Here is a 141127-nt window from a genome sequence, read left to right as displayed (position 1 = left end):
GCATTAAATAAATCTTTAAAACAAACAAACAAAATAACAAAACAAAAATCAACACACCACCATTTGCAGAGCACAGGGAGCTTGGCCTCGTGGGCACAGTGACTTTCGTTGTATGAGTCCCATTTTTCAGATGAGAAAGCTGGAGCTCGTACAGGGGAGAGTGAAGAGGCCACGGGAGAATTCCTACCCAGGATCCATCCTCCTCTTCCTGTCTTCCTCTTCTCCTTTCCTTTCTGCTTATTCTTCTCTCACTTTCTCCTCCCTTTTCCCCTTCCCTCTCTCCCTCCTGACTTTCCCCCTTCCTCATTTCTTCCTTCTCTCCCCCTCCTCCTCTGTCTCTCTTCAAACACATTTTTCCCCCAGATGATGTTTGAAAAGTCATGAAGATGGAAACCGAGAGAGACTTCCAGGTCCTCAGCTAACTATCCTTTCTTGAGAGCATCATCATTTCGGCCTATTTATTAAGCACCTGGATCCACAAAGAGAAACCTGCCCAGACACTCTGACCCTCATGCCAAGCATGGCAAGTTTGGGAGAGTTGGTGTCTAGTGGGAGGGATGGGGCCAGGGGGAGAACCCAGATCGAAGGTTCCTGTGGGTTTCTAAGCTCAGCTCTGCTGACCTTGTGACCTGCCTAAATATTATTTTCTTTGTGGTAGAAACTGGCCTGTGTGTGACAGGAAGTTCGACAGTGTTCCGAGGCCTTTAGTCACTGTATGGCAGTACCAACCCCCCAACACGCACCATGATAAACAAAATGTCTCTCAGATTGTCAAATGTTTTCTGGAAGGGAGAGCCTCCCCAGGTGAGAACACCTGTTGGAAGAGCCAAACAGGAAGGGCATAAGGACAGGTCACAAGGGCTCAGACCCTCGCCAGATGCCTGAGGACCTGTCCTTAGGATGCTGCCCATGTGACATCAGCACACAGAAGGCAAGAGGAGGCATGGACAGCACATGCAAAGGCCCTGTGGCAGGATCCAATGGACAACCGAGGCCAGAGAATGGGCTCAGTCACCCAGGAAATGGAGTCTGGCTTGAAGATTTTAAATTCACCTGTGGTCACTTTTACTTGGTAGGTTATTTTCTGGATGGTTGAAATGAGACTCTAAACTCGGGCGACATCAACAGTGACAAAGACGAGAAGCCATGTGGACTCCAGTGTTGCAGGAACGGGCAAAGTCACTGGGGGCGGCTGGTGATGACTGCCAGCCATCAGAATCACGCTCAAACAGAGACCACCGGCTTCTCCAGAAGACTCCAGGGCAGACTGCTGTCGATGCTAATGTTTTGAGACAGACTCTTGCTGTGTAGCCCGGGCCAGCCTCATACTCATCCTCCTGCCTTTGGCTCCTGAGTGCTAGGCTTATACACGGGCACTGCCACACCCTACTCCTTTTTTCTTTTTAAGTGAAGTAAAAACATACAAACCATGTGCCATGCCCCCAACATACAAGTAATTTTTTTTAAAGTGGCCAGGCATGATAGCACCCACCTTCAATCCTAGCACTTGATGTAGAGGCAGGCAGGCAGACTCTGTGAGTCGAGGCCAGGCTGGTCTACACAGTGAGTTCCATGCCAGCCACAGCCAGTGAGACCCTGCCTGAAAAAAAAAAAAAAAAAAGAAGAGCAAGATCAATAGACGAAGACATCCTACATTGACTTACACATGGAGAAAGTCAAGAAATTATTTCAGAGTAAAAGTCTACAGTAAAGAGCCAGGCCTAGTGGTGCATGCCTAGAAAGCCAGCACTTGGGAGACTGAGGCAGGATAATCAAAAGTTCAAGACCAGCCTTGACTACATAGGCAGATCCTTATCTCAAAAATAATAAATAAATAAATAGGAAGCTCTTCATCAGTTGCACACTGGAGGAAAGAGCATTGGGGGAGAACTGTGGAGCAGATGTCAATCCCAGAGTCTTTGGGGGCCCCACACCCACCAGGGAGCTGCTGAGGGGAATGCAAGTTCAAGATGCATAAATTTTGCCAAACAGGTCAAGGCCAAAGCCCTCCAGGACGCACTGGGCCTCAGAGATCTTTTTTGTTTGTTTGCTTTGGGTTTTTTGTTTGTTTGTTTGTTTTGTTTTTTGAGACAGGGTTTCTCTGTGTAGATTTGACTGTCCTGGGCTCACTTTCTAGACCAAGCTGGTCTCGAACTCACAGACATCCACCTGCCTCAGCCTCCCGAGTGCTGGGATTAAAGGCATGTGCCACCACCTCCCGACTCTCAGAGGCCTTTCTAAGCTCAGATGATGGAGTCTAGTTGAGGGGAAGGATTCTGCTTGCTCCTGCTCTTGGTCCCCTCTCAGAATCCTGACTGTCTTCATACCTTCAGAGATTGTCTGAGGCAGGAGCTAATGTTCAGGCAGATTGTCACAGGCCCTGAGGTCCGTGCAGACCCTGGAGCAGGCTGGATAACATGGCTGCGGAGGGAACTCTTCGGCGGCACTAACAGCAGAGACTGTCCGAGGAGCCGGTGCCCCTGTGATTTCGACACTGTGGTTTTCTTCTTACAACCGTGGGGACTTCCATAGAAGTTCCAGTGTTACTACCAAGAAACACAATGAAAGAAACCGAGCCAAGACAACAGGCAGAAACCAGCGTCGGCTTGTTTCCAGGAGCCCCCGTGCTGTTTCTCAGTAAAGCTGAGAGTGGAGGGCCTCAGCCCTTAGCTGCTGTGTGGCCCGAGAAGACCCCGTGTGCCTCTGAGCCCCAGCGTGCCGTTTCCTCACCTCTACCGTAGCAGGGACTCCCTGCCCGCCAGAGGGCAACAGAGGCTGATGCTCTCAGACACACTGGTTAAAGCCCCCTCACATGATGGTACAATCTTGGAGGCTGCCAGCCAGCTGGACAGAGCTGTGCCCAGGACCACTCTCATCTTCAAATCCAAGTCCAGTGTCCTCCAGTCTCTAACCCCGCTTCCTTCCTCAGATAGCCTCCTCTGACCTTGACCCCTATGCCGGATGCTTAAAAGGCCCCGCACCCCCCTGTGATCGCACTGTGTGGATATGCTGGGCTGCTCTCTCAGCTGAAACCCCTTAAAAGTGTCACATGCATGGAGTCCCTTCAGTCATGCACCAGAGTCACAAAGCCCAGCCTGGACAATATCCAGATTGAAACCAGAGAGTAGGGGAGAGAAATCAGCATTTGAATGAACAAGGGTAAGGTGTACACATTTCAAAAGAACATTATACCAACAGAGAATTAAGACTTAGAAGTCAAGGAGGGAAAAGTGCTTACCCTGCAAGCAGGAGAACCTGAGTTTGAATCCTCAGCCTCGTTAGTGCATGACTGTGACCCCACCCCGCCAAAGGTGAGATAGAAGGCAGAGGCAGGAGACTGCTCAGAAGCTCTTAAGACCCTGTCTTAAATGAGGCGGAAAGCAAGGACGGACACCAGGGCTATCCTATGAACCTCCACCTCCACGCTATGGTATCCTCATACCTACAATCACACACGTGAACACACATGCACACACAGAGGCACAAACAGAAAGAAAGAAAAAAGAAATCAAAGTTATATGACCATGGAAATGTTTTATTGGGTTTGTTTGTTTGTTTGTTTTCTGAGACAGGGCTTTTCTGTGTAGCCCTAGCTGTCCTGGACTTGTTTTATAGACCAGGCTGGCCTTGAATTCACAGAGATCTGCCTGCCTCCACTTCCCTGAGTGCTGGGATCACAGGCATGTGTGCCACCTCGACTGGCACATGTAAATTTTTTGTCCCCCCTTGACTCCTAAGTCTCTATGATACGAATGTGTTGTTCTGTCTGGGTTGCTGCATGGCAAACAGAATCTAAACTTAGAAGCTGCCCTGGTTAGTTTAAAAACTAAGAAAAAAACCCGAACAATTGTCAACTTGACATAACCAGGAGTCACGTGGGAAGAGAGAACCTCAAACTGAAAAGCTGCCTCCATCACACTGGTCTCTGGCTTGTCTGGGAAAGATTGTCTTGATTGATGGATGATTAATGTGGGCAGCCCCAGCCTCCTGTGGGCAGCACAATTCCTGGGCGGGAAGATTTGGGCTGTATGAGAAGAGTTAGCTGTGGGGCTGGAGAGCCGGCCCAGCTCTTAAGGGCACTTGCTGCCCTCGCAGAGGACACAGGTTTGGCTCCCAGAACTCACACAGCAACTTGCAACCATCCCTAACTCCAGTTCCAGGGGGTCTAATGCCCACTTTTGGCCTCTGCAGGCACCAGTCACACACGCAGCGCACATACATACACGCAGGCAAAATATTCATACACGTAACATAAAAGCATTTTTCTTAAAAGAAAGGTATGAGCATGTGCCAATGAGCAAGCCAGTAAGCATGGTTTCTGCTCCAGGTTCCCGCTTGAGTTTCTGCCCTGACGTCCCTCAATGATGGGCTGTGACCCGGAAGTGGAAGATAAAATCAGCCCTTTCATCCCCAACTTGTTTTCGGTCGTGGTGTTTACCACAACAACAAAAAGTAAACTAATACAGGGGCTTAAAAACCAGAGTTTAGCAGAGGGTGTCACTGCTCTACAGTCACAGCATTCAAAAGGCTGAGACAGGTGTTGTTTAAAAAAAAAAAAAGAAAGAAAATCCCAACTGTTCAATTTTACCAACGAAGACTCATGAGCCAGATGCTGGGGTGACAACCTGATAGTTCAGAGAGGCAGAGAAAGCACCCAGCTGATCTTCCTACTCAATTCATGTCTCAGAGGAAAAAGCCAAAAGCCCAAGGCCAAAAGCTTGCTAGCTCAGCTGACAGCCCAAAAAGAAAAAGCCAAAGAGCTAAAGAGCTCAAGGGCCTAAAAAGTTAGAGAGCCAAAGAGCTTTTTTTCTCCATGCTGTCTTAAATATCCTTCAATTCAGTGCTCTTCCTTTCTACTTAATCCCTATCAGCTGGTTTCTTGCTCCACTTCTTGACCTAGTGTTAACTTTACTAAATCCTGTATACACAAAGCTCTTGGATTAAAGATGTGTGTTAGGGCTGAACCACACCAAACAAGAAACAGGTTTTTACAGTTCTCAATATTGAGGATTCACAGTGGGATCAAATACCCTGCAGTGGAAAGGAGGGTTCAGTCAGTCCTAGAGTTCTAGACTGGCTTGCATGGGCAATACTTTCCCTGTCAACACTTCCTCTGTGGGCATCTTGAGCCCTCGTGTGGACCCTACAGGTCTGCCACCTGGCCTGAGCCCAAACAAGCATGCGACCTCTGCCAAGCCTAGGCCAAGCCAAGCAAGCTCACTCTGAAATTTGAATCTCAGAGTGGCAAAACAAAGTTCTAAGAAAGAGCTTTCTCTGCACACAGTGAGTGACTCTTGCCAGCTGCTACACCTAGACCCAGCAATGCACCTGCCCTGTGTGAGGCTGAGCTCATCGCCCTCAGTGTTACCAGCATTTGTGCCAAGGGAGGGGCAGGCGAGGCCTCCTGTGCACCACAAGGTGTGTAGATGGCTCTTTGACCTCCCCAGAGGCACTGAAAATGTCCTCGTGGCCAGGGGTGTGGCTTAGCTGGCAGAGTGCCTGCCTACCATCCTCAAAGCTCTGGGTTCCAGCCTCAGCACCACAGACACTGGGTGTGGTGGCACACGACTGTATTCCCAGCATTAGGAAGAGAGTAAGACTGAGTGTCAAGAGTTCAAGGCCAGCCTCAGCTATGTCAAGAATTTGAGGCCAGCGTGAAGTATACAAAACCATGGTGACTGTTAAAGACTAGGTAGATAGCTCAGTGGTTAAGACTGTATATTGTTCTTATAGAGGACCTGAGTTAAATTCCTGGCATCCACATCAGGTAACTTAATAGCCTTACAGACTGGACCTCCTGGGGATCTGGTACTTCTCTGGTCTGTGGATATGCACACATAAATAATAATTTTGAAATATATTTAAAATTTTTTGACTGGAGAGATGGCTTAATGCTCAATGCTTTTTCAGAGGACTTAGGTTTATTTCAAAAAATCCATACCAGATAGCCAACAACTGCAGATAACTCTAGTTCCAGGGGATCTGGTGCCCTCTTCTGGCCTCTGCCAGCATCTGCTTCCACATTGTACACGTATATACACTCAGGCACACACACATACCCAGCAAATAAATAATTCTTTTTTTAAAGTCTTGATATAAGAATAGTGAAGTATCTGAAATCAAAATCAAGGAAACAATCCTACTAGTACTTACAAAAACAAAAACAAAAAACCAACATCAACAGCCACACCAAAACAGTAAGAGATAAGTTTAACTCTGTGTTTTGGTTTAGTTTGCTTTCTGTTAGTGTGATAAAACACTGACCAAAAGTAACCGAGAGGAGGAAAAGGTTTATTTTAGATACAGGACAGTTCATTACCAAAGGAAGTCACAGGAACCTAGAGGCAGGATCTGAAGCTCAGACCATGCAGGAACAGGAACGCTGGTGACTGGCTAGCTCTCACACGTGCTCTCTGTCAGCTTTCCTGTACACCCCAGGCCCACTTCCTATGGATGGTGCTGGAGAACTGGGCACTCCTATATCGGCCCTCACAGACACAGCCACAAGCCAATCCGATGGAGGCCGTTCTTGAATTTGGGCCTTCTCTTCCCCGGTGATTCTTGGCTGTGTCAAACTGACAATAAAAACTAACCCAGATTCAGAGGAAGCAAGAATCTTTGTAATGGTATATTGATGACAGAAACTGGAGAAAACATACACATATGCACACACACACACACACCCCACACATATACACACCTCACATACATAAACACACACACATCACATCACATATACATACGTACACACAAAAGAAATAAATGAGGGTCTGGAGAGGTGGCTCAGCGGTTAAGAGCACTGGCTGCTCTTCCAGAGGTCCTGAGTTCAATTCCCAGCAACCACACGGTGGCTCACAACCATCTATAATGTGATCTGATGTCCCCTTCTGATGTACAGGCACACATGCAGATAGGGAAGGCATACGCAAAATAAATGCATAAATCTTAAAAAAATGAGGAATAAAGAACTGTTGTCTGAGGAGACAGATGAATTCGAGTAGACTTTAAACTCTCCCAATGTAGACATGAATGGAAGCATCACATAGCCCAACCAGTACTTACAAATTTAATATTTTCATGTATCAATTTAAAAGAAATTTTACTTAAGAAAATGTCTTTGGGTTGGAGAGATGGCTCAGCAGTTCAGAGCACAGACTGCTCTTCTGGAGGACCTGGGTTCAAGTCCCAGCACTACATGGCAGCTCTCACACGTGACTGTAAATCAAGGATCCAACACTTTCACACAGACATACATGTAGGCAAAGCACCAGTGCACATAAAATAAAAATAAATAAATATTCTTTTTTTTTTTTAAAGAAAGATGTCTTTCCATATTTGTCACATGTTCCTTAAAGCTAAAACCCACCTTGGTGTCTTTTGGATAAGAGGTTTGGGGTACACTAGCTTAAGTAGTTTGGGACCAGTGAGACCTGAAGATTTGGGGGACTTCTGGCAACAGGGTGTTCTTACATTCTCCACTGGACTTTTTAACAAATAAAAATGATTATATTTTTTAAAAATTATATGTATGTATGTATTTATTTAATGTATGTGAGTGCTCTATCTGCATGTATACCTGCATGCCAGAAGAGGGCATCAGATCCCAGTACAGATGGTTGTGAGCCACCACGTGGTTGCTGGGAATCGAACTCAGAATCTCTGGAAGAGCTGACAGTGCTCTTAGCTGCTTACCCATCTCTCTTGCCCCCCATTTGCTATATTTAAATTCACAATCACAGTGGCAGGAGCCACAGAAGGTGGCCCACAGGTAGATGGTAGAGTGGAGAAGGAGGGAGGCCTTGGCTTCCTCACACCTCCAAATCCATCTGCTTTGGCCCTGCCTTTCCAATGAACCAAAACCAGCCTGGGGTGAGGCTGAGTTTTCCCATCAAATAGATTCCCATCCCAATCTATCCTGGGCAACCAGCCTTGGAGAACTCAGTGAATGGAATCAAGATTCCCCAGGGCACCAGATGGTGGTGGTCCATCCCTTTAGTCCCAGAACTCAGGATGCAGAGGAAGGAGAATCTCTATGAGTTCAAAGCCAGCCTGGTCTACAGAGCGAGTTCCAAGACACCCAGGAGCCAGGACTATACAGAGAAAAATGTGTCTCAAAAAAAAAAAAAAAAATCCCCAGGGCATCCCACAATCTCACAGGGAATCTTTCTTTCTAAAAACATCTATTACTGTAAAGTACAATGAAAACCACTGGAGAGTTCTGGTCCCTCTGTTGGTTAATTTCGTCAGAAGATGCCAGCCTTCCTAGCTGTGTCTCTACCACAAGCCGCAGTGAAACCTGTTTGCTGCGCCCAACTACATCACCTATAACTTACCAGGTGCTGCTGCCAAGGCCACAGGGAAGACCCAACTTCATGGAAACAGGCCAGAAAGTAAAGCAGCTTGGAACATATCCTAAGTTGCTGTTGGGGAGTTGGGGATGGTGGCTTTTATCTCAGGCTGGCCTTGAACTCACTATGTCGCAAGGGTGACCAGGAACTCTGGTCCTCTTGCTTCCACCTCCCAGGTGCTGGATTACAGATGTGCACCACCAGTTTCGTCTTATGCAGAGTTGGGGATGAAACCCTGGGTTTCGGGCATGCTAGGCAAGCACTCTATTGGCAGAACACAACCCTGGTCCCATAGTCTGCTAAATTCCTAGGCAGTGCCACAAAGGGACATCCCACTGCCCCCAAGAACCATGAGACCCATTGGGAGATGAGAATTAGGCAAATGGGCAAGAGAGCCTGGTGCTGTCGGGTCACCCAGTTCCTGGCTGCAGCCCTCCTTTGTGGCCCCTTGGAAGCTCTGTCTCCCTAGAGTCTCAGCCACCTTCTCCGTCAGAGGTCGCTTCCACTTCTCAAGAGAATGTGAATTTGGGCTGCGAGGACACGAGTCTGACTGGATTGGTGATGTGTTTCAACTCGTTGAGGTATACCCACAAGATCATTTTATTTTTGTAGTAATTGGTACCCAATATTCTCTGTCGAAACCTCTGCTTTCCCTCAGGGCAGAAGTAAAAATAGGAGTTGAGGTGGCAGAAGCAGGTAAAAGAGGGGACAGCCAGCTCTTGCACAGCCCTTCTGGACTCAAGAGGAAAGGTTCGATATTTGTCTAGATCTTGCAGACCCAGAGCCCAGAGTTCATGCCTGTGCCCCAGCACAGGCAACCTTGAAGGAATGAACTTCCATCCACCTCCCTCCCATGCCACAACCTGCCAGTTCTCCAAACTCAGATCTTAAGTCTTGAAACCCTGCAGGGACTGAAGAGATGGCTCTGTGACTTAGAGCTCTTTAGAGGACCTAAATTCAGTTCCCAGCACTCACACTGGGCAACTCACAACCGCCTGTCACTCCAGCTCCGGGGGACCCATGCAATGCCCTCTTCTGGCTTCTGGGCACCCACACACATGAGGCATAAAGACCCACACAGACTGGTTACATTAGCACACGCAGTTTGTAGAAACTCTTCAAACTGTGTGTTCATTAATATGCGGTCTATATCACATACTATATATACATAAATATATCCCACATATTTTTCTGTGTATATTCTTTAATTCAATAAAGTATTTCTGGGGCTGGGGAGATGGCTCAGTACCTGCCTCGAGCAAGCCTGCTGACCGAGTTCAGGTTCCTAGAACTCACATCAAAGCCAAACTCAGCAGTGCAAGGATCTAGGATGCCAGCGTTCCTACAAGAAAGTGGTAGTCAGAACAGGACAACCTGGCCTGGCTTACGAGAGACCCCGCCTCAGGGAACATGGATAGGCAACGGCTGACACTGGAAAGTTGTCCTCTGACCTCCAACCATCTTCATTTACACCTGTGCATGCACACACGTGCACACATGCACTCATGCATCACGCGTCTACATGAGCAGGAGGATTTCAGGTTTGAGGCCATCCTGAGCTGCACCGGGTGTCCTCCCGGCCTGCCTCAGCCACGGGACCAGATCCTGTGTCAAGGGAGAAAATAAAAGCCATTTGCACACGATCATCATTTTCTTCAATTTTTTTTCTTTGAGGAGAACTTGAGTCGCAGATTTGGTTCAGAGGTTGTTTGCATGTTGTTGGGGTTCCCCTTCTCCAGTGCAGCTGGACTGCAGGGAGTAGGAGGGGGCGGTATCCGCTCTCTCCTCACTTATCTGGAGCCAGAGGAGAGGAAGGAGGCTGATATTCTGCGCCGAATGAACTTAGCCTGGGGAACTCCAGGGGTCCTAAACTTCACCTTAGAGCTGTGTAAAGGACCTCACCCGGGATGGTGATCTCAAACCTGGTTTAACTCCAGGGCTAGGCATTGCTATTTTAGGGATGTCAGGAGTGTATGGGTTCTGAGTTTTAAAAAAAGAAAAGAAAAGACATTTCCATTTGACAATGGAATGGTGAAGCCATAGCTTTCGCTCTTCTACTGAGGTCTTTGGAGCTGTATCCTCAAAGACAGGATTGGATGAGAATGCCCTGCCCAAGGCCTCAGTGGTGGTGGTGGTGGGAGATGCTGAGGCAAGGAGAAGACACCATGGGTAGCCTGTCATTGGTCAGATCGAGCTCAGTCCCGCTAGGGACTCTGGGAGACTGCCCTGGTCCCCTGAATGACTTTGCTTTTGCAGCAGGTTAGTGAGCTAGCAACTACCCCCTCCCACGTCACCAGCACTGGCCTCTATGGGGTGCTCCTGAAGGCTGAGCCCCTGCTCTCCTGGCAGGGTCATAAGGAAAGAGCAGGGTCAAGTGCCCAGCCACAGAGCTACAGAAAGACTGCTGAAGGCAGAAGGGCTGCAGGGTCGGTGTCCATCTGGCCCTACACAGCTCATTTGCGGAGAAGCTAAGCCCCAGGTTGTGACAGCTGCTGTCAATCCACTATAGTCAATCCATTATAGCCAAAAGTAAGCCTCGGCCATTATTTGTCTCAAGATCAGGTCTCGGGTAGTCCAGGCTGGCCTCCAACTCAATCTATCCAAGGATGACCTTGAATTTGTGATTCTCCAGATTCCACCTCCTGAGGGCTTAGATTATGGGCAAGCCTCACCAGGCCTGTCTCACGTGGTGCTGGGGGCGGAACTTGGGGCTTTCCTACTTGCTAGACAAGAGCTCTGCCAACCAAGCCGCATCCTCGGGCCCAAAAAGCATTCCTGAGAAGGGCAGAGGGAAGCTGAGAGTGATTCAGCCACAGTTCAGAGCAAGAACAGACAAGTGACAAGCAGAGCTCAGGGACAACAGATCCAGGCTTCTCAGAAACGCCTGTGGGGAGAAGACTTGTTTTTCAGTTGTGTCCAAAGATGGGGATTGGACCACACAGCGTGGTTGGTAAGGAGAGGGCGGACCAACCTCTGATGTCTGACAGAGAGACAGAGAGAGCTGGAGAAAGACGAATGGACAAATGGAAAAATTACAGGGCTGGGGATAGATGAGGAAACAGAAGGCCAGGAAAATGGTGAACAAGCTCACATGAGGGTGTACGCGTGGCGTCCCAGCACTTGGGAACCTGAGGCAGGAGGACTGCCTCAAGTTTAAGGGTTCTCTGGCTTTCATGGTGACCCTGTGTCAATACACGCTCACCAAACCACCAGCACAGACCGTCAGCAGCGAAGAGCACAGCAGGTGTCTCTCCTGACCACGTCTCAAGCTGTTGTCATGTGTTACACTGCAATCAGAAAGAAACACAAGTTTAGAAAATGGAAAATGCCTGGCCTGAAAGGCTAAATGCTCATCCATGGTCCCCGAGCCTTTTTTTTTTTTTTTGCTTGCCTGCTTCCTTTTTCCAAGATGCCCTGGGTCGGAGAGGGGTCAGTGCTGAGGAGGGCAGGCAGAGGGAATTCAGAAGGGATTGGGAACTAGGAAAGCAGTTGACCTCACTTCCTCCTGCTCATTCTCTGCAAGAACCATCTTGTCCTGAATGACACAGGAGGGTGGTGGGGCAGGAGGCCGACTGCGTTCAGAGACTCATTAAACTGGATTTAGATGATTCATTTTGTAGATTCATTTAACAAGTACTCAGGCGACGCCTCCTCTCACCCAGACCCTTCCTGAGGCCCTGAGATCTGTGCCCACAGGGTCGAAGTCTTCCAACAAGGCTGAGTCTCACCTCAGAGAGAAGGGCCATGGGAACAACCAAGGTTCCCATAAAGGCTGGAGTTCCGTTTTTATGCCTCTACACCCAGATCTCCTGAAATGAAGAAGTCAGGAGTGATGAGGGAGATTCTGACTTAGAAGGGTGTGGGGACAGGGTGACTCGGGTTCTTTCCAAATGAGTGTTCTTAACATGTAGAGCTAAGGGTGCTGGGGAAAGATGGAGTGCCTGAAGGGAGGCAGAAAACAAGGACACAAGTCACAGGGGACATGGGCTGGGCTTCAGCTGGGCCTCAGCTGGGCCTCAGCTTACCTAGTGTGTACAAGGCCCTGGATTCCATCCCCAGCACCACATAAACCAGGTGTAAAGTGACAGGTCACTAGCGTGTTGCCAGCCACAAGTAACCAAAGAGCCGAACCCATGCTCCAGACGGTGTGAAGACTATGGTGTTGTGGTCTCTGCCAACAGGACAGGCCTTGGGTTTGGTCTCTGGTGTCACAGCTGTAAGTACCTCCTCTCCTCCCCCTTTCTTGGCAGCATCCCTCCTTGCATGTCTCTTTTACAAGAGGGGCAACATTCCCAAGAAAGCCCTCAGCCGACTCTGCCTCCTGCCCCCACCCTGGCATTGCCCAACAAGTCCAGGCCTTGACGCCAAGAAGCCCTGGAAAGGGGCCACCTCCCTTCCTCAGCCTTTGCTCAGAAGCTGCCATGGGAGAGAAGAAGGAAGGGAGTGGGGAGGATGTAGGCAGCCAATAGGGGGAGGGTAGCCTGTTCCAAGCCCGGCTGCCCCTAAATCCCAGCTTCTCCTTTAGTTTCTAATTCTAGGACTCAGACACAGCTGCAGTCAGGGCCTTTTCCCAGCTGCTCATCAAGAGAGAGAAATTGGCCAGGAGGTGGTGGACCACACCTCTAATCCCAGCAGAGGCGGCGGTAACTGAGTTTGAGGCCAGCCTGGTCTGCAGAGTGAGTTCCAGGACAGACAAGGAAACCCTGTCTTGAAAAACCAAAAAGAATAAACAAACAAACAAACAAAAAACAACTTCAAGGTCAGCCTGAGTTACAGGGGAGACACTGACTGAGAATAAGAGGCCGGTCAGCCGAGAAGATGACTAAGTTAGTGAAGGGCTTGTCATGCAAGCAAGAACACCTGAGTTTGATCCCCAGAACTCGAGCGGTGGGGGTCGGGAGCCAGGAGAAAGCCAGGCTGAGTGGCGTGCATTTGCAAACCCTACACTGGGGAGGCCGAGTCAGGCCAATCCCTGGGCTTACTGACCTGCCAACCCTGACACCTTGGTGAGTTCCAGTGAGATGCCCCTCCAAAAAACAGCATCCAAGGAATGGCACCCAAAGTTCCCTCCAGCCTCCGCACACATGTGCACACCCTTGGACATGCACATGTACTCAAGAAGAAAGGCCCAGCCAGACCACAGATCTGCCCAGCTTATGCACGCTATCCCCTTGATGCCGCGCCACAGAGGACAACTCATAAGGCTACTCCAGGCCTCAGTTTCTCCCACCAGGTGAACAGGAGAGGCGCTCACTTAGCACTGAAGCTGGCCTGAGGTTTACACCCAGTACACATAGCTATTCCATTAATAATTCTTATTACTGGGTCAGTGAGATGGCTCCACAGGCAAAGGCGCCTGCTGCCAAGCTTGATGACCTGAGTTCAAGCCCCAGAACCCATGTGACAGGATGAGAGAAGCTATTCTTGCAAGTCGCCCTTATCTCTCCCAGAATGACAGAGCAAGGCTATTCCATCTTCAAAGACAGAAAATGCTCTGACAGTTTTCTGGTTTGGGTATTAATAAAATGTTCCCCAGAGCCTCATGTGTTGGGACTTTTGGTTCTCAGCTGGTGGCATTATTTGGGTATTGTGGGGCCGCTGGGAGAGATGGTGAGGCTGGTGAACATCAGGTGTGGGGTGGGCACTGTGGCTTATAGCCTGGCCTGCCTCAGGATTTGTCTCTGCTTCCTGATCTGCTAAGAAGCGAGAAGCTCCACCCACAAGCTCCCACCTCCCTGAATGGAGCTGCTCCCCACGTCTCTCCCACTGTATTGTTCCTTCCTTGGAATTGTGTGCACAAAATAAATAAATAAATAGATAGATAGATAGATAAATAAATAAATAAAACAGAACAAAAATAAACAAAACCCCTCTTGTTCCTTAAACTGCTTCTGCCAGGCCTTCTGTCACAGAGAGGAGTCACTAAGGCAATGAATGCCTTTCAAGAACGAGAGCATTAGACTGCCCCTCCAAGGCTAGCTCTTTGAAGAGGGCTGGGGATGTAGCTCAGTGGGATAGCAACTCCCTAATATGCACAAGGCTCTGGGTTCAATTCCCCCCACACTGAAAAGAAAGAAGAAAAAAACAAGAAGTAAAAAAATGACTTACAATTTTAAGATAATGAAAGTACAGCCCACCAAAGCTGGGGGCGGGGCTGTGCAGTGGCACACGTGATTGTGTACCCCACCAAGCCAGAGCTGCGGGCGAGCTGGGCAGGAGGATGCCTCGGAGACCAAAGTTACAGCATACTTCAGCAAGTTTCTAGAGCGAGTGGGCAACCTGAACACTTGATGTGAGAACCGAATTTATGAAGACCTTGCCACTAGCCTGAGAGAGAGGAGCCCTCGGCACGCCAGCTCATTTAACTAAGCCTTCTTCGCATATACACTCGCTTACTTAGGACAGAAAATTGAGGGTTGGAGGTGAGGAACTGGCTTGCCCAAGGCAGCCAGGTTCCAGGATCCGTACCCAGAACCATGTCTGGGGAAGTGCCCTGGCCTCTATCAGCCCTCTCAGACTCCACCTTTGCTGAAAGCATGAAGCCAAACCTCATTTCCATCTCTGGGTTCCACTTCCCTCCTCCAACCTCCCCCCACCCCATGCCTCTCTGCAGCCTTTCTCAGCACACACGTGACTCCCCCAGTTCCTCTAAATGCCTCCTCCTCTCGTCTCGTCTCTTCTTACGAGACGGCCAGCTTGGGATTATATTTGTGTGTTTATTTATAATGGCTTGGAGTCAAGTCTGAAATGTTTTCCGTGGGCGGAGAATGGTTTGAGTCTCTTTACGGTCTTGGAGAGCCCAGGGAGGATGCGAGTGGGCGGGACTTAGAGTGGCCCCGCCTCCCTTCCGGAAATTGTGCAAAACTCAAGTGCCGAGAACTTCAGAACCAGAAGTTCAAGTCCTGTGCAACTGAGGGCAAGTTGCTTAACTTCTCTGTTCACATGAGATTCCTAATAGTATAGTCTTTCACAGAATTAAGTAAAAAAAAATAAAGTAAGTTTTTGGGACAGGGTCTCATGTAGCTCAGACTGGACTTGAACACTTCATGACATTGACCTCTGGACCTTCTGCCTCCACCCCCTCCTGCTAGGATTGCAGGTGTGTGCCACCACGCCTGGCTTTTAAAGTAATAGAGGTCACCATGATTGGCATTCTCAGGGCCACTTGTGCTATTTTTAGAGCTCCAGGGAATTCCTGGGGAGATTGTACAATGTCCTGGAGGAGGCCACAGGTAATGCGGTCAGATGCCCCAACTTAGAGCCCATTTTGCCCTTGCCAGCTGCATGATCTTGCTTAAGTAAGTGACCTCTGTGACCCTCCCTTGCTTCATCTACCCAGTTCTCCTCTTGAGATTGGCTTAGGGTGACATGTGTCCTCCATCCCTCCAGGGAAGAGACTACATACCAGAGTGTGTGCTTGGAGAGAGGGCTGCTGGGTCATCCCAGAAGCCAGCACAGGGCTAGAGACAAGGGGCTGAAAAGACCCAGATATTGCTGGAGCCCCTAGACCACACTGTGCCTGCCGCAAGACTTCCCATTTGCACGAGGCAATAAACTTCCCATTTTGCAAAAGCCACTTTCGATTGGGTTTTCTCAAAGGAAATTATCTAGGCCAACACCAAGAGGTCAAGCAACTTGGTCCGGGCTTGGAGGCTGCGACATGACAGCCATGCGCTCTCTGATCCAGGCCCACTGTTGTGATGGGATGTGCACTGACTGTGCCTCTTTCCTCTCTCTGAGCAGCAGCTGTCTTCACCTGACAAAATAGGACAGTTCGAAGGACTTGAAAGGACTGGGGAGTTTACCCGAAGCCCACGCCTCCGCCTCCTGCTGCCAGCACATCGGCTTCCCCCACCGGCAACTCCATCTCAGGGTCTGGCCGGCCAAGCAGTCCAGGTGCCCAGCTGTGCTAGAACACACAGCCTTGAAGCTCAGGGAGGCAGAGCCACGCCCTTCCTGCCTGTCGGCTCCCAGCACCCCGAGTTGGACGTTCCAAAGGACTCAGTCTATGACAGGCCAAGAAGCCCTTGTCATCCTGACCTTTAAACCTTCCAAGGACTTGTGGGGGCTTGGGGGAAAATGACTTGCAGACTTCCAGTTCAGGGAAGATGATGTTGGGCAACATAACTCAGCCCCACTTATTCACAGAGTTGATGGTCAGTGGCCAAGAGAAGATGGATGACAAACACACCAAGCAGATGTGTGATGTCATGGCACACTGTAAAGGGACAGAGTTGGGGTGGGCTTTACCGGAAGAGGACTGGAGACCTTCTAGATGAAGCGACGTTAGAATCCTAGCTTGACTGTTACTTCGGATCCTAAGCTCTGAGCTGTGTGCCATCACCCCTGCTGTCCAGGCTACTTGCTGGCCTCGATAGGTTTGGCGTTGGCACCAGCCCTGTGCTTTGAAAACAGCTGTCCTGCTCTACCTGCAAGTCCCGGGATGATTAAAAAGTCGACTGATCACTGACTTGACATATTGACTTGTTCCTTTAGACCAGCGGTTCTCAACCTTCCTGATGCTGCGACCCTTTAATACAGTTCCTCATGTGGTGGTAACCCCCAACCATAGAATTATTTTTATTTTTCATAACTGTAATTTTGATACTGTTATGAATAGTAAATATCTGTGTTTCCCAATGGTCTTAGGCGACCCCTGTGAAAGGGTCATTTGACAACTCCCCCCCACCCTTGTGACCCACAGGTTAACAATCGCCCGTAGTGGAATCTGTGAAGAGAAAGCCAAGAACCTGAGTGAGAACAGTTAAGCATTTCACAGGCTTGCCTGATCAGAAAGGGCTTTCGCCATGGTGTCGGTGTCGGTGTCGGGTAGCCACTTTGTTTACTTTCTAATCAGCCACCACTGTCCTTAGGTTGCAGTGAGCCTCCAGGGCAGGGCTGGCTTTGTCCACAAGGCTTCAGGGAAGCTGACACTCAGGGTCATAGAAGTCTCTCTTCCCAGCAAATGTCAGGTGCTTAGAATATGGGAGGGACGGGCTGGAACGGGACTGCCAGGAGACAGCCAGCGAACAGGGCCCTCAGAGGAAGACAGGAGGCTTTGGTTGCAGTCAGGAGACCTGCCTGGAGAAGTGACACCCAGGGGGAGCTCTGAAGTGAGAGAAGATGCACAGACAGGGCTCTCTCTGGTTAGGCCTGGATGGTACACATGTTCTGTGGTGGAAACCAGCCAGGTGGGGTGGAAGGGGTCCCAGACTGGAGGGAAGCCAACAACGGAGACAGGGTGAAGAGGCAGATGGGGCCTGTCACCAGGATCACCTGGGTATGGGAGCCAGGGCTAGGGGTGGATCTTTAGTTGTTAAAATGTACACATTTATTGAAGTGTACGTGTGTGCGTTTTTCGGGTTCTGGGTTTGTGTAAGTGCATACATGCTTGTATGTGATTGCCTGTGAGCGCGTGTGCATGTGCCAATGTGTGTATGTGAAAAATTACTCATTTACTGAGACTCTCTGGTGCTGGTATGTGGAAAGCGGACGAGAGACACCCTGAAACTTAGCCTCTCCTTTACGGAATCTCTCACGGGGTTTCATCAGTGGGTTAAGGAAGGGCCCGAAGAAGTCACATCCCCAGTGTGACCTTATTTGGGAAAATAGTCTTTGCATGCATAAGTCGTTGAAGTAGGGGCCTCAGGAGAAGATCTAGATCACTGGGCGGGCCACATCCGTCTGGGACACAATGACAAGTGTTCTTACAGAATGAGACAGGGAGGTTTGTCTGACAGGCAGAGCCAGAGAGCCCATGTGAAAATACGGCCAGGGTGATGAGATACAGCCAAAGAAAGACAGCCTCTCAGAGATAGAGGAAGCAGAGAAGGGGCCCTGCACCTCAGAAGGAGTACCACCATGCAAGTCAACTCTGGGGCTTTGTGAACACTGAAGGACTGGATCTGTCCACAGGCCTGTCATCCCAGCTACTCACAAGGCTGAGGCAGGAGGATCAAAAGGTCAAGGCCTACCAAGGCACTTTAGTGAAACTGTCAAATTAAAAAGTAAAAAGAGGGGCAGGGAGTGTAGTTAGGGTTGGAATGGCTGCCTAGCAGGTGGGGGCCCTGGGCTGCAGCCTGAGCACCGCAGGAAAGACGGTGGTGGGAATGTGTGTCCAGTCACTGGGAGTCACTGGCAAGCCTGAGCAGCATGTGGGCTCAGATTGGACACTTGATTCGTTCATCTACAACTTAGGTAGAAGTATTCCTCAAATGTGCACCAGACAGGGAGACTCCTCCAAAGGTGGGGTCCCAAAATTTTCACCAGAATAATCGTCACCCTTAATTTTCTCTTAAAGGATCACTCTCTTTCTAATGATATTGTTTAGCAGACCAGCTGTCTTTATTCAGCAAGAATGAATGGGCTGGCTAGCTAGCTCCCTGGGTAGAGCTGCTTGCTGCCAAGTCTGTTGACTTGAGTTTGATCCTTGGGCCTCACACAATGGGAAGGAGAAAAGCGATTCTACAAGATGTCCTAGGACCTCAAAGCATGTGCTGTGGCATCCATATAATTCATTTTAATGGGAAAAAAATTTCATCTGCCTACCCGTTTGCTACCATTTGAAAAGTGACTGAGTTCCTCGTTACAGTAAGTCCATGAGATGAAGTCATCTGCCTCTTTTGAGGTAGGCACGCTTTTCTTTCATAGCAGAGAAAGCCAAGATGCAGAACTTACCAGGAATACAACCCAGGCTACGTCATGGGTCCTTAAAACCCCAAGTCTGGACCTAGCAGCCTGGCTCCTACGTAATAAATCCTCCCAAGATCAGGCTGGAAGCCAGCCTCCCTTCCCATTCACAAGACTGCTTTGTTCGTGGCTTTTTGAGACGGGGTTTTCACCCTATACCTGTAACTAACTATGTAGACCAGGCTGGCCTCAAATTATTGGTGATCCTCCTGCCTCAGCTTCTCAAGCGCTAGGATTACAGACTTGTTCAGCTGTTAGCCCAACTTGGCAATGCTGCCTTGGGCAACTGCCTTGTCTCTGTTGTGTCCTGCTTTTGTCAGCTCTAAGGTAGGAATCAAAATGCCTCCATGAAAGGGTAGTTGTGGAGAATAAATAAAAATAGGGGCTTTGCCTGCCAGGCACATTGCCTACCCCAGCACCCTAAGAGCAAGCTGGAATTCACTCTACCATACCAGGAGCTAGTGCAGGGCACAGGGTGCTAATCCCATTATAGGCTTTCTTTCTGTCACGTGTTGAGCCCAGAGTGGGCAGTTACAAGTCCAAGCTCCAGTCAAGCTTCTCAGAAGCCCATGCTTTGGGGCCAACCTTCAAGTCTCACCCTCAGCAGTCTGAACACACCACAGAAATTGCCACTGGATGAGTTCAGTGAGGAAGATTTTTTTTTTCCTTTAAAGATGTTTTTAGATTTATTTGTATGAACATTTTGTATGCACAGCAGTATGTATCACATGTGTGTCCCATGTCCTTGGAGGTCAGAAGAGGGCCTGTAACTGGAATTATGGTAGTTGTGAGCCACCATCAGCCCTAAGGAAGACTTTACCTTTTTGTTCATTTGTTTGTTTTGAGACAGGGTCTCACTATCTGTCCTGGAACTCACTATGCAGACCAGGCTAGCCTGGAACTGAGACTCCTTGCCTCTGCCTGGAGAGTGCAGGGTTTAAAAGCGAGTGCCACCACATCTGGTCAGGATTTTCATGATTTTGTGGAAAAGAGAGAAAATCAGCACAGATCCCATCCTTTCATTCCTACTAACTGGGCAGAAATCTCATGAACTCTCCAAAGTTTTATCAGAGCAGGGTGGACTGTAGGATGTTAGCACTTGTCAGAAACTTGGGAGACTTGAGGCGGGCAGATGTGGAGCTGGAGGCCAGCCTGAGCTACATAGTGAATTCCAGGCCAGCTCGGGCTACAGAGTGACTCACTCTCTAAAACAAACAGGAACCTGGGGATGCGGCCTACCACGCGTCCCAGCATGCAGAGAGCTCTGGTTTCATCCCCCGCAATGCATTCCAGGACGTGGGAGGTGGAGGCAGGAGGATCATCCTTGGCCTGACAGCAAATTGGAGGTTATCCTTGGCCTGACAGCAAGTGGGAGGCCAGCCTGGGATAGTACCACCCTGAGTTAAAAATAAAGAACGGAGCTCTTCAGTGGTGGTGCACAACTTTAATCCCAGAACTCGGGAAAGGAAACAGGTGGATTTATGAGTTCGAGACTAGCCTGATCTACAGATCGAGACTGAGGACAACCAGGGCTACGCAGAGAAACCCTGTCTCGAAAAAAACAAAAAAACAAAAAACAAAATAGAAGAATGGGACAGGAAATACCGCTCCCCCGCAACCGCCTAGCTCGAGGCCACGCCCTCGCCGCGTGACCAACCGGCAAGCAAGAGGCTCGAACTCGAGATCCCACCAACCTCGCCTCGGCCCACACGCTGTGGGCGCGTCGCCGGGGGTCGCCTGGGCAACGGGCGCGCGCCCACCGGAGCGCGAAACCCGGGAAGCGGCGCGCGGCGGGCTCGAGCGGGTCCTCTCCTCTGGCACAGGCTTCTCCCATTAAGCCCCGCCCTGGCCCCGCCCCCGCGGAAGTGCCGGCGTGCTGACTCGCTCTCTGACTGGTCCTGCCGTACAGGGGGCGGAGCTCGCTGTGAGGCGGGGTGCGCACTTCCGGCTGCCGGCTTGACATGCAGAAGCCGCGGCTCGGGAGGCTGGGGCTGCGGTGGTGGCGGGCGGCGGGCCTCGGGACACGGAGCGACACGGCCTAGCGGGGCAGACGGCCGAGGGGACTCGGGCAGCCGGCCGGGCTCGCCATGGAGATAGAGAAGGAGTTCGAGCAGATCGACAAGGCCGGGAGCTGGGCGGCTATTTACCAGGTGCGGAGCCGGGGCCCCTAGGCCGCGTCGTGTCCCCGGCCCTCTCGGCTCAGGCTACCCCTGTCTAGCGGCCAAGACCCCGCTTGGGGCTCGCGGGCCCTGCGACACCCCCACCCGCCTGTATCTCTCCTCGTTTCGTGCCCTCTCCGAGCCCCTCCCTCCAGCCCGACCCCAACATGGCCCAGCCACCCTTTGTCCCCACTGGTCCACACCCCTGCTGCTTCCTTGTCTGGACCGGACCACCTCAGGCCCTCTTCCTTTGTCTCCCGGGGAGGGGGTGGGTTCGCCGACACCCTCCCGCCCGGACACATTTCCTTTCCTCGGGCCTCGGTGTGCGGTCGTGCGGGAGGCCCCAGGACGACAGCCCCCTTACTCCTTCCTGTCCATTCATTTGTTGGACGTGAGTTGGAGAGTCTGTTCGTCACTAGGCATTGGAGATGGTGTGTGTTGAACGCCACTGTGGATCTACCCTACCCCTAGAGAGGCTTGGAGTCGTACCGAGGTTCAAATACAGATCGTTGGCAGCTGGCGACAAGTGTTGGGAAGAGAAAGACCTGTTAAGGTGGAGGGTGACTGTGCCCAAAGAACCTGCTGCCTTGGAGAAGGGGTCACGGCAGGGCTGTTAGAGAAGACTTAGCTTTCGGAACAAAACAAGGTGCGGCAAGCCATGAGGTTAGGCGACTAACAAGGGGGACACCGAACCCATTCCTCCAGCTACCAAACCCTCCTCTAGACAGGGAAGTGAGGTGGTTTTTAACCCTTTCCAAATGGCCTGTTTTCTTGATGAATGTCTTTTATCTTTGATCGTGGGCTGCGATGACCCTGTTTTTTGAGATCTGGTCCACCTTAGGGGTTCTGGTGGTTTATTTATGAAACAGTGAATTGAAAAAGCAAAGATGTCTTTACAAGTAGCTAAGTCCTCTAAAGAAAGTAAGTCTTCTGATTAAATGTCAGTGCGGGGGTTGTGGGGATTAACCAAAACTACACTGGCCCGGCGTTTTAAATAAGCATGTGCAAAATAAATCCTGTTCCTCGTGCAAAGAGAGCAGGCCGTTTATTCTGCTTTTGGCTTATAGGTTCAAAAGACAGCAGGTGAGACCCATCAGCTGGAGAATTGAAATCTATTTTGAGCTTCACTTGGGGAAGTAAAAAGCCTCAGGCTGTTGTTTGGTGTGCTTGAATGACAAAAGCTTTTTTTGGGTGGCCTTGATTTCCAGATCCCTCGACAGGGTGCTTTTTACTGGCCTCTGATGTGTCAGCTTCTCTTGGACTGATATTTATAGCTAGTGAAATCTGTGTAAGTGGAGCGATCAATAGTAACGTATTTGAGGCCTAGTCTCTGAATTGGTTGGATGGAGTCCATTTAAGGAGTTGGATCTGGGGGCAGATTTTCTATATCAGATTAAATGCAGAGGGAGCCCAGGGTGACATCACATGGAAATTGTCTTGTAAGCCACTTGGAAGTGTGGAAGTTGTTGTCCAAACAGACCATGCCAAGAGAAGACAGTTGGATCTTTAATACTGAAACAGGCTGATTTGGTAACAAATTTACATCATAAGTTACGGTAGAATGCGGTTTTTTACGCTTTTGGGTCAGACTGGCCTGCCCTGACAGCTAAGCCTTGTTAGAGCTGTGCTAAGAATGCTGTTGGCAAGAAGTAGGCTGGCTTTGACATCAGTTTCCTCATTGTTTTCCCATTTCTCCACCACGCTTAAGCCCCACAAGTTAGTAAGATAGATGTCAGGGTCTCTACAGCATGTTCGCAAGTGCTCACGCCCACAGGCTTTCCTGCTGCAAACAGAATCTAAAGCTGATTTTCTAAGATAAAGGCCGATTTACCCAAGGCCTTTTTTTTTTGAGTTCAAAGAAATGTGTTTACAACTGGTAGAAAATAAAAGTTGTTCCCCCCCCCCAGAGCTGAGAACCGAACCCAGGGCTTTGAGCTAAATCCCCAACCCCCAAAATAAAAGTTTTTAAATGAATGTGTGATAGTGTGTCAAAATGAGGGCATTATTACCAAAAGTCTTATTTGAGCTTGTCATAATTAGAAAGGAGCGTGTAGCTTTGCTTGCAGCCGTATATGCCAGGCAGCACAATAATTTCTCCTTAGCCTAATTTTCTAATTAGACCAAAAAGATCTACAAACTCTGAAACAAATGGGCAAAGAACAAAAAACAAAAGGTGATGTGTGGACTTTTGAGTGCTGGGGAAGAAAGCTTAAGAAAAAATACCTTCAGGCACCAAGCCTTTTCCTTGGAGGGAGCCTGGGGGTGTTTTTTATCTTTTTATTTAATTTTTTTTCTGATTTTTTTTTTTTTTTTATGACAGGGTTTCTCTGTGTAGCCTTGGCAGTCTTAAGACTCACTTTGTAGACTAGGCTGGCCTCGAACTCACAGAGATCTACCTGCCTCTGGCTCCCAGAGTGCAGGATTAACAGGCATGTGCCACTGCCCCCAGCCTGGCATTGTTGTTTTTATCTTTACTGCTAGCAAGTGGCTAGTGATGTGGACAGCCTTTAGGTCTCTAGAGTCAGGTTGGTTTGCATATGGAAATGGCTGTAGGAATTGATTTCTGTCATTCAGAATTTGCAAAGGGATGACAGTACTGAAGAAACAATTGGATTGCAGATCATAAAGGAGCCTGGCTTAGCTAACCTAGTGAGAGAAGGTGCTTGATTGGAGTAACTAGGGACACAGCCCTCCTGTGGTGGAAGAGGGTGCTGGTCAGGCTTTTTTCTTTTTCTTATTGTTCAGTTCTTTGATTCTGCCACTTTCAGTGAATGTTTGTTTTGGATAAAGAGCATCTCCCACCCCAGTAGCTCCTGACATAAAGGGAAGACAGCTCCTCTGCAGGTGGCTTTGTGTGATGGGGCACTTTTCCAGCTGACATTTGTTATAACTGCCTTTATTCTGAAGTACAACCCATTGCCAGACTGGGTTAAGTCCTGCTGTATCAGTAATGCCCTGAAATTCCTTGCTGTTATAGACACTTGATCTGTCATGCTCCAAGAGATGTACTCACAATAATGTTGATTTAGACACTACTGGCTTCGGGTGGGGGACACTGTTTTGTGCAGAAGAGAAAGCTCTATACACCGTGACTCATTTTGGGGGTGGGGTATATAAGCTGAAGATTGGGAAGTTCTCTTCATCTTGAGTGACCCTTGAGATCTGAATGTTCTTGCTTGCCCTGGTTTGCATGAACTAAATTTAGGCTTCTGATGGGCACTTTGAGGAGGTGTGAAGACCTTTGAAATTATCTGGACTGGTAGGAAATTAACAGGGAGTTCCAGCAGAGCCAAGAGAGAAGCACTCCTTGTTGGCTGTCCCCGGGCATACTTACAGTAGCCGGCCTCTCTGGGGAGTAAGCACCCATTCGGTGTCTGATACAGCAGCAAGGGAGTAGTGGAAAATGCAAGTGGTTTCAGCTACCAGAGCCTTCTGCTGGGCTTCTGGGCTACCTGCTACCTTTGTGCTTTAGCAGGAACCGCAGGACCTGGTGTTTATTGAGTAATGGAATTAATTGTTGGTATACTGAGATTGAAATGAATGAGTAGTTCCCTATGGGGACCTTTTGGATGATAATCTACTGAGAGATTTGCTTTTTCTTTCTTTTAGGTAAGCACTGTGCCTCCGGGCCATCTCTCTGGTCCTTGTTTGTTTGCTGTTTTGTTTTTTTTTGTTGTTGTTGTTGTTCTTTTTTTTATGAGATGAATCTTGCTGTGTGGCCGATTCTGAACTCTTGTTCTGTTGTGCTTCCCTCCCTTACAGACCTGAGCCATCCTCCCCTCCCCCCCTCATTTTCCAGTCTCAGAATTCTTTTGGCAATGTCTTCCATGTTGGAAGGGTTTATTCCTAAACCCTTTGAGGCCTACCTGAACTTGCATGTATTTTAATTCTTTCCCTTCCTCCCTGGGTGTTGATGTTAGTTCATTCAGGAGAACTCATTCCGGGTATCATCTAATACTGGGGAGAAGGCTGGGCATGCTCTAGGAACCTGGAATCCTACGTGAGTCATTGCTTCTGGGATGACATCTGCACCTGCAGTGCCCTGATTGGGTTTTAAGTAGGTAGGAGGGCTTGGCTTGGACTAGCTCTGAGGGTACCCCCCCTCATTGCTTGGTCACCCTGTCACCCACTTCAGTGGTCTGAGTGCCCACTAAGCCTGCACTTAACTTGTTCATACCACAGAGATGACAAGTTGGTTGCCTTTATTATGTGTGTAATCTGTGTGTGTGTGCACGTGTGCGTGTGTATGTATGTGTGCGTGTGTATGTATGTGTGCAATAGCATACATACAGAGGTCAGAGGAGGACAATAGTGAGTGTTGGTTTTCCATCTCTTCCATCTTGTTTATAACAGGATGTCTGTTTCACTGCTGCTTATGCCAGGATGTCTGGCTTATGAGCTTCCAGAGATTCTCCTGTCTCCCGTCTCATGGGGTTACAGACAGGTCTCTGTCCAGCTTTACATGGGGTTCTGGGTATCCAAACTCATGTCCTCATACTTGCGTAACAAGCACTTTACCCACTGACCATCCTCCTGTCTCCCCAGCCCATGCTGGGACTTCCTAATCTAGTCATTCAGGCTCTCAGTTTATTGCTAATGTTTTTGTTTTGTTTTGTTTTGTTTTTTTTAGAAGGCAGGGTTTCTCTGTGTAGCCCTGGCTGACTCTGCCTACCAAGTGCTGGATTAAAGTGTATGCTGCCACCACCACCCAGCTTTAGTTGTTTTAACAGTAGCTTTGAGCCTTTCACTTCTTAGTGACTTTTTTTTTTCTTAGACAGGGTTTCTTTGTGTAGCCTTGGCTGTCTTAGAACTAGCTTTTTAGACCAGGCTGGCTTATAATTCACAGAGATCCACCTGCCTCTGCCTCCTGAGTGCTGGGATTAGAGGTATTTGGCGCCACCTTTGAGTCTGGATCTAACTGGTGTTATAAAAGCTTTAAAAGTAGTCACACATGGAGACAGAAAGCAGGCCGATCTCTGTTCAAGGCCAGCCTGGTCCAGGACAGCCAGGGTTACACAGAAAAATCCTGTCTCAGTAAATGGTAAAACAAAACAACCAAAGATCCAGAGTTGGTGGCATCTAGATTGCCTTCATTCTCCTGGAGGCTTTCTTCCTGCATGACATTTGTGGAGCATGTCCAACCAACTTGTGCCTTCCAGCTCAAATGTGCACCTCCTTCCATAGAGCTCTGCTGTGGGTCCTGTGCACTACCTGATGATGCCCTGTACTCGTTAGAACTCCTTCTTTATACTTCGATCCATCCCCAGAGCTCACAAGTCTTGAGGTCACTGATTATGGCACCCACTTAAACCTGTAAGCATTCTCACAAGTGTGGTGTGGACATGGCTACCTTAAGATGGAGTGGCTGTGGTTCCTTTGGTCCCTTGTACCAAGCTAATGATGGAGTCAGGAAGATTTTCACACAGAGGGTCTAATGATAGGGTTCCTAGGGCGGAAAGCCTGTATTTGAGCCCTGATGAAATGAGATAATTCAGTGTCGCCACAGCCTGCATGTGGCTTCGCAGAGAAGCTGCTGATGGTGCTGTAAAACTTGCGGTATCTGTATCTGCCCACCTCACAGAAGCCTGAGGTGTGAAAGTGTTCCCTGTGTGTGACAGGCTCAGTAGGCAGCTGGGTGGACTACAGTTTTCTCTCCAGTCCAGTATTGAGCTCCTCTAATCTGGCCATTCTTCACCTTTTTAGAGAGGTTTTGTGTGTAGATATTTTGCAAAATAATTTTTAATTTTGGGAAATAAGATATGGTTCTGTTTCAGTCAACAGCCTTACCAAGATTATTTTTCGAACAATAGTTAGTAAAGGCAAGCATTGCTCAACCTTTTTGTTTTGTTTTGTTTGTTTTTCAAGTCAGGGTTTCTCCATGTAGCCTTGGCTGTCCTGGAACTCACTTTGTAGACCAGGCTGGCGTTGAGCTCACAGAGATCTGCCTCCTGAGTGCTGGATTACAGGCATGTGCCATCAGTGCCTGGCACATTGTTCAACCTTTAACTAGACTATTTCATGTCAGGTGAGGAGTGTAACCTTCTGCTCTTCTGTTATTCTCTGTCTGGGAGTAAATTACAGTCTCAGCAAGAGCTAAATGGGTCTTATCTTTCTGTCTCATTTCTTCACTCCCTTCCTTTTTGTAAGATGATCCTGATCTAACTCTTTATTAAGTTCACCTCCAGTAATAAAAGTTTTTAATGTTCTTGAAATAATCCCTTTAAACTGCAGAGGTAATGTGGTTAGGTTCAAAAATTGATAGGTTTGCTAGTGTGGCTGGCAGCGTAAAGCGTTAAGTTGTTTTGTGTGTGTGGGTGTTTTGTTGTTGTTTTTCTCTATCTCTCAAGGGATGTTCAAGTGTCTTACTAAGAGGGCTTCCTGGAGTGAGTGAGTGGGAAAATGAGTATCTTACTACAGTTAGGTGCCCTTCATGAGGACAGCACTTGGGTGGTTTTCCTGTGAAAAAAAAAAAACAAAAACACAGGAACTGACTCTAGAGAGATCACAGAAACGGGATACATGAGGTGCAGCTGCCCTTATGTTGTAATTTTAGAAAGAACCCACATCTGTTCTTAGCTTCATTTGAATAAAATGAGAGCTTACATATCTTCTGGCCTCCAGGGAAAAGTACCTAAGTCCCCACCGCTGGACAGCACCATCTACTCTGGAGAGACTCTGCTACCCCACAGCCTTTCTTCTCAGCAGCACTTGACGGAAGCCTCAGCAGCTCTACTTTTCTTTCTTTAAAGACGGGTATAGGCATACCAGGCTGGCTAAGTGTTAGGTCCGATCTAACCTTCATCCTCTTGAGTCCACAGCACTGGATCACGGTGCTGTGCTGGGTTTATGCGCTGTGTGTGGTAGGGTATGAATCGCAGCCCCTAGACAAGCACTCTGCCAACTGAGCTGTTCCCTGCCTCCTCCCCATCCCTTTACATTTTGACACAGGTTTTCACTCTCGAGCTCAGGCTGCTCTGAAGCTCACAATTCTCCTGCCTCAGTCTCTGCATTCTTGAAACTGCAGTCATTTTCTACCATGCTTGATACATCCCAAGCCTTTGCTGACAGTCTGTAGATTTTGAATGTCTGAAAACTGGCACTAGGATCATATCTCATAGAATGCCTTTCTCCCAGCCTGAGTCTAATGCTCCTGTGGCTTTGGCACAGGTCACACTGCAGAACCATGCTCTTGTGAGTGAGTAGTGTTGAGCCTTGTGTGTGGTAATTCAGTTCCAAGTGCTCAGGAAGCTGTCCATTCTGTGACTGGAGCTTCCAAGATGCCAACTCACTCGGTGTGAGTGCTTTTAAGACTTGAACCCTGTGGTGTTCATGTGGAATCAGCATCCGTTTGCTGGCTCAGTGATGTGTCTAGATTTTCTCTGGGAAGTGCGCATGTTCATGTTTTTTACTTTTCATCCAGCCCATGCCAGGAAACTCCTGAGCCGCCAGTGAAGGGGCCGGGAAACAAATGGTCTCATGTCCCCAGCCCCTTCTCTTTCAGCCCAGACACTGCCTGGGCTGTGTCTGCGGCTTTTGTGGCTGAGTGAGAGCACTTGCAGAGAGCACGAGCACAGCAAGAGCCACATTCTGAAGATGCATGGGTGATCGGAGAGATGTCCCTTGCTACATACATCTCTGCCTGGAAGCAGTCGTCCTGTGCTTTTCTTCCTTCTTCCGTGGATCTTACGGGCACACCATTTTCTTTCAAAAGAGTATTGTGTTTAGTTACTTGTTGTGTTCACCCATGCGTCAAATCAGAGGACAGTCTGAGGAACCTGGCTCCTCCCTTCCACCTTATAGGTCCTGGGGGTGAAAGGACCTATATTGTATTGCCAGCTTTAGCAGCAGGTGCCTTTACTTCTCCAGCCATCTTGCTGCCCACCACACTTTTTCCCAACTAGGAAGCTGACTTTAAAATGACAGGTCCAGCCACGAGGCTGCTGTGGTTCATTCTGAGCAGACTGGCCACTCAAAAGACATGTGCTGCTGCAGAGTTGTTTATAGGAAGGCATATGTCAGTGACTGTCCCACGCGGATGGCTCTCTCTTCAGAGGTGGGTTGCTAAGGATGCTGCACATGGAGTTACTTCTGAGCACCGCCTCATTCTGTTGAGCAGATAAACAAACTGCACTGAGTGCATGTCAGTAACCCCGCCCTCCGGCAGAGCTTGGTTGGGACGTATTTGTCCCTTGTTGGTTGTGTACTGTCCTGCTATCCCAGTAGGGTATCTTTTGCTTCTAGAAGGATAAAAGTAAAATAGACCCTCCTTGAGTCAACTGTGTGTGGCTGGGTTTGCATTTAGAGGAGGGCCTGTGACAGAACAGCCAGCAGTGGCTGCTGTTTTTTTTTTTGTTTGTTTGTTTGTTTTTTCTTTAAGCTGTGTGTGTATGGGTATGTCTTCTGTCTGGATGTCTGGTTCCCTGCATAGGCCAGAAGAGGGCATAAAATTCCCCACTGCCTGAGTTGCAGATATGAGCTGCCATTGGCTTGGGGCACTGTATTGCAGTCTCCTGGGAGAGAGCAGGAGCTCCCTCCTGAGTGCCTCCTGAGTGCCGCTTGTCTCCAGCTCTGGGAGTTTCTGTCAGGAGGGTGTTTTGTCACTTACTCTACTCTGTTTCCCTCCTGATTCGATCTGTACTTAGCAGCAGCTTGAGTGGGAGTCCTGCCACCTACAGGCGGGGTGGAGCCACGTGGAGGATTCCACTGGGAAGGAAGCTATCTATGTTCAGTCTCATGAGGCCACATCTCTGTGGCAGCCCTAGTGACAGCAAGTGGTTTAGCTCCATCCGAGGACCAGCAGGTCCACAATCCTCCTGAACTTGAGAACCCACTATCTCTTGAAGCTGGGTTTCAGAGGGTTCTGTGTCCCAGTCATGTACCATTTCTAGGCCTTCCTACATTGCTGTGTCTACCAGGGAGTTCCCTGACAAGACAGCACTCCCCATGGGTTGGTAAACGGCTCAGAGATAAGCCACTCCAAAGACAGTTTCAGGGAACAGCATCCACTTCATGGCATGTGAGCAACCACTTACATGGAAGTGGAAGCCTGTCAGCTGATTTTAGCACATCACCTCGCATTAGACAGTGAATGCTCAGACCACCAGGGTCTCTGTGCAGAAGAAGCACGTTAAAGGAACCATGGAGGGTGCAGACTGGTCCACAGTCCAGCTGCCACTACTCAAGCCACCTCAGAATCCAGTGTTCTGACTTCAGGAGCATGGTGTGCCATGCTTCTTATTTAGAAGTGCAGTGTGCCAGGTAGGCTGGCAGCCAGGTCATGCCTGTACTAGATGCTGTGTCTTCTTATGTTTCTCTTGGGTAAATTCTAGAAATGTCAGTGCCATGGGCAGTTTGTTATTGTCTGTTCACAGCCCAGAGGACTGCCCACGTATGCCCCCCTCCTTGCTAATGAGAATTGCCAGTTTGAGTGACAGCATTGAGGCTGACTAGGAGCAGAAGACAGTTTCTGTTTTCTTGTTTTATCCTCTGTGAGCTTGAACCACCTCTCCTCACCCCAAAATAAGCCCATCAGGAAGTTGATCAAAGCAGTTCTGATATGGAGGGAATCAGTGTTGGAAACCAAAAGCTGACAAGCAAGCACCTTTTCATGAAGGGCTGCCCTTCAGCCAGGCCTCCTTTGCAACTTGCTCCATCTCTTGGTGGCAATCACTGTGGTCTTCCTAGTGAAGCTATTGGAAGGTAGAAGCTCCTGGCTTGAGTAGACAGAGGCCTGCCGAGGTAAGGGAGCGTGGCATTTCCCAGCTGCTGTTGCCATGCAGCTGGAGATGGGTGTGGGCCATCTTCCACAACTTCCTGTCTTCAGTGTGAGGGGGTGGCAGGTCTCTAACCGCTGAAGAACTGTGTGGAACATGCTGTTTATTTACACAGCAGACGGGGCTCTAATGGCTGCCCTTGGCTACCTTCATGTTTGCCAGTCGCCACCCTTCGGCCGTGCTCCAGGGGCCCAGGCCCTTCTGGGCAAGAGGAAGGGCCAGAGCTGAGCTTCCCTTCACCTTTCTTTTGCAGATGCGTTTAATACCAGTGTTAGCTGTAGACTGATCATACAGGAAGTGATGAGTGTGTTCGTGGTCTGTGCTAATTTTAGTCTCCTGTTCACGGCTCATTTTTTTCGTCCTTCACCATTAAGGCTCACTTTCTAGAAAGACACATTTTGAATGTAGGGCAAGCCAATGTTCTCCCCGTGGTTCCGAGAGAGGAGCTGCCTTCTCAGTTCTCCCAAGGCAGGGGCCAGTGGGAGCCCAGGAAATTGTTTCCACACCAACTCCTTTGCTAAGTGACACTCTGCTGTTCCAGCAAGTTACTCTGCTCTGAGTCTGAGGTGTGCAGCCCTCGCCAAGGGTGCCAGAGGCCAGTGTGCACCGTGCCTCAAGAGGCCCTGCTGCTGACTGACACACAGAGGCTCTGCTGGCTGGCTGAGAGGCTTCCTTACCCACATTCATCTTCGGTGTGGTTACTCTTAGCAGGCCTCTGTGTGTCGAAGTCCCAGGCTGCATGGCTGCCTTTCAGCATCTATCCTGAACAGGCACTCCCCAGGATCAGGGTCTTCATACCTGTCTGCTGTGGGTTTTTGAGGAGTAGCCTAGAGTCCAACCTGTGGCATGTGGGGTGAGAGCGACCTGCTTGACAGCATAGCCTGCATCTGATGCCCCCGACTCCATAGTCACTTGAAGAGCTTGAAGGGGTCCGGCATTTCTGGAAGGATGGAAGCTTTGTGTCCTGCATTTGGCATCACTGTGGCTGCTTTGTGATTCTGCTCATCTCCAAGAGGAACATAAACTTTAAAATTTTACAATACCCAAAATTTTAAAACACCAAAAACCTCAGTTCGTCCTTAGAAATAAGCAAATGTCTTTTAAGGTTGTAAATCAGATGTATTATAAATTACTAAATGTCACATAGTGAATGAAGTTGCTTTTGAGATTCTTAGCTAAAGTAGGGACTGTTGGGTTTTGTCATCAGACCCCAGCCTCAGTCTGCCGCATTCTGCTTGTTCAGCTTAGTGCCCACCTGCTTGAGTTCTGTTTGAACTCAGGTTTTATGCAGTACCTTCATACCCCTGGGGTGCTGTGGATGGTGCCCCAATAGGGAGTAATAGGGAGTGTTTGCGGAAGATGTTTGGGCCATAGAGCCTCAGTGTTCTTCACCAGCTCCCCAATGACTCCAGCCCACCTTCCCAGCTATGTTCCTGTGGCCACTGTCTGAGCTTCCATGTGCACAGACTCCCTGGGTCATCAGGATGGTTGGATTGTAGAGCTGACCTGTGCCTGGCTTTGTAACCTCCTACCTAGATGTCACAAATTGACCACCCACAGTCATTTACTTTGCCTATGTGTGCTGTTTTTGAAAAGAGGAACCTGTTAGAGGTCATATTTTGGAACAACAATGGATGAAGTGAGAGGAAGCATGACACATCATAGAGCCTGGGTCCTGCTGTGGGAACTGCCTCGGCCTGGCCTGGCCCTGGTCACTGTTGCTTTGGATAGATATGTGTGCATTCCTTACTTCGCCTCAGTCCTGTGGGCTGTCCTGGGTGCTGTGTGTTGCTTGTTCTTGGGGCCCAGAACCATGGCAGCTGGGTTTCTTCAAGTTTAATGTTAGTGCTGGCACTGAAATGGTGTTTGATTTGGAACATGGTTAGTGTTGTCACTAAGAAAATCAGAGCTGAGGGGTGAAGGCATATGGCCAAAGGGAGATATACTGACCAAAAAGTACAGTTAAGACCACCCTTTGCAGGAGCTGCTTTCCTGCCTGCCTCCTTCCATCCTTAGTCCCCTGCTGCTTTAAAGGAAGTTGGAAGCCCATTTTTCCACTGAAGGCAACTGAGTGTGATTATGTTTTTGCCTATGTTCAGCTATTTCCAAGAACCTTTTCTGTGTGTATGTGGTGTTGTGTTTTATAGTCTTCTTGTGTAATCTAGACTGGCCTCACCACTCCTTATGCCTTGGTCTCCTCAGTGCTGGGATTGTAGTTCTGTGTATATGCTTGACTTCCAAGAATCATGTTTGATGACCATGCTGGCAGCTAAATTCAATGGGCCCCGTGGGAACTGATGGAAAGAGTAATCTGCCCAAGTCTGCTTCAACTGAGAAATTCTAGAAGCTTGTTTTAGTGCCTCTCTGTGGTTAGGAAGGGTGCTACCTGTCTAGTATCTGAGCTCGTGCATACTGGTTTCTCCAGTCTATCCCCTCTGTCAAGGCATAAAATCAGAGAGCCAGGGGAGGCTTGCGAGAGAGTCTTAAGGGCACCAATACCCTTGAGGAAATTATGGGACGAGCTTTCTTTGGAACACCTGTAACTCATAGAGAAGTGTGGACACAACAAGAAAAACAAGCCACAGTTTTTGGCAGTTCTTTACGCTGTGAGACAGTCTGGCTTTGTCCTGAGCTTTGTGCCTTCCCCCACAAAGCTGAGTCCCTGAAGGACAAAACCATCCAGTACTGGAGCCCTCCTCACAACAGTCACAGCTCAGGGCCAGTCTCCTTGTTAACTCATTGAATTTAACTGCCAGCTTGTCATCAAACATGATTCTTGGAAGTCAAGCATGTGCACAGGACTGCAATCCCAGCACTGGGGAGACTGAGGCATAAGGAGATGTGAGGCCAGTCTGGGTTACACAAGGAAATGGCACAGGCACAGCTCAGGGCTAGCTTCAGGACTTAATGAAGGCATTCTCCCTGTTCCTCTTCTCGATCTAAGCCCCTTGCTGGCCAGCATTTGTCACGTGCACAGCAGCCACTGGGCCTCAGGCTCTGTGATAGGCAGTGGGGCTCAGGGAGCTCCCCTGCCCTTGGAAGCTTGTAGTCCAGGTGACAGAGAGTCCCAAGTCACAGTGATAGAAACTCTCCTCCCATGGGAACCAATAACTGAGGTAGAAGATAATGCCTGTCTGTGTCTTTCCCCATATGTGTCCACACATATTCCTTGTCTTCTTTTTATCTATTCCCTCTGTCAGGGTAACATAATGGAGGTGCCAGCATTTAAAGATGATGAACGGTGCATCTGTCACATGTCAGTGTACATTACTAGACAGGAGCACCAGTGTCCGTTTTGATAAAGTAGCCTCGCCTGCAGAGAATAAAGATTTCCACGAAGAATCAGGGCCTAAGGATGTATCTGGCCCAGCATGCAGGAAACCCTGGGCTTCCCCACCACCGCATAAACGAAGCATGAAAGCACATGCCTAGGATCTCAGCACTGGGGTGGTAGAAGTGGAGGAGCCTTGGCTACACAGCAAGTTCGAGGCAAGCCTGGGATATATGAGTTCCGATTGCTAAAGAAATCAGTAAACAGATTCTTTAGTCACTAGCTGCCTTACTAAGAATAAATGAAAGATGTGTGTCCAGCCCCTGGTGTGCAGCAGGCACTGAGAATAAAGGTCTCATTTATTTTTTGATTTTAGGGGAAATTTTTAATGATGTTGGATGGTTTCTCCCATCGTGTGGTCTGTTTATTAGTAGTTCCTGTTATCCAGATGGTTTTCTTTGAGTACTCCGTAAGAGGATTTAAGATCAGTGAGAGCTAGGTGGTGGCAGATGCCTTTAATCCCAGCAAAGGCAAGTTGATATCTATGAGTTCAAGGCTAGCCTGGTCTACAGGACGAGTTTCAGGACAGCCAGAGCCACATAGAGAGACAAACATAAAGATCGGTGCTAACCGCCTTACTATTTTATTATTTATTATTATTTTTACAGTATTCTAGATTGAACCTCAGCTTCACACATGCTAGGCAAGCATTCTGCTCTTGAGCTATATCCCTAGCCCTCTTTCTACTTTTTATTTGAGTCTGTGTCTGTGTTGTGTCTGTGTGTGTGTCTGTCAGAAAACAGCTTGCAGGAGTTGGTTCTCTCTTTCCATTATGTGGAGCCTGGGGATCAAATTCAGGTTGTCAGGCTTGGGTGGCAAGGTGCCTTGATGTGCTGAGTATTCTCACTACTTTCCTACTTTTGTGCTTTAGACATAGAGTCTCAATATGTTGTCCAAGGTGGGCAGCTCCTGATCTTCCTCCCTTAGCTTCTCAAGTTCTAGGGTTCAGGTCTAAGCCACCTGCATACCTACCTGTTATCTCACTTTAAATGGCTGAGTCACAGACTTCATTTTCAGGCATTTAACTCTTCATATAGGATTACAGCTTGTGAGACTTTTGTGGTTAAGTAAAGTTAAAAACAAAAATTATCTCAAGGAGCTGTGGCTAGCTTGCTGCTTACTTACTGCCGGTTTTTCCATTTACATTCATCAAACCACATAGAAACAGTCCAAACTAATTATCTGCAGACACCATTGTTGTGAAAACATTAGCTGTTTACCCTTGGGGGCTGGTGATAGTGCTAGGAAATGAACCCATGGCCTCACATGCTGGGCTAGTGCTCTACCACTGACTTGTATTCCAATCCCTTCTTTTAATTCTGGTTATGAAGCTTATGTGTAGGAGAAGCCCCAGGCCATAAGCCACAGCACATTACACTGTGTGTGTACATCTGTGTATGCAGTGCTGAGAACGGAGCATAGAGCTTCCACCTGCCAGGCCAGTGTTTTACCATTGAGCCACATGTTGGCCGGTACAAGTAGTGTTTTAAAAAAACAGTTCTTGAGCTGGGCATGCTAGCACACAGCTGTAGTCTCAGCACTTGGGAGGCTGAGTCAGGAGGATTTTGAGTTTGAGTCCAGTCTAGATTATCCACTAAGATGCATTCTCAGAATAGAAGCAAATGGCTGCTTTTTAATGGCTTGGAGACCCCAGAGAGAAGGATTTTCTCTACATGTGGATGACAGCATAGATAAGCATTTCCTGGTTTGTCTTCATGGCTGAGTGACTTGGGTAGTGCTGTCCCCATCTGGTTTTGCTGTGTTATCATTTGTATGTCCAAGTAGGTGTTTTAGAGCACATGTGGAACAGCAGTGATGGGCGGAAAAGCCAATGGCCTGGTTGTTGAGACGCAGCCGTCCATGGCCAAACCCTGGCACTAGACAAGCACTTTCAGGAGAGCAATGGAGAATGAATTTGCAGAGTTCAAGCTCTGCCTCACAGCTCAGTTCTTTGATGATGCTCTGCCAGGAGAGGGAAACCTCTCAGGGTTGAGAGGTGTGTACATTGCCCCACCATGTGGTTCAGGACTCTCTTAAGTTGTCGTGCTGGGGAGTTTAGCTCCTGGCCTTGCTTGTGCTTCTTGTATTTTAAGCATGTCTTTCCCATCATTCTCTGCTCCTTCACTTTACTTTACTCATGGCCTGTCTTACCTCCCTCCCCAAGACTGTTGGACCAGGTCAGGTCCTGGCCTCAGCGCCTGGGAACTGCATGTCCCACATTTCCTGCCATACCCACCCCAGCCTTTGACATTCTCTAAGCCCAGACCTTGTAGGTACTCTGCCTACAACTCCCTCTTCCATGATCCTTTCTCATCTACTTTCCTCTCTTGGCATTCTTTGCATCTTGGTTTCCAGCTGTTTTTCTCTCACCAAGACCATGATCAGCCACTTCTATTTTTTTTTTGAAATAGGGATTTTATGTAAAATAGCTCAGACTGTCTTCAGTCTCACTTTGTAGCACAGGTTGGCCTTGAACACAGGCCTTCCTGCCTCAGCTTCCTGAGTCCTGTAGCTGCAGGTGAATATTTGCAGTAAATTAATGCTGTGCCCATTTTTCACCTTCCAGTTACTCCTTGGCACAGGGAAGCTGGGCTTCATGTTCCCAAGCTGCTGACATAATGTCTGACAGGGAGCTCCTCTTTGCTAGCCAGCTTCCTCTTTGATCAGTCCATGGATACTTCACATCCTGAGTTGAGCAGCATTTAATGTGGTTGACCTGTCTGCTTGCCTGCTTGCTTTCTTGCTTGCTTCTTTTCTTTCTTTTTTTCTTCTTTTTTTTTGGGGGGGGGAGTAGTGGTAGCTGTTTATTTGTTTGCTGTACTTGCTTGCTTATTTCTTTATTTTTTTTTATTGGAGCCAAAGGTATTTGTATGTGGCCCTGGCTATTCTAGAACTGGCTATGTAGACTAGGCTGGTCTCAAACTAAGAGAGATCCTCCTGCCCCTGACTCCAAGTGGTGGGATGAAAGGTGTGTACCGCCATGCCCTGCTCTATTGTATTCTTAACAGTTGTCACTGGTCTGTTTGTTGGTGCTGGAGAGTGCATTCTTCATGTATCTCGGCACCATTGAGAAAAGCTTCCTGGTATTTGAACATTCTCATTGGTTTCCATAGCTTGCTCTCTCTCTCTCCCCCTCCCTCTCCTCCTTTGCCCCCTCCCCCCATCTCCACCTCTGGTTAATCCTGGCCCTGGATCCTGAGTGTATCCATGTTTATTCTTTAACTCCCAGATCTTGCCCCAGTCACTGCTCTTTCATCATTAAACATTGTATGTCCTGAATTCATTGGATATACACATACTCTGCCCTTCCCTGCCCCGGGTGCAATTTTAGAGGCTCTTTCCTGTCCTGAGCTGATTCTGTCACTGCAGCCTTGCATGTGTTCTGTCTCCCTTCTGGAACCTTCTGCCTTCTCTGGTGATAATTCTCCCTTCCGGTGCATCTGAGGCACCACTCCAGAGCACCTCCTCTGACTGCCCTTTCCCAGGTCCAAGTTGGGTACCTTGGCTCCGCCCATAGCATCTTCTGTGCTTTTGCCACAGCCATGCTAGTGCTGTCGTTGATAGTTTCTTACTGTCAAGTCTGTGTAGGTGGTTTGTGTCTCCTAAACCTCAGTCGTAGGACAAGCACATAGAAAATTTCTAGTAATTCCTTGGTGAGCAGGTGTGCTCGCCAACAGGGAGACCAGGAATTGCTGTGTTCTGTGTTTTCTCTCTCATGTGCATATTAGTTTAGCCTAGAAACCATTTCTGAGGAAGAACTGTTTATACCTGCTGGTGACTCAAACAGAGCTTTGATTGTACCTAAACTTTACCTCAAAGGGCCCTTTCTGGCCATGTTGATGCTTGATGGGACTGAGTTCCTCCCTGCTGCTCTCCCTTGACATGCACAGGCCCTGCCACTCTAGCTTTGTGTCCTAGGGCGCTGGCCTGGGAGAGATGGCAATGGTGGGAGCTGGGCTGAGTCAAGCTGTCAGGCGGCAGGAAGCAGCTTCCTTAGCATATGATTTTGTGGCTGAGGAGCTTCTAAACATGAAGAGCTGATTAAAAGGGTCAGGTCATTTTGACTACGTTACCTCTGCATTTTCATTTGTTTGGTATTTCCTGCGATTTTGTTCTTAACAGACAATGCCCAGAAAAACGCTGGGCAAGTGAGGCATTTATCTGCATTTGAAATCTTCACTCTTTTCTTGAAGTGTTGTCTTTGTCCTACCCTGAAGACAATTCAGTGATTGGTGGTTTTGGATGTCCCTTATAAGATGCTTATAAGATGACAGTGTGATTTGAATGGAGAAGAAGGAAGGCCTAAAACAAACTGGAAAGCCTTACTCTGCCAGGGGAGTTTGTCTATCTAGCCTGGGGCTGCCAGCCTCCTGTGCAGAAAGTTGTTCGGGGTGCTTGAGCCCTGGTGCATGTGACACGAGGGGGACTCACTCCTGTGTGAAGGTGATTGAGTTTAGAACAAAGACATTTGTGCTCTTCTATCCTGTGGAATGAGCAGAACTCCTCCAGTGAATGACTTGAGAGAGAGAAGGCCCACTGTGATCAGAGGGCACACAGCAGGCCTGTGGCCCAGGGGAAGGCAAGACTTCTCTGCCATCATCCTCTTCAGTGCAGCCATGCTTCTTGGGAACCTCAGGTCTCCTTCAGAGTAGCTGAGTTTGAAGGGAACAGACACTATGCCCAGGCTGCTGATGCGCTAGCCAGCAGAGCAACGCCTGTGAATCCCAGTACTGTGTAAAGACAGAGCTTTGAAGCATGGGTACACTTTTCTTAGGATTCAGGCTGAAGGATAGAGGTGGAAGAGACAAGAACTGAATTGTCACATGGCCTGCATGGAAGCTAGCAGGGGTTTACAGTTTGCCAGGCTGTGCTGTGCCCGTGCTGCTGCTGCCCCACCTACAGTCATACTTTTTGACCTCTTGTCCCCTTCCTGTAGCCACTGCAGTGGCCACTAGCAGTTGCAGACATAGGGTATCTTAAGGCTGCTTCCCTATAAGATAGCATGTGACATTGGCCATGGACTTGGTAACCCAGCTCTGTGGCTTCTCTCTGAGCATACCGTGTGATGCCTCATGGACTGCAGGCTAGCCATAAGATGCTTGTTTAGCATTCTGGTCTGTCATGGCTACTACCTGCCCACCTCTGTGTTTCTGTACCCTGCCAATGCCCATTGAAGAGGATAGCAAGAGCAGACATGAGCTTGTAGCCACAGGAACAAGTAAACACTGAGAAATGGATAATAGCAACCTTCAGAAGCACTTGTTTTTAAATGTCCTTGTGTAATCGGTTCTAAACTGAGAGAGGCTTTCATAAAAGCTGTGTGGGGTCTTAGTGTCATGGGATATTGGGCTTGTGGGACTCCATGCTTTTAACTCACTGCACAATATCTTAAATCTTACCTGACTCACTTCACAAAACAATGTTCAGATGGACTTTTTTTTTTTTTTTTAAGCTGGCACAGGGTCAGAGTGGTAACCATGCATGAAAGTACAGACAGTGCTCGTCCACAGATATGTCACACCTCAGGAACTTGGAGATTGGTTGGCATTCTGGCTGTGCTTTCCTGTAGAAACAGTGCAGGGAGCGGAGCTTATGTTCCGTACTCTGCATGCAGCTGTAACCCCTGCTTATACCTGAGGGTTCTGGTTTATAAATGAGTTATCACTGGAGTTCTACCTGGAGGTTATGTCTGCAGACCCCTTCCTGGCTCCTAAGCTGCTGGAGGCAATTATTTTTTTCTCTTTTTTTTTTTTTCTTAAAGTCAGTTTGATCTGAGGGATTTGGTAGTACAGGCTGTATTTGGGGTACAGGGAATAGTTTTGAGCCCCCAAAGACTATCATCAGGCGAGAGTTGCTAGAGCTGGAGAGCAGTTACAAGCTGCTCTCATGGAGTCTTCATGACCTCCACACTTTGTGGATTCCCAGGTTTGGGCCTGTTGGGCTTTTTGCCTCTGGTCTGTAGAGTCACCTATTCTGAAACATATGGTCGTGGGTAGTAGCCTAGTCCAGTTTAAGGTGCTTTGCTGGGCTCTCATGAACACTGCTGCTGTGAGGGCTATGGAGCCAGGTGACTTACCCAGAAAGCATGAACTCGGTGTTGTTCTTCCCCAGGGGATTACGTTGCACAAGATAACAACCTTAGAGGCAGTTTCACTGCCCTCCACACTTTTTTTTTTTTTTTTTTTTTTAACTTGAGTTCAGTTTTCAGTCAAGGCCCATCATGAGAGGCCATGAAACTACACAGGCACTTCCTACTCAAATGCTCAAGACCATCCTGTGCCAAACAAAGTGCAGCCAAGGCTGACTGGATAAGTCTCTGGGCAATAGCTGCCCAGGCCGGACAGCTCCATCTGAGCATCATTGGATACAGGAAGTTGGGGCTTTGGGACAAGGATTGGCAGGTAGTAGTCCTTGTGCCAGTTATTTGTCACTTCAGTGCTCAGTGCCCCTTCTGCACCCACAAATGGCCTGTACCCCAGTTGGCCAAGGTGTTTGTGGGGAGGCACTCTAATAGCTTGTGAAATGCTAGTTTGCATAGATATTTGGTCTCTGGCTTGACATTTGCTGCTTTACTTGTCAATAGATAGGGACACCCTATCTATTCCCTTATGTCCCCAGAAGGGAAGGTTTGATGGACTGCTTCTGAAGAGGCCTGATTGGGAGTACTGCACCAAGAAGGGGCCATTGAGGCCAGAGGCAGGGTGGTGGGTTCCTGGGATCATACATTGTTCTAAGTATGGCTGACACAGTGTGATGGAAGGGTCTAGGACTTTTCCCCCACTTAATAGCTGGGCTCTTAGAAGAGGTTGGCTTTAGCCATGAAAGATGAGGTATTAAACAGCACAGTCTGCTTTCAGCTCGTTTCCTGTGAGTCTGGGTCTTCTCCAGCTCATTCAGGTTTCTCTGGAAAAGGTCTATGGTCTTAGAAATCAAGTACCCAGCCTTTAACTTGTGAAGACATCACATTTCATAAAAATATATCAGAAGTCACATGTCCATAAGATCCACTACATTTTCTGGTGCGTTTTCTTTATCATTTTCCATTTTGGTTTTTCTGTGTATCCTTGGCTGTGTATCCCTGGCTGTCCTGGAACTCACTCTGTAGTCCAGGCTGGCCTCAACTCAGAGATCCACCTGCTTCTGCCTCCCTCCCAAGTGCTGGATTACCATCCAGCTATTGCATTCTTTTAAAAGTATGGCTTCAACCCTTTTCTTGGAGAGTGTTTTGTAACGGGGCGGCTGCTTCTCTGTCTTGTCCCCTTGTTCTTTGTCCGGCATTAGGGAGGCCTGAGGGGTTTGCAGCTCAGTAGAAACCTGTGTTGTTTCTGTCTAGCCTTGGTCACATTAAGTTGAAACCTAAAGTCATTACCTCTTCCATGTATTCTCACCCTACCTTGGTACCTCTCGTCCAGCTTTCTTCTTGAAACTGATGTCCCGGAACTGGGCTGGTGGCTCATACCTGTAACCTTGTACTGAGAAGGCTGAAGCAGGAGGGTCGGCACAAATTTGAATGAGGCAGCTCAGGGTATAGAGTAAGACCCTGTTTCAATACCCACACCAAATGGAAATGAATACCCACAACTTCTGGCCTTTACTCCTGGCTGAAGCCCTTTTCTCATCTCTTGCCTTTAGTCAGTCTCAGTTGGTGTAAGCTCCTGTCCGTCACAAATGTGCTATGTTGCTGTCTAAACTTTTCAGGTGCCATGTTGCCCCTCCCACTCCCCCATTAGAGTCCTTACCTGGTCTTATACAGATGCCTGAAGCCTCCTGGGTAGAGGTCTCAGTGTCACAAGTCCTCCAGGCCAGCACCACATACTTCGCCTTTATGGCAGTCCTCTGTCTCTCCTTGCACTGAGTGGTATTTTTCTCCAGAGTTACAGCGTAACTTTGCACCAGTCACTTGAGGAAGCATTTTCTGTTTGGTAGTTAGAGTTTTAGTTCCAAAGACAGCAGCACCACTCTGAAGGGGGGTGGAGGGGGTGGAGGTGGCTTTTGCTCCCAGCTGTACCTGCTGACCTCTCTAAAACATTTGGCAGCACTCAGAGCTTCATTCCTCCTCCTCTCTAGCCATCATCAAGCTCTACAGGGATTTGGGGTTGCCTTTTGCTTTGACTTTATGTTCTTTGCACATTGTGCCCCTGCTGCCTGGCCTTGAATCCCCTGTGGACTTGTCATCATAGATGGCCTTCAAGTATTAACTATACACCTCCCTTTCCCTTTCCAAAGAAACAGTTCCTTTAATTACCTAATTGCCAGTGCCACAGACAGAGTATGTCCTCCACTGAAAGGAATGGGGCAGTTTTTCTCCAAGAGTCTAAAGGGGTCTGAGGCCTCTGGCTGGCAGCTAATTTAAGGAGGGACCTTTAGATTAATTGCATACAGTTTCTACTTTGTGGCTTGCTGTGTGTTGCATGTGAGATGGCGTACCTCTGCTTTTGGAGTCCGGTCAGAGTATCAGGACTCTTAAGAGCCAGGGCCCTTCTTAGAGTTACTCTGCAACAAAATAGGCCTTTCCCCTCTCAGCATTCTGAATGTCCTATGCAGGTTCAGGTGCATTAGGTGGGTCCAAAGTCATCCACACTGCTCCTGACCACAGTGGCTGTGCCTGAGGTCCCATAAGGTACAGGAGAGAGATGGAAGTGGATGGCTGCAGAGGTGGAGAAAGTGCTGGAGAGGAAAAGTAAGAAGTTTGGCAAGCAGCTTAGGCTCTTAGGCAGCTACTCCAGGGGAACTCTGAGCACTTCAGTGGGGCCTGGAGTGTAGCCTGGTGCCTTTTCTTAAGAAGTGGCTTAAGTGGAATCCAGGGATGGAGGCAGGCATGTGACCTGAGACTGGGTTTCTGAGCATTTCGTCTCCTGACACACCACTATGGGGAAGTGAAGTTGCTCCTTTCTTTATCCAGATTTTTTTTTTAAGTATTAAGGATTTTTCTTAGAGTAGCTAATAGTTTTGGGTACAGTGTTTACACACCTCAAGTTCTGCGGACAGTCTTTTACCCTCATTAAAAATTCTTATTTTCAAGCTGGTTGTTGGTGGTACACACCTTTAATCCCAACACTTGGGAAGCAGATTCAGGTGGACCTCTGAGTTCAAGGCCAGTCTGGCCAGAGTGAGTTCCCGGACAGCCAGGGCTATACAGAGAAACCCTGTCTGGAAAACCAAACCAAGCCAAACAAACAAACAAAAATCTTACTTTCTTACAATACCTTTCCTGTGGAAAAAAGCTAAAAACCTTCTTGACTCCCATCACTACAGCTACTCACTAGAGATATTTTGGTCTGGATTCTGCCACTAAGATTTTTTTTTTCTTGACATTTCGGTGAGGTCATTGCAGATTCCTATACAGCCTTGAGATAAAGCAAACTTCTTTTACCCCTTCTCCTCACCCCTGCATGGCTGTGGAACTGCAGCATGGTCAGAGGTGTGTGTACATCTGTATGTATATTGTAGTACTCCTTTTTATGTACTCTAGACTTGTTTATTAGTAATGCATTTGTAGATGTATTTGAGACAGTCTTACTGTAGCTCAGGCTGTCCTGGAACTCACACACTTCCCCAGCCTCCCAGAGGCTGAAATTTCTGTCTTCAAAAAGTGCCTGGTGATGCATGTCTTTAATCCCAGCAGCATTCAGGAGAAAGGCAGCAATTATGAACTCTTGGTCCATCATCGTTTGTCACGCATCATCCCTCCTCTCTCTGATTTGTTATACAGTAAATCCTAGCATCATAGCCAGTATTTTCAAGAATCAAGGGGGCGCCATCACCGCCTCTACCATGGACTTAGTAAGGACAGTAAAATCTCAGGGCCAGAAGATAGCTGGGGCCTCAGCTGCAGGAGCATTCAAGTTGGACCGGGGACCTGTGGTCAGCCCTGGCAGCAAGCAGGGCTCAGCAAGTAGTGACTCAATGCCACCAGTGCTGTGTGCCCTGCTGGTGTCTTATCAGCATGCCTCAGTACTCCCTGTGGAAAGCTTGATGTCCCCACTGTAGACACACTCCTTTTCTGTTGAGAGAGAGAGAGAGAGAGAGAGAGAGAGACTGTAGAGAGCCGAGAATCTGGTTGTATGGAATGTAGTCTGCAGGAATGTTCCTATCGGAGGTGGCAGTTCTGCAACAGAAGCCCTAGGCAGAGGCCTGGTCTTCCAAGGATCTTCTCTCATACCCTGCTGCTCCTCAGATCATAGAATTAGAAGTTGCTCATTGCTGCCATAACCCCTGAGACTGTGGCAGCTGGGGAATGGTGTTGTCAGAGTGGGTTTGGTCAGTGGTGTTCTCTTTCTTTGCTGCCTGTCATCCTATGCAGCCCAATCCACAGCCTTCCCCTTGGTTCTTTCTGGCATCATTAGATTCCCCCTCACATACATATTCCTTAACTGAGCTATGACCATGAATACCAGCTCCTCTGGGTATGCCCCGTCAAGATCGCAGAGGCAGAAAGCCTAGCAGCTGCGTGTGCCGGTACAGACTGGGCTGAAGCTCGATGTCCTGTGGCAAGGGCCCAGAGTGATGCCGTACAGTTTCTGAGCACGCTCAGGGGAGGGGCCGGCCCTGTGCCTGAGGTCTCCATTGAACAACTGGACCATGGCATTTAGTTGGTTTCCTTCCATGAATGCCATCCTTAGTCTGTAAGGACAGGAGGTCGTCCTGTCACTGGTCCTCAGTGCTACAGGGGCCTGCCCCATGGCCACTTTCAAAGACATTACTTTCAGTTTCACTAGGCAGCCTCGATGCCTTCCCTTCTGTCACAATAGACTTGAGACATGCTTTCTGGTCAGCACAGTGAACTTGTGGCCACAGATGGTCTACCCCCTTATTGAGGACAAGGACCTTGGCAGAACCACCTGTCCCCTCAACACTTGTCCCAAACCTGAAGGCCGGGACAGAAATTGGTGGCAAGTTCATGATCCTCATATATGTCTACTCTAGTGAGCACAAAGGACTGCAATTCACTGCTTTCTCAAAAGAATCTGTGAAGAGGGCAGAGTAGCACAAAGGTTACAGCCTTTGTGTGGCCATGTGTATAGCATCCGTGTTCCTTAATTTCTTGTCCACCCTGAGTTTTAGGAGTCCTTGGTTCTTGCTAACCGTTTCAATGCCCTGTCAGGCTTTGGAGGAAGAATAGTGTGCACATTTTCAAAGGGTGTCCATACCACAGCAGCCAAGAGAGCTGGAAGTGGCCTGCTGGGGTCAAGCAGCGTGCATGTTGGCATTCATTCCTCTGGAGTTTGGGTTATGGCATTTAGATATGGAGCAACCCCTTAAAGAAGGGTCTAGCATCCTCCAGCTCTCAGCAGCTTCTGCAGATGATTGCATGGCACTAGTGGAGGTTTGCTGCTTGTCCCCAGTGTGTGTGTGTGTGTGTGTGTGTGTGTGTGTGTGTGTGTATAGTGCTGTGTATATATATGTAATATGTATATATATTATACATACATTTTGTGTGATATATAATATGTGTATACATATATGTATACACATACATATACATATGTATACATATATACATGTATAAATATAATTATCTATGTGTATCTACGCATGTATGCATGTTTCTTGAGACAGGGTTTCTCTGTGTTGACCTGGCTGTCCTAGAACTTACTCTATAGACCAGGCTGTAGAAAACACATATTTTTTGATGTATTTCTCTCTAAGGTGTGCTAGGGTACACACTCTACAGGGGGCAGGGAGACAGACCTTCGGAGAGTCATTCATTTTACTGCACAGTTGAGGGTGTGGCCACGTGCACAGATGTGAGTGAGGCTTTGCTGCTCCGTGCTGGTTTTGTTTGCAGTAGTACTCTGAATGCAGATTTTTAGTTACTTGTTTTGTTTATTTGAGGCAGGGCCTAAAAGTGCAGCCCAGGCTCTCAGCTTGGTGCTGAAATGTGAATGTAGGTCTTTTGTTTTTATATTGTGTATTTGTGTGTTTGTGTGAGAAAGAGATCTCACCAGCCCTCTGAGTAGCTTTTTAATTAATGATACTGAGTAAAATTTGTTTTACTTAAGGTTAGTGGTGACTGTCATGGAGAAATATGGAGTGGAAGGGGTGCACGTGCAGTCATGTCCCCCTCCACATGCACATATGGAGACCTGTTGACAGCATTGGATGACCTGCTCAATCACTACCCACCTGTTTTCCTGAGCCAGGGTCCCCAAGGTCCTGGTTCTTCCCCAAGAAAGTGCTGCTATAGCACACAGCACCACTCAACTTTCGTATGGGTGCTAGGATCCCAGCTCGGGCCCTCATCCTCACGGAGCAGTGCTATTGCCCATCAGCCTTGCCACTCCCCGGCCCCATTTCCCCTTGATTTGTTTATTAAACTGGAACTGGAACAATTGTGTGTGTGTGTGTGTGTGTATTAGGGTCTCACTGGGTAGCCCTGGCAAGCTTGGAACTCACAGAAATCTGCCTGTCTGTGGTATGATTAAAGGGGAGCACCAGCACTCCCAGTCAATTTAACATCTTATATTTTTTCTATGAATTTCTACACAAAGGAACACAGTTGACGTAAATATGGGACAGGAGCCACTCTGTCCATTCTTCCTTCAGGATTTGGGGTGGAGTAATTTCACTTCAAGGACAACCGTGCTACTCTGTAGATCTTGAAATTCTCTTTTCTTATCTGGGCGTTGTAGGTAGGGTGCATGTTTTTCCTCCCTAAGCTCCTGGAATAATGCTGATGAGACTCAAAATATATTTACAGATACCTAGGTCATATAGCTAGTCTCTTCTCTGACAAGCTCTTAACTTAAAGTAACCCATTTATACTAATCTATATCCTGCCACGTGGCTGGTTTACCTCTGCTCAGCTAACATGCATCTGTCCTCTCCTTATTTTCCCAGACAAATCTCTTCAGACCTGGCTCTGTCCCAGAATCTTTTTTCCTGCTGGCTATCTCACCTTCTGTTCTAACCTTTCTATAGGCCACAGGTTTTTTTAATTGACAGGCAATCCATCCATACAATACAAAAGATACTCTTTCTACAGAGCATAGCACATATCTTTACTTCTGGTGTACCTGGGTGCAGACTTTAAGGCCAGAAATCTGGAGACAGAGGCAGGCAGATGTAGTGAGTTTCAGGCCAGCAGGGGCTGCACAGTGAGACCTTATCTCAAAACACCTCCCAGGTTTTTTTTTTTTCTTTCCACTTAAAAAAATATATATATGTATGGGAATACTTTTTCTGCATGTAATCCCATGTGCCACTTTGTGTACACGATGCCCTTTGTATCGAGAAGAGGGCATTAGACCCCCTAGAATTGGATTTACGGACAGTTGTGAGCCACCATGGTAGGTGCTGGAAACCAAAGTGGTTCCTCTGCAAGAACAGTCAGTGTTTTTGACCACTGAGCCATCACTGCAGTGCCAGGTTGTCATCATCTCCCCCACCCCGGCATACTAGACAGGGTCTCACTGTATAGCCCTGGCTGTCCTGGAACTCACTGGGTAAGCCAGGCTGAACTCAAAGTCACAGAGATAGGCTACACCTAGTTTAAATCATGACAGGGTCCTCCTGTATAGCTCATGGACTAGAGATCCTTCTGTCTCCTTGTAACATTAGGATTGATTACAAGCGTGTACACCATGCCTGGACCACAGTGCTGTGTTACCCAGAAGTGAAAGGTCTCTTCCGCGTCTCTGTACGAGCCGAGCAGTTGAGGGCTGAAGACTCTGCTCCTGGTCTGGGCAAGTGCCCAGCTGTACGTGAAGGAACTGAAGGAACGTCGTGCTGAGCCTTGCTCCAGTCTCCACACTCGGGATGCCACAGCCCCTCTTGCCCAACTTGTGATCTTACTTTTGTGGCCTCACAGATCCATCTCTTCCAGCGCTTTGAGTGCTGTCATGCCTTCCTCTCTATCCCTCCTTCAGCCTTGCTCTCTCTCGTGGCAGGTAGAAAAGTGTGTGGCATCCAGAAGGTACTCTTGCAAGTTCATTTGGCCAGTGAGTAAGTGCACGTGCCTTTTCTTGATTTTGGTTAGCAGAGCCTTGTACAGCTTTCCAGGTACTTAGAAAAGTCTTAAGAAAACCATTTTGTTTTAATGAGCTGTTTTCTGCTTGTTCCCACGCCCAAGTGTGTGGGGAGCATCCTTCCATTCTGTAAGGGGAGCAGTATCATTTCAAAGCAGGGATTTCACTGGTGTCCTATGTTGCCTCTCCCCTGGGACCTTGGAAGGAGGAAACATGGTGGGCAGACTGGTTCCTGCCAGGAAAGTTTGGGACCTTGCTCTTGCAGACGCCTGCCAGGTCCTTGTTAGTCAGCTGTCCCACTGTCCCCTGGCAACCAGCCAGGAGCCGGGTGATGTGTTACTGGCCTGATGGAAAGCAGAAGGTAAACAAAACAGAAGTGAAAGTCGATTTTTTTTTTTAAGCCCATTCTTTTACGGGAACGGTTTTGTGGTTCTCAGCATTTTAGTAGATACTGGTTCCAATATGTTTGATTGACATCAATTACTGTAAGTCTGATTCATTTTCTCCCTATTGATTTCTGCCCAAGGTGAAATTCATGACATTTAACAGAAAACAGAAGTGATTTTAAAAAGATGCTTATAAAGAGCTGTAAAAATTAGGGCCAAAGTCAGGGACACTTGAGAGCCTAATGAAAGCAGGCATCCCAATTATTCATGTAAGGTAAATGGAAGCCCCAGCGCCTGTGGCCTGCTGCATTGAACTCAGAATGCTGCTTTTAAATGCAGTGTAAGGCCACATTCATCTTTCCAGCATTAAGTCATTCATTCATACCACCCCCAGCCACAGTTCAGCCTCTCAAAGATGTCATTCTCAGTGCTAAAACTACATCAGTCCTTAGGGACCTAGGAGTCATTGTTAACTCGATTATGTAAGTGGCTTGTTCTTGTAAATGACTTGGGGTTATCAGCAATGACAGAGGTCACTTTGGGATTTTTAAGAGTTTTGACCAGCTGTTACCCAGCATGGTGCTAAAGCTCTGGACTTCATTCCAGGAGCCACTCTAAAGCGGCTGCTGTTTTGCAGCTTTATCACCCCCCCCCCCCCATACACACACACACACACACCTCTGCTGCTCTTCTGTGTGGCTGCAGTTGCAGCCTGGGTACTTGCCCCTGTAGTCCCTCAGCCTCCTAAAGCCTTGACTCTCTGGAGACTCTCCACTTTTGCTTTCTTTGGTCACGCTTCCTTAGCTCTGGTCCTGAGTTCACCCTGGACCGTGGAACAGACTATATTCTAGTTACAGCGTTGGTTGTCTACTAGAGCAGGTCATCTTCTGGGACTTTAGCAGGCTAGCTGGGGCAAGGTAGGGAGACGCTGGCCTTTCATTTCTGGTGCTTCTCATCTGTGTCCGAACCTAGATTATATGTGGTTTTTCTAAATATAATTGACTGGTACTTCATGCTCAGAGTAGGGGATACTCAGAGTGAAACTGCCCAGCTGTCCTCAGCAGAGGTTCCTTCCAGCTTAGTGAGTTAGAATCAAGCCCAGGGCCTCATGCATCCCAGGGAGTGGCCGTTAAACTGTACCTTACCATTTCTTAAGTCTTGCAGTAGGTTTTGTTGTTAACTTCTGTGTGTGAAGAGTACAGCAGGCTGGGGTGGTGCTTGCTTAGCGTTCACAAGAGCCTGGCCCCTATCCTCATTTCCCAGTAAATGAGTGTGCTGGTGCAGACTCCTAGGACTTGGCGGGTCTGGGATGATTAGTTGAAGGTTATCCTCAGCTTCATAGGGAGTTTGAGGCTATCCTAGGCTACATAAGTCTACATAAGTCTCTTAAACAAAACAAAGCACAACACACATACACAAGAAGAAAGTATTGTTTTTCATCCAAAGGACAGCCTCTGAGGATCTGTGCATTTTGATTATGCTCTGGTCCACATGAATTTCCTGTTCTCATTTATAATGAGACTTGGTTAATAAAATCCACTCTGTGGTCATTGCTTTGAGGTACTTCTATCCAGTGTCTTAGGTGAGCCAGACACAAGTGCCATCTCTCTGTGCTCTCGGCCACGGCTGCGCCTGGGTTCCAGGAAGAGCTTGCCTGTCAGTCCCCACTGTCCAGTATTTCTGCGCTTCATTCAGTCTCTCAGCTGACTATTTCTGAGAACCAGTAGCTTCCCTCAACACCAAGAAGCACCTCCAGCCCCCCAGGTCAGTCAGCCATTTAAGGAGGCCTAGATGGACCAGTGGCAGGGACTTGGTAGTCTCCCAGTTTGACTAGGTCACAGGTGCTGTTGGAGGTTTTCCTCCTTTAGACATCCGGCCCCTGTCAGGGCGCTTCATAAAAAAATCCTTCCTGCTTACATGTTTTGGGAATATATATATATATATATTTTTTTTGTGGTTCCGTGAATTTAATTAATGTGCTTGCAGGAGCCTGGGTGGGGCTAGTTACTGGAATGGACAATTCGCCAGTGGCTATACCGCTGAAGAAAATTACTCTCCTCACTTTTTTTTCTTTTCTTTTTTTTTTTCTTTTTTTGGATTGCCCAAGCTGGCTTTGAACTCTCCATCCACCTGTTTCAGCCTTGCAAGTGCTGAGATTACAGGTGTGCAAGAACATAACTACCTTTTCTGTTTTAGTAACCAGTTCGGTACTATCTTGCCCGGAGGCTGTGTGACAGCTGCAGAAACCAAACCCCAGGAGCATGTATTCTGCATCACTTAAGCTGGGCCTGATGGGTGTTCTCGGATGCATGCTCCCCCTGGGCATTTCCACCCTGTGCCGGGAAGCATGCTGCTATGGAGTCAGAAACTGTCCACTTACGGGACTAGCATCATCCTTTCAGGCAGTCAGCAGGTTTTGCTGAGAGCCTGGTCTGGTCTGGGGCTGGGAGTAGAGGTGAGGGCTTCGAGATTAACGAACTCCTGCCAGAAGCAGGCATTCACTGTGTGGGACTAGTGTGAATGGGTTAAAACCAGTACTGCTGTTTCACTTAGCAAAGTATTCTGTGAAAACATGGTAGTATTGCTGTGTGGCTGGACTGACTTTTATGTCTGTTTACTTCCAAAAGAAATGGAGATCTCACATTAGGGCGTGTCAGCTGGTCACCCAGATTGGAATTTCTGACTAATTGCATGTAAGAGATACTTGAACAGTGGTGCATGTGAGCGTCCCTAAATACAAAAATACTGTTCTACTTATTTTTTGTTAGTTTATTTTGTTTTGAGACAAGGTCTCATTATGCAGACCAGGCTGGCCTCAAACTCACAGCAGTTCACCTGATTCTGCCCCCAGAGCCCTAAGATTAAAGGTGTGTACTACTTTTCGTGGCATAGTTTTGCTTCTTTGAGATGGGGTCTGGCTGAGATGGGGTCAGCTCAGGCTGACCTTAGCTCACAGCAGTCTTGTCTAGGCCTCTGAGTACTGGAATTATAGGTGTGCACGGCCACCATGGCCACACGTGGGTCCTGTGTCCTCTCATTTTAATACTGACTTTGTGAACAGCTAAGACTCTCAATTCCAGGTTTTCACGGAGCCCTCCTCCTAGAGGCCTCTGTTGTGCAGGTGGATCTATCTGTAGGCCTGCCTTATCTTCTGTTCAATCGGAATCCCCTGTTGGCTAGATTCAGGTCTCATTTCCTCGGGTAGTTTGACGTGTCACTATGCTGGGGAAGGCAAGATGTTGATACTGCTGTCTTGTTCATGTCTGTCAGCCTCCAGTTTCCATGGAACTTTCCTTTGCCATCATTTTCCATTTTGTTTCTTGCCCCCTCTTTCCTCCTCCTCTTCTTCTTCTTCCTTTTTTTTTTTTTTCTTTCCCTCACTCTGGGGTGGAAAAGCATGCTGGAAAGGGGGATGTGAATGGTGAGGCGTGAAGCCTGTGTGAGCAGTGAGGAGTGGGGGGGCAGGGCGCAGGTGGTGAGGTGTAAGGCCATGCGTGGTAAGGGATGTTTTTATTGGCCCTTCTCACTTGACTGTTGGGCTGGGTGTTGAATTCCAGGCTGGAATGGGCATTCTTCGGAGTAGAGAAGGCTTGTTCGTTGCTTGGTGAATTTCAGTGAGGCGCTGCTGCCCTTTCACGGTGATCTGCCTCTCGGAACAGATGCTGTCTTTGTCACAGGCTCTGGTTGTTTCCATTGTTTTCATGAGCACTTGATGGTCTGAGAGATTGTTGGAACTTTTATGTTCCCTTTCCCTGTTTTTGTATGTTTTTTGCTTTAGCTGATTTTATTTACTATCTTCGGCTTTCCTTTGGGGTGGCAATGGGGAGATGGTAGGCGTTCTTTATCTTTTCAACTGAGCGTGTCATTTTTGCTGTTTTGTTTTACATTAAAAAAGACATTTTTGTTCAGTTTATTATAGCACCCTGTTCTTAATTGCTAGATAGGAGATCTTACTGTTATGAGTGTATCCATAGTTTATTCTCAGTCTTTCTGTATTCTGCAGTTTGTGTCCAATGAGGGCCTCTTTCCCTGGCCCTTGTTTCCTGAGTGTGTCTGCCATCAGTGCCATCTGTGAGGGAGAGTAGAGGCCCACAGGTAGGTAGAACACTGAGCAAACAGGCACACCCTGATGCTGGGAACCTTTGGTGCTTCCTGCCATCTGGTCAGATCAGCTGAAGACCTCCCACTTGGAAAGGAAGTGGTGCTGCAGCCCTTGGGAGCTTCCGAAATGAAAGGAGGTGGGGCCTGAGCTTGGGCTTGGGCAGTTCATTCATGCCTTGGATGGGTCATTCACTTTGCTAGTCTGGAGACTTGATTGACTCTTTCAGAAAGTCATCCTTTGATTTCTACAGAAGTGAGAGCTGAGGGCTGGCCCGACGGCTCAGAGGGAAGACAAGTAGGGTGGGGTGGCATCTAGCTGTGCTCAGAGGGGCCTCCCTCCCACCCTTGGGAGTCTCCTCTTCTTTCCAAGATGACAGCTGCCCACACCCGCATGTCTCTGGGGTAGTGTGGGGCTGCCCTACTGCTGAACTGTCTGGTTTCCAGTTTGCAGACTGCTGTTGCCATGGCCTCTTCTTTTGTCCCCATTTTCACTACCAACCCCAAAGTTAAGAGTTTAGACCATTTGTCGACATACGGTTTTATGGTGGTAGCATATTCACAGTGCGCATGTGTTTGTCATTGCTAATGAAAGAGCAGATTGCTCGCCCAGAGTGCTTCCTGAGACTGGCAGCATCCCAGCAAGAACAGGGTGGGCCTGTGTGGTCCATTGAGCAGGAGGTAGCCTGTTTCTGTTCATGCAGAGGCGGTGTGTTTGCCTGCAAGGACGGCAGTTGGATGGTGGAGTATTTCTTGACATGTTCCTTTCCAGGAGGTTCCAGCTGGAACTCCAGGCCTGACATTCCAGCACTTTAAGATCTGGCCCGCCCACCACATCCTCCATCCATCTGCCATTCTTCCTGGCTTCCCACTCACTGTTCCTGACAGAAGCCCCTGCCTCTGCTAGCGGGCCTTCCTTAGTAGTACACTCCTTCCTCCTCTGCATTCTAGCCAGGCCTGGGCCTGCTCATCCTGCTCTGCTCCTGTAACCGTCCTTGTATGTTCCTGTGCATTGTCACCTTGTCCTGCCCACACTGCCCAGGCCTCTTTGATGTATGCTCTGCCCTCAGTGCCTGGCTCATGTCTGGTCCTCTGTCTGGGTAGATGCCTGGTATAGATTCCAAAAGAGAACTCTGTTTGTTTTTGTAGGATATTCGACATGAAGCCAGTGACTTCCCATGCAAAGTGGCGAAACTTCCTAAGAACAAAAACCGGAACAGGTACCGAGACGTCAGCCCTTGTAAGTACCCACTGTTCCCACAGCTTCACTCACACTTCCCAGTTACGGGCAGCCATTGTGTGTCGGGGGTTAGAGGTTATGACCCCATTGTCTCCTGCTAGAAGTACAGGAGGCGCGGTGTCATGGCTCGCTTTCACTGTTGCAGAAGGCACTAGGGCTCTAGTTTTTTGAAAGGTTGGTGGTTCAGAGACCTTTTTAGCTCTGTGTTGTGGTGAGTCATTTTCCTCCCTTGAAGTGGAGTGATTGGGCTTAGTGAACAGCCTCTTCTGGTGACTCAGCAGCAATGCCATTGGCTGTTGGCCTGGTGAAGACCACAGTTATGCTCACAGGTACTTTAGTCCACCAGATGTGCAGATCCAGTCAGTCCTTGTCTTTCACTGCTTAGGACTGGCAGTGCCCACTAGCCTGAACCTGCGTCTTCTGACTGGCTCCTAATTCAGAAATATCTTCAGAGTAAATAACTGAACATGTAGAATGTGTGGAAAGCAAGAAAAGCCAGAACTGGGCTCAGGACCTGGATCTATCATTAGTACCCAGGCTTATTGGCTCCCCTCGAGGTCTGCAGACATTACGCCTCAACAAGGATTGTGGCTACTCATAGGAGACAAAGTGGGTTTAGGATTGGAACACACCTTGTGCCTCTAGGTCTGCCACCCTCGGGGCTCTGGCTGTTAGGAGTGTCGGAGTCACACTCAACTTGCAGGAGTGTGTGGAGGTGAAGCAGCAGTGTGAGCCACTAAGCTGAGTGCCCCCTCGGGTATGCGCTTAGTAAACATGGGCCAAGGTCTGAGACAGTTGTCACGGGGCATTTGGAAGTGCACTTGTAGGTCCTTAGGGGAAGGGTGACTGGCCTCACCCCAGTTGCTTTTTTCAACTCAGCTTGCCTTGGCTTGCTGGACATCCGATGTGTTTATTGAAACAAAGTGGCATAACAAACCCCCCTTGTTGATTCTGCTATGGGGTCCTGCCTGGCTGGAACTTAAGGACAACAATGTGACTGTTTGAGATTGTCCCCTAACTCTGCCAGGATGCCCCAGGACATCTACCAGCTGTCTAAGATGCAGCCCAGGCTGGACTCAAACTTAACAAAGCTGGCACCAAAGCTGAGCTCATGATCCTGCTGTCTTTCTCTTTCTCCGGAGTGTTGGGGTTATAGGTGATTTTAGACCTACTGGGCTCAGTCAGTCTGCCTGCCTGTCTGCCCGTCCTCCTTTCTTTTCCACTTAAGAGTAACCCAGGCACTTTGGGAGGCAGGGAAATTGCTGTGAGTTCAAGGCCAGCCTGGTCTACAAAGCAAGTTCAGGACAAACAAACAAACAAACAAAAACCAAAAAACAAACCAAAACAAAAAGAGTAACTTAGGCATCCTTTGACCTCCACAAGAAAATGGCAGAGGTGCTGGAGAGTCTTCAGAACAGAAACAGCAGGTTGCTGCTTTAGTGCCACGCTCCCTTTCCCTTTGGGCTCGGGTGAAGACATAATCAGGTTCCTCTGTGTTATAGCAGAAAGAACAGGCTCCCACCTGTAACGGCAGCAGGGCAAGAATGATGGCCCTTGGGAGCCACTATTCTTGTGACAAAGTAGTGAGAGAAACAAGCAAAAGCTGGTGTTCTGGTCAGGAACTGGGGCAGAGCTTCCCTGCTAAGTTTGTTCCTAGAATTACTTACTTCTGTGTACTTCTTGTGCAAAGAGGTTTTTACTTCACCCCCACCGCTTTTGAGACAGGGTCTCACTATGCAACTCTAGCTGTCCTGGAGCCTGCTATGTAGACTAGGCTGGTCTTGAACTCACAGAGATCCATCTATCTGCCTCTACCTCCCAAGTGCTGGGACTAAGGGCTTATGTCACCACACCAAGTTTAAGTCCCCTTAAATCTTACTGACCATAACTTCTGAAAGATCTTGAATTATCTCATCACGCATGTCATGCTACTGCACATTAGTCAGATACTATGCAGTGCTGGACACCTGGGCCGAGGTGTGTCATCAGTCAGCCCCACCTGAGACACCTCCATATGTCACGCAGACAGCTCTCTGAATTGCTTTTTTTTTTTTTTTACAGACTGAAGACTTGACTTTACTCTAGGAGCCTCTGTCAGGCATCAGAAAGTGGATCCTTTGACAGTCTCTTAGTATCTGCCCTCCCAAGGAGGGCATGGTCTGGAGTTGATGGGTGTTGCCATAGAATGTGACATTTCTGGTACTCAGAGCTCTACACAGAGTTGTCCTGAGAAGGCCAGTCACCCCACAGATGACTAATGTCACCTGAATAGTGAGGCCTCTGCCAATGTGCATGCTCTTCAGGCCATGGGTCCCTCTCTGCTTTCCTGTAGAATGAAAGCACTTGGGTCCCAGGGTTTACCCAGCTCTGCTTTTGTCTTTCAGTTGACCACAGTCGGATTAAATTGCACCAGGAAGATAATGACTACATCAACGCCAGTTTGATAAAAATGGACGAAGCCCAGAGGAGCTATATTCTCACCCAGGTAACAGCTCTCTGGACTATATTTTTCATGAAGAGTTTTGAGAGTGCTATTGTGTTTGCATCAGATAAGATCATTGTGTCCTTGAGAAGTTTAAGCTTCTCATCAACCAAAGCAGCAGCAGGTAAAGAAACATCCTCCCTCAGAGTCAGTGCGGGCACAGCACTGTGAGCTGACACCCTGAGCTGCCAGTGGCCTTTGATGGGCAGGGGACCCTAGACCATGCCACCTCAGCATGAGGTCCAAGGAGGCATGGACTTCAGCATTGAGTGCTTCTGGCAGCAACTAAGAGGGCTAGCGGTTGGCCCAAGTGTCATTCATTGTTCCTCTGGGCCTTGTTAGAGAATGTGATGTGATGTCTCTTAAAAACCACAGCTCTCGGTGTCCTGAGAAAGTGTGATGGATATCCTGTAACACACTTCCCGGTGTGTAACCAGAAGGCCGTGAATATCTAGAAAGGGGATAAAAGTTGATTTTCAATAATTTTCTTCATTTTACCTGCAAGTAGGTCTAAATGGCCATGTGTTGTTCCTCTTAGTCTCCCTTCGTCTTTCCATATTACATAGTCTGGGCTGTAGGGTTTGAGCATGACAGTTCTGCCTGCTGTTTGGAAGTCAGATCCTAGTGTAGCCAGAAGCTTAGAGAAGCACTCCTCCATCACTGCCCTTCTCCCTTTTGTCCCAAGCCAGATGCCCCCAAGTCAGTGTGGGTAGAATCAGTGGGCTGACCTTCCTGAGTCTCAGCCAGGGTCCTCCCAGCACCTCAGTGTTTGACTGGGTGGCTGCAGAGATTCCTCAGGAAGGGGTCCTGCTGTTGAGACTCTGAGGCACTAGTAACTTTTTGAGAATCAATGTAGAGAAGTTACCATTCTTGGCTTCAGCCATTCATCTGTAGTTGAGGTCAGAAAGACTTGGTATGGCTGTTGATCCATTTTAGGGTATGTGATGCCAAATGAATCAAATGAGCATTTAGCATTTTCTTTGAGGGGCTAGGATTTGGGGTTTGATGGTAGAGTACTTCCCTGTCATGCGAGTCCCTAGGTCTAGTCCCTAGTATTTCCAAAAAACAAAACAAAACAGCAACAACAGACACACACACACACACACACACACACACACAACCCTGCTAGCAACAAAAAAGAAGCATTCATTAGACCCAGGTGTCGTGGTTCATACCTGTGATCTGATCCCTGTACTTGAGAGGCTGAGACAGGAGAGTTGTAGCATGATTGAGGCCAATTTGGGATACATAGTGAGTTCTACAGGCCAGCCTGGGTTAGCCTTAGGCCCTGTTTAGAGAAATAGAGAAACTCAAGCATTACTCCTCTCCCTACCCCTTCCCTGGTCCCTGGCAATTATGTGAGTAACAGTGTGTTGTATAAGGCTGCACCGTGGGCATTCACAGATGGTCCTATAGCCCTGGGGGTTTCAGATAAGAATCAAAACAGTCTGACCCCAAAGACAAGGAGACCCAGGGTTACCCAGGCTACACACCAAGAAGCCTTCCATTACATTTAGTATTGCTCGTCATGGAAGCCACATTATAAAGCCTCGTCTGACTCAACAAGTCAGGTTGGAAAGAGCAGATGTAGGGCTGTCCTTCACCTCCGTCACAAAGGGACAGCCGATTCTGGGCCCTGTTCTTTCGAGTCCTGAAATCTACTTTGAGCAGGGTGGTGCTTAGAGACAACAGTGTGACTGGTGAGTTGCAGAATGTTGAGGCTTGAATCCTTGTGCAGTGCAGAGGATGAAGGGCCTAGATGGCCATCAGGTACCCTGGCATCTAGCCGCCATAAGCTGGCTCTGTTACCTGAGGGAAAGGTCATCTGTGTGACACTTTTGTTAGAGCCCTTGCCTCACACTTGAAGACAGAAGTGCTCAGGGAGGAGTGAGAAGATGCCAGGTGCGGTGCACAGAAGGGGGCGTGCCTGGATTTAAGGGGCGTGGCTTGCGTGGACATAGATGAGAATGGAGACTTCTAAAAGATGTTCTGACCCAAGGATGCGACCAGTCCTGGTATGGATGCTTTCCTGTAGTGTCCCTTGGGGCTGACAACGAAAGCAGACTCCCAGCACTTTACATTCATTAATCTGCACCCATCACTAGGTGGGCTTGCTGCTCAGCAGGCACCGGTCATGCCTGAGTCTTCTGAGCCTTTGGTGGAGCTCTAAAGGCTGTGTTCAGACTCATCCGTGTTAGTTGTAAGAAGAGAGGCTCACTTTGTCCTGGGGGCTTGCTCCATGTGCTTGCTCCATTCTAGGTGCTGTGCTGAGTCCTTCACATATGGCACTACTGTTATTTGTACAACCTGTGAACACGTGCTGTTTTTAATCAAGTGCGCTATGTGGAAAAGCAGGCTGAGAGAGGTGGAGTGACTTGCCTAAAGTTAGAAGATGACAGATTTTAAAAGCAGGGTCTGGAACTGCCAGAGCACAGTGATGGTCCTGCCCCAGGCTGCCTCTCACCCACATAGGAGCTTTGTCCTCTGCTCACTTGTTCACAGGCAAGAAGCCTAGTAGAGCCCCTCAGCCATCAGCTCAGACCAAAAGCCAGTCTGCACTGAGGTGCGGAAATGACCTTTCACCACATGATGGGTGACTTGACCACAGGGTAGGCAGCCTTGGTTGCCACTCTGCCTATAAACACTGTCACTGGCTGACTGCATGGTGTGCTTGTGTGTCCAGTGTTGTCCAGTGTGTATCTTGTGTGTTTGCAGGGCCCTTTACCAAATACTTGTGGGCACTTCTGGGAGATGGTGTGGGAGCAGAAGAGCAGGGGCGTGGTCATGCTCAACCGCATCATGGAGAAAGGCTCGGTAAGTTCACCCCACAGCTCTTTGCTCCTGCTGTCTACATGCATACAGTCATAAAGCTCTGGTTCCCTGAGTTTCTTTTTTCTAACTCCTTTACATGATACCTTGTTTTTAAAAAGTTAAACATTACATAACTACATACGTATTGCAAACAAGTAAGACTAGAGAGAAGCAGTAGGCCAGGCCCTGTGGAGCCTGATGATGGCATTCTGCCTCACTGGCTGTGCATTCTTGGCATTGCCTGTGCCTGGAGCCAGGTAAATTATTTGTAAAAGCAGCTTTAGAGCATCTTTACCAAGCCTACCTTTGGCTGCTTGGACCATCCCTTTTGATGGTAGACATGGCATTGCAGAGCTGTGGGAGGCGTTGGCTTCCAGATTTGATGTGCCACCATAACCTCTGCTGGGTTGCCTTCAGGACTCGCGGCACTGGGAGTTCTGGCAGCTCTTAAAGTTACTGTTATATAACTATTGGTTTCTCAGTTTCTCTCTTACCCTTGCTATCGCACAAATAATTAAAACTTTATTATATTTGTTTAATAAACTTCACAACACCGTAACTGAGTGGTTACTTCATTCTTAACCCTCTAAGCTAATCTGGCTTCCTCTTTGCCAAAATCCCCAAGATACTTGCACTTTGTAGCTTTCTCTGATCTAGCTCTCTCTCCTGATGTCTCCTGCACCTCTGCCCATGGTTGAATCCCTTTACTGTCTCCTCTAACTCCTCCTCCCCTGGCTGGCAGGGAGTCCAGCCCTATTCTCTCCCCTGCCCAGCAATTGGCTGTGAACTGCTTTATTGACATATCCAGACAATTGGGGAGCAATATTTATATAACATTGAGACCGGAGATTCTCAGAACAAGGACTGCAACCAGATATGGGGTACAGAACTCAGCATTTGAAGTACACGCTAACCTTATGCCTGTATCACCCCTCAGGCTCTATCCCTTCAACCACTTCTGCTCCTAAGCCTGCTGCTTTCTGTCCCCTTTCTGTCCCACACTTCCAGAGTGGTCTGTGTCACTCAGGTCTCACCTCTAAGGGTAGTCATTGATGTGGCCTGAGACACAGTGGCTGGACCTGTTTCCTGGACCTGTGTCTCACTCTCCAAATGATAGCACAGTCAGGCCTCCTTTTGTTTCTTACCCTGTCTTTTGGGCCAAAGGTCTGAGTCACAATGACACTGTCTGAGATTTAGGCCTCCTCAAACAGCCAGTCCTCCTGTCCCTTCCTTTTTCTCATTCCTATGGTGGATACTTAAACTCTTTGAGTGCTTTGAGTGCTGCTGCCCAAGGCCAGCATGGGGCAGAGCCAACAGCCTCCTTCTCTCCTCTCTGGACTTGGTTGGCATTTATGTACTTTCCAGCTCCAGAGGTTGAGGCCCCTGGAAGAGGTCAACTGAGGGCTGTTGGGACCAACTGAAACAATAGCCAGGAGCAGAGAATGGGATGTCCATTGGCCTTGCCAGGTGCAGGCATTGTGCTGCCTTTTGTTCAGGTGGGGTACCTTCTACACCTGCCTGGCTTCCTCATGCTTTTAAGAACATGAGGTTGCCAAAGAAGCCATCTATCCCCTCCAGAGATAGTCATGCCTGAGGGTGAGAACAAGATGTACAGAGTGGGGACAGGGCATCACCAGCAAGCTGCCTGCCACAGAGCACAAGGGACCCACTCACTCCTGGTAGTTTCCTTGAGGCCGCTCGATGCCATACTGTTGCCTGGTTTCCACTTCCTACTTTTGTAAAGCATGATGGTAATAGATACAAAGCCTGCTGGTGTGCTCAGTTGACAAAACCAATGAGTAGAATTTTAAATTAATCTATCATTAAGAAATTAGCAGATATGGGGGCTGGAGAAAAGGCTAGCTCAGTGGCTAAGAGTGCTTACTGCTCTTGCAGAGGACCTACGTTCCACTCCCACCACCCACGTAGTGGCTCACAACCACCTGTAATTCAAGTTCCAAGGAATCTTAACAACCTCTTCTGACCTCAGTGGACACCAGGCATGCACATGGTACACAGACATATGTGCAGACAAAACATGTAAAAAGTAAATTAAAAAGTCATCAGAGGCAGGCCAGCGGTGGTGCAGGCCTTTAATCCCAGCACTGGGGAGGCAGAGGCAGGCAGATCTCCTAGCTCAAGGCCAGTCTGGTGTACAGAGTGAGTTCCAGGACAAAGAAACTGTCTCGGAAGTCACCAGGTGTGGTAGGATTTACTGTGCATACGTATAAGGGTACACATGCATGTACGTACTCAAATATGTAAGTATGTTGCTAGGGGTCCTGATGGCCTCTTGTAGTTAGCAGTTTGCATTAACAGCTGTTGTCACATTATAAGGAATGGTGTCTGCTCTGTAGTTGCATGACTGACACGAGGTCTGGCTTTCAGCACTCTGAGCTGACTATAAATGGATCCACCACGACCACCTTCCCCAGGATTCTTGTGTTAGCCACTAGAAGCACGGCTGGGTGGCTGGTTGCTATTTCCCATGGCAGCATGGCAGTGGTCCTTTAGAACTATTCTGCTCCACTTAGGGCCATTGGAACAGTATGCTTTGTGTGGGATCCACATCAGCAAGCCCAGGGGTGGGTAGAGTATAAGGACTGGGGTGTTGCTGCTCTGTCACCTAGTTTCAACCATCCCTAGCCCATCAGCTGGGCTTCAGAGGTACATGGTGTGTACTGTGTAAGGGTAGGGCTGTTGTTTATACAGGGGGAGGGAGCTAGGTGAGTATAATTTGTATTCCAAGACACCGGTGGCCTGTCTCCCCAAAAACCTCTTGCAAGCCAGAGTTGGGGTTCAGGCACTTGGTAGCCCAGGGTCCTTAACTCTGGAACCTGCTCACTTGTCAGTATTAACCATCCATTGGAAGATGAAAACAAGCCACCTGTGTGAGAGAGACAGCACGGACTGTCACAGCTTCTGCCTCAGATGGCCCAGCTCTGCTCTGGAAAGACTTGTGTGAGTTGGGCTTCATGGTGGAAATGACTATTCAACGCAGGATGCCAGCACACTGGCATTGCCACTTTCCTGTTTGAGGCTGGGCAAAGGGCCTTGGTGTCAATCCCGGCACGGGCCTGCTCACATTCCAGTAAAAGTCAGGCTTCCGCTCAAGGCAGCGTGTGGGTGCCATCAGCTAACTGGAAGTAGGAGTTACATACCCTCTTGTTTGTTTTGTGTTTAAAGCAGAAGTTTTTTTACGGGAAATGACAGAGCAGAGCATGGTCCTATAGACAACTAATTAAATGTTTGATGGACACTGGCTGTGTGCCAGAATGCTCTTAAATTGTAGATTTTGCCTAGATCTGTCAGGCTTGGTCTAGGCTTCTGCTGTGGGAGTGAAAGTTAGAGCCCGTGTGCTCTGCTCATGGTGAATGCCCACCCTAGCATGGTTGCCTGGGGTCGAACTGTGGGAATAAGTGACCCATTCAAGTCTCTCCATGCATAGTTCACTGGCACATTGCCTCTGCATTCTGACGCTGAGATCTGTTCCTATGCTGGCAGGTTGGCCCTAGCTGAGGGGCCCATCTCTGTCAGCTGGTCCTCAAAAGCGAGAGGGGTCATGGGTTGAGCAGGCCAGACCTTGAAACAGAACTGTTAAGAAAGCCCACTTAGCTTCTGTCCTGGGATTGGAAAGTTCTACTCCGCTGTTACTGTAAGGCCCAGGCTTCCTTCAGTGCTTCTCTTCTCTACCATTTGCATTGATTTTTGTGGAGGGCAGCATTGAGCCCCAGAAGATGGGAGACCAACAGGCCTCCGCAGTTCTGTCTTCGGACTCAACTCCTCCCAGCCCTGGGTGATGCCACAGCCCCACTATGCTCTGGCCCTCCTTGCCCTGTCTCTTGCTTTCCTTTGAGACACTATCCTGTCATCCATCAGAAACTTCTCTCCAGCGAGCTTCCATTGACCTCTTTTTTTGATTGGCTAGCCTGAGTTTCCCCCTCCTCTGAATCCCCAGGTCATATAAATTCTTTCTCAGTGTCTTCCCTTCATATTTTCCCCATCCACCCACTCTAGAGGGAGGAAACCTCTTTCCCATCAGATGAGGCCAGCCTGGAAGAGGTCAGGGATATGGATTCCTCATGTCATGTAACAGAGAGGCTTACTGCATTTCTTTGGGAGGATCAAGGTCTCTGAGGTCTCTCCCTGGGCACCCTGTCAGTCCTGCCTTGAGACTCAGGACAGCTTCCTGCAGCAGGAATGGCTGAGTCTGAACTTAGTTCACAGGATCTGTGTGATTGAATCCCAGACCAGATCTTTTGGTTCCTCAAAAGCTGTACTGATCAGCATTTGACTTGGGATCATCAAATGGTCTCTGATGTTGGCAAAGTAGAATAGCAGGAGGACTTTCTGAACTGAGCCAAGTTAGAATGTGAGCTGCACTGCCAGCCGTCCTCCCACCTCGTGGCTGCTCTGACCACAGTCCCTCAGCCTGACAGGCTCTAGCTCTCTACCTTGTTACCTGTGGGTTTCCTCAGGGGCTCTGGTCATACTGAGATGCTGCTAAAGTCATCTGTGAGGGGCACAGTTTCTGTGTGGTGTGGTTTTACCTCACAACAAGAACCAGAACCTCTGTAACATGTTGCTGAGTGGGAAGTATGAGCCCTGCCACAAAGCTGCCGGGTCAGGGTCCCAGCCAACTCTAGTTTTACTAAGGCAAGAGCTCTACTAACCGGGAAACCCAGGCCTGTGAGTTGTCATAAAGCTAGCAGATAGTCTCCAAGCCTCCTGTCTCATATAGCAGTAGCTCCCGGTAATCCAGTGTTATTCTTTTCCCAGTTAAAATGTGCCCAGTATTGGCCACAGAAAGAAGAAAAAGAGATGGTCTTTGATGATACAAATTTGAAATTGACACTAATCTCTGAAGATGTCAAGTCCTATTATACAGTACGACAATTGGAGTTGGAAAACCTGGCTGTAAGTATGAAGTCCTTCTGGAGACTGTGGCCTGCTTCTGTTCTGAGTCCTTGGGTACTTACTTCAGCTGCAGGTTCCCAGGAATTATGAGCCCTGTGCACAGTGTGGCTATACCATGGTGAGCAGGTCTTGCTGTTGTAGGAACCAGTGCTCAGCCACCAGTGAGGGACAGAATACAAGCGCCTCCCACAGTACTTTCTCACCCTTGACACCAGTTAACACAGTTCCAAGGGAAAAGGTAGTTTCTTACCTGAAAGTAGTTTGCTCTGACTTTAGGACTGGAGGGCTGAAGCGGTGCTTGCAAGAGAAAGGACAACAAGCTTGCACCTTCCTAACTGCACCTCCAAAAGAAGGAGGGCTTCCCCCACTGCCCAGGTTTCCTGAAGCTGAGACTTTCTAAGCCAGGTCTTGGGTGGATTTGCTGTGACAAAGTCATCCTGTCTGTTACTTACTGCCACTGAGAGGAGGTCCTGGGGCATCGTGCAAGGCAAGGTCCTCTAGGAAGGAGCAGTGGAAGCTCTGCTTGTGGCACAGAGCTGTGACTAAGGAGACCATGTGAGTCTTAGGCATGGCGAAGCCACTGTTGGCTCACTCTGCCCAACTGCTGGAACAGGACCAAGGGGCATCTCCCCATGTCTTTGCTTGTTTTAGTTTCAGACTAGGACTTGCAAGGGTTCTAGGAGGTCATGGGTGAAAGAGCAGTAGGTAGGTGCATGGGATCCTGAAAGCAGAGGGGAGCTAGACCACTGGAGTGAGGCTTGCTGGGCTATAGGGCAGATTGGGATCTGTTGCAGTGACAGTCACATCTCCTTGAACTTTCCTCTGACTCCTTGCTTGGAGTGAACCAGTTCTAGAATTTAGCTCAGATTGCTGAAGTATAGAGGCCCTGTCATGGCCTAGTAGAGGAGCCTGGGACATGGGATGAGGTCACTGAAGCTCTGTGGGAATGCCACTGGCAAGGTGGGGTGTGATAGACCTTTCTAATGCTTTTCAGTATTTGCCAGCCTGGCTTTTAGAGTGACATCTGGTAATCTCTCAGAAATAATCTTTTTGTTGAGGGAGACAGTTCAGAGCACCACCAGAGAGGCCTGTTGTCTGTTTCGTGACAGAGTGAAGACAGGAATGCCTCGGCTTTTCTTTGGGGTGGTAACTTGTATTGAGACAAGGTCTCATTAGTGGCCCTGGCTGGCTTCACATTTATTTTGGCTCATCTCCCCCTTGCACCTTGTAAAGTGGTGTTTGGTTTTATGAGGAGGCGGGAAGAGCTGCTGCAGGGGCTCCAGCTGGGCCCCCAGCTGTGCACAGCATCCTGGGTCTTGTAGCCACACTGAGGGGAGGCCATGTCTTTTCATGTGTGTGTCCCATAGCAAGGACCTCCTGTACTTTGCAGACAGAAATAACTTGTTATCAGCAGGTTGTCTATGTCCCATCTTTGCCTCCAGCAGGCTGCTGGCCCTCTCCTGTGCCCTGGAGCCCTGCCCTCTGGGGTCTTGCCTGCAGCGGCCTCCTTTAACAATATTGGACCATAGAGCTAGTGAGATAGCTCAGTGTGTAAAGGTACCTGGCAGTAACCCTGTAAGTTATCTTCTAACCTCCAAAAGTACGTTCACATGCAGCACCCTTCACCCCCAAACAAGTATTTTTTAAAATTCCAGACCATCCGGGAAAGAGCAGAGTGGAAACAGCACTGGAGGCCATTCTTTTTACTCAACTACAGGGCCACTGTGGGGTAGCTATGGAAATGGGTGTGGTCCTAGAGGTGCATGAAGGCGTGGCAAGCTCATAGGCAGTCTGGCTTCTGGAGTCATGGCTGATGCTGCACCTTCATGGCAGCTGCCTTCCAGCAATCCTTTGGAGACTTGAGTTAATCACATTTTCTTCAAAAGTAACAACCGCCTGACCCATCCCAGTGGTCTTCCTCAGCCACCCAGACCTGGTGTCTGCCCCCCCCCCTTCTCCCCATATAGGAAGCCTTTCTAAGATTTAGGATGCCATTGGCATCATGGTGACTTTTCAGCTGAAACAATGTGTAGCCACATGTGTAAGGGTGAAGAAGCAGAAAAGTGAGAGGATTGTCTACTGTTTAAGGCTGTGGCCAGACCCAGCCAGTGCACACTGAGGAAGGCCGGGCAGGAAGTCACTTGATGCACGCATGTGGTCTGTGTGGATGATGCTCTCAGCCTAACCACAAGCCTCTGTTTCAGACCCAGGAGGCCCGAGAGATCCTACATTTCCACTACACCACGTGGCCTGACTTTGGAGTCCCTGAGTCGCCTGCCTCTTTCCTCAACTTCCTGTTTAAAGTCCGAGAGTCAGGCTCACTCAGCCTGGAGCACGGCCCCGTCGTGGTGCACTGCAGCGCCGGCATCGGCAGGTCGGGGACCTTCTGCCTGGCTGACACCTGCCTCCTGCTGGTGAGAAGGGCTTTAACGCCAGGGGGAAAGAAACATGCTTGCACCCCACTCCCCAGCGGGCTACAGTTCCTGTCACCGCCCGCAGGCTCCCCTCCTTGGAGGACACCCTGCTGTGGCCTTTGCCTTCAGTTTCCATGACAGTGGTTCAGCCCCTTCTGGCTTTTTTCTCAGTGTTCTCCCAATGGTCACAGGAGCCAGGGCACCCTAGAATATCCATGATTTTTTTTTCTAAGCTCTTTGAGCTTGGGCCCAAAGGGTCACAGGTTTGCTGCATTTTCTTTCATTTCCTTGAGTCCCTCCAGCACCCCTCTGTGGCTTTCCTCTGGCTGACCCAGACTCCTTGGCTTGCAGATGGACAAGAGGAAAGACCCGTCTTCTGTGGATATCAAAAAAGTGCTACTGGAGATGCGCAGGTTCCGCATGGGGCTCATCCAGACGGCCGACCAGCTGCGCTTCTCCTACCTGGCTGTGATCGAAGGTGCAAAGTTTATCATGGGCGACTCCTCAGTGCAGGTCAGTGCTACTCTGATTAGCACATGAGCACATGGCTCAGTTCCTAGCTGTGGGTAGACCACAGAGCCTGTGCAGGCTCATCAGGGCTCTGGTCTTTGAAAGAAACTCCCATTATAAAAGGCCCAACACTGTTGAGGTCAAAGAAGGTAGCTTCCCTTCATCTATGACAGTCTAGACTGTTAAACAGCTGCTCCCTTCTGCCTGCCACATGCTCTGCAGAGCTCTGAGAGGAAAGGTAGGCTTGACCTTCTAAAGACCTTGCCTTGCTCTAATCCCAGCCCTTTGGACACCAGGAGTCCAAAGCCTGAGACTCAACCTCAAAAAGAACAAATTTACCTTCCAAATATTTGCCTGGAGCTAAGGAGCCCAGAGCAGCTGCTGAGACTGGTCACTAGGGCAGACCCAGAGCGGGTATTAATGGGGCTTCTGTTGCTGCTCTTCCAAGGATCAGTGGAAGGAGCTCTCCCATGAAGATCTGGAGCCGCCACCCGAGCATGTTCCCCCACCTCCCCGACCACCCAAACGCATCCCGGAGCCTCACAATGGGAAGTGCAAGGAGCTCTTCTCCAACCACCAGTGGGTGAGCGAGGACACCTGTGAGGATGAGGACAGGCTGGCCAGAGAGGAAGGCAGAGCCCTCTCAAGTGCCACGCACAACGTGAGCAGGTGATGGAGGGGCCTGGCTTGCTGGGGTGGTGACAGAAAGTGGCTTGCTGTCCAGAAACACTTGTAGGCATTGAAAACCGTGAGACTGCAAGAGGTGCTTCTTTGTGAATGAAAAATGGTGTTACCTCTGTCCCGGCAGAAAGTGCCCATTGCACCTGAGTGTTCCTATGAAGTGACAGGTTATAATGGGGTTCTAGTGCCCCCTTGTGGTGTCTGTGTGATCAGCTCAGTGCTGGCACTAGGCAGGCGTTTCAGCTGGCTTGCTCTCCCTAGTACAAGCCTTGTATAGAGCTTCCACTGGTACCTGTGGAGTACTGAGTGATATCAGAATGTACTGGGATGTGTACTGCAGACCCTCCATTTAGGGAGAGGGGCAAGCTCTTAGCATTGTGTGCTAGAGCTGGGATGATCAAGAAAGTATGTGCCTGCCGGATGTGGGCAACTGCCTCCTTCCTGGAGGGCAGTTTTGACTTGTGGGCACATGTAATCTGCCTCTCAGCAGTACCCACCCAGAGCTCTGCACAGTGTATAGAGGCATGACCTAGCTGCCCTCACTACAGCGTACTTGGTCATAGAAGGTCCAGAGCTAGCAGCGTGCTGGGACTAATGAAGCCATGGTTCCCCTGTAACTGGGATGTGGCTCTAAGTGTGTCTTTAACTAGAGCCAGGAGTTTCCATTCCTGGTAAAGCACATGAACTTGTGGGCTATTGATCGTTGAATTAAACCCAGCCTGGTCCGTGGATACTGCCCAAGGTCTTCCGCTCTGTGCTGGCCTCCCCACCCAGTAGGGAGGGCTCATTTCTCCAGAATTCCTCCTTTGTGATAGTATCCTTGTCCATCTTCTCAAGGTGAATACCCTATCTCTTCCTCCCTCCTCAGCATGAGTCAAGACACTGAAGTTAGAAAACGGATGGTGGGCAGAGGTCTCCAAGGTACCCAGGTATCTGTCCCCACCAAGGAAGAGCTGTCCCCAACGGAGGAGGAACAAAAGGCACACTGGCCAACTTACTGGAAGCCCTTCCTGGTCAACCTGTGCATGGCCACAGCCCTGGCGACTGGTGCGTACCTCTGCTACCGGGTATGTTTTCACTGACAGACTGCTGTGAGGCGCGAGTGCGGTGGGCGCTGCCGCTGCCCAGCTTAGGATTCGGTCTGCGGCATCCGACCCGGTGTTGGGGGAACAGCTCGCAAGCCTGCGGTGGAACTGGAAGGGCCAGCCCAGGAGGGGCAGCAGTGCACTGGGCTTTGAAGGAGCCCACGGTCCCAAGAACAGTCTAATCTCAGGGCCTTAACCTGTTCAGGAGAAGTAGAGGAAATGCCAAATACTCTGACTCACTTGCTCTCACCTCACTCCTTCTCCCCTTTCTCTGGTTCGTTTGTTTTGGGGGGTAAAAAAAAAGAATTACAACACGTTGTTTTTAACATTTATAAAGACAGGTTTTTGTTATTTCGGGGGAGGAGGGAAGATGCTTGTGCCCTTTGGCGTGTGATCAGATTCATGATTTACATTGGTTTCCCAGGGGAAAGAGCCTAACCGGTCAGGGATATAAGGCTCCTGCTGGTTTGGGCACTCCCCGCTGCGCACCCTGAGCTTGCAGGAGCCGGGGAGCCACCCTGTTGCGAGGGGAGCAACAGTACAGGCCGTGTCCCTGCATTTCCATCCTCGCCTGTGCCCTCCTTCCTTGTGACAACCATCTTGCAGATGTCCCAGCCCTCACCACCCGCCCCTGCAAATGGGTTTCCCTGAGGGCCCTGCCTCAGGGTCAGGTTCATCTTAGGTGGCTGCTGGCCTTCGTGCTGCAGTTTCCATTTCATTTGCAAAGTCAGCACTGCTGTGGTAGAAGCCACTCCACTGAAGTGCGAGCATGACTGATGGGAGGAGGAGCCTTGGTGTCATGGAAGCCACTCTGCAGGACTTGTACCAATGAAGCACTCAGTTCTATCCCAGAGAACATCCTTGAAGGCATCAGATGATTTTTGTGAACTGCAAAGACTCTTTTTCCTGAGTGGTAATTTTCAGAGTCTGGACTCATAAAACCCCACCAAGCGCTGGCCTTGCTGCCTCCAGTGCTGGTGTGGCTGAGGCCCTGAAGAGGTGGGCGCTGTGGTGCCTGCTGGGCACTTGCTTTCCTGAGGCTGCTGTTCAGCAGCACAAGCCTTCACTCCAGCCGCTCAGCTACAGGCCACCATAGCCATGGTGGGGAAGGGCTGCTGGCCAGCAGAGCCAGCTGCAGAGGATGCTTGTTCACACGGAGCCACTGTCCCAGGCCATGCATCTCCCTTTCTGCTTTCTCCTTCCACTTCCTTCCCTGGAAGGAAGCCCAGAGTCATTTTGAGGAGTGCAGGGAATGGCAGAAGCAGAACAGTGGCCCATGGCAGCAGCTTGAAGCCCCACCCCTTCCCTAGAAGCCACTCCGCTCTTATTTATTCACCTTTTCCCAAAGGCGTCCCCACTGCACGAGCACATCCCTAAACTGATGATGGAAGTTGTCAGCCTGGCACCCAGGGCTTTGTCAGGTACAGTAACACATCAGTCCTCCAGAGCCAGGAGTGCAAGCCTGACAGGAGCCCCTGTATGACCAGGGCTAGGGCTAGGAGCTGCAGGTGTGAGGAGCAATCGTCAGAAACCTGGGATAGTGTAGTAACGTGGAAAGACCTTGTGGTGCTGATGTGACACGCAAGGGTGAAGGCTGGGCTTTCTCCCCATGACCTTCTGGATTCTCTTCCCAGCCTCTGTTTTCCCTGTGAGTTAGAGAACACAAAGTCCTGGTGGTGCCAAGTGCTTGACATGGGAAACGTAGATAGATGCCCACTCACTGATAGCCCATGTCCAGTGCGGATGCTGCCTCCCTCCTGGCCTGCCCCTCCCAGCCCCACCAAGCCCCACTGGCTCTCAGACATTCCACATTTACATCTCATTCCCTGGACACTTAGGCAGGCAGGGCCCTTCCACCTCTGGGATCAGCCCCTCCATTCCAAGTTCACGCTCTCCCAAGAGCAGGCCAGGATTGGAAGCAAGGCTGCTTGTGGGAAGCACCCTCCTGGGAACAGCGTGGGTGTCCTTAGAGTCAGCCTGCCGTTGTTGCTGGCCTGGGCCACCTTGCCCAGAAACATGCAGCTCCTGAGCTTGGTAGAGACTGATGGTGCTCATGACTCTTCCTGTGAAGGGAACTTAAGACCTCCACATTGGGTGGCTTTTTAAAATAAGCGAAGGCAGCCAGAACTCCAGACTGCCTCTTGCCAGCATTTCACATTTTGCCTTTCACCCAGAGAAGCCAGCACAGAGCCACTGGTGGGAACGGTGGTGGCCTTGCCTGCAGAGCCTGGGGGGTAGCACGGCCAGGGTCCGGGCTGAGAGCAGTCAGCAGGGGGCTGTGTCTGTATAGTGGGGTGTGTACAGTAGCCTTCTAGGTGAATGTCCTGGAGAACAGGCGCTCTCTGCCCCATCGCCTGTGTGGAGGTAGCAAGCTGCTGTATGCCTTAAGCCAATATTTACTCAGCAGGTCCTTTTTTCTTCTTCTTTCCTTCCTTCCTTCCTTCCTTCCTTCCTTCCTTCCTTCCTTCCTTCCTTCCTTCCTTCCTTCCTTCCTTCCTCTTCCTTCCTTCTTCTTCCTCCTTTCTTCTTCCTCTGCTTCTTATTCTTTCTTCTTCATGGCCATGGAATAAACCATTTTTACAAAAATAGAAACCAACAATAAAAATAAAGAGTTCTGGTATAGTGTGTGGGGTGGTGCATGCCCCAGTGGGGGTGTCTCAGGGTCTTCTGTGACCTCACAGAACTGTCGGACTGCACCTGTTTCCAACTTGCTGTCTCACTGATGGGTCTGCATTAGTTGCAACAATAAATGTTTTTAAAGAACATGGATATGAGGTGCTTCCGTTTTCTTTACCTGACAGATCTGGGCTGGAGTGGGCAGTCATCTGTATACTACCCCACCAACATGAGGCAGACAGATGCCCAGCAGGGTTAGCATGCTGTGGGTTGGATGTACTGGTGACTGGCCAGCCTGCGTTTGCTGCAGAGCTTGCGGGAAACTTGGGGACCCCACACTAATCTTTCAGGAACCCACCCTTTGGCAGCCTGGAGGACCTTAAGACTCACAGAGATCACCAGCACCCCTGTGCCAGCCTCCTCACTGCCCCTTGGCCAGCTGCCTGTCAGACACCATGGACCCAAGACCGTGTCTCAGGACATCCACAAACCTCATTTGATGTACACTTGGAAACGAAAATGAGACCCGAAAGCAGCATGACCTCCCATTCTTGCACAAGACTAAACCTGTAAGACCCCAAGGTGACTGACTTCCTGTTTCAAAGTCACTTCAGACTTGTACAGTGACAGATGTGGTAGAAAGCACAGCCCCATATACCCCTCGGGGATTCACAGTTGCTGTGTAGCAAATGGTCCCCTCTGTGGGCCTGGCGCCACTGTCCCAGCCGAAAGCTTCAGGTATGAAAATGGTGTGTGAGCGTTCACAGACAACATCAGCATGAGAAGGTGAATGACTAGTCACTCTGGGATAAATCAGTGTGGCAAAGACTTGGTGAAGGTCTGGGGTATCGTCAAAGTGCCCCCCAGAGGAGGGCAAGGCCTACCACGAGCCTTAGGAATCAAGAGTGTAGGGAGGATCCCCAGTGGGTGCTGCAGAGAGCCCTGAGGCCCTGGCCACCCCTCCCATAGATATCTCCCATATCTACTCTGGGCAGCAAAGTAGCCATGAACTAGAGTTTTTAATTGAGACTTCAGGGAGTGGACATGAATGAGGCAAATAAATACCAGGTCAGCACACATGGTCTACAAGACTCTAATGGGGTATGCCTGAGTCAGCCCCGAGAGCCCCATGTGGGTCTCCATAGACAGTGAAAAACCTCAGCTCCAGCATCTGGAGCGACTCATCTAGTGGCCTGAGGCCTCTGGAAGAGGGCCTGCCCACCCGCTGCCTGTGGTAGCCCATGTTTGTTGGACCAGTTCTGCCCCAGCTGAGGGGGGTCACACTCAGTCCATCTTGTCCGCCTTGGAGCCTCACCTTGGCCTGGACCCTTGATCCTCAGCGCCCGCAGTCCTGGCATTGCACCCCAGGAAAACAAGAAGGCAAAACATTTGGTGGAAGGCCACGGCTCTGGAGGTCTCACACAACACTTCTTTCTGTTCTGTAAATACCACCATGCCCCTGGGCTGGGTACCGACCCAAACATCAGGTAGCCATCCTGACCAGCTCACGCTTGTGAGGGAGTGCCATCCAAAACTTGCACACTGTGGTGGCTAGGCAGCATCAAGGAAGAAAGAGGCCAGATTTGAGCTTATTGGTCACAGCTTCTTAAAAAATCGTGATTTCAACATCTGCTTCCTGGCAGAAGGCGTCCTGTTCTGAATGGAGTCTGTCCATCTTCTCGAAAGCTAGGCGTCCTTTCTCACCTGGGAAATAAAGGTGTTAGTCACTGGCTTGTCACCGCCTTGGTGTCCTGCTTTGCCAGGCCTTGGGTCTCCAGAGGGGCAGTGCTTGGGTTTCCCATTCCCTTGCTGGTGACTGAGCCATCCACAGCCGTAACAGCCTCCTATTGTCAGAAATCTCCTGGGCACTAGCCTGGTTTTGCCTCTGCCCTCCATTTGCCAAGGACCTTAAAGTGGCGAGCTTACCTGCCTGCAGTAGAACCCGGGACCCTACCGTGCTGCAATAGACCCTTTGGCCACACTTTACCGAAGGACAGTGTCGCCTCCCGCGCCGCAACCCGCACGGCCTCCAGGTCAGACTGACACAGGCTGGCGATCTGTTCGATGCTTTCAGTCGCCTTTGAGGGCGGGAGAAAGGGGGCTTCTTAAGCAGCAGGTAGTCCCCGCTTGTCATCCCTGCTGCGCCAACCCCGGCATGGCTCCCAAGGCCTCGTGTGCCCTCTAGAGGCCTCTGGGCTTCCTACATGGTCTCTGGTTCTTAAGCGACACTCTCCGAAGTCCCTTCCACACCCCAGTACAAGCCGGCAAGCAAGGCCACCAGCAGCCTGTTTGCAGACCCCACCTAACAAGCCCGGCTGCCTTCTGGGACCTGCTACCTGAAACTTTCTTCCCTGGAGAACCAGGGCCTGATGGTCATACATCCACAGACAGCGCGCCCACAGGACCTTCAACCCCTTTGCCCAGCACCTGAGCCTCAGCAGGTGCTCCGAGGACATTTGGGGACAGTCCTGACCAAGTGGGGTCGGTGGCTTTGCCCTGCACTGAACCAGCTCCCATGTGCAAGTGGGCAACAAAGTTTTCCAGGAGGATCCCCAGCATGGGAGCACAGGGAGAGGGGAAGGCAGGGTTCACAGGCCCTGAAGCAACCCCATGCCATCCAGCCCGGGAAGATGAGCTGGAACCCAGTATGGGTTTTCATAAAACCCGTTCACAAAATGCTCATAGTGGCCTTGATGAGGTTATTGAAACAGGAAGTCCCTATGTAGCCCAGGCTGGCCTGGAACATGGTTCTGTGCCACCATGCCTGGCTTTTTTTTTTTTTTTTTTTTTTTCAGTGTGTGAAGACTCTGAAGAGATTACACGTGTACGCCACACCTACACACCCTCACACACGATGCGAGCAAAATCAGAGCAAACAGCTGCCATCTGCACTAGGTTTTAAGACAGGGTCTCTCCTAGCCTGGAGCTTACAGATAAGCTATGCCGGGAGGCTGGAGTCCCAGGACCCCCCCCCCCCCTTCTATCTCCCTCTACTGGAATTAAAGTGTGTGCCACCACACCTGCCTTTTTCTGTGGGGTTCTGGAGATTCCCACTCAGCCCCTGCAAACAGGAAATGTGCCAAAGGGGGCCAAGCCACTTCCGCTAAGGACAAAGGTGACAAGCGGCTCTCACATCGTCATAGGGCTTCATCTTTTTTCTCATTTACAAGAATTTATCATAGTTCAAACATGTTGGGCTGGGCAAGGAGTCCCTTGGTGTGGGGTCCTCTGCTTTGGAGTAGGGGCTGGCTGTTACTAGGGTCCTCTTGCTGGTGACACCCCCTGCCACTATCACCCCACCCTGTCCCAGTGAAAGCATTTTCAAGCTGCCCGCTGCAGCTGCTGCTCCCACCCTCACCACAGGTGACCTCCCGTCAGGTAGGACACCTCCCACGGGAGGACGAGGGTCTCACCCCCAGCTGCTGCAGCGCCATGCACGCCGCCTGCTGGAACTTGTCGTCACTGTCGTTTAAGGCATTGGTGTAGTACAGCAGAGCCTGGGGGAAGAGACAGGACTAGCCTGAGAGGTCGGGGCAGGTGCAGGGCCCCAGCTGGGTCGCGCACACGGCAGGTGCCCCAGTGACCCAGATCCAGCCCCTCTCTAAACAGTCTGGCCCGTGAGGTCTGCTAATCTGGCTAGGTGTATTGACATGAGGTAGATTGACCCAAGAGCGATCGCTAGCCAGCCTTAATAAGTGAACTCCACCAAGCTTTGTCATTTTTGGTTTTGGGGACAGGGTTTCTGTGGGTAGCCCTGGCTGTCCTGAAATTCACTCTGTTGACCAGGCTGGCCTCAAACTCACAGAGGCCTGCCTGCCTCTGCCTCCCAATGCTGGGATTAAAGGCGTTTGAACTCTGGAACACATGTAGTAGAGGGAGTAAACTGACTCCTTCATGTTGTCCTCTGACCTCCAAACTGTTGATACGACACACACTCTATTAATAGATAAATATTAAACATTTAAAAACACCTCTGAGAAACTAAGCCCAGGCTATGAGCTGGTACTAGGTCTGTCCTCGTACCTCCTGGTACGAGGTCACCCTAGTGACTGCAGCCCACATTCATCCTCTTCAGAGCACTCTCAGAGCTCCCATGAGTGTAGCCCCCATAACCCACTTTGTATCCTTGCGCACTCAGCCAGGACGCCCTCTCACACAGCACACCTTTTCCCGGAAGCGCCTGTTCCTGGCCGCGCTGGCCAGGCGCGTTCTGGCCGTCCTGCACAGCCGCGGGGGTCCGTCCAGCTGCAGTAGTGCCCAGGCTCGAAGTGTCTGTGGCAGGGGCTGCAGCTGGCCCAGACGCCTCCCATGCAGCTTCCTCAGGGCCTTGGCTGGGCCTGCACCCTGCAGCTCCTCAATGAGAGTAACTGAAAGACAAGAGAGGCAGGTGCCGTTGTTCGAGCCTGAGCTGCCTGAGCCACAGAGCCTCTCCAAGACAGAGGGCCGCCACCACCTCCCCACAGACACTTCCTCCAAGTGGAGCAGACACACCCTGAAAGCAGAACCGTAGGCCAGCCTTAGCACAGTGATCCCAGCACTTGGGAGGGTGAGGCCGAAGGATGGTGACTTGGCAGTCAGTCTAGGCAATAGAGTGAGACCCTGACTCAAAAAGAAACTAGAACTAGCCCAGACTTCTAGGCTGTCACCTCCTCTCCCCAGAACTACTCAGGACCGCTCACCTCACTCTTAATTTCCACCACAACTGACTCTGCTCTCTGCTCTCACTTTGCCTCAGTTCTGACAGCTAGAGGGCCAGTTACAGGAGCTCTGAACTGTGGCCCAAATCAGTCAACGCACAGAGACCCCGGGGTGTGTTGTAACTGGCTTCCAGGCCATGGCCACTTCCAGGCCATGGCCACCGCCAGGCCCTACCTTCCTTGGTGAGCTGGTTGAGGTGTTTCTCCAGGTCAGCAATGCCTTGCCGCTGCAGGTAGCTGTGGAACTGGAACCAGGTGACCATCGGCTCCTCCTGGAGCCCCGTTGTGCCCAGTAGCCCACCACAGCCAACCACCTGCTCCAGGAGCCTTCGACACACTGGCAGGGGGAGGGGACAGGAATGGAACTGAGGCCTCAGCTGGCCTCTCAGTAGATGGGTCTGTCAGCTGAAAGGGACTCTGGGAAAGGGGATCCCGTAGAATCAACAGATTCTTGGTTCTAGGGCCTTCCCTACCCCAGAAGTTGGCAGCTTCCGCCAATAAAGTTCACTTTCACTCTGCTCTGGCTGTTTTCCTGTCCTTTAATTCTCCAATTGACAGAGAAAAGGAGCGGGCCAGATAGCCACTACAGTGGACTCTGAATCCCCAGAGCCATAGCCTTGTAAACGTATGGCATCAGGCAGCCCAGAGAGTGGGCAGAACTTTCAGAATTTAAATGCCACCCCTGGGAGCATCAGCCTTCACTTGCTCCACAGGAAAATGCTACAGCTGCCCTCAGGAAGAGCCCAGCCTGATATCAGGATGCCTGGAAGGCACCTTGCTTGCATACCTTCCTATAACAGTCCTTGGTAGGAGGCAGAGGGGTTTACAGCCCACTTTCCCAGGGGCAGGCATCAAAAACATGCACAGAGATAGAGAAGGCCCAACATGGGAATACCCCAGTTGCAGTCCTGCCCTTCCCCAGGGATGGGGCAAGCAAGGAGGACGCTACCTATCTCCAGCTGGCCGGGGTACTTCCCTCGGACGCGGTGGAGGAACGTCTTCTTGAGCTGGCTCAGGAGTGTGGAGGCAGGGCAGGCCAGGACCTCACCAGGCTGCGTGCATCCTCGCCACAGTGCTAGGCCACCCTTCCTGGGAGGGGCCTGTGGGATGACTGAGAGCCAGCAGCTGCTCAGCAGCCTGGGCACGAGTAACCATGGGTACCAGAAACCCCTCCGCAAGGACCCAGGGTTGGAAGTGAGGGTAGGACACCGTTACGGGGACCTCCTCTCAGGCCTGTGTCACCCCCCAAAGGAACAGTGCTGCTCCAGGCACCTTCCTGGTCCCTCATGGATCAGCTACACTCACAGTCCCCCACCCCCCGCCCCCCACCATTAGGAAGCTGGACTTCCCAGACAGGTCCACAGAGGCAAAGAACTGAGGTGACTGCCATTGCTCCCTGGAGGGGACCCCAGAATGTGGGGGGGGAATGGCTGCAGTGAACCAGCAGTGGCCTCAGAATACAGAGACACGCAGGCGTGCAAGCCCAAATAACCCACCCGTCGGGGGAGGGGGAGGGAGGCAAGGCCTTGGGCGGGTGGCTGCGTGCTACTTACTCTCTTCAACCGACCTGGCCTTGCTGACCTGCTCAAAGTCAAGGTCTGAAAGCACTTCCAGGACCTGCCTTTGCTGGGCTGCTTCTTCCAGGAGGCAATCCTGGACCATCCGTGACAAATTAGGGGAGGCCAGTTTCTAGAACCAGAGAGATGCTGGGGTTAGCCCAGCATGGACGTCTCTGCCCACAGCTGCCCTGTCCCAGAGGTGGCTCCTAGCCTGTGACTTAAGCTCTTTGGCTGCATCAAGGTGAGCCCCCCAGGGTCAGCCCACCCAAGGACAGCCAGACATCACATAGCAGTGGGAAGAGGGTCAGGCCCATCTGACGGCATCCAGACCCCTGAGAGCAGCACTGCCTGAAGTCCCGATTCGACCCTTCCTGTGGTTGAGGCCCTTTGGACTGACTAGCACCTGTGTGTGGCTATCAGAACCTCCCACTGGCTTCAGGCCTTGGCTCCCCGAGGCCCATGCCGTTCCTCACCTCCTGCCACAAGTGCCTCCATGGCACTCAGGGTGGCTTCCTTCCTCCCCGGCCCCAGACTTTCCCACCTCTGAGTCCCCACCCTGGGCCAAGCTCCACCCGGACACCTGCAGCAGGGCCTTGCAGACTTGCAGGTGGACAGTAAGCAGCATGTCCAGCTCAGGGGCACCGGTTGTGAGCTCGCTGGCCGACACCTTCAATGATGGCCGTGGGGGTGGGGGGCTGTCCCTCCTGGGGAGACAAAAGAACTCAGTGACCATTGGGCTAGCAAAGGGGCCCCTTTCCCAGCACCACCCCCATCCCCAGCTCCAGACTGGAGACTGGGTTCCAGGCACAGGGGTTCAGTCGTGGAAAGGGAAAGAAAATTGGCTGGAAGTCAGACAGGTGTGGAGGGCAGGGCTTCCCAGGGGGCCTGAGGCTCGTTTTGCTCTTTGGTGAAGTGGGCAGGAAACCTAGACTGGGGGCTGGTATCACGGCTCACAAGGCAGAGCTGAGCCTCTCTGAGGCCCAACTGGCTTGCCACACTCGGGAAGGAAGCAGGCTTGGAATCTCCCTGGGGGACCACTGGGTTCAAGAAAGAAGTGCTGAGATCTGGGATAGAAGTGGCCCTGGGCCCTGGGGTGATCAAGGTAGGTGGTAAGGCAGAATGAGATGGATGGTGGTCCAGAGGGAGTGGCGGGCACATAGGTCAGTCAGTGTGACAGCCACTGAGGTCAAGGTCAGGGTTTTGTGTGCTGCCTGAGATCCCCTTGGTGACCATGAAGGCTTGCTGTGTGGGGACAGTGACATGGAGAGAAGTCACCATGCACAGTGAAACCTCACATTATAGCCAAGGACTTCGAGACTAGCATGGAGCTGCAGTAGTGCAGAGGCGTCCCCACTGGGGGTTCACTCACTCAGGAGCCTGGGAGCCCCCAAACAGGGACAGCTCGTCACTGGCAAGGTCGGCGTTCAGAAAGGCAAAGCTCTCAAGGATACAGTCCATCAGGCTCTGCGCTGACACAGGCTCCGGCTGCACCCCTCGGGGCTGTGGACAAGCACCAGGATGAGGGTCTTGCCCTCCCCACCCAGCCAGGATGTGACAGCCCCCTCCCCAGGACCAGCCCAGCAATGGCTCAAGTCTCAGCAGGATGAGCCCGGGATGTGGTACTTCCAGGGTTCCACCAACACGGCCTGAGACAGTGGAAGGTCACCAAGGAGACAGATCTGAAAGTCCTCACTTTGTCACCAACACCCATCGGACAAGCCACGGGGCAGGGCTTCTCCCACGAGGAGGCGCCACTCTATCCCAGCTGACACCTGCCCCTGCACTAAAGCCCAGCAATGGCTCATTTCCCAGCAAATCCGGAAAACTACTCTGCCCTTCTCCTGATGAGATTCAGAAGCTGTGGGTGAGCTGTGAATGGGGAGGCCTGCGGGAGCCACCAGAGACCTCTTGCTCCACACCAGGGCTGCCCCGCAGGGTTAGGGTCCCAGTACAGCAGGCCTCAGTCCACACCAACCACACCCCAAGAATGAAGCCCTGAAGCAGGTGCTCACAGCTGAGCCCACAGGGGAAAAAAAAAATCCTTGAGCAACAACAAAATAAGCCTGACCGCTGTGACTTTACTTCCATTAGAATAAAACTCTGCAAGTGCACGTGTGCATGTCTGTACAGACACGGGGATACACTGGGTTCTCATGATTTGAGGTAAGTATGTCAGCAGACTAGCAAATGCTGAACCGTCAGGGCCACACTGCAAACTCCCAGCCAGTGAGTATAAGGTCCACTTCTGTTTAAAAACTGGTTTTCTTTTCCTGTGTGTGTGTGTGTGTGTGTGTGTGTGTGTTGTATGTGTGCACGTGCTGGTGTGTGCAAAGGGGCCACGCAAGGGCAACCTCGGGTGTCATGCCTTAAAGGCTGTCCCCCTTGCTTTCTGGTTTGTTTTGGTTTTGAGGCAGGGTCTCTCTCTTACTGCCAGTCAGGCTACACTAGTGGCCCACCAGGCCCCAGGGACCCTCCTGTCTCCACCTCCTGACCTCTGAGGAGCTAGCCACCAGGCCTGCCCTTTCTTTATGTGGTGTGTGTGGGGGGGGGGTTTCAGGTCCTCATGTTTGTTTGCATAGCAAGCACTGACTGAGTTGTGTCCCAGCCCCGAGGACAGCTCATGTAGTTGATGGTGTCTTGCGTCAGCCCTGAGCGCTCCACACCTCCTGCCCGAAGGAAGCTCTTCAGACTCTCAGACTTTCACCACTGGGCCTGCTGGGGCTCGTGCCTGGGGCCCTGAGCCCGCAAACAGCCCTACACCTGGGGCCAGACACAGCAAGCGTGTGACCAGCGGCCCAGGCGGCGTGTCACGTGACGGTGACGGTGACTGGGGAAAGAGTGGCAGTCGCAGCCCCTCCCCCCCCTCAGTGGGGGGCGGAGATGCACAATGAACAATTTGGATTTTCTTTCCTCAAAAAAAAAAAATAAATAAAATGATAGCAGAGCCTGTGCGTCGATCCCGGGGCTGCACGTGACTCTTTGCAAGGAGGTGAGTTTCGGGAGAATGAGAGGTGATTGACCGAGTGCACAGGCATGTGTGTGAGAGAGAGACAGACGTACACACGCGTCTACATACATGTACGAGGCTGGAGAGAGGGCTCAGTGCTTAGGAGCACTGACTACTCTTGCAGTGGACCTGGGTTCGATTCCCAGCATCCACATGGTGGCCCACAACCATCTATAACCTGAGCTCCAGGGGACCAGGCACCCTCATTTGACACATGCATGTACATACACACAAATACACTCACATGTAAATAATAATAAATGTATGTGAGTTAGCCAGGCGTGGTGTCACACACGTCTTCCCAGCCACTGGAGGCTGAGGTGAGAGGATCAGGACTTCAAGGCCAGCCTGGGCCTCTTAGCAAAACTGAGACCATTTCTTGGAATTGGACAGGTGAGTTGAAAAAGTATCAACGTCTTCACTAGCCATTGATATATAAGTTACTTTAAGCTTTACTTTTTAAGATTTTTTTCTTTATTTACTTACTTACTATGAGTGCTCTATCTGCATGTACACCTGCACGCCAGAAGAGGGCACCATATCACCTTACAGATGGTTGCAAGCCACCCTGTGGTTGCTGGGAATTGAACTCAGGACCTCTGGAAGAGCAGCCAGTGTTCTTAACCTCTGAGCCATCTCTCTAGCCCCCCTGAGATCATTTCTCAAGTGAAGTCTATGGCTGCTCTGTGGATGAGCACCACCCCCCTTAGAAGTCCAGCTGAAGGAGGGACTGCTCCTTGTCTTATTGTCCTTAGCTGTTTTCTAGAAAAGAGAAGTGTCTCAGGGTTTTGAATGACTGTGCTATTACAAAGCACATGTGATTCTTCAAAGCACAGGAGTGTGACAGAAGCTGTGTGCCTGCGACTCAGACTGTTTCACACATAAATCCTGGACAAGTACAAATCATAGTGGCATTCTTCCTCAAATTCCTGTTCCTGGAACGTGTGGGCAGGGTCTTTTTAAGGTGGCAGCAGTAGATTCTGAGACACTGGACAGAGGATGAGAAGTGGAGCCTTCTCTCAGCTGTGCTGATGGGAGAATGGGAGGTCCAGGTGAGAATAAAACAGACAGACAGACAGATGGAAGAGGCCTATGTTGTATAGCTCTGAGAGAAAAAAAAAAGTGTCATCAACACCTGTAGAAGTTGGTGCATGTGGCGTGTGATCTACATTTTATTTTATGAATTTAAAAATGTAAACAAAGAGAGCCATCGGTCCAGGCCAGCAGCTCTCAGAGGCGCTGCAGGTGGCCAGAGAGCTGAACAGCCGCCGAGGGGAAGTTTCTGTGTGGCCGTAGAGATGAGGCGGGCAGCTGGCTACAAGGCCTTCGTGGATTCGGCTCTGGCCCAACGTTCTCAACCCTAAATTGCACCCCTCAGGACCCACCCACATCAGAAGCTTCTCGATGGAGCCAGGTTATGGCAAGACACAGAGCAAATTACTCACTGTGCGCTCCGGCCTCCCCTTGGTATTCTCTTCCTAGGCCTTGAAAAGTGAGAGCACTGAAGATGAGAGAGACTGGGCCCACTGAGGGGCGAGGCTGGGATGCTAAGGTGGGCTGGCAGGCCCCTGCACCTGCTCCTAGGCCTCGGGCCTGCAGCAAAGTGGCGCTGCTGTCCAGTACACGGTGGGCATACCTTCAGCCGGTCCCTGAGGCCGAGGACTTGGTACTCCAGCTCCCTGAGCTGGGGCTGCGCAGGATCTGCAGACCGCAGCAGGTCCAGGACCTCCTGTACCGGCCCCTCCACTCCGTCCCCCACATCTCCATCCTCCTGGCCCTTCTGTCTCCGTGGCACCTCGGGGCTGTGGGTGGGGGCATCTTCCAGCAGGGCCAGCCTCTCTCCTCCCAAATCCCTCCAGCCCGGCCGTTCTACAAGCACAGCCCCGGCTGGGTGAGCCAGGCCTGGCAGCAGGCCCGGAGGCGGGGGCTCCTCCCTGCTCTCCTCTTCTTTGCAGGCCATGGGGCCCGCAGGAACGGGTAGGAACCCCACATCTGAGGTGGACGCTGAAGTGCTGGTCTCAGCGTCTCTGGGGTCCTCGGAGCTGAAGGAGTCCATCTCCAGGAGCTCCTGGCTCCGGCTCCGCAGGGGGGCGCCCTGGAGCTCACTGTCAGATAAGTAGCCGAGGATGGAGGTGGCCCTTGGCCCACCTAGCAGCAGGGCCTGCTGCATTGGCTGCTGGAGGACAGACTGGGAGGGGACGCAGGAGCAACCTCAGCAGCTGCCCCAGGGACTGTGCTGAGACCCCTCCCCCCCACCTCCCACCCCACCCCCGTGCCCAGATCTGCCAAAGCGACTGGCTTCCAGAGGTGCTGTCCCCTTACTCCCCCTCTAGCTCTCCCTTCCAGCTTCAGCTTCACTGTTTCATCCTTGCCATGCTCCTGCCTCAGGACCTTTGTGCTGACCGTGCATAGAGACCAAAGCAAATGGAAAGGGGGCCACTGGAGCACTTAGGGCGTCTAGGGGTTTGGGAAGTCGTGGCATATGAGTTGGGACCCTCATCAGGGCTGAAGGCATGTGTGCAGGGCGGTTCCAGGGCCTGGAACCCTGCATGGCTGCAAGCTTGGGCCAAATGTTCCCACTGAAGATTGGATAGCTCAGCACTGAGGTGACCTCAGTGTCTCTTGAGTAAACACACAGTGGGGGGGAGGGGCGTGTGTTAATAAAGGTCCCTGTGAGTGAGGACCCATCCCAAAGACAACACCAAGAGAAATGCTAAGGGTGCCTGTGTGTATAGCATTCAGTAACCCCCGCCCCCAAGGGAAGAGAAAGGAGAGGAGGGTGGCCCTGGCTCCGAGGGGCTCCTGGCCCCTGGAGATCATGGGGGAAAAGTTGCTTTCCTGTATATGGCTCTAGATCACTCTCCTGGAAGCTCTAAGTTACCTCAACAAGGTGAGGCCAAGGCCATGACTGGGCAGAGGACACACATACACATACACACACACAGAGAGAGAGAGAGAGAGAGAGAGAGAGAGAGAGAGAGAGAGAGAGAGAGAGAGATATGCTAGGTGCCAGCACCAGCCCAAGTCCCATGGCCTCAAGCAGCAAAAGACAGAGCCACACAGCCCTGCAGCCCCGAAAGCTGAACCCCAAGCAGGCCATGTCCCTTGCTGCTCGGCCCATCTCGCATACTCACCAGGTAGTATTTGTCCCGGAAGCTGGGGGTGCTGGGAGGCGTCCAGGTGTACAGGGAGCCCTTCCTGCTGCCTATGGAGAACCTGCCAGTGGGGCTGGGCGACACCAGCCGACACTCGGAGTCCAAGGGGCTACAGGGAAAGAGCAGAGACCATCAGGGACTCAGAAGGGACCCAGAGCTCCGCAGTCCCAGGCAGCTGCCTTGTCTTTCAAAGTAACTTATGCAAGAGCTCTGATGATCTTCCCACAGACCCAGGGGTTGGTAGGAGTTCTGTGGCTGGGTTATTTACATGGGTTGGAATGATGGCTCCCAGACAAGAAATTTGCCTGGGCAAATGTCCCCTCCAATAAGAGGGGCCAGCCCTGAATTTGCCCCACTTTTCTCTCATCCCAAAGCCTTCAAGTCAGCTAGGCCTGACTGATGCTCACGACACCCTCAGATATAGTGGACTAGGCTCAGGGGTAGAGGTCAAGGAGGCAAGGGGGCAGCATGGGCCCCAGCTGAGGAGTACACCAAACCCACCAGGGGGGCCTGAACCCCAGAGGCCTGCAGTACCTCCTCCACCTGAAGGAACCTGTGACCAGCAGGACTCAGGGACATGAGAGTGGCTGGCTTGGGGTTGTGGTGCGCACTTGAGCACATCCTAGATGACTGAGCCGGGCTATGTTCTCAGCTCTTTCCCACCCTGCCACACCTGCTCTGGGGACAGGAAAGAGACGCACTGGAAGTGCAAGATGGCTCTGCCACTGACAACAGAAACTCCAGAGACCACAGGTTCCTGAAGTTGGAGCCCCAAAGCCAACATAGACTGTTCTGAGCCTGGACCTCACAGTCTGGGCCCTAGAGGAGCTCCTCAGGGTGACAGCTCAGCCCTGGACTGGAAAGGATGAGAGCCAGCAACAGGAGGCACGGGGAGGAGGCCTACGTGGGCACAGAGCACCCCTCTGAAGGATTAGGTGAGGCCTAGAGAAGGTCCTGGCTCAGCTAGAGCTGCCAGAATGTGAGAGTGGAATTCAAGGTCCCAGGAGGCATGGAGGAAGAGGGGACAGGGCTGCTGTAAAGGTCAGGCCAGCCTGGCTTTTGTTAGGATGGGTGAGGACAGGGATGGCCGTAGAGGAGCAGGTCTATCAGGCCCCTATTGAGCAGACAGGACTACTTGGCTCCCCTGCACCCAGAGCTGGGGCAGCCTTGGTGAGGCAGGTTGGCCCAGTAGTTCTCACTTCCACAGCAGCTCCAGCTGCAGCTTGATGGTGCCCAGCTCAGTGATGTCCACCACCACAAGCTGGGGCCGGGCTGTGAAGAAGTCCGCGATGTCGCACGTCACAGCGCCCACCACCATGGAGCTCAGGCCTCGAAGCTCTGTCACCTGGACATGAGGGACAGGACGATGGTGTCTGAGCCAGGCAGCCAGGCGCCCGGCCCTGCCCTGGGTCTGGCCCCACCTTGATCTCCAGGTGCTCATGTACAGTGGGCACAAAGGCCCTCTCCTCCTCGTCCCAGGTCTGGCTGTCATCCGGCTCGATCCGGCCCTTCAGCCGCCACCGCTGACGGCCCAGGCGCATGAGCACCTGCAAGTGAGGCACAGGAAAGGGTGTGGGGAAAGCCCCTTACTGCCTGCTGGGGGAACCCCTCCCAAGCCTAAGGGCCTGGACCTCCAAGGCCTTCCCTGGCTGTACCTCATACTGGTCTCCAGGACAGAGGCGTGCATAGCCCACCAAACCTGGAACACAGAAATGGGCTAGTCTTTACCCCTGCCCGGGGACCATGGGGACCCTGAGGTACAGGGGTGTGCCGGCCAACATGGGAAGAACAAGAGGTTCCGATGTTCAAGAGGGTGGAGGGCATCACAGGGTACTTCAGAGAGTGTCAACAGTCAGGGCTGGTCTCCAGACCCTGGGACTCTGGCCCACACGGCTCACCCTTAACAGGCACTTAAAAAGATCTGTCACGCAGCCCAGCCCCGCTTGGTGCTCACCTTTCATCCTGACATGGAACTCGCCCAGGTGAGCTTCCAAGGCCCCCTCTATGACGCACATGTCCTGCAAGGCCCACAGGTGGATCAGCCCCTGCCCTGGCCAGCCCCAGCCCCTCCCCAGGAGCCCGGAGCAGGGGCGGAGAGAAGCCACTCACCTCCATGCACTCCTGCAAACTGCGGCCCAGCTCCTGCAGGCTCTCTCGGGAGGCCCGGCTCTGGGTGCTGTTGCTGAAGGCGCGCTGCATGTTGGAGGCGCCATCTCGAAGACGCCACTGGATACAGTAGCCTTCGTGGAGCTCGTCTACCTGTGGCAGACAGAAAGGCTGTGGGCCACACCCAGGGACAGCCCACGGCCACCCCACCATCTGTTCCTCCGAGAACTCTCTGCCACCCTGGCCTCGAACTGTGGAACTCATGGCTCTAAGCCCACCCACCTGACACCCCAGCACCTAGGATCACTCAGCCACACCCTGCTGGCCTGAGTCCTAACTGTGGAATGGAATGTGAGCTATGACAGCTGTTTGCAAACTGACCCAGGACTTGGTTGGCAGAAGCAGGGGGATCTCTGAGGCCAGCCTGGTCTATAGAGTGAGCTCCAGGACAGCCAAGGCTACACAGAGAAATCCTGTCTCAACCCTCAACCCCTCTCCAAGAAAGAAAGAAAGAAAGAAAGAAAGAAAGAAAGAAAGAAAGAAAGAAAGAAAGAAAGAAAAAAAAAAAAAAAAAAAGAAAGCAAGCTTAAGCTGGGTGTGGTGGTGCACGTTTTTAATCCCAGCCACTCAGGGAAGCAGAGGCAGGCAGATCACTGTGAGTTTGATGTTCAGGGCCAGCATGGTCTACAAAGTGAGTCCAGGACAGGCTGCGCAGAGAAACCCTATCTGAAAAATAATGAAAAGCCTAAAGGAAGGTAAGAGTGCTTGCACACAGCTTTAATCCCAGTACTCAGGAGGCAGAGGCAAATAACTCTCTGTGAGTTCAACTCCAGACTGGTCTATGTAGTGAGCTCTAGGACAGCCAAGGCCACACAGTAAGACCCTGTCTCAAGAGGAGAAAGGAGGGTGGGGGAGGAGGAAGAGAGGCAAGCCTAGGGGACTTGCTTGGGCACTGTGGGCACATCCCTCTGCCTTTCTGTCTACACAGGGATGGTTAGAGCCTTCCAAGACCAAGCCACAAGCCCTGTGTATCAACTGGTGACCCATAAGCCCAGGACACCTGGACATTCCTTACACCCAGCTCAGGGCTGGACCTGCTGTCAGTCACTGCAGCTCTGCGTCACTCTCCACCCCAACTCTCTCCAGCTACCCACGACCACCCAGCCCGACACCCCCATGGTATCCAGCGACACCCACATGGCTCCCTGGGACACCTACGTAATGCCCCCACTAGCCCCCTAGACACCCTCCCCATAACACCCCCATGATGTGGTAGCCACCCACCTTGCTGATGTGGAACTCCACCTTCCGGATGTGTCTCTCCACCAAGCGCATTTGCTTCTCCCGGAAAAGAAAAAGCTGCTTTAGAATCGGCCAGGTTCCCCCGGCTTCACCCCCTCCCCAGGAGCAGGGGACTGGGCTCAGACCTCAAAGGGGCTTGCCTAGGGACTCAGTTTCTCCACTTGTAACATAAGAGGATGCCCAGGTGTTCTGCCCAAGGGCTAGCTCAGGCAGTCTTACCTACCCTGGAGACCTCACAGGGACATGGGCTTACCTTGTCCAGATCGTAGTAAAAGGCCTGAAGAGAAAGGAAGTGAGTGTCAGAGTCCCAGAGACCTCTCATCACAGGGGTTGTGTGGGGGGGAACCTGAGCTTCAAGGACAAAGCCAATGCCTACAGCCTGGCCTGCTCGTGGCCATGGACATCCAAGGGAAAATGAATTAAACGCATGCATTGTGGGCAAGTCAGTTCTGTATGTGGCACTATTTCCCTGTGTGTCCCAGGCACGTTTCTTAGCCTCTCTGAGCCTCCCTTTCTTCCTACAGAAAATGGGCAGCAGCCTTAGTAACTGTCCGTAGGCCGGGCAGTGGTGGCGCAGGCCTTTAATCCCAGAACTTGGGAGAGAGGCAGGCGGATCTCTGAGTTCCAGGACAGCCAGGTCTGCAGAGTGAGCTCCAGGACAGCCAAGGCTACAGTACAGAGAAACCCTGTCTGGAAAGTGCCAAATCAACCAACCAAAAACAAAACAAAACAAAAGAGCATGTCTGGAAAGGAGTTTCTGGATGACTGGGTTAATTGGGGCTGGGAAGACAGACCCTAAATGAGTGTGGGTCATCCTAGAGGCTGGAGTCCTGGGCTACATAACAAGGAAAGAGCCAGCAAAGCAGCCGCTTCCATCCTGCGCTGCCCTCTGACCCAAGACGCGGTGGGCTGCCTCGCCCACCTGATTGTTGTGCCTTGAGCCAAAACAAACCCTCTCTCTCCTAAGTTGTTTATGTCATCACAACAGGGAGAGAAGTAGTAGCCACATGCGTGACTACAAAATCCGAATTTCAGCTAAGAAGTGAAGCGCTGGGCCAGCTGGATGGTTCGTGGCTGCCGCCAATCCTGCTGACCTGAGCTTGCTGCCTCGGACCCGAGTGGCGGGAGGAGAGAACTGTCCCCCACAGCTGTCCGCTCAGCCCCACAGGGCACTGTGGCAGCTGTGTGCCTGCTTTGCCTCCTCTCCCTCACATCATCAGTCAGTCAATCAATACACCACATTAAAACCTAAAATGAAGAGCTAGAAAGGGCCTGAGATTTGAAGAGGTGTCCTCAATTCAGGCTTTTGGGAAACCCGCAAAACCCTCCTCCCTTGTGGGCTCCAGGCTCCCTGTCCTAGATGCGGGGGTCCCCACCCTTCCCCGATACCAGTGTGACATAGTATCAGGCAGTGGGGACTGCCGAGACAGGCCTCTTTATACATTGTCTGCCTGAGCGAGACTCCTGTACCCCAGAGAATGGGGCATGGTGTGGGAGCAGCCGCGTTCCCTGGGGGGGCGGCAGGGCTAGGAATGGGTGGGGTCTTAGAAGGGCCTCTCCCTCCCTCTGTTCCAGCCATCACCCTGTCGCCTACCTAGGGAGGCTCCAAACGCACCCAGCTCTGCTTTCCCATGTGGCTGACACCCACATGAGACTGGGCCTTCCACCCCGCCGACACCCAAAGGAAGCTGAGGCAGCTTTGATATTCAACCCCCTGTCTTCTCCCTTTCTCCCAGCCCCATAGTGAGGGACCTACGTAAGGCTGAACTTAGAGGAGGGACAGAGGGACACAGCTTGGGAGGAGAAGTCCAGAGCGTGACAAGACATGGCAGCTTTGCTCCTGCGTGTGGCCCAGGCGGGCTGGGTGACAGTCCCCCAGGCAGCAGCTGGTGCTGTATCCGCTTTATAAAATGAAGAAGGTCTAAGGAGATACAGTATGTCAATACATGACTATCCAACTGTTGAGGAGACAGATCAGAGAAAGGGGAATTTCTTAGGAAGTTCACGGTGGGGGAAGGAAAAGGACTCTAGCCTGATGAGGGGACTTGTCTTCTCAAAAGATATTTTACACAGTTCCCCAGGATGACTGAAGCCCAGACTCAATGGTGGGTGGGACCACATCTTGACCAGAGCTGCTTAGATGTGCAAGCCCCTGGCCTCTGTTTAAACTCTGATCTCACTTCAGGGCTGGTGGACTTTGGGGGTATCTCCTGGATCCCTTTGCTCCTCTTCTTAACACATTGGCTAAATCTCCTTTTTCTGCTTTCCTGTGTTAAGTTGGCTCTTCTGATTGGCTTCCTAAGGGTGGGTGGCCAGACGAGACTCAGGAGTGTGAGGGGATCAGAGGGATCAGAGACAGGGACAAGGGGTCCGTTGCTGGAGTGGATGTGCCTAAGGAGGTAGAGGGCACCTACTGATGACTTAAGCTTCTCACAGGGTCAGAGACTCAGAGCAGAAAAGGTTGCTGCTTGTCTGAAAATCAAATTTCACTGGGCGTCCTGGCATTTTGTTGTTTCGGTTGGTTTTTGATACGCTGGGCAACAGACAACTCAAGAGTCCATAAGCCCTACACCAGCCAAGGCTGGGTTTGGCCTCAGCCCACACCCTGATGTCCACAGAAAACCATCACCCAGGACCATGCATGACATACTGGGGCCGGGGCAGGGCCTGTGACACTCAGAGAAATGGCCACTTTCCTGAGTAACAAGCTGCCTGGCCCCGGAGTGTCTAATGGCCAAAATTTAAGGAATGGGATCATGAACCTCTGGTTATCTGACAGCTCTTCCAAGAGCTGTCACCACAAATACGACAGGCCTCTGGGTGGAGACCTCCGACTGTCTTTCGGCTGCTATGAGCAGCACCATCCTCATCCCGGCCACTCACCAGCCTGGAGCTCCTCTGGGTGTCCGTGTGGCGCCCGCACAGGTAGTCCAGTTCGGCCTGCTGTTCACACAGGTGCTCCCTACGGTGGACGGGGAGGCAGATCTGAAGAGAATGGAGGAGCCCAGCAGCCCTTCCAGCCTAAGGGTTGACAGTTTGCCTCCTGGGGATTCCTGTTACCCCTGAACCCCACAAATCAGTCAAGCTGTTACCAGGCACATCATGAAGACAGACACATGGATCCTGGCAGTCAAGGGGAGGCTGAGAGGGGGGACCCTGAGTTGAGGAGGGCAGGACAAATAGAAGAGGAAGGGAGGAGGGGGCCAGAGACAGAGAGAACAGGTAGAAGGCTGACAGGGGAGGAAGAAGATGAGACCATGGGCCCAGGGGAAGGAAGGTGGGAGGATCCAGGGGGAGGAAGGAGAAGGGACACAATGAAATGCTGAGCAGTGGAGCCAGCAGCTGAGGATGAGAGCGGCACCTGGGAAGGAAAAGTCCCTTCAAGCGACACGACAGCCCTGGGCTGGGCTCACTCTTAAGATGTTCAGTCAGGACAGCTGACCTGATGTTCAGTCTGTCTGACCATACTCTGCCCCTCCTGCCTGCTCCAGATAAGAAGGGGCCCTCTAACTCAGAACCCAGGGTGCTGCAGGGGGCTTGGAGTGTCCCAGGTGGACAACAAGGAAGCAGGCATCCAGATCTGCCTGGCCAGGCCACCCCCTTCCCCAGCGTTCCTTCCCTCCTCAAGGCCTCAAGGCCAAGGACACACACATGTTTCAGGAGGGTCTGCAGCCCAAGCAGGGCCTTCCAGTCTCTGAGAGCCTTAGCCTTGCCTACCCTGAGAGCATCATCTAGAAGGTGGGTTTTGAAAACTGCTCCTTTCAGGGCTCCTATCCTCCATTCTCGTGGCTCAGGGTGGTCTCTGGTGAGGTGGAGAAGGGAACATGCTCTCTGCTCTCGCATTAGGGGACTTAGGTGCCACGGCATGTGGAAATGCCTCCACAGGCCATTCTCTTGTAGGCCAAGGTGTGTCCTTCCTGCTGTGACTGTTCCTGTGCAGTCCCCAGCAACATGGTTCTCTCTGTCTCCCCCACACACACCCTGGATTTATCTTATCAAGATCAGTTTACTGAGTGACATCAGCTGCCCCAGCAGAGAAGGGACCCAGATGAACTTGGTCTGTGCAGACCCGGCTCTCCCAGCTGGGACACCGGTGCCCCCCTTAGACCATGCTTAGCAGTCACGTGGCTGAAACCCAGCGACATCCAGCTCTACTCAGAATAAAACCAAACTCCTCTGCCTCGGTCTCCGCAGCTACCTGTCTCCCCTCTCCCCTTTCCTTGCCTGCACCCTGACATCCTTCCCGGTGTGACCCCAAGCCCATCCTGTCTCCCTCGCACTCCACCCCATGCGGCAAGTCCACCACCAGGCTGCAGCTGCCAGAGGATCCTGAAGCTGGGGCCTAAGGGCCCGGTCACCTCCTCCCTCAGCACAGAACCTTTCCTGGCTCTGTGATGAACAGCAAAGGCCGCCCACTCTTCACACAGACCTGGAGCATTGTCTCATTGTCCCTGCCTCTCTTGCCCCGGAGCCCCTGAACTCTGAGGCTTCTGGCCTTCTCATTATCCAAACGGGATTCACCTCCTCCCCTGTGGCCGTGCTGTATTCCGGGGATGCCCAGGACTGCCCCTTTAAAACACGTCAGACTCCTTCCTTCCTGCCTCACCCGATTTCTCCTGCAGCACCTACACCACCTGACATACGTCTCAGTACTGCTGTCTGTCTGTCTGTCTGCACCACACAGAAGGGCTTTCTGACTGGTGTACTCCTTAAGCGCCAAGAACTCATTTGTTCCTGCTTCTGCCTGACCTCCCACTGCTGTGTGAGCTCAGATCGGAGCACGGAGCACAGACCCCGGCCAGGACATGCCACCCCCTGTGCCCGGGACGGTGCTGACAGCTCTGTCCTTCCCATCCTTGGCAGTCTCAGCCCCTGTGTGATGATCCACCCACCAGGAGACCCCGTGACTGCCTGCCTTCCTCCCTGCTGCAGCTGAGGTGGCAGCCGTGACTGCAGCAGCAGCCAGATGCCCTCTGTGTCTCCCACACAGTCCTACAACCCCCAGGAAGAGGTGGGACGGGCAGGAAGGGGAGGAGCCGCTCCCCACTCACCTGAGGCCTCTCTTCAAAGCATCGAAGATTTTCTTCACTTGCTGCGGCCGGGGGTCCAGACAGAGTGAGCCCTTACGCAGCGTGCCGTAGGCCTTGGAGGACTTGGCCGGCAGCCGTGACCGCACGGAGTTCCTGTTGATGGACTTTCTGTGGGAGGGGACAGAGAGTCAGCACAGCTGGCTGGGTTCCACTTCCATCACCTCCAAGCTTCATGCTCTTCAGAAGGCTGAGGTTCTTGGAGCCTCAGTTTCCTCATCTGGAAAACGGGAGGCCTGGGTTTGACGATGAAGGGGACTGTAACAAAACCTCGGTATCAGAAATGAGCTTCCAGTGAGGGTGCCGCAAAGCAGCCGGACTCCATTGAGTGGCGTGCTCCGTGTAGGCAAAGCAGCCCTAGAGGGGCTGAATGCCAGCCCCAGGGTCCCAGGACACAGGCACCTGTTCAGCTCCCACCTCTCTGATGGCCTTCCCTCAGGGACCGTCCCCCCCCCAGCTCTGTTCTTTTACTTGGTATTAGAGAAAGTGGCTGTGATAGTTGTAACTGTCAAACCAACACCACGTATCACCAACCAGGTGGGAAGAGAGTCTCGGTGAGGACTTGTCCAAATCATATTGGCCAGTGTGCATGTCTGGGGCTGGGGGGTTGGGGGGTCTTGCTGGCCTTAATTGGTATGGGAAAAGCCAGCCTGAAAGTGGGCGGTGCCATTCCCTAGGCCTGGGCCCTGGAGTGTGTAAGAGCAGAAAAAGCTGAGCAGTCGGTGTACAAGCATCCCTTTCTCTCTGCTCTCCACTATGGAAGCGACGTGACCAGCTGCTTCAGGCTCCTGCTGCCTCGACTTCCCTCCTGTGATGGGGTGTGAGCTGGAGCTATAAGCTGAATGCTCCTTTTCTCCCCAAAGTTGCTCTTTGTCAGGGTGTTTTAGCACAGCAACAAAAACACAGCCAGGATGGTGGCCTAGCGTGTCTGCGCCCATGTGTGTGTGTGCCCTTGATCTGACAGAGGCCAAGGACTAGGTGGGCAGCCTTCAGCTTCACTTCAGTTCTCCTCAGATCGGGGGGTCTTCATTGCCTCAATCTCATACGACACCGGATGCAACCGTGTCTGGAAGCAACGCCAAGCTGGTTCGTAAAGGGAAGCCGCTCAGGCTTCTCATCAGCTCCATCCGCTCAAGGAGACAGGAGCCCAGATGTGAGGGGCAGGGAGGAGCCATTGCCTGACCGAGGGGAGGACCTAGAAGGGTGGTCCTGGGTAGCCTGGAGGGGAAGACCCCACCCCCAACCAGATCCATCATTCATATCTGTTGACTTCTGAGCAGAGGGGATAAGAGCTTTTTTAAGCTTCCGCCTTCCTTAGTCAAAGCAGCTTCCCTGGTCTTGCACACACTCCAAGCCTCGATTTTGTCAACTGTAAAACGGGGAAGCTGATACCCCAGTTCTGTAATTGGCACGTGAAGGCCAATCATTAGTTTGACCCGTGTGAGCTAATCTGAACGACTTGCATCCCAGCCGTGGCTCTCCTGCGCTGGCACCTGGATAATAGATGCTCAGCTAACAGCGTGCCTGAAGCAGGGAAGGCTACAGCCATAATGGCCGGAGGGCAGAGAAACATGGGTGGGAGGGCCAAGTCCCTACCCCTGCTCCAGGAACACGAGCCCCTAGTGGCCCGACCCACCCCCCAAGGGGGGGGGGGGTCACAATTCACATCTGAAGGCAGAGGACCGGATCTTGGGCTAGCAAGCCAGGCAGGGGGCGGGGCACGGAGACTTGGCTCTGCTCCGTCCAGCCCTAAGAAAAGCCACGAGGCTGGGTTCCGGCTGGGTGAGATGCTGAGCATTCCACAGGTGGGAGACAACACAAACACGCAGCTTACTCAAGCCACGTCGGCTCGTCGCCCTGCTTTGGGATCAACCCACACCCCCAAGTCCCTGAAACTGACAATCCGGCACCATACCAACCCACCCCAGCCTTGGGGGAGGGGGCTGTGCCCCAGTACTCAAGCCCCAGCCCCACAGCTCCGGGCACTTAACCCACTCTGCCTCAGTTTCCTCGCCTGTGGGGGGGGCGGGTGCTAACGCCTGTCCCTTGACTTGCCATAACAGCCTCTTAGCAGATGAGTCCCCACAATATAGCAACCGCCATTTCAGGGGCTGGGCTAGGACAGAGTAGTAACCAAGACAGACAGACGCCTGCCCTGAGAGATACAAGGCCACCTCCGAGCCGTGTGGCCTTGGGTGATGGAGTCTCTCTGGTTTCAATTGTCTCTCTGTGGAAAGGAGTCTGGGACTGCCAAGGCTGGGACTGCCACAAGGGCTCTACGCGCCGATAAATGCAAAGAACTCCAAGCAGTGTCTGGCAAACAGCAGGGACCACATGGGTGTCAAAGTTGAAGAGATAAAGTTAGAACAAACTTGTCAAATAGGACCTGACGCTGAGAAGAAAATAGAAAAGCCAAGTGGGCAGGGAGGGGGCAGCTCCCCAGCAGTGGCTGGGAGAGGGAATGGCACCTGGTGCTCTGTCCCTGGTGCTGGTATTCACACAGATGGCAGAAGAGTGACTCTTCAAAGCCCTCTCCCCCTCCTCGCTCCCTCCCCAAGGCCACATCACCCACCTCTTGGACCGGGCCCTCCACAAAGTTGCCATCTCAGGCACGGACAGGCCACACTGCAGACAGGGGGACAGGTGGGTCCTGGCAGATGAGGGTCCAGGTAGCCAGAGGACAGTGAGGTGGGAGGTGGTGCTGTCTGGAGCTGCAGCTCACCTCAGGGGTCACCTCAGGGGTCACCTCAGGGGTCTACAGTCCCTGAAGTGTGCCCCTCAGCCCACCCCTCCCCTCTCCCTGGGCTCTGGAGCTTCTGAGCCCAGCGCTGGCTCTGGGCATCTGAGGGCCGTGGCTCCGAGGGCTGGCACAGCACAGCCTGGATGGTGAAATGAGGTGCGTGCTGCATGGCTGGCTGGTGTCACGGGCTCCGGGTAGCTCTGGGGGCGGATGTGTCACCTGCCCTAGGAGGACTCAGTAAATATTAAACAGCCCCAGGCCTGCCAGACAGGCTTCCGGGCACGTGCAGCCTGGCGTCCAGTGCTCACAAGCCACCACGCAGCCTCGGCTTGCCATGACTGTCTGGAACAGACAGGGCCCTGCTCGCATGCCGAACCCACCCCAGCCTCCAGGCAGGGCAGTCCCTGGTTGACTTCATAGACTCCTGGCCGGCCACATGCACATCAGCCAGGCTGACCTCGGTCCTGTGTCTCATGACCAGTGCTGGAGGGCATTGCCAGCCTGACCATGCTGAGCCTCAGCTCTGCTGTGCTTCAAAACGCTGGTTCCACCTGCACTGCATGGGTATCCGAGCCTGTGCCCAGACATAATTTAGGAACCAAACTGGGTGATCCACCCCAACTCCTGACTTCAGAGGTGCTGACAGTCCTGGAGGATGGCCCTGGAAGCCGAGTGCCTGTTAGTGGAGACTATTGGGTCACTGTCAGCACGTGACCCAGTCCTCCTCCCCGCCCCTACAGAGTCTGGAAAGAGAAATGGCCTTATCAGACTAATCATTCACACCTTAGTACTAAATTCTATCAGCTAGCCTCTCCAAGTGAGTTCTCTCTCTGCGGGAGTAGGAAGCCCTGGCTAGCTCAAGAGTGGGGTAGGATGGGAACAGGCCGTGTGCCCCCATCCTGAGCGGAGTCCTGCTGGGCTGTCCAGGGTCATTTTGCCTTACCCACCTTTGTGCAGTCCCTTCATCTCTGTAACTGAGCAATCTGGAAACGGGCAGAGGTGAGGCCTGAATACCCGGGAGATGGACAGAGTCAGGAAGTTAAAAGCAACTGTGCAGGGGCTGGAAAGACCACCCAGCAGTTAAGCACCTTGGCTGCTCTTGCCAAAGGCCTGAGTCGGATTCCCAGCACCCACATGGCGGCTCGGTTTAAGTGTCTCTAAGTCCAGTTCCAGGGGATCCAACGCCCTCTTCTGGCCTCCTTGTGCACTGCATGCATACACACATGCAAGCCAAACAATGATACACAGAAAATAAAAGTAATTAAGTCTAAAACAAACAAACAAACAAACAAGCAAAACCCTAGCTATGTCTCTTCCCTAGCACCACAGGCAACCTTCCCAGGCTGCAGCTGGCTGGGGACCACTCGGGACCTCAAGAATAGCTAAGCCTAGCAACCTCTGGTATGTCCAAGTAGCCCTAAGGGACCCAGGCACTTGCAGCATCAGGGCTCACCCTTCTAGACCACTGCATGTATCTGACTGATGGCCGTGAGCCCATGTATCATAACAGGACCAAACCACCTTCATCTTCTAGGAGTCCAGGGGTGGCCGAGTGGAGAGATCCCTTGGGACTTTTTGGACAGAAGTCTTGATGGGGCTTGATGGGACAGGTCCCATGGATATGGGGTGGAAGTGTGACATGGGAGCACCACCAGGAGGCTCTGTGCTGTCTGTCACATGCCGTCCTCTCCCACTGAACCACACAGGGCCCTCCATGCCTCAGTGGACCAGTCCAGAGATGGTCCCAGGCTATGTGCTCCTTGGCCAACTCCACACAGAGATCCCAGGGTGGGGGCCCAAGGAAGCCCAGTCAAAGGCAGCCAAGCTGAGAAATAACATTGGTTTCTCCTGATTTACATGGACCCGGCCCCCAGCAGCACTTACACAGCACCTACTGTATAAGCTGGCCAGGGTGGGCAGGAAGGTGGGAAGGGCCAGGCCAGGCCAGGATGGGCAGGTAGGTGGGTAGGGCTAGGCCACCTGCTCTCCTTTCCAAGGCTCACAGGCAGTGACTAGGACCAATCACCGTGGGTCTCTGGCCAAACTCTCTCCCATCCGGAACTTCTGCTTAAGCCGTCCCTGGTCCCTGACACTGAGGACAGGTCCCCCACTGTGATTCCTCCATCTCTGACCACTGCCCACGTGCCTCCGCAGCCTGTTTGCTGCTTCTCACCACCTCAGGACCTTCGCACTTGCTGTCTTCTCCACCCTGACTCCCCATCACCTCCATCTGCTCCTGCTTAAGGAAGCCGCTGCCCCTCGCACCCTCAGGAGACATCACCACCCTCTGTACCCTGTCCTAGGACCAGTATAGCACCGGCCATGGCTGAGTTGACTTCATTTTGTTTGCTTTTGTTTCCCCCGATGGAGACTCAAGCAGGGCAGGGCCTGGGTCTCTCCCCACAGACGTCTGCTGAGGAAAGAGGGCTGCTAAGCGCCCTACTGAGACGAGCATTTCAGCCCTGTTGGTGCACCCCTCTCGGCAGAGTTGAGACAGTGCAGGCCAGTGACGGGGGTGACATGCAGATGGCCTCATAGGGCTGCTGTTGGATGGAGGTGAGGCACCTGCCTGGGCTGGGCGTGGTGTCCTCCCTAGCACATGCTGTGACAGCAGGAACTGGCCAGGGAAGAATATTTGGCTGGGTCTCATAGCGTGTACCAGGGCCTGGAAGACAGAGGCCCGAGTGGCTGGAGCGCAGGCTGAGCTAACCCAGAGCCTTTTGGCCATGAGGCCACTGTGTGGCCTGGAGGCCGGACAAGGTTTCTGAGGCCTTTAAGCCCAAGCGTAGGTGTGTGGTATTTTGGAAATTTGTTATTGATCGAGTGACTGACCAGCCAGGCTCGGCACCCCCACCTGTCTGCTCAGGTGTTGTTTGGTGCCTTCGGCTGCAGCACTTCCGGGCTATCGGTCAGGAAACTTGTTCAGTGCCCAACTAAGACAACGGAACCTAGGGTAGTGGCCCCATCAGGGCAGGAGGGAGCATGGGGTGGACCGGCATGGCAAGGCCCGAGTGACCCAGCCAGCTACCCTTCATCAGAAAGCCACACCCCCAGTGTTCTGTTGAATAGGTACCTCCACTTCATGACAGCCACACGGAAAGCCTCACCCCTCCTATGAGGCTCCCTAGCCTCAGGTCACAGAGCCGGGACAGGAGGCCCCATGTCCAGGCTACTAAACAGGAAGAACATTCCTTCCTACCCCACCCCGAGGAGGCTAAGGCCAACTGGGAAGACATTTTGCTGTGTGACCCTGGACTAGTGCAGCCACCTCTCCCAGCCTGTCTTCTGATTGGCCAAGCGGTGATACACTCAGCAGGTTGGCTTTGGAGGCCTTTAGGATGATGTAGATCAGGCCAGTGGGAAATGACAACTTCCTCCAGGCACACGCACATAGCTGACATAGTTTGACGTCCCAGGCTGCTGGCTGCGCTCTGTGTCCCTCGCCCTCCATTCCCACGGCACTTACGAGACCCTTCGGCTTTGCGCACTGCTGAAGCCAGCAAAGGAGGCGCTGCGGCCCACGGTCCCCACAGCTCCGGCATCCCCAGGGGACAGGAACCTCAACCGCACGGACATGGCTGTCACCTGAGAGGAGAGGACAGGAGAGTCAGCGTGTCTGGACAGTCTGCAACAGCGCCTGGGCATACCGGTCCTGCTTCCACCCATAGCAGGAGTGGGGCCGCAGCAGCATGAGGTGTGGGAGTGGGGGACAGCCTGGGGCAAGCAGCAGTTGTGGGGTTCAAAGCCAGGCCTCTGCCCATCTCAATGCTGAGCCCAGCTCCACTATCTGTCTGCTTTCTCCTCCCTTGCTGTGCCCCCACCTGCAGCACCAGCACTGAGCACCTGCTGTATGCAAGTTCGGTAATGGATACAGAGCCCCAAACAAGATGGTAGCAGCATGGGCAAAGGCTCTGGGTCGCCAGAGAACCCGCTCTAACAGGAAATAGAGCAGGGCTGCAGCTCCTGCTAGAATGGGCCGCAGAACACAGGTCCCAAGAGGGTCAGGTCCTCCTAGGGAGGATTTTGGCATTCCAACTGGGCAGGGGTAACTGGGAGCCACGGGTTGAAGCAGTAGTGACAGAGATGGATGACATCAAGGGCTGCTGTGGCCCTGGGCCCACTGCCTGCCTCAGATCCAGGCTGTAATGAGGCCAGCCCACAGAGCCCTGGCTGGCTTCCCTTTTTTCCAAACCATCTCCAGGATGGAAAAACTGCCCCTGCATCCCTGGGGAGCAGAGCACTTTGAGCCAGCATCCTCTAGTGTGGACAGTCGGAAACTTCCTCATATCTAACCTAAATCTCTGCTGCTTCCGTTTCATACTTTACTCCTCAGCCAGGGCAGTGCCAGGCTAAGGATTCCAGGGACCCTAGTGCCCACACACAGGTTACAAATGTCTCCACCCACGGCTGCACCTTCGTCTGTATCGGAGCCCTGTCCCCCGGAATCTTTCACTTCTACACCTTGATCCATGCTGGGGCCCTGTCCACATCTCCCAGCGTTGGTTTTGCATTTTGTTTAGAGTCTGTCCTGACGGGCTGAGAGACCCATGCTGCACCTCTGTCTGTCTGTGCAGTTCTGCAGCCTGCCCTCTCTGTCTCCTACCCCACAGCACCACCACACAGCATGGTGCTCAGGAGGGCATCTGAAGCACAGAGTAACCTCAGCTTCAGCCAAAGCCTGGTCCTGGGCCTCTGTGGTCACAGCTGTAAAATGGGCTCAGAGGTTTTCCGAGGGACCAAGAACCAGACAGATGTGCTGGGAGTCTTCCATGTACAGGGTGTGTGTGTGCACATGTATATGTGTGTGTGGGGGGGGTGTTAATGACTCACTGAGCAAGGGACTGAGGGGACCATTATTTGCCCTAAAAGTACCAAGAGAACAACCTCTTGCCCTGATGAAGGGGACAGACTGTGTCTGCTGAGTCCTTGCTGTTGCCCAGGGACTGCTGTGTTTCCTGCACACAGATGGGGAAGTTGAGGCAATGTGAGCTATGAAGCCCCGTGATAAATTCAGCAGATAATTTCCTTATTCAGTCCACGTTACCTCCTAAGTAGCAGGAGCAACTGATGGCTCAACTTCACAGATGGGGAAACTGAGGCTCAGAGACACAGCTAGGACCCTCTGTGGACCTGAGTGGGGAAGTGACAAAGCCAGCTTGGAGCCTAGAACTATATATGTCTCACCTTGCAGCAAGTACCACAACAGGGGACACAGCCCCGCACCCCCAACCATAGGAGACCATTCCTACCCCCTCCATTGGCTTGGGACGGCTCAGGGAGGTTCTTGAGTGGCTGGCATTCCCTTCCTGGCTTCAGTCAGCCACCGTGGGAATTATGAACCCTCCAGCTTGGGCTGTCCGTCCTACTGGCGGAGACTCCCCCAAGTCTCCTGCTCACCAAGGTCCCTGCCCTTACCCAGCCCAGGGAGGCTGCTACCTTCTCCCACTGCTGGGCCAGGAAAGAGGAAGCCAGGGAGCTACCCTAGGGTCTCCAAAGCCTTCATTCCGGAATAACAGATGCTGAAAGTGTGGCCTCTGACAGTGACAGCCACTGTCCCCCTGAGGGTTAGGAACGGGAGGCTGGGGCTCCCCACAGGCCAGCACTTGAGACCCTGTGACCCCACTGACCTTGCAAGGAATGAGGCTCTGAGGGACAGCAGTGTAGAGGCCTGTGTCTTACTCTGCAGCGGGCCCCGTAGATTAGCTTCCTGGCCAGCCCCACCCTCTGGCCCAGGCCACCTCTCTAGGGCAGCCTTCTTGGGCATCTCCTGTTCGGGAGTCTCCAGCTCTGGGCTGGGGTCAGACTCCTCTGCCCTCAGAATCCTTGGTTCCTGCAGTTACCACAGATGGACGATGAGACTTGCCCTCCTCTTGGACTCCAGTTCATCACCAGGGAACTGAGACCCCCACGAGAGGCTGAGGCTGCCCCCTAAGACAATGACCAACAGGCAAGGGGGGCAAAGAGCAGACAGAAGGATAGGTGGGACATCTGCCTTTTCGGGCCACACACATCTGTCACCTTGCTCAGCTCAGCCACTTCAGAACTAAAGGAATTCCAGCAATATGAACGAAAGGGCGTGGCTGCGCCCAGGGCACCTTATTGATCTTATTCCCTTTTTAAGCTGGGCTTCGTGTAGCCCAGCTTAAATTGCTATGTAGTTAAGGCTGATCCTCCTGTCTCTACCTGAGGCTACAGGCATGCACACGTACCTGGTTGACGCGGGTACTGAGCCCAGGGCCTCAGGGCCTCAGGGCCTCAGGGATGCTAGGCAATCACTCGACCCACAGAGCCACATCCCCGGTTGCCAATGGCACCTTAACCACAGAGCCACTGTCTGTGGGTGACAGTCCTGGGGCCTGCTGCAGACACACTCTGCGACTTCCACACCCCACAGGCCTCCTAGTACAAAATCTGCTCCCTGCTTGAGGCTGGATCACCTTGGCCCATTATCCCAAAGCACGTGCTGTTATTACCCCCTCTCAAATAAAGAAACTGAGTCTGGGGCAGGGGAGATGGCTCAACAGTTGCTGCTCTTGCGGAGGACCTGGGTTCAATTCCCAGCACTCACACAGCAGCTCACAATCGCCTGCAGCTCCAGTTCCAGGGTATCTGACACTTCTCGCTGACCTCTGAGTACTATGTGCTCCTGTGTGCACATGGCACACATACATGCACATGGCACACATACATGCACTCAGTCACATACACATAAAACAAACAAATCTTTAAAAAGAAAAGAAACCTGGAAAGCTGAGGGATGGATTGCTGTGACTTCCAGGTAGGCCAAAGCTACAGAGTGAGACACTGTCTTAAACAAGAGAAACAGGCTAGGAGAGAGGATGGCTCCTCCCAAGTCACTGACAGGAAACCTCAGAGCTGGGACTCGAACTGGACACCCCCTGTCCTGGGTCTGACACTGGGGCTGAGCTCTGCTCACCTCCCCAGGTGAACTGATGAGCCCTCCACCCACGAACCAGCAATGGAAGAGAGGGAAGAGCCAGGACGGAGGCAGCGTTGGGAAAGGCCCTGGCCACCCAGCAGCTGAGCTGTGAGGCCGGCAGCTCCCCCTCCTGGCCAGTAAGGCTAGTTCCCAATCTCCCCAGGGGATTGAGAATTGAGACTGAGAGAGAACTGAAGCTGGGGTCCCTGGACTAACACGGTCTAGTCAGGATTTCCCGAGCAGCTGCTGACAAGCCCCAAGGGACTGTTCCAGCGTCGCTGATGCTTGCATCGGGCGCCGCACACAGAGGCCCCAACAACGGAAAGCAAGGTGGGTAGCTGGGGTGCTTGGAGAGACCCGTTGGCTCATTCAGCCACCTCTGTTGTGGCTAGCGTTAACCCTAAAGCTGCTGGTTGAGAACAGGCCTAGGGATCCCCTGGGAGGCCCTGATTTTGCAGAGAGCTCCTCGGGTGGAGTCAGCTGTCTGCCGGAGGCAAGGTGAGCAGTCAAGACTCACCGGACCCTCAGGTGGGGGAGCAGACACAGCAGTCCCAGTTCCCAAACCTTTGGTGGCAGCCAGGGCAGCGAGCGTCTTCTCTTTCCTTCCCCCTGCTGCCTGGATCTGGCTGGTACCCAGTGGTGCTGGGACCCCACAGACCAGTTGAAGGTGGCTTCTTGTGGACCTGCTTTCCCGACTCTGAGGACCCTGGGGACAGTCCTGGGCCTCTGCCCCCAGGTGCAGCCAAAGGAAGCAGAACTCCATCTGGCCACACTTGTCCTGTGTCACCACCCACCAGAAACCTGCAATTTCACCTCATTTAGAGGTAAAGTGGCTAAATTTAGCATGGCGGGCTTGCGGGGCTGGGCGGCTCTAACGTCTGAGTCCCTCACTTATGGTTGTTTTTTCTCTCCTAAGTGATGGCCAGGGCTTGGATTGCCTTTGGGGGTTTCAGAAATAGCTCCCTTGGTATGGCCTGAGAGGAACTGGTAAATCAGACCCGGATGAGAATGAGCCTAAACAGGAGGGGCGGATGACCCAGAAGAACGCCTGGAACCAGACTGTCTGACCCAGAGGGCGCCCAAGGGAGCCAACCTCTCATTTTACCGAACACTCACACGATTTGCCTGGAAGAGCAAATAGAACTGAGCTCCTCCCCAGCTGAGCGGATCCACGGCTCCACCAAAGCCCTGCACTGGGGCTGCCCCAGGGCCTCTGCACTGCCAGCTCCTGTGCCCCCCGGATCTTTTCTTGAAGCCTCCTCTAAGCCTTCAGGTCTCATGGCTGAGGTCACTTCTTGCCAGAGGCCATCCTTGAGCAAGTCCTGGCTGAAGAAGCCTCATCCCACATTTTGCCAACGTCCTCCCGTGGACTTGTTGCAGGCCAAGGCTCATTATATATTTCACAAGAATTTCTGCTCCCAGACTGGACCATTTCTGTCCCATGCACACCTCCGCACATGCCTCCTAGTGACTGAATAGATATGTCTGAGATCTTTCCTTCCGTCTGCTTGTTCAGTGAGCATGTACTGAGTACCCACTGTAGGCAGACCTTGGGCATATAGTTGTCACTAGGCCACTAGGCTTGCCAATTCTACTAGACTAAGCATCAGGAATCCTCCTGCCCCTTCCTTCCCAGAGCGGGGGGTTGCAGCCGCATCCTGCCACACTTGGCTTCTGGGAGGGGGAAGTCAAAAATCCCAGAAAGAAAACCAGTTTCATTGAGTTTTGGGGTGGCAGTAGTTTGGTTTGGTTTTTTGAGAAAGAGTTTTTCTGTGTAGTGCTGGCTGTCCTGGACTTGCTCTGTAGATCAACTGCATTAAAACTCAAAAAAAAAAAAAAAAAAAACCGGACTGCCTCTGCCTCCTACATGCTGGGATTAAAGGCATGTGCCACCACTGCCTGGCTCATCGGGTTTTTGATCCAGGGTCTTGCTAAGCAGTTCTGTCTGGCCTCTAACTTGCCATCCTGCTGCCTCAGGTCCTTGAGCACTGAAGTGCCAAGCGTATGCCTCCCCCCCCCCAGGGTGCTGAATTATTTTAAGGGAAGCTCTGTTTAGAGCAGATGGTCTGTGAGTGTTTATGTCTAACAGGTGCTAAACACAGGCCTCAGCGAGAGCTCAGCACAGAGCTCCTGTCCCAGCTTTGCCCCAGCTTTGCCCCAGCTTTGCCCCAGCTTTGCCCCAGCTTTGCCCCAGCTTTGCCCCAGCCTTGCCCCAGCCTTGCCCCAGCCTTGCCCCTGGATGAGCTGCCCTCCAGGATGGGCAGCCATGGGAGGAAAGACCAGGGATTCCAGGATGGGCAGCCATGGGAGGAAAGACCAGGGATTCCAGGATGGGCAGCCATGGGAGGAAAGACCAGGGATTCCTCTGCCCACCACAGTCCACAGCCCTGTCACCTTCCAGCCCTGCTCAGCCTGTGCCCGACCCTTGACTTGAAAAACTCAGGGACTCGCTAAGGGCCTGTACTGGGGTAGACAGGTGGAGGCGGGTCCCCTTGGTGGCTCCCACAGCCCACCTCAGAGAGTATGAGCACAGCCTTTCATGGCTGAACCTGTGAAAGAGGGAACGGCCAGGGAAGTGTGGACCTCAAAGGCCCAGTGCCCTGGCAAAGCCTGCGTGTCTCCCCCGCAACTCCGCAGCCAGGAGTGTCTGCCTCTCCCAGCCCACTCTAGCCACCCCTGTCACCCCGGGGGCAACCGAGGAGACTTTAGACACCCCTACACCTGAGAGTATAGATCGGTGGCAGAGTGCTTGAGGAGCATACGGAAGGCCCTGGATTCCAGTCCCTGTGCCACAAAAAAAGAGCAAGATAAAGTAACAGAAAAGAAAAGAAAATAACAGAAAATCCACCAGGCTTGCTATACCCAATGTGGGCAAGAGGCCTCCAGGGACTCTCAACAGGAAATCACTGCAGCTCCCCAAGTGAGGGTCCTCATTCTGTGATGGAGCACAGCTGTGTGGTGTTTGTAAATCCTGTCATTGTTGGACAAGCAGTTTCCAGCGGGGCCTTGCCCAAGCCAGCAATCCCAGGCACTACCTCTAGGGTGCGCAGTGGAGCAGCAGAGAAAAACTGGCTTTTCATGCCCGGCCACCCTTTACACACACAGTCATTTTACATGTTATGAGTGTTTTGCAGTTTTTTTCCTATGTACCATGCATGGCTGCTGTCCACAGAGGTCAGAAGAAGACATGAGATCCCTTGTACCTGAAGTCACGGATGGTTGTGAGCTGCCATGTGGATGCTGGAAATTGAACCTAGATCCTCCCAAAGAGTAGCCGGAGCTCTTAAGTGCCGAGCCAACTCGCCAGGCTCACCCTGACCCCTGTTATTTTATTTTCTCGTTGTTTTGAGTTTTTTGAGATGGGGTTTCTCATCTATAGGGAGTTTGGCTGTCCTGGAACGTGCTATGCAGACCAGCCTGGCCTCCAGCTCACAGAGATCCGCCTGCCTCTGCCTCAGGAGTGCTGAGATCCCAGGCCTGTGCCACCGCACCCGGCTCCATCCCTTATGCTTTAAGTGTTGGGGCACAAACAGGAGCACAAAAGTGATTAAAAAATAAACCCAAAGAGGGCTGGGGCGTAGCTCAGGATGCCGCCCCCATCTGCAAGGTCGTCCTGGGTTCCATCCCCAGTATCAAAACAACAAACAAAACCCATGACCATGGCCAGGCAAGACAGCTCAGGGAGTAAAGGTGTTTGCTGCCCAGGGCTAGCAACCTGAGCTTCATCCCGGAACCCACGGAAAGGGGGAAGAAGAGGACTGACCCCACAAAGTCGTCCTCTGACCTCCACACACACCATGCATGCATGCTACCCCTGAGATAACAACTGAAAGAACATTAAACCCTAGACCTGCGGGTTATCTCAGTGCACACGACACGCAGCTACATTTGGGTAAGCAAAACAAGACACTGCTTTTCCAGAAATTCCTAAGGGACATTTTTGACACTAAGCATGTGATATTTTATATCTGTTTGTTTTCTAAAAAAATAAAATACAATTTTCTAGTTTTTTTTCCATGCAAATAAACAAGCTATTACCCTTGGTTTAGTCAAGGCATGAGGTAAGACAAGATGGGTAGGCACAGGTGCTCATGACAGGGGGATATTAATTCATTTAATATATATGTGTATGTGTGTGTGTGTGTGAGAGAGAGAGAGAGAGAGCGAGAGAGAGCAGTGGTTTTATTGCCAAGTATATTGATTAGGTATTTCTTTTTTCTTTTTAAGACAAGGTATCTCTACAAAGCCCTAGCTATCCTGAAACTCACTATGTAGACCCATATGAACTCAAACTCACAGAGATCCAACCTCTGCCTTCCAAGTGTTGGGATCAAAGGCTTGTGCCACACTGCCCAGCCTCTGATTGGGTATTTATTTTTATAAGAATTTTGCAAACTGGGCACAGTGACACACACCTATAATCCCAGCACTTGGGGAGGCAGAGGCAGGCGGATCTCTGTGAGTTTGAGGCCAGCCTGGTTTACAAAAGGAGTCAAGGATAGCCAAGGCTACACAGAGAAACCTTGTCTCAAAAAACCAAACCATAACAAGAATTTTACAAGCCCATGTGGTGACGCGTGCCTGCCTATAACCCTATACTCGAGAGGCAGAGGCAGGCAGGGACTTCCGGGCCACACTCAGCCACACAGCAAAACCTGAGATCAAAAGGTCAGTGCTCACCCTCCTATGCCCCTTTCTACTTCTAAAAGACAAGTCGCCAGGCCTGGGGAGACGGCTCCGTGCAAGCGTGAAGACTGAGCTTGGGTCCCCAGAACCCACGTGAATATGGTTAGAGCAGCTGCTGCATCCCAGTGCTCCTACAGTCAGATGGATTGCTGAGGCAGGAGACGCCCTGGCAGTTTGGAGACCAAGGGTGCACACAGTGAGAAAGAGCAAAGAGCCTGTCTCTAACAAGCCAGTGAGGACTATCACACATGGGGTGTCTTCTGACCTCTACCCGTGGGCTGTGGCACGCGCATGCCTGCACTCATGTGAACGCACGCACACACCAGCTCCTGTCACAGTGAGGCGAAGATTGACACAAGACAACCATTTCTGGACACTGTGAGGCCAGCAGGACTCAGCCTGTGGGTACTAGTCCCAAACAGCCTGATGGTGCCATCTGAGTGAGTTTGTGCTGGAGGCTCAGGTGGACAAGAACCTCAGTAGCGAGGCACAGGGCCTGACAGTTCCAGCCTGTCCTCACTGTCCCGCCCCAGCCATCACCTGGCTGTCCATCCCCAGTGCTCTACTTTTCCATGCTCCAGGGCCCAGGGCCCCGTAGCCAGCCTGTTGTTTGCTGACCAAGGCTGTTCACAGGAAGTGGCCAAGGGCTCAAGCAGACAGAGATGAGCCATCTGGTCCCTCCACAGTAAACAACTCCCAAGAACTGAGCCAGCCTGCTCTGGTTTTCCTGTCCAGTGAGATGTTTCTTTCTTGTCCTGGAGGAGAGAGGCTGGCCTAGAACCTGGGTCCCAGCCCAAGAGCAGCCCTGGCCTAGAGCAATCTGCACAGGGAAGTGGGAACAGATGTGCCTTCCATCTCTCTTCTCATTTTCCTTCCTCAGAGACTATACCGGATGGTCAATTCACCTTCCCAATAGCGTCATTTCCTCCCAAAGAGACAGAATATTTTCTAGACTCAGCGTTCTCTGTGTATGGGGGTAGATGTTGTTTTCGGGGTGCAGGAGACGGAACTGAGAACCTCACATCTTCAGGGCAAGCACTCCAGCTCTTAGAACTCAAACCTCTATTTCCAACAAAGGAGACACCTATTGGTCACCCCCAATATTGCATCCTTGCTCCACCAACAGGGGGAAGAAAAACCCCAGCAAAAACCGCCTACCCAAAGGAGGGTGTGGCTCTGTTCCCACACCCGGAGTGAGGTCAGTGGGGTCCCAAGCACAGGACAGATGTGTGCGGCTGAACAGTTTGGGCTGAAACCATAATCCTGGAATTTCCAAAGTATTACAGAACATTCTAGGCTGACTCTAGAGCGTGGCGCAGGAGCTGTGTATCAATTAGCCCCCTGTTTGCCAAACATTCCTGCCTGGGTCTCCCAGGAGATGACTGGGTTGAGAATGCGTGGTGGCTGAGTGGAAATCAACAGAGGAAGGAGGTTTGCTCACACAGGGGGTAGATTCCTCCAGGAGGGAGAGTACTGCAGTGTGTGGTCAAAGGGCACGCTTCGGTTCTCCCTTCCACTGTGCTTGAGACAGGGTCTCATGGCTGCCCTGGACTAGCTCACACAGGAGCGCTGAGAGGATGGTGTCCACTCCTGTATCTGGCTTCACTGGAGTCCGAGGCTGGCAGCGAGGGTCTTCACGCTTGTATGACAAGTGCCTAACCTTACGGCACCATCTGCTCAGCCCTGTCACTAAACTCTGAGTTTCTGCGAAAAGGAGAAAATGACATCTGGGACAAACTGGAAGTTGAGGCTCTCTGTAAACAGCGGAGGGGGTTACAGCAAAACCTTTTCCGTGGGCTCCCGGCTGACGCACGCACTCCCTGCAGCCCTGTGCCAGCAAAGCTTCCAGAGGAGCAAAGAACTAGACCACTGCCTGCAAGGGGGGGAGCGGGAGGCAGCAGTTTGAGGATAGCTGAGAGGTGTTTGTTTTGTTCTGTTTGGGGTTTATCTCACTATGACATCATGGCTCGTCTGGATGTGTAAACCAGGCTGTGTATCCATATACAAGCTTCTACACGCATAATAACGATAAAATTATAATAAATGAAGCTTCGGGCGTGCGAGCTCACTCCTATGACCCCAACATTTGGCAGGCTGAGGTGTGAGGAGTCTCATGAGTTTGGGGCCAGCCTGGGCTATAGAGTGAGACTTTGTCTCAAACAATAACACATTAACAAGTCAAACTGAGTCTGGGAGCCTAGCCTATAGCCAAGCTAATCCGGAGGCTGAGGCAGGAGGATCCTAAGTTTAACAGTTTGGTAAACACAGGAAGACCCTGTCCCCGATAAAGTTTAAAGCCTGGGTGGCTGTGAGTATCCATGTCTTTTTTTTTTTTTTTTTTAAAGATGTATTTATTATTTATGCAATAAATAATAAATTTATTTATTTAATTTTATTTAATTTAAGCATGGACTTCCTGCTTGTGTGCCTGCACGCCAGAAGGGGGCACCAGATCTCACTATAGATGGTTGTGAGCCACCATGTGGGTGCTGGGAATTGAACTCAGGACCTTTGGAAGAGCAGCCAGTGCTCTTAACCCTCTGAGCCATCTTTCTACCTGAGTAGCCATATCTTAGTGGCAAAATGCTTATCTATCATGCATAGACCTGGGACTTAATAACTTAGTAGTAACTGAGCCTGTACTCCTGTACGCACCTATAAAATAGAATCAGGAGTTCAAGGCCAACCTGAGCTACATAGTGAGATCGAGGCTAGCCTGAGCTACATGAGACCTGTCTCAAAACAAACAACACAGACCCCAATTAAAAGGGAAGAAAGAAAGAAAAGAAAAGGATAAAGGAATAGAGAGAATGTGTTTCAGCTCATTAGCTATGACAACATGGGACGGGGAGAGTTGGGAGGGAGCGAGGCTGCTGCATGCTCTTGGCCCTGGCATGTGGTACATGCAGATGTGGGCTCACTGAGCTGTTCCAATGGTCCCCTCTGGCAAGCATGGACCCTTGCGTGGACCAGTACCCAATCCAAAGCCCACACCCTGTCTCACCCTTCCCACCACTCGCTGTTCTGATCCGGTGCCCTGGACTTTATTGCTTTTCCTGCCTAAGGCTGTGGATCTGCTTGGCCCCGCTGGTAGTTCCTGCAAATGCTGAGCTGAGCTGGAGTCTGGCCACCTCACAGGCGATCTTCCAGAGATGAATCCCCTTGAGCCTCAGCTGGCCAGAGGCAGATCCTTCCCTTCCAGGGAGAGCCATGAGGGCCAGGCTTCTAGTGGGAGGCAGGGCTGCCGTGGGTGCCAAGAGCCCCGGCCAGGGGCCTGCAGATCTGGACCCCAGTGGCTCACTCCAGCTGCCTGTCAGAGCCATGCTGCTAGAAGGTGAAGTGGGGATAGAAACACAGCAGCATTGCCCCTCACCATGGGCCCCTGGCACAGTCGCAGCCTCCCAAGGCTGGCTCGTCCCAGGCTGGATGGCTCCTGAGCTAAGGAGGCTTTCCCAGCCATGGAGGAAAGTCATGGACCTGCCCCCAACATAGTGGGGTCTGTGTGGGAAAGGGTGACATTTGGGCCCATGTGCGCATCAAGCAGTAGAAAGACAATGAAAGAATCCTTCCGAGGAGCCAGTGCAGTGGTGCACGCGTGTAGTCCCGGCACTCAGGAGGCTAAAACAGGAGGATTGATGTGAATTTGAAGCCGGCCAAGGGCTACCTGGTGTCTTGGGTGGGGGACAAGGTGAGGCCTTAGAGAGGTTGGCTTAGTGGGTTAAGTACTCGTGAAGACTTGAGTTTGATCCCCAGAACCCATGTTTTAAAAAAAAGTCAGGCAGTGTGTGCTTATGATCCAGAGGCTAGAGGGAAACCAGCTCACTGGAGCTGTGGCCACCCAGCCTAGTCTAACCAGTGAATTCCAGGCAAAAAGACACATTGTCTCAAATAAATAAATAAGTAAATAAATATGTATATATCAATAAATATGCACACACATGTACACACACACACACACACACACTCCAAAACCAGGCTCATGCCTGCAATCACAGCACTTTGGAAGAGGATGCAAGAGGATCAGGTCACCTTCAGCCACAGAAAGAGTCCCCAGCTAGGCAGAGCACATACACACACTCAGCCAAAACCCTCGTACACATAAAACCAAAATCAAGTATTTAAGAAAAAGAGGACAAGGAAAAGACATCTGCAACCTATGGGAAAGGAAAGCAAGAGAAAAAGTTTCAAGTTGTCATCTTACGCACCGTGGGTGGGTATCGGCCTGGGTCCTGGGCTGGGGAGCTGTGCAAGACAAGCAGTTCCCCTGACGAATAAACAAACAAGCCGGGCGCAGTGGCGCACGACTGTAATCCCAGCACTCGGGGAGGCAGAGGCAGGCAGACTGCTGTGGGTTCGAGGCCAGCCTGGTCTACAAAGCCCACAGAGTGTGTACAAAGGCTACGCAGAGAAACCCTGTCTCGAAAAGCCAAACAAATAAACAAGCAAGCAAACCAAGGTTGGAGTCATCTCTCTGAGCCTCCCATTGGGGAGACTCCAGCCCCAATCACCTCCAAAGAGCTCTGTCCCAGCATCATCATGCTGAGGGGTGCTGAGTACATGGACTTCCGGGCGTCAGTACATGACCTGGAACCTGAGGGTGGCACAGACACTCAGATGGCACCAGGTCCCTGCAGCATCAGGTGTAGAGTGCTGGGCTCAGAGGTCCTCCACACTGCCCAGCTTGCATCTCCATTTTTAAAAACAAAGGTGCCCCTCCCCCTGAGAGATCTTTTCAATTTTCCGACATATTATTTTATACCCTCCGACTTTGTTCCTCTGACTTTAACTTTTTACCTGGCACCTCTGACCTTACGCCCCCTGACCTTGGCCCCTGTCTCAGTGCGTGCTGCTTCTCCGTAATGAACTACGTGACCCTCTTCCCACTCCACACTTTTTGTTTTTCTTTGAGATGGGGTCTCACCCTGTAGATCTAGCCTGGCCTCAAACTCTCAGTGATCCTCCTGCCTCAGTGTCCTGAATACCAAGATTCCTATCGTGCCCCACTCTGCCCAGCCCCGAGCGTCCCCCTGGCAATTCAAACTTGCCAGAAGTGAGCCATTGGTATCCTCGTCCTGTCAGAGAGTGATGGCGGGGGTGGGGGTGAATGGCTCCCCTTTCAGCTACCCTTATAGGGGACACAGGCTGCACCCCTCCCTTTCACCCCTGAGCCGGGCTAAGCAACCAGCAGCCTACCTGAGGGAACCCCGATTGTCACTCACAAGGCACCCTCAACAAATGTCCTGGGTCTAGCACTGCGTGTGTCACAGGCCGCACTGCTCTTTACGTCAACTTGTTCTCCCAAGTTAAGTGTGTCCCGGAAGGCCCGCATGTCACTGCTGAGTCAGCATCTTCCCGCTGACATCCTACAGATCACAGAAGCTCTCACGACGAGTATGTGTCCAGGACACACCCAGCCACCAGAGCCTCTGCGGTGTCAGAGAGAGCTGAGCATCTGAAGCCACAGGGACCACAAAGGGACTTTCAAACCCACACAATCAGGCCCCAAAGATCCTTGGGAGAGGGACTCAGGAGATGGTGCATCACGGATAATTAACACCCTCCCATCTCTCTACCACTTTCTCATGTCACTTCCCTGTCCCTTATCTAAAAGTGTCACCACCCTGTCCCAGCTGTCGGTCCCTAATATTTTTTGGTGACTGTTTTGTTTTATGTGACAGAGGTCTTGCTATGTGGCCATGGCTGGCCTTGAACTCAGGCAGTGCGGGAGGGGAGAACCACACCATCGGCACAGCTCATCGGGGTTGGCAGTTTTACCCACCGAGTCACCTCAGCAGCCCGAGCCTCAGATTTAAATAGCAGAGGTGGGTTTGAGGTGTGGCTCGGTGGGTAGGAGGCTTGTCTAACAGGCACAAAGCCCTGGATATTGTCTCCTGCATTGCATTCAAGGTGTGGTGCTTCACACCTGTGATCCTAGCCTTCAGGAGGTGGAGACAGGAGGGTTAGGCTTTCAGGGTCATCCTGGGCAACGCAGCAAGTCGGAGGCTAGCCTGGACCACAGTGAGGCCCCATCTATCTAGAAAAGAAAAAAAGTCAGTTCGGGTTTGCCAGGAAAAGATAGTCAAGGCCCGAGAAAAGGTGGGGCGCTTCTGGGGCTTAGAAATCATTCCTTAGGAGCAACCGCTGCCCCACTCGGAGCCCCCGAAACACGGGGGAGAGTGAGAAAGCGAGGGAGCAATACGCTGTGGTCGCTTTAAGTACACTTTAAGTACATCAAGATGGGCACGCTGACGCCAGCTGCTGGGAGCAAGTCTGGAAGGAGTCGGGGCTGTTAAACTCGCAGACCACTCTCTTCTCACAGGAAAAATATTTATTTCACCGAGCCCTGCTTTTGGAAAGCTGAGGCTGGAACAGCGCACATCGATTTAGCAGAGTTTTGGCTACGGCTGGGTTTTGTCTGCCTCCGGTCTCTGTCTGTGTGGGCTGTGTGTGTGTGTGTGTGTGTGTGTGTGTGTTCATGCACAGCATACTCTCCCACTAGTAAGCAATCAGCTAGAGGATAGCCAGAGCAGGGAGCACGCTGCTCCCTGGGAGCCAGAGAACAAGAGCTGGGAACTGAGCTGGCCTCAGATGCCTGGAGACAAGCATTCTCTTTTGACCTGAAACACTGCTTTCTGCCCTTTCTGTCCTCCACTCCCCCACCCCACCCCAGTCTGAGGGGAAAAGTACTGTCTCAAAAAGGACAACAGCAACAAGAACAAAACAAACAAACAAACAGGGACACAGACACGCATGGGGAAGTAAGTTAAAACCTGGGCCAGGCTCCCACATCTATCATCTGGCACCCAGGGAGGCTGGGAGGCAAGGAGGCTGGGAAGCCCTGGCCAGCCTGCACTACCATTAAAACCCTGTCTCAGGGGACAGGAGAGATGGCCTGGTGGTTAAGACCACTTGTTCTTGCAGGGGACCTGGGTTCGATTCTCGGCACCCACATAGCGGTTCGCAACCATCCCTAACTCCGGTTCCAGAGAATCCGGCGCCTTCTTCTGGCCTCTGCAGGCACTGCATGCACAGCACGAAGCCTGATGACCTGATGGAAGGAGAGAACTGACTCCTGAGAGTCACCGTCTGACCTCCAAAGGAACCAACACAGATACATGCATATGTACATCACACTAAACAAACAAACAGGAAAACGTCTGGCTGGGTCTGGCAACACTGGCCTCTCATTCTTTGAATGATCTGCACTATCTGGGAATCATCGCTCTAATCAAAACCAAGCTTAAATGTTTCCTACAAGTGAGGAGGAGGAAGACAATTCTGTTCTGGTGGACCACAAGGCGGGGGGGCCAGGTACCTCAGTGTCTTTGGGGACTTGCAGGCTGAGTCCTGGGGGACTGCAGCCCTTGCTCAAAGCCACTAGTCTGTGACCAGAGTTAGGGCCTGCAGCCAAACTCCTCAGCAGAGTCACCACAGCAGCTAGGTGGAGAAGGCAAGGTCCGCTCTGCACTGTGCTCAAGGACACTGGGGCCCTCACAGCCAAGTTCACAGTGGCAAGAAGAGCCTCGGAGGATCAGCCCAGCTCTTAATGTATCTACTCTGACCTTCTTGGGAGTTCTAAATTTAGCCAAACAAGTTCTTCCAGCCTCATTGATGACGCTGGCACATTGTTACAGGATCAAACCCTCTTCCTGGTGTGGAAGTAATAAAAGAACGGGGCTGTTTGCCGAAGCCAGCCTGCTGACCGCCATCTGACATGGCCCCTCGGCCCCTCCTGGTGATGAATGTGTGGTTATTGATTTCTTGGGGACAGCGATCAAAACATTTCCTGAAACAGAGTCTAAATATCATCTGTGAGTAAGCCAGAAACACAGCCCAGAGACCTGGGCACTGTGGCTCTTGCCCGTAATCCCAATACTTGGGGAGCTGAGGCAGGAGGATTGCCACAAGTTCCAGGCCAGCTGAGGCTACATTGCAAGCTTGAGGCCAACCTGGACTAAAGAGTGAAATAATGTCTCAAAACACTGAAATGAAAAGATAAGAAACCTTGGGACTCCCTGGGAATCAACGTTCTAACCAAAATCAAGCTTAAACTTTTCCTACAAGTTTAAGGAAGAAGATAATTCTGTTGACAAGGCGGGCAGGCAACTCAGGGTCCTTGAGGACTCGCAGGCTGGTTCTGGGGGACTGACCTATCTGCACTCCTTTCTCGAAGCCTCCTATGAAGCAGCAAAAGTCCCACGCAGTCTGGTCACCAGCACTGCAGAGTCCTCAGACACTGGACCCAGTAGAGAGCATGCGCTCACTACTCACAAACATGGCATCCGATTGTGTCCAGTCCTAAAGGATGAGCCAGGACTTCAGCCTCCCTTCCTCAGAAACGTGAACCTGGAGTCAGGGAAAGGCATTCCAGCTGACTTCATTCCTGAGAATAAGGTGCAGGGACTCACAGAAGGATGTGTGTGGAGGAGAGAGTGCTGTGTGACTGAGTTCCAGGGAGCTGTGAGCTACAAGCTTGATCAAACCCTCCCCATCTCCCCCCCAAAAAGCCACTGTTTCCTTTCTGTTGCTGGGACAAACACCCTGAGGAAAGATCACACCCGAGGTGGAGAGCAGAGACAGAACAAACCACAGATCCTTGCTCTGTTTGCGCTTGGGTAGGTTTGCTCCTCTTTTGTAGCTCAGGACCCTCTGCCTAGGGCACGGTGCCTCCCAGAATGGCTTGACCTCCATCAATGAACAGTCAAGCCAAACCCCTACAGACATGCCCGCCGGCCAACCTGATCCAGACAATTCACTGAGACTCTCTTCCCTGGTGACTCTAGATTGTGTCAAGGTGACAGTTAAAACGAACCAGCACATTGGACCCCTCAGTTACACGAGCCAACTAGTTCTTCAGGTGAACTTTTCTGGGTTTTCTGGGCCTAAATGTTTTCTCTATCCCAAAGAAATCTCTAGAGCTCTGTGGAATGAGCGAGGCCCTTCTTAGCCTGAATTTAGTTTTGCCTTTAGACGGTTTTAAAGTTTTATCTATTTTTATTTGTGTGCGTGTGCTTGCTTGCCTGTGCAGACCACACCATGTGAGTGGCAGGTGCCCACAGAGGCCAGAAGAGGGCATGAAATTCCATGAAACTGAAGTCACAGGTAGGAGTGGGCGGCCAGGTGGGTGCTGAAAACCAAACCTGGGACCTGTGCCAGAGCAGCCAATGCTTTTAACTGCCGAGCCATCTCTCTAGACCCTATTTTTTTTTTTTGGTTTGCTTTGTTTTCTCTATTGTGAGACAGGGCTTGAGCTCCTGATCCCCCTGTCTGGATTTCCCCAAGCGCTGGGCTGACAGGTGAGCACCGCTGCGGCCCACGCTAAGGAGAATCTTGTTTGCTTGAGATTCTGACTCATGGGATACAAGCAAACCTCAAGCTGAATCCAGGAGATGTTCTTGCGTGTCCCAAGTGACCTGACCCCCTCCCTCCCGATGGCACTTGAAGGAGAGACAGACAAAGAGGTTTAGGAACACGATGTCCTTGGTCAACCCTTTCCAGCCTCAGAACTGCTGTTCTCGCTGTCTCTGAGAATCCAGGACAGAGGGTGAAACTGAGCGCTACGGAGATCACAGGGCCGAGGGGGTGTGGGAGTGGGACGTGGGATGCCGGGAGAGAAGTGGGAGGCAGGGTCCAGGCGTTTCCACCCTTCCCTGGGCTCATGCAGCACAGCTGCGGTCCGTGGCGAAGTGAGTGTGAGGCATTGCGCTTGCCCCATTTTATTGGAGTGAGGCCTGGTGCTGGGACTAGGACGTGGGCCTCCTGGGCCCCAGCACGGCTCCTTTCACTACACACTACCCTACTCTCCTGACTGCCAGGCCTCCACCGAGCTACGTTTGTCCGTGTCTTACTCTTCCAACTGCTTCTCCCATCAGTGGCCCCTCCAGGTTTGACCGGTGAGAGGTCCCCGGAACTGACTGTGGAGGCGGGAAGGGTTCAGCCACAAACTTGACCCTTCTCCAGCCTCCTCGAGCCCCCAGGGAAGCGTGGGTGGGTCCCAGACAACCCAGGAGCAGCTGCTTTGGTCATCAGAGGCCCCAAAGAATGAACTTTCAGGAAAGAAAGAGAAACTAAATAGATTTGCAAATAAACTTCCCAGACCTGGGGCCATAGCTCAGTGCGTCACCAGCCCCACGAAAAGAAGAAAAGTAGATTTCCGCATGCAATTAATAATAATGACCGCTGGACACGCCAGTAAGACTGGGATGAGCATCAGGTACCAGGCTGTGCTAGAATCCCACCATGGCTCACAGCATGGCTCAGAGGGGATGTGCCAAGGCTCAGGGAGGTGCTAGGTCACACTAGAGCCAACCCTGGGCTTGAGCCTGGGCATTGGGCTTCTCAGGTAGGACTGTCCTGTCCTTGGGGGCATGCCGTCTCCAGCAATGAGACCCACCACCTTGTACTTCTCCGGCTTCTGTTGGGGGCACCACTGCTCACAGGGACTCCTCTCCTAAACGCATTACTGTTCGTTTTCCATGTTCCAGTGCCCCCACGGGCTCCCAGGGGGTTGGCAGCACCAGCTCCAGGTGGAGTCTTACCCTCACCCCTCCTGATCCCTGCCTTGTGATTTGAATACAGTTAATTCCCCTCCGAAACCCACCCGAGGTTATCACCCATGTCCCGAGGAGACTTCCGGCTTAGTGCGGAAGTGAGGGTGACAGAGTCAGGCCAGGTGTTCCCGTGTGACAGCCTGACCTCCCTGACCTCTGCAGCCCTGGCCTCCCAAGTGCACCCAATCCTTTCTGGCCGTGGACCTCACCCTCAGCACCTCTTCCAGAGCTGCTCTGGGCCCAGGTGTCAGCATTCTCTAGTGGCTGTCGTCTTCCTCTCCTGTGGCGATGCCCAGGGAGTGGACAAGAGGTCCCAGGGCAGTGACAGGCACCAAGGCTCCCCAGGCCTGGGGGTCTGCAGTGTCCACAGGGATCCCCTCCCTCTGACAGGGTCCCGTCAGGACGCAGATTAGATCAACACTAAGCTTGTGAGAGAGTGCTCAGCACCAGCTGTCCTCAGTGATTGCCTTCCCTCCAACAGATGTCACACAGGGCTGCTGCCTGGGGACTCCTTCTGGACCGCCCTCTGGGTGCCTAGGGAAGACTTCTCCCTCTCTCTTTCTTTCTCTCTCTTTCTCTCTCTCATTTTCAAGACAAGGTTTCTCTGTGTAATCCTGGCTGTCCTGGAACTCACTTTGTAGACCAGGCTGGCCTCGAACTCAGAGCAATCCACCTGTCTCTGTCTCCCCGAGTGCTGGGATTACAGGTATGTGTCACCACGCCCGGCAGGACACAGATTTGAAAGGATGCCAGTTCCTTCTGGATTTTTTTTTTTTTTTTAAGATTTATTTATTATGTATACAATGTGTGTTTGCATGTACACCTGCAGGCCAGAAGAGGGCACCTGATTTCATTTTTGATGGTTGTGAGCCACCATGTGGTTGCTGGGAATTGAACTCATGACCCCTGGAAGAACAGCCAGTGCTCTTAACCTCTAAGCCACCTCTCCAGCCCCCCTTCTGGATTCTTAAGACTTTGGTTTTGTTGGATTTTCTACATTTTACATATCTCATCTTATCTAGTAGCCTATATTGACCTCAAACTCTCCATACTTCCCCTCTTCTCCCTCCCTAATGCTGGGACCACAGGCCTGTGCTGTCACCCTTGAACATCTCAGAGTTGGCTGCACTCAGACCTGCTCGGCGAAGAGTCTAAGGAACAAGGTATCCGGAATGTTCTATGCATCCATCCCACTTCCCCTAAAAGGCTTTCACCAATGGTGCTTTCCTTGGGGGTCACAAAGTTTGCTCCCACCGGCCCCTCAAGGGAGGTTCCAGGACCTCCACTCCCTCCCAGAGGTACTTCCCGGCTCTGTGCACTATCCCAACACCCTGCTCAGACAACATGAGGGCAAGCTTAGCTCTGATGTCCAGAAGTCAGTACGGCCTGCCTGACATCCGGCTCTGAGAAACATCCTTTCCCTGGCAGCCAGGGCGGCAGAGTTTCCTGAGTCAGACAGACCCGGCGACAAACCTAGCCCGCCACTTTCTGGCTTCGTGACCACAGACAAAGCCCTTAACCTCTCTGCATTTCTTTTTCTCTTCTGTGAATGGGGGATGCTGACATTGCCTACCATGCTGACTGTCTGGGAGTGCCAGGATGGATGCCAGCCGCAGCAGATGGCAGGCACACCCTAGTGCCCTGGCCTTCTCCTTCAGATGGGCTTAGACTAGGGTGAGAGGGCGTGATCGGGACCTTTGCTTTCTCCGCCATGAAGTCCTCACACCTGCTGAAGGCACCCTCAGCTTGGGGCACCCCCTGTCAGTCCCTGGAGAGCTGTCTGCTTATCCACCCACAGGTGGTGTATCTCCTTCTCAGGGCACAGGTGGGGAGACTGAGGCTGGGCCTTTGCCCGATGCCTATAGTCAGCTCGCAGAGGCTTCTGGCCACACCACTCTGGACCTCAGTGTTGAGGAAAAGGTATTCCACATAGTGGGTAGCAACTCCCACCTCCAGCGCAGCCTTTCATGGAGTCGCCTCCCCCTGCCAACCCTTCCTCTGCCAGCCTTCTCCCTGTCAACCTTCCCCCTGTCCTGCCAGCCTCCCCCATGCTGTGTGTCTCCAGGCCCTTAGTGGCCAGGCTCTCTCTCAAAGGCTTCCCTGTTGTTGCTTCCTCTTTTTCTTCACGAAGAGGCTCTCCATACACATGCTGAGGCTTTACATAAACACACATGAACACTCACAGGAGTACAAACACACACACATTTGTTCACACACGTGCACAGGAACACATGCAAACAGGTAAATGCTCACAGGAGTGCAAATACACATGCTCACACCTAGATGAGCTCAAGAGCACACACGCACACGTGTGAACACTCAGACAAGTGCAGACACCCACTCACACACATATGTGCATGCACTTGAACACTCAGGAGTGTAAATGCACTCTTGCCTCATCAGACATCCACTGCCCAATTGGCCCCGGGCTCATGTTCCTTTCTCCTCACTCCCTGATTATGTTGGATGGCTACCATCACACACATGTGATTCTGAAGGATTCCGAACACACGTGTAACATGACTGCGGCAGACTACATACATGACAGCTTCTATATCAGGGAGTAGCGTGGACACCTGCTGGCTCTTCTGGGAACTCAGGCATCCACCTGCCTGGGGGGAGGTTTGCGAGAGGACCTCAGCCACTCTGACGTTGAGTGTCTGAGTGTCACCAGACGGTGAACCGAGCTGTCACCACCAGGTGTGACCCCTGACACCTCCCCAGCAGCCATGGATGGGCCCTGGAAGCCTGGACTCTGCTTTTCCTGGCTACACTGGTCCCCTCACAATTAGGTCAGGGAGCAATGTGCTCCTAGTTAAGTAGGGGACAACTTGTTAGGGAAAGGGCTAGGTCAGACACAAAAGAAACGGTGGGAGTGTTAACCAAGGCAGAACAGCCAACCAGCTGCACCCTGGGCCCAGAGGGTCTCCTCTACTAGCTGCCACCTTCCACAAAGGGCCAACTCCCCACTTGAGACACACGGCCACCATGAGGGCCATGAGGAGCAAGGGAAAGTTTGGGACAGAGCACTCCCTAAGCCTAAAGATGAAATTGACCACATTGGATGCAGGCTCGCTTGTTCATTGGTGGCATCTGAGATGTGTCAGACAGATTGCAGAGGAGAAAGGGAGAAAGCAGAAGGAAGGAAGGAAGGGAATAGATAGCTTTCTCACACGTCCACACGAGGTAGATGCGTAAACTCAGGGCCCAGCCCGAGTCCTCAGCAGGTGGTCAGCAAAGCACTGTGTCCAGCCAGACAGTGCGGCAGCAGATAGAGGGCCAGCTTCCACAGAGAACAGGCTTTGAAGTCGGACACTCTGCCCTGCAGCTGATGACTTTTGCATAGCTGCCAGCCAGCCCAGCTCCTGCTGTGGGTGGGGACACATCTAACTAGAGCATGGCAAAGGTGGCAGCAGGCAAGGGCAGGTCAGAAGGGGCAGCGGTGTTCAAGCAGGGTGCAGTGGCACAAGCCCATACACCATTTACTTTGGAGGCTGAGGCAGGAGGGTTGCAGGTTAGAAGAGGCCAGCCTGAGCTACAAAGTGAGACACTTGTCTATAAAGAACAGGGCGGCAGATGGACTTAGCCATAGAACACTCGCCTAGCGCAAGGCCCTGAGTCTACTCAGCACTGAGGAAAAAAAAAAAGGAGATTTCAATCTCTTTCTCCCTGCTGACCCATAGCTCAGGGTAGAGCAGAAGCATGTGTGCTCGGTGATGCTCAGAGCCCTGGTTCCATTCCCAGCCCTGCAAAACAAAAATCAAAGCAGGTGTGCTGTAAATTACCTTTCCCCTCCCTCTCTCCTAGGCTTGCTCAACAGAACAAAGCCAGCGGCCAGGCTGAGATAGCCTCAAGGTAACAAAAACAGCACCTGCAGCCAGCAGCCTACAGACAGCTGAACCATGTGACAGTTAATATTGTCTTCATGGACCTAAAAGGCACCGATGAGGCAAGCCTCTGGCATGCCTGTAAGTGGTCATGTTATAGGTCAGAAGGTCAGACGAGTCATCCTAAATGCAGGAAGTCCCGTTCCAGGACCTGGGCTGAATGGAACTGAGTATACACGCATCTCCCCTCCTCCCCCCCCCCCCTAACACCGGGCAGAGGCTCTAGCTCAGCAGCAGCCTGTGTGCAAACATGCTCAGAGCCCTGGTTCCATTCCCAGCCCCGCAAAACAAACATTAAACCAGGCTTGATGCAAGCACCACCCCACGTTATAGACTCACCGTTAGGACCAAGCATTCCCTTGGTCCCATGTTACCTTCATGGACATTAAATGGTTGGTGGTACATACCTGTCAACCCAGCACTCATGAGACTGAGGCGAGAGGATCGAGAGTTTGAGGCCAGCCTACGCTACCTATGGAGACCCTTTCTCAAAACAAAAACAGAACAACTAGTGAGGGCTGGGAAGATGGCTTCATCTGAGAAGAATTAGCACTAGCCTAAGTCTGATTGCCAGCACCTGTGTGAAAGTGAGGAACGGCAGACGCACTTGCAATCCCAGACCAGGGTGGGAAGATTCCTGAGGCTCACTGGCCTCATCAGTGAGCCCCACGCCAACAAGAGAAAGGAAGTTTTCTCTCCAAGGAAATCCTCCATCGTCACTCCACTGGGCAAGGCTCAGCTTCAGAGGACCAGTGACATATCTGCCTGTGGCCAGGAGAGGCCTCAGAGGCCTGTAAAAGGGCAAGGAAGCACCCTTGGCCATGCCTTCCTGACCTCTGCCCTCTCCCTGCATGATGTGGCCCGGGGCCCACTGGGGCCCACAAGCATGTACGTGGCTTAGAGGAACCAAAGAAACCAACAGCGTTGTACGGCCAGAAACTCACCCTCCCTCCGGGGGGGGGCGTGTCTTCATCACTATACTGTTGCTGTGAAGAGATGCCCTGACCGAGACAACTTATAAAGGACATCATTCAGTTGGGGGCTGACTTACAGTTTCAAGGGGTGAGCCCAGGATCACCATGGCAAGGAGCTTGGCCGCAGGCGGGCCTGCTGGCAGGCAGGCATGGTGCTGGAGCAGTAAGTCAGAGCCCAGCTCTGACCCACAGGTTGCAGAGAGAGAAGAGAGGCTGCACCTGGCGTGGGCTTTTGAAACCTCCACCCCCAGTGACACACGCCCTCCAGCAAGGCCACACCTCCTAATATCTCCTAAACAGTCCACCGGCTGGGAACCAAAGATTCAAACAGATGAGCCTCCAAATCACCTCAGGGTGTCAGTGCTGACTGGCCCGGGTTCCATGGCTCCCTGAGTATTTAGTGTAAGGGTGCCTGGAACAAAGACTCTGCGATCCCCAGCTCTGAGTGGAAACCACCAAGCCGTCTACTTGTGCTCCAGAGGCCTCAACTCAACACCTCTCCTGCCCACAGGACAGAACCCAAAAGCATCTTCCCACCTCCCCATGAGCAGAAAGGGCCGAGTGCCTGCTTGATGGCATGCCTCTTCTAAGCAGAGGTGGACACCGGCTGTGAGTTCCAGAGGGAGGATGGCTGGTACCCCTCAGCAGATAGCCTGCAGCTGCTTGGGGAGGTCACTGAGGGCTTCCTCATGGATCACGACCCTCACAGTGAGGCCTGTGGGGCTGCCAGCCTTAGTACTTGGCTGCTGAGGGTCTCCCCCAATGCCCTGTGAGGTTTCTCGCTTCCGTAGACACTGTCACCACGGTGTTTGCCGCCCTAGCGGCAGTTAATGTTTAAGGAGATGGTTCACTGGGGGCCTTCAGCTCGTGGACTCCCATGAGCCTACAATTCCCAAAGGCTCGGTTGGCTGAATTCATACCCAGCCATGTGGTTGGCTCCTGACCTACTTGCCAGCTGCCCCCAACAAAGTCTCTGGGAAATCCTCATCTCTTCAGAGGCCTCAGCCCGCCCACTGCTCTTCCTGCTGACATAGCAGCTATTTCCTAGCCCCAGAGCCCCAGAAATCACAACCCTGCCCATGCCCACCCCCACCAACATCTCAGAACAGGCCACTCCAGCCAGGACAGCTATTTTCCAAGACAGGGATCCAGGCATGCAGGAATGTAAATTCGTACCTCATCTGGTGGCTCAATCACTTATCTCTGTCAGGCCCTGTCTGGCCTCAGCATTCTCCTCCATATCAGAGCAATGGCCACATTCTTCCAGTGCCTTCTCCAGGCCCCAAGAAGTTCCTGCTGCTGACCTGGCAGAGAAAACTGCTTCAGAGCATCTAAGAGCAAACAAGCCACCTTTGTTTGTTTGTTTGTTTGTGTTTTGGTGTTTTGGTGACAGGGTCTCTCTACAAAGCCCTGGTTATCCTGGAACAAACTTACTAAGTAGACCAGGCTGGCCTCAGACTCCCAGAGAATCTGCCTCTGCCTCCCAAGTGCTGGGATTAAATGCGCCCAGCCACAAGTCATACTTTTTTTTTTTTTTAAGATTTATTTATTAGGTATATAGCCTGTATGTTGCATGCCAGAAGAGGACACCAGATCTCATTATAGATGGTTGTAAGCCACCATGTCATTGCTAGGATTTGAACTCAGGACCTCTGGAAAAACAGCCAGTGCCCTTAACCTCTGAGCCATTTCTCCAGCCCACAAGTCACACTTTTAATGAGTCACTTTGCAATGTGTAACCTCAACACTGAGGCTCCCCAGATGTTGCCAGATTTCATGAGTGCTGTGCTCTGCATGCCCTGCAGGCTAGGGCCCACTTGGTTTCTCTCTGTCTCTGTCTCTATCAGTCTCTCTCTCTCTCTTTCTCCCTTCCTTCCTTCCTTCCTTCCTTCCTTCCTCCCTCCCTCTTTCCCTCTTTCTTTCTTTCTTTCTTTCTTTCTTTCTTTCTTTCTTTCTTACTTAAGCTTATTTTATCCTGCTGCAACAATGATTTCTAGACAAGACAGAAAGCTGTTGCACTCACGAAATCTCACCAGTGTGGTGGTTGCTTGCATAATAACTATATTCGTCACTCTGCCAGTATGGACGGAAGAAATTCCTCGAGGTCTCGTCTCTAGATAAAGAGCTACAGACAACCAATGGCATCAAGAGTCCGGGGATAAGCACCCTTGGCAGGCTAGCCAACCCCAAGTGGTCAGCCTGAATCACATCTACATACAGGTAGCATTAAATGGACTCAGTGGGCTGTGTGTGTGAGTGCGTGCGTGCGCGCACAGCACACATATACGAGGATGCCCTTGGAGAGGGCATGGCATCCCCTGGAGCTGGAGGTACGGGCAGAGAGGAGCTGCCTAGCAGCATTCTGGGAAGCAACTCCTGAGTCTGCACAAGCTCTTAACAGTACCCCCATCCCTCCCCAGTGGGAGAGCAGCAGGACCGGCCCAGGGCAGTAGGGGGGCGGTGTCTGGAGGATGGTGCCAGCCAGGGAAGAGTGTGTCCCACACATGTCCAGCCTCCTGGGATGGGGTGGGAGGGTCTCCAACCCCAACAGCTTCCGAATCAGAAGGAAAAGGGTCTCCCAGCTGTAGCATTTGGCGGCTGTGTGACCTCGGGTAAAGGAGTTCACCTTGCAGTTCCTCAGAGACCATCATGGGCTCCTAAACTGCACAGAACAGTAGCAGGACCGGAGGGACCTGGGCCACAGCTGGGCGAGCAGCATGTGGAAAGGGGACCCCACCACCAGCAGGGATGGCAGGTGGTGAGTTGTGAGACTTGCTACAGGCCTGTGACTGGATTTGGAGATAGGTGTTTGTAGGTGTGTGATGAAGGGGAGGTGGTCGTGCACTGGAGTCAGTCTGAATCCAGTGACTGGTGTCCTCACGCAAGGGCAGGAGACCCAGAGAACGGCATGGGCTAGCATGCTCTAGGTTCAGTGTTTAGCATTCACACACACACACACACACACACACACACACAACCTTGAAGCAAAAAAAAAAAAAAAAGAAAAAGAAAAAGAAAAGACATGAAGGTAGAAAGAGAGGCCAGTTAGGAAGAGGAAGGATCAGAGTGAGAATAGAAAAAGACAAAGGAGGATAATGGAGTAACTATGATTAAGATGCATTATACACAGGTATGAAATGTCATAATAAAACCCATTATTATTGTGTGCAATTAATATGCTAATAGACGTGTATCCAAAGAAGTAACCATGGTTACTATCAATGCCTAATTTGCAGAGGACATGATGATGACACTCACAGTTGAAACTAAATTTGTATTCAGACTATCTGGTCACAAAAACCCCCAGGAGCCAGCTCTGTGTGCCAAGCTAGGAGCCCCTTTCTCAGCCAAGCCTCATGCTTACCTCCTGAAGATGAGGAAGCAGCAAGAGGCTAGAGTCACCGTGTGTCCAACATCATGGCATGCCGCTCTGTCTGACTCCAGGGCCTATGCCAGGTCACTCTGGGCAGCCTTGACGGTTGTGCTGGGAGTGGCCACCGGATTTAGGTAGGCACAGTGGCAGAATGCCCCCAAGTGTCAATGCCCCCACGTGCTCATTCACTCCAGGGCTGATGGGAAGGCGGGCTATCATGGTGGTCTACCTGAGTCCCTGAGCCCCACCGCCCGGATCCCCAAGGCCTGGCTTTTCTGTCATCCCTCCAGCTGAGCAGCAGCAGGGACAGAAGAGGCAGAGGCCAGGCCAGCCTCGCTGCTGGAAGATTCCCCACCGGGGTCTGGAGTGTTTTTCCACCAGGAAGCAGTGCAGTTCATCTGAGTTTTTTCACCCTTTGTCCCAAGATGCAAAAATGTTAGAAATGCACAAGGGCTCTGCCATGAAGGGACACAAGCTCACCCCGTGTCCACTTCCTGCAAGGAGCGGAGGGTCAGACGCTGCCTCTGGGGACTCGGTCTGGCTTCGGCATGTCACATTCTTTCCCTGCAGTGGAGATGGGATGAGGCCCAATTATACGCTTTGGCTTCCCTGCCTTTGAAAAGGAGTGGCCATGCCCTGTCAGTCACCTTAGAGGCCACAAGCGACCTGTCCACCTCCCTGGTTCTCTCTCTCTCTTTCTTTCTCTTTCTCTCTGAACCAGGCTGGTCTTAAATTCAAGATCTTTCTGCCTCTGTACCCCATATGCTGGGACTAAAGGTGTGTACCGCCACAGCCCTCCTTTATTCTCAACAAGAAGCCAGGAGCAGTAATGAGGCAGAGAGTGAGGCAGGAGAATTGCCAGGAGCTCCAGGGCAGCTGGGCTCCAGAGTGCCAGGCTAGCTGGACTCTGCAGTGACCGTGCGCCCATGAGACACTCAGCAGGTAAGAGTGAGGACAAGCCAGGGAACCTGAGTTTGACCTCCAGAGCCCACATAGCTGTCCTCTGACCCTTCACACGTCCACTCTGGCATTACCACACTTGCATATACTTATAATAAGAACAAGAAAATAAAATGTAATAGCAAGGCTGGGTGGCACAGGCCTTTGATCCCAACACTCAGGAGGCAGAGGCAGGTGGATCTTTGGGTTCAAGGCCAGCCTGGCTTACATAATGAGTCCCAGGATGGCTAGGGCTACACTGAGAAACCCTTTCTGGAAAAAAACAAAATAATAATAATAATAAAATCAGCAACAGCAAATTAAAAACAAGGCGAACAACATAGGAAATAATCCACCCAGCCCTGAGGCCCTGGCATATAAGCAGGTGCACTCCTCTTCACTCAGTGCCAGCATGCTGGAAGGATACTAGCAGCCATTAACACCCCTCATCAGTGTACCAACAGGGCACCACTCCTCGGTGTTCACCGGGACCAGAGCGACTTGCATTTTGCCTCATTTAATCTCACGCTCACCCTGAGCTCCACGCTACCAGCAGCTTGGTATCCAAGAACACTCAGCAGAGAGAGAGAGAGAGTCTTCAGCCAAGGCCACAGAGACACCCATTTCTTCCCACTCTGGTTCCTGCAGCCTGTAGGTCTCAGTGGCTCAGGCGTCCCCACAGGTGGGTGCAACGGAAGTTTGGGCTTCTTTAAAAATGAAGGTACATCATGCAAATCTTTTTTGTTTTAATCCCAGAGGTGGGATTTTTAGTTTGGACTTTAGTTTGTCCACTTCTGATAACTGCCTCCTGCAGGGCATGGTCTTTGCCAGCTGGTAACGGCCTGCCTCGTGCAGCACGGAGAGGGGCGTGGTCTAGGACTCAGAGCTATAAATACGAGAAAGCTATAAATAAGAGAAGAGGCATGTAGCGTGTGGCAGTTTGGATTGATGGCAGGGATGGATGGTGTGGCAGTTTACACAGACACTTCATGACGCCGTGGCTTGGAGGAGACTGCCTGCTGCGTTTGCTGTTGGTGGAGACTGGAACAGCTCCCTAAGAACCCGTTGACTCTAATCAGCCAGGAGAAGTTAAGGGGTCTACCGCCCTTCTCTCTCCTACATCGGGTTGGGAGGTTGGAAGGGAGAGGCTTTAAGGAGCCCCAAATTAAAAAAAAAAGAAAAAAAGATTAAAAATGAGTGCAACAGGTGGGACATTTCCTAGCACCTGTCTGATTTGCTCCTGTTCCATGTGTTACGTCTTTGGGGCTTCCTGACCTTCACGCACACACACACACACACACACACACATATACACACACAAACACACAAGCTGGGGCTTTGGGAGTGCAGGCACCAGAGTGTCAAGAGCTGAATTCAGCAACTCTGACCTCCAGCTTCTGGATCTTACTCTCCAGATATGAGGTGGCAGGGTGGCAGGGAAGTCAGAGGACACTGGGCCCTCGGAAAACCAACATAGCCACACAGCACCGGTTTCCTCTGTCCAGACCATGCAAAGCCACCAGCCAGGAAGCTGGGGTCTCCGTGGCCCTGCCTGCCTCACCCTACTGAAACGCCCAATGGCACCTCACTCACCAAGGGACTTGGGAAGGATTTTTCCTGCCAGCCTCCTGCCCTACCCCACAGGCCCCCTCTGCATGCCAAGCAGGACTGGCCATGTTTTCCTGGCTCCTTGTCTTGCACATCCAGGGCTCAGGTTACTGTAGGATTCACACAGCTGAGCAGAACACACAAAGCCATGGGCACCGGACTCTGGCACTGTTTGCAACCAGGAGAGATCTGAGCCAGCCCTACCCACTGCCATCACCATCACCACCACAGAGGATACACAGCCAATCTAGACTGAAAGGAGAAGGGAAGGCGCCATGAGTCAACCCCAGAAGCTGGCGTTCCTGAACGCTCTGCCTTCTGCCCCTTCCATGTCTACTCTGCTCCTTCCTCACTCTGGGCTGAGAGACTCTCACCACCGTTCCTTCAACAAGCATTAACAGAGGCACAGGGGGCCAACTCCCTCATATGAGGCTCCTGGCTAACAGCTTGGGTGCTAAAGTCTGGCGCCGCCGCTCTATGCTGCCAGGGTTCCCTCCTCTGCCAAGAATTCTCTAGCCCCTGAATAGAAGCCCTCAGCCTCACTGTCCTGGGTTCCGGCAGCCTGGGGAGCAGATGAAGTTAATATAGGCAGCCAGGCCTCCACCTAGGGTGACAGGGACCACGCATGCTCGACACAGTCCCTGATGGCACAGCGAAGCCATGGTTTCTTCCTAGCTTCCAGGAAACCACACAACCTGTGGGACCCCTCATTGCCAGTGGACAGCTTGATGGCTAGGCTGCAGGAGAAAAGCACATTGTGTGTGTGTGTGTGTGTGCGCGCGCGTGCGTGTGCGCCCGCCCTGAGGTGCTGGGATCTCTTGATGACCTTGACCTTTGTTTGTTTGTTGAGACAGGGTCTCTCTGTGTAGCCTTGGCTGTCTGAGAACTCACTCTGTAGATCAGGCTGGCTCTGAACTCAGAGATCCACCTGTGTGTGCCTCGCAAGTGCTGTGATCATAGCTGTGCACATCACGCCAGGCTCATGCGGTGCTGGGAAGGAACCCGGGGCTTCCTGCTCTACAGGCTGAGCCCGATCCCCAGCCAAACTCACACTTTCCCTGCTTTGAGCTACTAAACAGAACCAGGTAAGATTTGTCCCCAAATAAAAAACACAACATGTAATCAGGCTTCTGGAAGAGAACTGTTTCCTCGTTAGATATACTGAAACTCCCTGCTGGGGGCCAGCAAGATGGCTCAGTGGTTAAGAGCACTTGTTGCTCTTGCAGAGAACCTGGGTTCAGTTCCCAGCACCCACATGATGCCTTACAACCATTGCAACTCCAGTTCCAGGGGAATCTGATGCCCGCTTCTGACTTCCGCAGGCACACACGGTGCACATACGTGCAAGCAAAATACTCATGCACATAAAATAAAAACAAAACAAAAAAATCAAGAGAGAGCGAGCACGTGTGTCACTGCTGGGAGAGGTGACTCGGTGAGTCAACGCGCTTGCCACATCTTGGAAACCTGAATTCAATCCCTGGAACCCAGATGAAGTTGGAAGGACAGAACTGACTCCGCAAAGTTCTCCTCTGACTTCCACACAGACACCACGTCACACATAGACCCATACACACACACCACCCCATACAAATAATAAGAACAACAATAATGTTTTAAGAGAAAACAGAGATGGGCAGTAATCTGCTCAGAGATTCACAGCACTGTGACAGTCCGGGGACTCAGGGTGGGAGTACCCACATGTTCGTCTGAGGAATTAGCAATGCCAAGCTTCTAGGCACTATCCTGAATGGCGTCGACTTGGGATGGGGAAAATGAGGAGCTGGAACCACACCCAATCTGTCACTTACAAGCCATATGACTGCCACTATCTGTGTCACGGTTTCCGTGTGGCTCTGTGTCCATCTGCCCATCACAGAGAAAAAAAAAAATATGTCCTGTTCCCACAGTGTCCCTCAGGGCAGGAACAGCCTCCGTAGAGGCAGAGAAAAGCACACAAGGGTGATGCCGTCAGGCCCTAAGTCCCTCTTCCAACAGGTATCCATGCAGAATAGCTGTCAAGTTCCTGTCTCTCCGGGAGCAGCCACAACACAAAGACCCGGGACACGTGGTCAGCGGTATCAGAGGGGCCTCGGGGACAGCACACTGGCAGTCACAGCCACTGCGGAATCCGAGCCCGTACTCTGCCTGCCTTGGGCTTATCTGGAATAAGGTGGTATTGTTAGTTGGTTTTGCTGGAAATGGAACCCCAAGCATCCTGCATTGGAGGCAAATGCCTAAGACCGGGATGGTGCGAGATGGCATCTGTGCAAGGCCCTGGAAGGCCCAAGAGAGGGGCAACCTGAGGGGATCCATGATGTGACCGTCCCAGAGCAGAGCTGTCGCTGGCCTGGGAGTGGCAGGCATGGAGAAGGTAGGTTGACCTGGGGTAAGAGGTTTGGGTCCTGCAAGAAGGAGGAGTGTGGCCTTGCTAGTAAGAGCCAGACAGCCTGCTGCACAGAGGGAAGAGACTGTCCGATGGCCAGTGGAGAACACAGAACAAGCAAGCAGAACTGATGTTGTTGGGGGCAACTATGATGGCTGAGCGAAGGCTGGCTGCCTGGGCAGGGAGGGACGGTGGATGTGCTCAGAAGCCACGGACTTCTAGAGCCCTGCTGGAAAAGGAAAAGAAGTTCCTTTTCTCACTGCGAAGTAGAAGCTGCTGGGCTTTGCACAAGCGTAGCCCAGAGAGTTTGGGGCCTGGTTAGAAAGTGTTGGTCAAAGTGTTTGACCCCTGTAAACCTAGCTTGGGAGGCAGACAAGTGGCACTGTGCATGTGCGTGCATCTGTGTGTGTGTGTGTGTGTGTGTGTGTGTGTATGTGTGATGAAGGGTGCTCTCATGTACCCAAAAGTGGATGTGCGGCCATCACAGGACCACTGGTGGAGGTCAGTTCTCTTCCTTTGCCTTGTGGGACTTGGCAGTGAGCCCCTTTACCCACCGAGCCATCTCGCCAGGCCGGAATGTTCAAATCTTGATGTGAAAACCATCCAGGAGGCACGGCCAAGTGAAAGGAAGAGGTGTGGAGTAACAGGGGTGGACCGATGTCTGGGTGTGCTCATGCGTGCAGTCGAGCATTCGGTGCTGGGACTCTGGAATCCAGAGCCCACACAGGCTAGGCAAGTGCTCTGCCCCAGTACAACCTACTGTCGCAGAGTTCCTTCCAAAAGAAAGGAGGGAGAGAAGGAGAAAGGAGGAAGAGGGGGAGGATGGGCGGGCGTGCATGCAGAGACCGAGGTCTGAAACAGAGACACCTGACTTCACAGGAGTCCTGAGATTAAAAGTCAGGGCTGAGGTGGAGAGTCACACAGACGCCTGGGATGTCCCCTTGCCTAGACAGTCACACACACACCCTCTTGCACACTTCCTACCACACCATACAATAAAACACACACACACTCCTTGTCCTTTTTAAGTCGAACAGGGCCTGGCCCCCTTCCTCAAAGGCAGCCACACAGTTCCGTTATCGCCTCCACCTGGGCCTCCTCCTTGGCCGGGAAGGAGGAGAGGCGGGACTTGGGCAGGAGAAAGATTTTCCTTGCGCTAGCCGCTCCAAGGCGTCTGGAAAGGGCCCACCTGGCTCCCAGGACTTCTAAAAATAGAGCGCTGTCTTAACTCGTCCTCTATAGGGCTGGCTTAGCTGTTCCTTTGAATTGTTCCAAGACATTGTTTCTATTAGCACCGTCATTCTCTGCACAGGAAAATAGAGGCTGGCAGGATCAAGGTCTGAAACGGGATGGAATTAACCAGAAGCTGCCGCCGATGGGACCTACGGATGAAATGCTCCTTGGATACAGAGACCGAAGGACCGAAGATGCAGGAGCCACGGGCCCAGGAGCCTGGATGCAAGGAGCGAGGGTGCAGTGAACCACGCTGGCAGCCCTGGCTGAGCAGGGGCCTGGCTGTCCCTCCTGGGTTAGTTTTCCCTGCTCTCCGCCCAGGGCTGGCCCCAGAGAGGTCAGGTCTGCTCGCCGGCCCTTCCGTGAAAGAAGGGAACGGGTGGCTTGGATCTGAAACTCAGAGAAGGAGGAGGCCTGTCCATTTCAAGATCCCTGAGCCCCTGGACAGCGGTGTGCACCAACCAGCTCCGGGGCTCTGTGTTTATACAAACCCACAAACGTGTGCGCGTGCACACACAGCAACGTGCGGCTGGGAAGACTCTACATCATACACACACACACACACACACACACACACACGTTAGTAATAAAAATAAAATTCAGAGGGGCTGGAGAGACGCTCCGTGGTTAAGAACACCAGCTGCTCTTGCAGAGGACCGGGCTCCAGTTCCCAGAACCCACAACGTGGCTCACATCCATCTGTAACTCCAGTTTCAGGGACTCAAGCCCTGAATGCCTCATTTCTGGACTCAAGACCAGAAATGCCTCTTCTGGTCTCCTTGAGCACTGCAAACATGCCGGCATACACGCGTGCAGGCAGGCAAAGCATGCGGAGACTCACAATACAAAGAAATGCTTATTGCGTAGCAGGGCGTGGTGGAGCACACCTTTAATCCCAGCACTCAGGAGGCAGAGGCAGGCGGATCTCTGTGAGTTCGAGGCCAGCCTGGTCAAACGCATCGAGTTCCAGGACAGCTGAGGCTGGAACACAGAGAAGCTCTGTCTCCAAAAATAAATTGTTTGATAAAAGAATAATACACAAAATTTCCATAGCCCGGCGTGGTGGCATGTTTTCCTGTCTGGCCCTCAGGAGGCAGAGACAGGAGCATCACATACTATTCTTCTGAAGGTGTCAAACAATCGGTTCATTTGCATGGAATGTTTTTTGGCAAGTTTTATCCCGACTCCTGCACCTGATAGTGGGTGGAGGAGGGTGGCCCTTTCGGGAACACTGGTGGGCGGACTCTTTACCTCAGGGATGAGCTAGCGGCGAGTGGGAATTCACTGGGTCACCGAGAAGTAGGCAGCCCCGTTCCTGTGCAACTGACGTGGAGAAGGCAGAGGCAGAACCTGATTTTTTGAGGGGAGCCATTAATGCCGGCCACTATCTCAAACCCAGCAATAGGCAGAGCAACAAAGCAAGCCCTGGGCTGGGCCTCTTGGCATCTTCCCACCAAAGCCAGCTTCAAATCTCCGGGATGAAAGTGCTGAGCACGGAGTTGGGAAGGGCTGTGCAGTGACCTGCCACCCTTCAGCATTCCTGCCACTCAGATGTGACAGGACATAGAGGAAATGGCACAGTGAGTCGTGAAGGGGCCAGGACCTGGCTCCATGGTCGGCCACACACCTAGCACGACTGAAGCCCTGGGTTTGTTCCTAACACAAAGAAAATGGTTTCAAAAACGGGGGCTGGGGAGCCAAAGAGACGGTGGCACTGGCTGCTCCTCCAGAGGAAGTGGGTTCAATTCCCAGCAACTGCTGGAGGCGTCTGTAACTCCAGTTCCAGGGGACCCAGTGCCCTCTTCTGGCCTCTAAGGACACCAAGCGTGCATGTGGTATATATACTACAGGCAAAACACTTACATACGTAAAATGAAAAAGAAAGAAGGAAAACGGGGGCTGAGGATGTAACTCAGTCGGCAGAGTTGGTCAACACGCACAAAGCCATGGGTCACTCCCCTGCACTGCACGTGCCTGCATCCCAGCAGTCAGCAGCCAGAAGCCGAGGGGTTCTGAGTCTGAGGCCATTCTAGACTACCTCAAAACACCAGGAGCTGCTGAGGCAGCCCGGCATCGGAGCACTTGCCAACCACGGGCAAGGCCCTGGGTCAGCCCCCAGCATCACAAGTGAAAAGGGAAAGCGATGAACTCTGGGTACTCCTTACCTAGTTTAAACAGAACTTACTGTGACTTTGCATACGTCTGGTGTTAGCAATTCGCCTAGTTCCTAAGCCTGGCACAGTGGGCTTTCTCAGTGACGCTCCGGTCTCGGGGATCCACATGTAGCAGAGGCCCGGAGACCAGCACCTATGGCTGAAATCTGGGCAGGAGCCCAGGCAGCAAGGCCCACCATGTCAACCCGCTGTTGAGCTCTGGGGGCCCAGGCCAGCCATGCTGCTGATGGGCCAAGCAGCCGCCTGCTCACACCCACCTGCGTTCCTGGAACCCCGTCCCCAACGCCATGGAGTTCTTCCTCCAACCTACACATCCTCACTCACAGACATCTCCGGACTGGAAGTGCTCTACAGGCCCCGCCCCCACCTACACACACACACACACACACACACACACACACACGCAGGCAGGCATGCACAGGCACGCACCTCTCCCTGACCCACGGTGTCCGCCTCCCTGGGAATGCTCCTGCCTGGAATCCCAGAAACAGACTACAGAGCGTAAAAAGATTTCCTCAAATAAACCCTTTACCCTGCAGATGAGGAAACCGAGGCTCAGAGAAGCCACTTGTTCAAGTCACAAAGAAAAACAAAAACAAAAACAAAACACGTTCCCTAGGACTGAGGGGGTTTCTGGGACCAAAGCTCAAGTCTCCATTCACCCTCAGTGCAGGGGCGTAGGTCCAGCGCGGGGCTGCTGCCCAGTGGAACATTCCAGAGGAAGCAAAACCGGCCACATCTGGGTGTTGAGACCTTCACCTCTGGCTGGGAGCCCGGCCCTGGGGGCTTCCCACCTGCTGCCCTGCTGCCTGCCGGGACTTTCTAGCGCTGGAATGTCCTGAGCCTCCTTCCTAGCGCCCCAGCTAAGTGTCTGCAACCACCGCCAGCCCACTGCCAGCCGCCGCTGCAGGCACGGATATGCAAATAGCCGGCCGCGGTATTAATATGAGATTCCCCCCAGGGGAGGCGTGTGGAAAGTGCTGGTGTGTTTCACAATTCTGTTTTGTCCAGAGGAGCCGCGCGGGGGCCCCGGAATGATTTAAAACAGATTGTTGAAAAAGGCAAAATAAAATTGGAACAAAACCTAGTCAAGGCATGCGCCACGCTCCCCGCCCCCGCTCTCTCCCACCCCGACCGCAAACCCTCTTTCTCTCAAGTCCCCAGGGACCAGGCGGGGCAGTGGCAGTGGGTACTGGCCCAGCTAGGGCAACCATCACCTTCCTGACCGCCGAGGGTGGCTTGCAGAACCGAGGCTGACTTGCCCCCGCTGCGCCTTCCTAAAGCAATGGAAACCCAGCCTCGTCTGTTCAACGACGCTTCCTCCCCTCACCCCGCGCCTGGAATAAGCGCTCGGTCAGGAAGATCCCGTTCTTGTCAACGGCACTGAGGGGCTGTGTGACCTCAGACGAGTTGCTCCACCTTTCTGAGCTTTTGTACACGGGGAGTGGAAAAGAGTCATACCCTCTACCAGGAAGGGGGAACCCCGGGGATTCCCTAAGTAGTCCCTGTACCAAGCCACTTGGTGCACGAGCCCCTTAAAGATCTTCCGGATAACCACTCTGTTGAAAGACGGACAGGGGCGCACGGAGGCCCAGAGAGGGAAAAGAATGTGCCCAAGGCTACACAGCAGTGTTCTCTTTGCTCCGACCCAGACTCCTAGGTGAGTGAGCGGAAGCGGCCCCTCCTCTCGCCACCTGCGCGCGCCGGCCTCCTGGGGACAGCCAACGACTCCTACCTTGGAGCGGGTCTGGACCTCCCGGCCCGCGCTCCACCGCCCTGCGCCGGCTGGCTGTCACTGTCCGCGAGCGGGTGAAGCTCCCCGAAGCCCGCTCGTCCCCGCGGGTGCTGGTTCTGGGAATGCACTCCGTGGTCCCCGTATCCGGCTGTCCCCCGGCTCTGGCCGCTGCGATAGAGCTTATCTGGCGGCTGTCAGGGTGCAGCGGCCGGCCGAGGGACAGGGGTTCCCGGAAGCCTCCAGCCCCGGCCCTGCGCCCCCGGATGCCGCGCTGGCCCTGTGGTGTCACGGCGCTGAGCGGACACTCCCCTGCCGTAGCTGCGGGAGGCCACCTCCTACTCCCATCTCGGCTGATTCCAAGTCCGTGCAAGGCTCCTGGACCCCAAGATTCGGATTAATCACCCGGGATCCGATGCCAGCCTGGCCTGGGAGAGAGAGGAGGGGACGCCTGAAAGTTTCTGTTTACTGCGCTGCGCGGGGCTGCAGCTAATCACTCACAGGCAGGGTCGGGCTCACACACACACACACACACACACACACACACACACACACACGCACGCACACACACATGCACACACACACAAACTTCTGCTTTTTTCCTCCTTCCAGGCCCTAGCCCCTTTCCTCCTTGCTAGGGTCTGATCAGTGCTGACACGGTTTCCCAGCAGGGGGTCCTCTTCTGCACCTCCTGCTCTGCAATGTGGGGATCCAGAGGGAGGGTCCCACCTTCTGCAGATCCATTTGGTTTTTTGTCTTGTCAGTTGACTTTTGCGTTCATTCATTCACTCACTCATTTGTGGGGAGAGTGCACATGCCAGGACACACTTGGGGGCGTCAACTCTTTCTTTCTACTTTGTGGGTTCCAAGACCCTGATGTCAGGCTTGGTAACAAACAATTCGATTTTTTTTAATGCTTTTTATTTTATTTTATTGAGACAAGGTCTCCTATAGCCCAGGCTGGCTCACTGTATAGCTGAGGATGACAGGCTCAAGCCAACCATCATGCCCAGCTTCGCAGGAACTTTGAACAGCGGGAATGAGCATCCCCAAACAGCTTGAACACACACGTACGTGCATACACACATGTACACACACGCACACGCACACACATGCACACGCTGTAAGAATGGGTCGGTACAGGAAATGGAGACTCCCTTACCTATCCCGTACATGACAGCCGGTGGAGTAAAATAGAGGTGCAGTCCACTACGGGACATGAGGCAGCAGCTAGCTGGGTTCTGTGGCCCGTAATCCCAGCACTCGGAGGCTGAAGCAAGGAGGTGATGAGTTGGAGGCTAGCCTGGACTACGTAGTAAGACACTGAGAGCGACATCAAAAAACCTGTACTTGGAGGGCAACCACAGCCACAGGCCTCTAAGACACACGCCTGAGTGGGGACTTCCTCCGGAAGTCCTCGGTGGGGAAAGAGCTTGTCTTGCCATTGCTTCATCAGCCATGACTCTCGGTATACTGTACGATCTGGCTGGGAGCCAGCCCAGCCTACAACGCCAGTGAGAGACTCCGTGGATGGCTCCAGACCAACGGGAGACTCGGTGGATGACACCTGTCCTCTGTCCTCCATTCACACATGTGCACGTGTGAACACATGTAGACACACACAAGGGGAACAGGATGGCGGGTTTTAAATTGCTTGATTTAATTGATTCAGCCACTCCTCTGCAATATGTGGGCTTGAACCCAGAGCCTCCAGCACAGCAGCTGTGTGCCGTCTCAGTGAGCTCCACCCCAGTCTTCTTTTCACCTTTGGAGATAGCATCTCACCTGGTGCCTCAGACTCACCCTAAATCTCAAGCTCACTCTGTAATTCAGGCCTTGAACTTCTTCTGCCTCAGCCTCTGGAGTAGCAAACTTCTATGGTACCAAATCCCGACCCCCATTTTGTTTTTAACACAGGGGCCATAAGCCAGGCAAGGTGACATATCTAATCCTGGCACTCAGGAAGCTCGGCAGCAAGACCAGGAATTCAAGGCCAGCCTGGGCTACATAAAACAGAAAAGCCACGTATTGCCCGGCCCTCCCTGAGGGGAAGAAGTGGAAGGCAGAATGATGGAGATCTCAGATAAGAGGCAGGCTTCGCTGAGCAGCTCATTTAATTAGGAAGTTTAACCTGGCTGCTACCACCTGAGTTGCTCTGGTGTGGGCAAAGGTACTGTGTGTGTGTGTGCGTGTGCAAGGACATGCAGGCTTAGAGCAGGGGAGGGGGTGGTCCCCACTCCTACTGCTCTCTCCAGATGAGATTTCCGGGGTTGAACATGCCTTGACCCACTCCTGCTCCAGACGGTTCTTCCCGGTTCCATGATACCCCAGGCCACACAGGGTGTGGCGGTGGGCATCTATAATTCCAGAACTTAGCAGTTGAGAGCAGGAGGACCAGAAGCTCACGGCTGTCTTCAGCTACATAGCAAGTTCGAGGCCAGCCTGGGCTACATGAGACCCTGTCTCAAAAAGAAAACAAAGACTGAGGTTTATAGATGTTGTCCAAGCTGGCTTTGAACTCCTGGACTCAAATGAGCCTCCCAAGCCAGGTGGTGCGTGCCTTTAATCCTAGCACTTGGAAGGGAGAGATAGGCGGCCAGCGGTCTACAGAGAGTTCCAGGACACCCAAGGCCGGTACGGAGAGAAACCCTGTCTCGGAAAACAAAACAAAACAAAACAAACAAACAAGCAAACAAAAACAATCAAATAAGCCTCCGAAAAAGTTGGATACCTTGTGTGGCACGGAGCCAGCCAGGACGGTCCTGACCGTGTAGCCCAGCCCCTAACACACCTACGAAATGAAATATGAGTAAAATAAATGTACAAAGCCAGAAAGGAGCCCTGAATGGCTGTAAACCAAGCCGAAATCCTTTCTCTTGGTGCACATCCATCACACAGGCAAATAATCATACGCACAAAGTAAAATAAATAAACCTCAAAAAAAAAAAAGTCAAGGCAAAACCCCCAGGCTCAAACTTCACCTTGGAGCTCTGTGAACTCTAGCTGGAGTCACATGGAGAGGGTATTCAGGGATCTGGGCAGCACTGAGCTACCACAGACTGACAACCCTCCCTCACCCCCCAGGCTGGACACCACCCCAAGCTGCTGAGCCTCCCAGGAGACCACCCCCACCACAAGGTTCTGTGCTGCGCAGTAGCTCAGTTTCAGCAAGGCCACCTTCTCGCACTCATAAACCGTGAGGAGCACTTGAAGGAATGAGTGCAAGCAGAGGTCCCGGGAAAGCTCTGGAGACAGTTGGTTTCCCTGTGGCCCCCCCTTTCCTGGCACCTTTAACTGCCAGAGTGTCCCGACCCTGGCAAGGCTTGTTCTGTGGTATCATGGGACTCCTCCAGGGGGCGCTGTCCCATTCTGCACTGGGCAAACGTCTGCTGATGGTAGCAGCCCTCCCTGCGGGTGGGCTCCCTGGTGCTGTCTCCCACCGTAGAAGACAAATGCCATGCTCCCCTGCGCGAGCCCGAATCTGTCCTCTCTGTCCTCGGGGCAGAGGGAAGACTCCGGGTTCCCAGCATTACCAGATGGCAGGGTGTTTAGTGTCGGGGAGCCCGGGGTCCGTGCTGACGCTGATATCATGTGACATGAAGGTGTACTGTGCACTGACACTCAGCAGCCCTGGGTCTCCTAATGACAGAAGCACTTTATCCTCAGGCAAATAAATCAGATCCAAGGGGGAGTCTCCCTTCTTGCCGGCCTGTCTTTCACATGTCCGTGGGGCTGGCTAACTTCTCTTCCTAACAAAGAAGCAGTGGATGTAGACAGAATCTAGGGGAAATCAAGTGGTCCAGGGATGATGTCTGCCGTGGGCAAGCCCCCTTTTTACATGTATTCATTAGTGTGTGTGTGTGTGTGTGTGTGTGTGTGCCGCAGAGTGCACTCAGAAGTCAGAGTCAGCTCTCTCCCTCCACATGAGGGTCCTGGGAGCTGATCTCAGGTCGTCACTCGGCCGTGAGCACCTTTACCCACTGAGCCGTCAGTGGGCCCCCTACTCTTAGTATTTTAGAGTTCAAAAATGGCTCCACCTGACGAGGGAAAATGAACACGCCCCTAAGGACACATGGAACTTAGGTAGTGACAATGTGTTCCTATTTGTCTCTTAGCTGTGATGAGCGCCTCACAGTGACGGAAACGGAGCAGGAGGGAGCAATGAGAAATCTCCGAGGAACCCTCCACACACAGCAGCATTCTATAAATAAAAACAAAAAGCTGGTGGGCGTGGTGGCCGCTGACTCAGAAGACAGAGACAGGGAGAGTTCAAGATCATCCTCTGGTACATAGCGAGTTCAAGGCCAGCCTGGGCTACATGAGGCCCAAACGAAACAAAACAAATGGTCATTTAAACTTTGGAGCTTCTCCCCAACCCCCGCCTTATTTTTTGACTCTATGTGTAACACAGCTTGACCCTGAATTCACTATGTTACCCAGGATGGAACTAGGGGAAATCCTCCTGCCTCAGGCTTCCAGTGCTGGGATTACTGACCTATGTTACCATGCACACCCTAGAATGTTTCAAATATTTACTTATTTTGCAGTGCTGGAGATGAACCTAGGGCCTAGCACATACCAGAGGTTCTCATTAGCCACACCCTGAGCCTTACAAAATATCTTGTGTGTGTGTGTGTGTGAAATGTTTTATTTATTCTTTTTTATTTTAAATTTATACATCCACTTTCCATCCCAATCGTAGCCCCCTCCCTCCTCTCTTCCCTGTCAACATCAAGTCCCACCAGGATTGAGCTCATCTTCAGCCAGTGAGGCCAGGCAAGGCAGCCCTGGTAGGGAGAAGTGATTGAAAAGCAGGCAACAGAGTATGTGTCAGAAACATCCCCCTTCTCAACTTACTAGGGGACCCCCATGAAGATCAAACTGCCCATAGGTTTGATCTTCATGTGCACACACACACACACACACACACATATGTGCAAGGGGCCTAGATCTAGTCCATGTATGCTTTTTGGCTGATGCTTCCATCTCTGTAAGCCTCCATGGGCCTAGGTTAGTTGACTCTGTTGGTCTTCTTGTGGCATTCTTGTCCCCTCTGGGTCTTTCTATCCTTCCTCCTTCCACAGGACTGCTGGAGCTCTGCCTCATGCTTGGCTGTGAGTCTCAGCATCTGATTTGATTAGCTGCTGGGTGGGGCCTCTCTGAGGACCATTGTGCTAGGTTCCTGTCTGTCACTATAGCAGAGTATCACAAATGGTCTCAAGGTTGGCTCTCTCTGAGGGGTGAGTCTTGGGTTGGGCCAGGCCTGGGTTGGAAATTCCCTCAGTCTCTGCTCCATCTTTATCTCTGCACATCTTGGAGGCAGGGTATATTTTGGGTAGAAGGTTTACAAAATAGCTTTAATGGGTTCACATAGAGGGGAAAAAAATCCTTGTGTTTTTTGTTGTTGTTGTTATTGTTTGAGGCAGAGTCTCTTTATATAGTCCAGAAACTCACTCTGTAGACCTGGCTAACTTCCTTGAACTCA

The 141127-nt window shown here is 51.8% G+C and overlaps 2 protein-coding genes and 1 long non-coding RNA gene across 7 annotated transcripts; 2 read left to right on the top strand and 1 right to left on the bottom strand.

Annotated features, from left to right (window-relative positions):
• Window positions 1–20977: 20977 nt before the first annotated feature.
• Ptpn1 (protein tyrosine phosphatase non-receptor type 1) lies at window positions 20978–71660 on the top strand. 2 transcript variants are annotated; one of them, XM_060382798.1, is made up of 9 exons: window positions 20978–21187; window positions 53901–53991; window positions 56376–56476; window positions 59189–59287; window positions 64064–64201; window positions 66406–66615; window positions 66967–67128; window positions 67580–67794; window positions 68675–71660. In XM_060382798.1, the coding sequence occupies exons 1-9, from the start codon at window positions 21125–21127 to the stop codon at window positions 68886–68888; spliced, it is 1293 nt and encodes a 430-aa protein (XP_060238781.1). In that variant the 5' UTR covers window positions 20978–21124; the 3' UTR covers window positions 68889–71660. The 2 variants fall into 2 exon arrangements, with proteins under 2 accessions (XP_060238781.1, XP_021493306.1); XM_021637631.2 differs by having other exon boundaries at window positions 20980–21187; window positions 67574–67794.
• On the bottom strand, window positions 71336–136108 carry Ripor3 (RIPOR family member 3). 4 transcript variants are annotated; one of them, XM_060382795.1, is made up of 23 exons: window positions 135646–136108; window positions 100205–100290; window positions 98627–98745; window positions 92385–92531; window positions 90217–90295; window positions 87587–87610; window positions 87316–87369; window positions 86035–86184; window positions 85880–85943; window positions 85581–85624; window positions 85347–85472; window positions 85125–85270; window positions 83905–84034; window positions 82407–82958; window positions 79133–79263; window positions 78344–78467; window positions 77758–77893; window positions 77154–77315; window positions 76380–76541; window positions 75672–75874; window positions 74921–75004; window positions 73495–73585; window positions 71336–73211 (listed from the first exon to the last, which is right to left on the bottom strand). In XM_060382795.1, exons 3-23 carry the CDS (start codon window positions 98734–98736, stop codon window positions 73114–73116), a joined length of 2817 nt encoding a protein of 938 aa, XP_060238778.1. In that variant the 5' UTR covers window positions 98737–98745; window positions 100205–100290; window positions 135646–136108; the 3' UTR covers window positions 71336–73113. The 4 variants fall into 4 exon arrangements, with proteins under 4 accessions (XP_060238778.1, XP_021493285.1, XP_060238779.1 ...); XM_021637610.2 differs by lacking the exon at window positions 100205–100290 and having other exon boundaries at window positions 135646–136107; XM_060382796.1 differs by lacking the exons at window positions 100205–100290; window positions 135646–136108 and adding an exon at window positions 125562–125880.
• Window positions 102275–103595, top strand: LOC132653522 (uncharacterized). Its single transcript, XR_009591253.1, has 3 exons — window positions 102275–102430; window positions 102738–102924; window positions 103017–103595. It is a non-coding gene; the product is annotated as an uncharacterized LOC132653522 (long non-coding RNA).
• Window positions 136109–141127: the final 5019 nt, after the last annotated feature.

Source organism: Meriones unguiculatus, chromosome 4 (assembly GCF_030254825.1).
Source record: "Meriones unguiculatus strain TT.TT164.6M chromosome 4, Bangor_MerUng_6.1, whole genome shotgun sequence".
NCBI lineage: Eukaryota > Metazoa > Chordata > Mammalia > Rodentia > Muridae > Meriones > Meriones unguiculatus.
This window is presented reverse-complemented; position numbering and strand designations above follow the sequence as displayed.

Coding starts and splice junctions, on each gene's coding strand:
- Ptpn1 (XM_021637631.2), top strand. CDS start 21,125: ATGGAGATAGAGAAGGAGTTCGAGCAGATCGACAAGGCCGGGAGCTGG. Junction 59,288..64,063: donor GCATCATGGAGAAAGGCTCG/GTAAGTTCACCC, acceptor TTCTTTTCCCAG/TTAAAATGTGCCCAGTATTG. Junction 67,129..67,573: donor TGGGCGACTCCTCAGTGCAG/GTCAGTGCTACT, acceptor TGCTCTTCCAAG/GATCAGTGGAAGGAGCTCTC.
- Ripor3 (XM_060382795.1), bottom strand. CDS start 98,736: ATGTCCGTGCGGTTGAGGTTCCTGTCCCCTGGGGATGCCGGAGCTGTG. Junction 92,532..98,626: donor GCGCAAAGCCGAAGGGTCTC/GTAAGTGCCGTG, acceptor CCCCTCCCACAG/AAAGTCCATCAACAGGAACT. Junction 76,542..77,153: donor CCCCGGCCAGCTGGAGATAG/GTAGCGTCCTCC, acceptor TCCCCCTGCCAG/TGTGTCGAAGGCTCCTGGAG.